This window comes from Rhinolophus sinicus, chromosome 18 (genome assembly GCF_057876585.1).
Source record: "Rhinolophus sinicus isolate RSI-liver-muscle chromosome 18, RSI-T2T, whole genome shotgun sequence".
Taxonomy (NCBI): Eukaryota; Metazoa; Chordata; class Mammalia; order Chiroptera; family Rhinolophidae; genus Rhinolophus; species Rhinolophus sinicus.
Window position 1 is genome coordinate 51,147,050 of NC_142518.1, and position 135,451 is coordinate 51,282,500.

A 135,451-nucleotide genomic window follows, 5' to 3' on the forward strand; every position below is an offset into this window, starting at 1 on the left:
ATAAAACAAATGGCTTTTGAATAGATGGAGTGATAGTGTAATTCAATTGTTACCTTTAACAATTCACTTTTAGGATTTCTGGACCCCTACACTAAATGTTTTAACTTGTCCTCAAAATTATATTTTCTAGTATGATAAAGGGGTCTTGTTTAAGGTGTTGTTTTTTTTCCTTTTCTACAAAGAACATAAAAAAGGACCTTACAGTAAGGTTCCAATATACCCCAAACTGTATTTGTTATTTAGGTGTTTATTGGCTTATTTTATTATTAATAATATAATAAAGTGATTTAAAAATACTTTAAGTTTATAAAATGCTTTCACAACAAATATTTCATTTAATCCTCACAATTATCCTGGAAATTGGCTAATATTATTTCATTTTAATAGCTAAGGGAATTGATGCTCAGAAGAACTTAATGATTTACCCAAATTCAGAGAGCTGGTAAAGTAACAGGTCTACCAATTCTGCAGAAAGAACACTCTAATCTAGATGAGTTTTGTTTTACACTATACCATGCCATCTGTACACTTTACTGAGCTTCCACATCTTACATGAAACTCACAGGTTCTAATAAATTTTCTAATAATTTTCTAAATGCTTCTTAAACTCTAATGTGCATAAGAATCCCTGTGGAACTTTCTAAAATTGCATATCCTCAATCCCCACTCCCACTTCTCAAAGATTCTGACTTGGTGTTTGGACCAAAGGATATGCGTGTTAACAAGCATCAGGCAATTGTGATGCAGGTGGCCCACAATCCAGTTTCAGAAACACTAGTATGGAGACGATAATTGATGAACGCCTTAGTCTTGTTTCAGTATTCTTCGCCCTGCTCTACTCTAACCCCTCATTAAAGAAAACACACTATGTCTTCGGAACAACTACAACAAAGCAGATGCTCAATTTTGTTTTGTTTTCTTTTTTTCCAAAGAGTATTTTATTTTTTACTGCTCACTGACAAGGCTGGATAGGATGATTTGCAAACATAAAAGCTTCCACTACTTGTAAACTAAAAAATAATCTTATTTATGAGATTTTTCCTTTTTGGCCAACCCAAATGTGAACCAAGAGCATCCCATAAAGACATTAGATACAGGATATGTTATCCAAATATATCATCAAAAATATAAAGTAGTTGAGAATTTGGATTACAAAATAAGTAAAAGCTTGTCAGCTAGTTATGTATTCTAAATTATCTGAGATGATATGCAGGGAATGCCTCTCATAATCTTCTCATACATTTAAAATACTGACTTACGAATTTGTTCATCCTTTCAGTAAGAATCTAAGTTTGCCAAAGGATGTCAGTGACATTTTTGCCATGGACCTGCAAAATCTATTTAGAGTGGGTCTCTTTTTACTTTGCTTTTCTCCATAGTTATTACTTATTCCATATTAGAAACAGAGGACTTTTATATTATTATAAAAGTAATTTTAATGCAATAGCTTTCAAGTCTTTTGGCACACCAATATTTCAGCAGCTGCCATGTCATCAGTAATGTTTTATTACTAGATACTATCTACCTCACCACTCATTACAGTTAGATTTGTGAAATGTTACATCACAGCTGTCCACTCCTGCTTTTGATCAGATTCATTTTCTTAAAAGTCCATTCATTCACAGAATTAGTTTGTAATCATTACTCTGAAACAACTCTTCAAGGCAGTTTCTGTGTTAAGATAAATTACTTAAACATCATTGTCTTCCTGTCTGAACAAATGTAGGATTTAATCATTTGAATATGTTAGTTGCTGACAGAATTTGAAAATATATTATTTACCTTTCTAAAGTTTGTGTACAGTGGTCTCCTATTATTCAAGGCAGTGCTCATCAATAGGGTTTGACTATGCAATTCTAAAATTTTCATTGTCAACAAACTTTGAAGGGGTGGAGAAAAAAATTCAGGTTGCCGTCTCTTCTTAAATTCCCATCAAAAGTTTGAAGGCAACTTCTACCTGTTAAACTGATTTTGACTCAGAAGTATGGATCAAATTCACATGGTGAACTATTTATTCAGCAGTAAGAGATGACAAATTGTTCACAGATGCCTTATCAAACTCACTGTTTACTTGGGAGAATAGAGGAGGACTGGGGTGGGGGTCAATTCAACAGGCTGCATTTCGTTGTCAGGGGGTTAAAAGAAAAGGTGGTTATCCTTAAAGGGCCACACTAGACAAAGTACTAAACTTTCTATAGAAATTTCTAATAGAGATTGCCTATGTGTTTATCCAGTCATCACATATTATCTAATATATGAATTGCAGTGAGGGGATTTTGAAGGTAAGAAGATTATCTTCTCAAACAAAGTATAAAATATAACAAGCTATAACAGCCCACATTGTGAAATACTCACTAGAAGAAATGCGTAGAGGGAAACCATTAAAATTTAAAAAGAAGCTCTGTGGGCAAACAAGTTGAATCTCTGCATATTATAGATCCTTCTTGGAGATTCATAATGCATATCAATAAAATGTTCTCAATAGATCTTCAGTTAAATAAATCTATTTCACTTTTTCTAAACACAGTCATCCCAAAATTTAGTTATCATGGAATCCTACCATAGGTTGTCTTTCCAGATGAAAAGAATAGCACATGTACAGAGTTAGGAGCTAGAGAAGTAAGATAGAGCATAATATGAAACTATCAATTTTCAATTTTGTTTTGCACACAAAATGTTCATTTCTGAGTACTAAATGGTTGGGCTTAGCAAAGTAGTTTGCCAGAGGAGTGGATATAAAATGATATAGGTCTTGAATACTAAGCAGTTAGTTGTTGCTGAATTTAAAACTACAGTATTAACAGTAAAACTATTATTCTACTTATAAAAATAAAATGTGTTCAAATAGGTTTTTTAATGTTTCAATTACAGCTGACATTCAATATTATTTTATATTACTATCATGTGTACGGCACAGTGGTTAGGTGTTTATATAATTTATGAAGTTATTCCTGTGATAAGACTAGAACCAATCTGACACCATACATAGTTATTACAATATTATTGACTATATTCCCTATGCTGTATTTTACCTCCCTGTGAATAGAGCTAATGCTTTTCAACATAGTAATGTGATCACCTCAAAGAGTAATAAATGACATCTAAGGTTGTAGACAATTTTCCTCTATTATGCAAGAAAATTGCTATTATGTTGAGTTTGCTTAACAACATTATCAGTTCAATTTATGACTGAACTGATAAAATAGAGCACATTGAAATATGAAACACTATGAATATTACTAAGTGAATAATGATAACAGGACAGGTTTAAGGTCACTGTAACCTAACTATAGTATAAAAGATAATAGAAAGCAGTCAGTTCATGAAAAAATTGTTTGAGTATGATAATAATTTTGCCCTCTGATATTTATTTTAACAACTTTCATTCCCCAGTTTCAATAGCCTAATTCAAACTCAGCAGGGATTAATAAATTCCATTGTGAAATGTGACTTCAGGACTGGGAACTTCCATTAAAAGCAGGGGTTTTGCCATTATGAAGAGTTATGCAAACTTCCAAAATTGTTTCCCTTATTCATGTTTTAATAAGAGTGATCGATTGCATTTCCACATTTGCAGTAATGTTGACCTTATACTCTGCATATGGGCAATTTCGTGCTTTTAGATTAGTCATTTGCATCACATACTGTGCATCACTCCATTACAAGACATGATACATTGCATCATGTGATTAAAATTCTAGCAGTAAATTGAAAGAGTAGCATTACTAATTGAGACTCATTGGTGAGTGTTTACTGATAAAGCATGTAGAACGATATTCATTTACAACTAACACCCACTTGGGTGTGCTGACTGCAACTTCGATATTCTGACTGAGGGATTTCATTCCAGGAGCATTTTAATCTTAATATTTTTATCTGGTGACTGTAGAAAACGGTGTTAAATATTTAACTAGTCTTGATAGGAATAAGTAAAGTAGATTAATATACATAGAAATGTGGAAATGCTTATATAGCATTTATTTGGCAGTGATTTGTAGGAATAAAAGAGGTCCTAGAAATTCACAGAAATGTTGTGTGCAAAGAGCTACGTATATAAAAATCACATTCAAAAGAACGAGTCTTGAAATTATCCACAATGTATTGCTATTTAGTACAAGTCAGAATGGGATATGTATCCTAACTTGGACTGACTATATTCACTTCTTGATTTACTAAGGCAATCTAGAGTAATAGTTAAGAATATGAACTCTAGAATCAGAAAGGTAAGCTTTGACTCATGGCTCAACACTTAACAGCTTGTGACCTTAGGCAAGTTACTTCTCTATTCTTTCCTTATTTTCTTTATGTAACATGAAGATAATAATAATTTCTACTTCATAGGTATACTGTGAGGATTAAATGAGTTAACATGTGTAAAGGACTTAGAATGGTGACAGGCCATAGCAACTGCTCAATATACATTACCGTGTTTCCCTGAAAATAAGACTGGGTCTTATATTAATTTTTGCTCCAAAAGACACATTAGGCTTATGTTCAGGGGGTGTCATCCTGAAAAATCATGCTAGGGCTTATTTTCCAGTTAGGACTTGATTTTCAGGGAAACACGGTATATATTATCTAGTCTTTATTCTCCATCTTCCTCTTGCTTTACCCCAAGAAAGCTGAGAGGAAAATATAACTACCCTTCTTATACCTTGGATACTGTGCAAAATTGATCCTAGACAAAATATCAAATTCAATAATTATCTTTGAGGAATTTCTGCTTCCAACCATGATGGAACCAATTGGTACAAGACTATTTCTCCCACTGTAAGAAATTATACAGGGTTTAATCAAACAATATGGTGGATGTTTAAATAAAAAAATTATTAAAGTAAAAGACACATTGCCATTAATACCCCTCAAAATACTCCCCCTCGCTTCAAACACACTTATCCCATCGTTCTTGCTACTTTCTGAAGCAGTTCTGGAAGTCCTCTTTCATGAGTATCTTTAGTTGAGCTGTCATGGCTGCCTCAATGTCCTGAATAGATTCAAAACATTTCCTTTCATGGTCATTTTGACTTTGGGGAAGAGCCAGAAGTTGCACAGTGCCAGATCTGGTGAGTAAGGTAGATGAGGACACACCGTAATGTTTTTATTTGACAGTAGCTGTCATATACCAGATGCGATGTGTGACATGGAGCATTGTCATGATGGAGGATGATTTATAGCGCACTTTAAAACCCACTTTCTCTCAACTGTAGCTCATACCTGACTGACTGCAATCCAAATTGAAACTTGTTACACACTGTTACTAAGGTTCAACACACCATTCCTTTATTGAAGATCCCTGTCTTTCTGTTGGATGGCACTCGGCAGCAGCATTCACTGTATTTGTTGATCACAATGGAAAGACACCATGTCACACATCACTTCTGGTACAGCAATTTCTGTCAAATAAAAACATTACAGTGTGTCCTCATCCACCTTATTCACCGGATATGGCACTGTGCAACTTACGGCTCTTCCCCAAATCAAAATGACCATGAAAGGTAAATGTTTTGAATTGATTCAGGACATTGAGGCAGCCACAACAGTACAACTAAAGACACTCACAAAAGAGGAAATCCAGAACTGCTTCAGAAAGTGGCAAGAATGATTGGATAAGTGTGTTTGACGTGAGGGGGAGTATTTTGAGGGGGATTAATGGTAATGTGTCTTTTACTGTAGCATTTTTTTTTATTTAAACATTCACTGTATTTTGTGATCACACCTCGTAAAACTGGACAATGCATTTGAAGGAACTGTTTTCAATCAGTGGAGAACAGGCAATGCATGGCTGTGATCCCTGAGAGAGGGAAACTCGCAGGATGAACCCATGTTAACTGAGCTCTCTGCCTGGGGATAGTGTTCTAACAGAATCATAGAGAGCTAGAGGTCATGTAACACACAATGGTCACAACCATCTTAGATGGCAGAGATCAAAGTTTGAAGCAGCTGAAGTGTCTGGAATATGTGGGGAGAAGCATTAAACAAGAAGGTAACTGTGCAGAAAGGGAACCCCAGGCTCTGTTTCAGGGGCCTCCCATGAGTTTATGGTCATGGGGTGCACCACAGATGTGCAGAGTGAGACCACCTGAGGCTTGCCAGATTCAGCAGATTAAGACTTCATTATACGTGTTATAAATAGGCTAAAAGAGTTAAAGGAAAATATGTGAACAGATAATGAATATTAGCAAAGAAATTAAAACTGTTAAAAATGAACCAAGGGGAAATACTGGAACTGAAAAGTTCAATAACTAGCATAGAATATTCATTGAAAGAGGGGATTAAAAGCACACTGGAGCTGGCAGAAGACTTGGTAAACATGAAAAGATAAAAATTATTGAATGTGAAAAATAGAGGAAACAAATTGAAAAAATGCAGTTTCAGGGACCTCTGGCACAATATAAAATGATATACAGTATGTATAATTAAGGGAAAAAGTGATTCTGGGGTACAAAAAAACACTTAAAAATGACAAAAACTTGCTAAATTTGATGAAAAATACCAATTTATGAAATCCAAGAAGCTGCATAAACCTCAAGCAAAATAAACAAAGAAATCAACACCTAGACATATCACACATAGTCAAACTGATGAAAAGATGAAGAGAAAAATCTGAAAGCCATCAGAGGGGAAAATATATATTATATTCAACTGAAGTTGGTAAATATTTAGGATTTGTGAGTCACATATAGTCTTCTCTGTGCCATGTATGTCATGGACCATATAAAAATGACATGGATCATAGTTTGCTGACCTCTGACATACAGGATGATTAAGATGAGAATTGTCACTGACTTCTTGTCAGAAAACAGGGAAACCAGAAGATACTCGATTGACATCTTTAAAGTAGTGAAAGAAAAAAGATACTGTCAACTTAGAATTTAATATCCTTTAGACATGAGGGTAAAAAACTATATATTTAGTGCTGTCTTCTCCTTTGTGTCTTCTACTATTCAAACTTCACAATCATTTCTCCTGTTTAAACACTCTATTCAACCCCATATATGGTTACTTGATATCATTTTGCTATTTTCTAGCTGCTTAGGTCCTTACATGACACAACATATCATGGTTTACTCTCTCTATTAATGTGCCATTTTCCATATATTCTCTTGAGATTACTCTATCGCATGCTCCATCCTCTCAGAATCTTGCTTTTTTTCTGTTGAATCCATACTAAGGCTTTATAGTAGTCTCCCCTTATCTGTGGGGGATAAGTTACAAGACTCCAAGTGGGTGCCAGAAACTGTGGATAGTACCAAATCCTATATATACTGTTTTTTTTCCTGTACATACATACTTATTGATGAAGTTTAATTTGTAATTATACACAGTAAGAGAGTAACAACAATAGCTAATAATAAAATAGAACTGTAACAATATACTGTAATAAAAGTTGTGTGAGTGTGGTCTCTCTCAAAATACCTTATTGTACTGTACTCACCTTTTCACATAAAGGAAGGACTTTAAGGCTCCTTTTTGGCATATCTGAATTGCCAGCATCACTGCTATTGTACTGTGGGGCCATTATTAAGTAAAATAGGGATTACTTGAACACAAGCACTGTGGTACTGTAACAGCCAATCTGATAATTGAGATGGCTAATAAGTGACTAATGGGTGGATAACATGGACAGCGTGGATACACTGGACAAAAGGGTGATTCACATCCCAGGCAGGATGGAGCAAGACTGCTTGAGATTTTATCACGCTACTCAGAACTGGGCACATTTTAAACTTATGAATTGCTTATCTCTGGAATTTTCGATTTAATGTTTTCAGACCATGGTTAACCATGGGTAACTGAAATTATGGAAAGTGGATTCATGGATGGGGGAGCTACTGTAATGGGGTTTTGCTGGCTACTATTTGAATACAGCCTAACCTCTCAGGAAAATAACAACTTTTATGTTTCTGCTGCATTCTGACCCATGAAAGAATCCTCCTGTTGTTTGTTTGTTTGTTTTGTATAATGCCTTTTGGTGATGGTACAATAAAAATCATAAGTCCATGACTGTGGTGATCTCAAGTATATGAAGGCATGTAGAAAATTCCATTATCTCCACAGTTAAGTGGGTATTCTGTTAATTACTGTGTGACTAACAATGGTCACCTTTTCAAATAAAAGAATACTCATTTAAATGTCCCATAAGTCCTCTGCAGATAAACACACCACATAAATGCCTGCTGTTCAAGTAGTGTATTTCAAAGTTGTTTGCCAAGTGTGATGACCCTGCAGTGGAGATTTAAATTCATATTTAATAAATGGATCTCTTTAAAATACCACTAAAAGATAACAGGTTTTTTTCTTTGTCAGCATTCTTACTTGCTCTTTTTTCAGCCATGGATGCTTTTTCTCAGCTGTTACAAGGAAAAGAAAGAGAAGAAGAAGGACAAAAACTATCAAAGAGTCCCTCTCCTTAGGCTAATTCTGGGACACTACACTCTCCTTTTTTCCTATAGGCAACAGAGATAGCCAGAACTTACAAAATCACTAGATTTGCAGAATTCAAATATAAATGTATGTAAATATAAAAAAGACTAGATTCTAGAAATCAGTAAGCTGCCACTTAATTTAGGTCTAGTTTCTAAATGCTTCAAACAGGCCTTAACTATTTTTTAATCTAACACATATAGTTTTGTTGTGCAAAATTTCCTCACTCTTCAGTTAGATGCATAATGAAGGGAAAATATAACTGTAATTTGTTTGTTTCTTTTTATTTTGTCTCATTCTCTTCTGTCTTCTCTTCACTTTTCTCCTCCATCCTCCCCTCCTTTTCTTCCTCGAAGTCCTTCTCCTCCTCCTCTTCCTCCTCCTCCTCTTCCTCCTTCTTCTTCTTTCTTTCTCTCCATTCCTCTCTCCTTCCATACATTCCTTTTCTTTCTGAATCCTTTGAAATTAGATTTCAGATGTCACCCCTAAATCATTTAGAATATATCTTCTAACGTCTAGGACATTTTTGTACATAACCACAGTACTATTATCACCCCCAAATGAAAATGTTCAAATGTATAGTCTACTTTCAACTTCTCACTTTTTTCTCAAAAATGTCCTCTATATGTATTTTTGTTTAAATCCAAGATTCAATCATGGAAACTTTGGTTGTGATGTCTCTTTAGTCTCCTTTAATATGAAACAATGAAAGACTGTCTTTCAAGACATTGACATTTTCAAATAACCCATGCCATTTGCCTTGTAAGATGTCCCACAGTCTAGAATTATCTATCAGGGGTGCCAAAAAATGTATACACATGATTTGTATTCATCTTTTGCTATCAGTATATATTATTACAATTTTAACACAGTTTTTTTTTCCTTTCTTAAAATGTGTATACATTTTTTTGGCACCCTCTGTATTTGTTTCCTCATGATTGGATTCAGGCTAAACGTTTTTAGCAAGAAATCTATGTAGGCGGTGCTGTGTATTCCTCATTGCATCACATTGAGAGGTACATCATGTCGATTAGTTCTGTTATTGATTTGATCACCTTAGTTAAGGGATGTCCACCAGAGCTCTCCACTTCAAAGGCACATTTTTTTTCTTGTAATTAGTAACTAATCTGTGGAGTGATGCTTCATGCAGATGTAAATATATTATTCCACGACAGCCTTTTATCCAATTGTTTAAGCATCCAGTGATGAACTTTACGTGAGTCAGTATTATATTGGGAATTATAAAATGGTAATTTCCTAATTTAAAGAAAAAATTATTAGCTAGCTAGCATTCTTCTGTAAGGAAGATATTTCCCTTTTCCTCCTCCTGTTTTTGAGTATGACTGAAGATTCATAGATTCCTACTTAATTAAATGTGTTAAAATCCGTTACCATCGTTTTTTATTTTTCATTTGTTCCAAATTTGACTAATTGGTGTCTCTTCAAGTTCGTTCTATGTCCTATTGATGTGCCCTAATAGCCTTTAAGCACTTCCTTCCTTTTTTAATGCAATAAGATGTTCCAGAATCACCTTGTTATTTTTCTGTTCCAGATTTACAATCAGCCATTGCCCCAAAGAGCCTTGGCCTCTTTTAGTGGGGAATGGTATTTAGAAACCAAAAATATAGTCAATAAGTTTGCTTCTTTCGACTGTAGTGTCATTACTTGTAAGCTCCTTTCAGTAAACAAATCTAGAAAGAGTGTGTGTGTGTGTGTGTGTGTGTGTGTGTGTGTGTGTTTAAATCATAGGTTCATACTGTTAACACTATTTCAAATTTGGTATCATAGAGTCCTCTCATTTCTCCCATTCCATATTAGTTTTTTCATTTACCAACTATGAGACACCTGTTTCCCAAAACTATCAACATATTATACAATACACACAAAATTGTATAGCTTAAAATACATACAAGATATAGTTTCAGGATCATTATACCAATACCATGACTAACAATAAAACAATTGAGAAAAATTCAGTATTCTTTTTTTTTTAGAATATACATCCAACTAAAGGTGCATGATTAGAGTGCAGTAGTCAAAAGTTACTTCAATTATTATTTCTGTGTGGTTTTCTTGTTAATTTGATATATAACCAGGTCCTTTTCTGTTTCTATTCATTTGTAGTGTTTTTATTCAATCTTTATTTAACTTTATTTTTTGAAGATATAGCTATGTGCTTGGTCAAAAAATCAAAATTATATTTTAAAAGATTTATTTAGAGAAGTCTCAATTTCATCACTATCACCTCCACTTCATTACCATTCATCCACTGGAGGTATCCATTCTCAGTCAACTTCTGGTTTTGCTTTCCTCACTTTCTTTTTTGCAAATATAGGCAAATGCACATGCATTCTTATGAAACTGCATTTTGAAAAAAAGTTACTGTAAATATTTAAAAAATAGATAGCAACATGACAGTTTTCAGATTTAAGTTATTTAACTTGTGCCAGAACAGTTGCCAAATGCCTGCCAGTCATTTTCAGTTAAAAAACAAAAAAGTATTGTTTCTTCACTGGAAAAATCAAGGTATGTATAAACATGTCTTATTTTTCTTTGCTCACCAGCTTATTTAAAATATAAACAAATTATGAAAATAACCTCCAAATGTATAGAAACAATGTAACTTGCAACCTTTGTCTACTCAGAGACTCTTATCTTAACATGTGTCTACTACCTTTCAGAGTTTTAAATATTCTAACAGCTAATCCTTTGTTATTTTTGTTGTTGTTTTCTACAGTTACTTGACAACTACAGTGGTGTTTTGAGACCTGAAAGGGGACCTTTGAGAGGAGCTATGCCGGGAACAACTAAAAGATCTTCTGAGGGACCTGCCTGGAGATCAGCAGTGGGACCTGTTCAGGACTCTCCTATGGGAACTGATTGGAGATTTAAAAGAAGACTTCCTGTGAGATCTGTAGGGGGATGGACGTGCTGCGAATCCTGCAAGGAGCCGTTCTGTGAGTCCTGCCAGAGGGCACGCTGACACACATGCTAGGGAACATTCTGTAAGCCCTACAAGAAGACATACTGTAAGTCCTACAAGAAGATGTGCTGAGAGACAAACAAGGCTACATGTTCTGAGTCCTTCAAGGAGATATGCTGTGAGTCCTGCAAGGAGACCTGCAGGGGAACTTGTTCTAGGGCCTACAATAGAACTTATTGTGGAACCAGCAGAAGGATATGCTGGGAAACCTTCTAGATCTGCATATCAATCTACATGGTAAGATTTTTTTTCCATGAGCCATTTCATATAACAGGTACAATATGTATTATTTATTTAAAATAAGATTGCATTTTTCACATGCACACAATTGTCACCAAGTGTGAGACAAAAGACATAATTTAGGCATCATATTAAAAAATTTAAAGAAAGAAACATCTTTCTTGTGACTTCTACAGAATCTTCTCTTAGTAAAAAGGAATAGTATAAAGAAAAAGTGTTTCACATTTAGCCCCATCTTTTCTCAATTTGGGGGGAAAATGAAAAGAAGAAAACATGTCGGATATTTCTGAAAATGGAATTAACTTTTGAAAAATGACAAAGCCATCTTCCAGAAAAATAGTCAGCATTTCAATATAGCTTGCCCAAAACAACAAATATGATAAACACTTTTTTATCATCATTTTTAATACGCAAGAGGTAACAAAGTTTATAGATAAAATGATAAAATTATAGGAGAAAAAGACTGTGCAGACAATCTGAGGAACAATGTTGAGTTATCCGCTAGGCTTTTTCCCACCTTGGCAATATAATAAAGTTTCAGGATTCACCAAAATATCAGATTCTTTAAAGGTTTTTATTTATTGTCCTCCATCTGGCGATATTCCCTATATAGCATTTCACTAAATCATACAACATAGTGTTTGCTTTACCACTTTTGAATCACTGTTTCATTCATTGTTTTAAAAGACAAAAATAAAATATTTAGTATCAAGTGCCTAAGGTAACATAGTAGTACCACATCCCAAGGCAGGTATCTAAAATACAGTCCAGCACTAAGAACTTTGTTGGAAACATTTATTTTGCTCAAGGTCTTTGCTTATTGGCATTTTTTGTTCTCTCATACTATAGAGAACAATTACTAATTTAGAGAGTGAAATTTGTCACGAACCCTCTCTAAAAAAAACTCTTCTTCCTTTTGAGGGTTTGGAAAATATCAAAATTGAAACCAATTATTCCCTTCATTAGTACAATACTAGAATTTATTTCCTGTCTATAGACCTCTAGATATCAGGACAGTGCTACTTAGTCCTTCTAAGGAATATTTGCAAACTCAAATCACAAAATTTATTTATTTTTAGGTCTCTTGCTATGATTAGACCACGTTGTGACCAATGAGTAACAGTGGCTTGATACTGGCCACGTAGTCTGAACAACCATGATTTCTGTAGTCATATTTAATGGAGAGGCAAACATGCTTTTCCAGTCTCCTTTTTTATGAATCAACAAAATGCTTTTGGGACTCCCGGAAAAATGGCGGCATGCGGTGAGCCTCTGTAAAGCTCCCCTGGAATTACCAATGAATCGAACAACAAAAACTCCACAAAGGACTCCCTGCACAACAGACAGGCAAGACTAAGAGGCCCACTACCGACTGAAATCACCTACAGGTGGGAGATTCGCGCGAGTGGAGGGAGGAGGAAAGGGAGAAGTACAGAGACGGAGCCGCGCGGGCGCAGGACGCAGAACTAGCTCCGTGCTCCGAGCTCCCTGCATCCCGGAACTACTGAAGCTGCGGGAGAGGGAAGAACTTGGACTGCTAGGGCTCCGCTAGGGCTCCACAGGACTGAGGGGGGCAGCATGAAACACGGCTGAACCCAACGCTCATGGCAGAGACCTCAGAGAAAAGACTGAGGGAAAAAGGCTGAAAATGGTGGTTTAAGCCCTCACTGCCGAACAGAGAATGGAGCCTTAAGCACTGAGACTAGGCGCCCCCTCCCTACCCTACCAGAGCTCGCCCCACCCACACCTGCCAAGTGCTAGAAACGGAACAGTAGAGTGTCAGAGCAAAAGAACAGAATATTTGCTGTTCTGAGAACTGTGGACCACAGACACAGATTCGCAGACCAAATAGTTGGGGCAAAGGGGAGGGAGCTGTGGAAGCAGGACCGGCTGTGGTGGTGGTTGCCACCATTGCTCTGGGCCACCTCTCACAACTCACCCCGCCCCTGGCCCCACCTATCTGGGAGGATCCCTGCAGGAGTAAACAGAACTGCTGAAACATATGGGCTCTGAATCAGGAGCTGGAAGAGCTTTGGAACATCAAAAGCTCTCCGCATACCCACGCGGACACTGCACCCTGTGACCTACACGAACTATTAACAGAGGAGAAGCCCGTCTCCCAGGGAATCCCCCCATTGTGTGAGAAGCTGGAATGGTGCAGAGAAAACACAGCACTACCGTGTGGGAGAAGAAAAATAAGCTGCAGTCGGAGAAAAAAATAAAACATTCTACCAACAAGTACTGGAAAACAAAAAGACCGCTTCCTATCAACCTGTTGCAGAAGCCACTCCTGGAGATGTCTAGGAAGAGAAATAGTAAACCAGTAATCGCCATGAATAACCAAGGCAACAAGATAGCTTAGAAAGAAAGTGAAAAATCTCCAGAAAAGGCACTTAAAGATACAGAAATATGTGACTTAAATGACAAAGAATTCAAGATTGCAGTTCTAAAAAAACTCAACGAGATACAAGAAAACACAGATAGGCAGTTAAATGAACTCAGAAACACAATCAAAGAACAGCATGAGCATTTTACGAAAGAGATTGAAGTTTTAAAAAAGAACCAAATAGAATTTCTGGAGATTAAGAACTCAGTAGAAGAAATTAAGAATGAAATAGCCAGCTTAGGCAGTAGAGTTGACCAGATGGAGGAAAGAATCAGTGACATCGAAGATAGAAACCTGGAAATTACACAGATGGGAGAAGAAAGAGACTTGAGACTTCAAAGAAATGAAAGAACTCTACAAGAACTTTCTGATTCCATCAGAAAGAGCAATATAAGAATAATGGGCACACCAGAAGGAGAAGAAAGAGAGAACGGAACAGAGAATATATTCAAACAAATTGTCGATGAGAACTTCCCAAACTTGTGGACAGAACTGGACCCTCGAGTCCAAGAAGCAAATAGAACACCTAGTTACCTCAATCCCAACAGGCCTTCTCCAAGGCACATTGTATTGAACCTGTCTAAAATCAACAACAAAGAAAGAATCCTCAAGGCAGCCAGGAAAAAGAAGACGGTAATCTACAAAGGAAAGCCCATTAGATTATCATCAGATTTTTCAGCAGAAACTGTACAAGCCAGGAGGGAGTGGAATCAAATATTCAAACTATTGAAAGAGAGAAATCATGAGCCAAGAATAATATATCCAGCAAAGATATCCTCTAGATATGAAGGAGGAATAAAGACTTTTCCAGACATACAGAAGCTGAGGGAATTTACTAATACCTGACATGCACTACAAGAAATACTAAAGGAGGCAATTCGACCAACATCAACAGGGACAATTTGTGGCAACCAAAACATAAAAATGGGGAGAGTAAAGCCCGGAATATGGGAATGGAGAAAGTAAGCATGCTGAAGAAAATGGAATACTCTAAATATCAAACTTTCTTTTACATAAACTTAAGGGTAACGACTAAAAAAATGCAGAACTGAAATACATACTGTAATAAAAGAAGAAACAGAGGGAAACATCATAGAATACCACCACACAGAAATAATAGACAACAACAAAAAGGCAAAGAAACAATGGAGACACAGCCTTACCAGAAAACTAAAGCTAGAATGACAGGAAATCCTCACATATCAATAATCACCCTAAATGTAAATGGACTGAACTCACCAATAAAAAGGCACAGAGTAGCAGATTGGATCAAAAAACTAATCACAACCATATACTGTCTCCAAGAGACACATCTCAGCTACAAGGACAAGCGTAGACTCAAAGTGAAAGGGTGGAAATTGACACTCCAAGCAAATGGTACCCAGAGAAAATCAGGTGTAGCCATAATGATAGCAGATGAAGCAGACTTCAGGGTGAAAAAGATAATAAGAGACAAAGATGGACATTTCATAATGGTAAAGGGGACTATACAACAAGAAGACATAACAGTCATCAATATTTTTGTCCCCAGTCAGGGAGCACCGAAATACACCAAGCAACTACTAACAGAACTAAAGGGAGAAATTGACCAAAACACAATTATACTAGGGGACTTAAATACATCATTGACAGCTATGGATACATCATCCAAACAGAAAATAAGTAACAACATAGCAGCCCTAAATGACACATTAGATGAAGTGGATATAATTGACATATATAGAGTACTTCATTCTAACACATCAGACTATACATTCTTTTCTAGTGTACATGGAACATTCTCAAGGATAGACCATATATTGGGACATAAAATCAGCCTCAGCAAATTTAAGAACATTGAAATCATACTGAGCATATTCTCTGATCACCAGGCTTTGAAATTGGGTATCAACTGTAAAAAGAAAGCAGGAAAAAACATAAATACATGGAGATTAAACTACATACATTTAAAGAACAATTGGGTCAAAGAAGAAATTAGAGGAGAGATCAAAAGATACATAGAAACAAATGACAATGAAAATACATCCTACCAAAATTTTTGAGATGCAGCGAAAGCAGTTTTAAGAGGGAAATTTGTATCATTACAGGACTATCTCAAGAAACAAGAAAAATCCCAAATAAATAACCTCATGTTACACCTTAAATAACTAGAAAAAGAAGAACAAGTGAAACCCAAGTTCAGCAGAAGAAAGGAAATAACAAAAATCAGAGCAGAACTAAATGATATAGAGAACAGAAAGACAATAGAAAAAAATTATGTGACAAACAGCTGGTTCTTTGAAAAGATTAACAAAATTGACAAACCCTTGGCTAGACTCACTAAGATAAAAAGAGAGAAGACACTAATTAACAAAATCAGAAATGAAAAAGGGGAAGTTATCACGGACACTACAGAAATACAAAGGATCATCCAAGAATACTATGAAGGACTATATGCCACCAAATTCAGTAACCTGGAAGAAATGGACAAGTTCTTAGAAACATATAGCCTTCCAAGGGTGAACCATGAAGAACTGGAAAATCTAAACAGACCAATCACCAGTAACGAAATTGAATCAGCCATCCAAAACCTTCCCATAAGCAAAAGTGTGGGACCAGATGGTACAACAATGCATTAAAAAGATTATTCATCACGACCAAGTGGGGTTCATCCTCGGAGCACAAGGATGGTTCAACATCCGCAAATCCATCAATGTGATACATCACATAAACAAAATAAAAGACAAAAATCATATGATTATATCAATTGATGCAGAGAATGCATTTGACAAAATACAACATCCATTTATGATTAAAACACTTAATAAAATAGGTATAGAAGGAAAATACCTAAACATAATAAAGGCCATATATGACAAGCCCTCAGCTAATCTCATATTTAATGGTGAAAAACTGAAGCCCTTTTCTCTGCGTTCAGAAACACGACAGGGCTGTCCCCTATCACCTCTGTTTTTCAACATAGTGTTGGAAGTCCTTGCCAGAGCAATCAGGCAAGAGAAAAAATAAAAGGTATCTAAATTGGGAATGAAGAAGTTAAATTGTCACTCTTTGCAGATGACATGATGCTATATATAGAAAATCCTAAAGATGCCACCAAAAAGCTATTAGAAACAAACAACAAATACAGTAAAGTTGCTGGCTACAAAATCAACGTACAAAAGTCAATTGCATTCCTATATACTAACAATGAAATCTCGGAAAAAGAAATACAAAAAACAATTCCTTTTGCAATTGCAGCAAAAAGAATCAAATACCTGGGGATAAACTTAACCAAGGATGTGAAGGACCTATATGCTGAAAACTATAAGACATTTTTGAAAGAAATTGAAGGAGACACAAAGAAATGGAAAGACATTCCATGCTCATGGATTGGAAGAATCAACATAGTCAAAATGGCCATATTACCCAAAGCAATATACAGATTTAATGCAATCCCCATCAAAATCCCAAAGGCATTTTTTAAAGAAATAGAACAAAAAATCATCAGATTTGTTTGGAACCACAAAAAACCCCGAATAGCCAAAGCAATCTTAAGAAAAAAGAATAATACTGGAGGTATCATACTCCTTGACTTTAGCTTGTACTACAGAGCTAAAATAATCAAAACAGCATGGTATTGGCAGAAAAACAGACACATATACCAATGGAATAGAATTGAAAACCCAGAAATAAAACCACATAAATACGGATAAATGCTTTTTGACAAATAAGCTAAAAACATTAAATGGAAGAAAGACAGCCTCTTCAATAAATGGTGCTGCGAGAATTGGATACCCATGTGCAAAAGAATGAAACTGTACTGCTATCTGTCACCATGTACCAAAATTAATTTAAAATGGATCAAAGACTTAAGTATAAGACCTGACACAATAAAGTGCATAGAAGAAAACATAGGTACTAAACTTATGGGCCTTGGGTTCAAAGAGAATTTTATGAATTTGACTCCAAAGGCAATGGAAGTAAAAGCTAAAATAAATGAATGGGATTATATGAAACTTAAAAGTTTCTGCACAGCAAAAGAAACCATCGACAAAATAAAGAGGCAACCAACTGAATGGGAGAAGATTTTTGCAAACGGTGCCTCCGATAATGGGCTAATATCCCAAATATACAAGGAACTCCTGAAACTCAACAACAAAAAAACAAACAACCCAATTGAAAAATGGGCAGACGACCTGAAGAGACATTTCTCCCATGAGGATATACAAATGGCAAATAGATATATGAAAAAGTGCTCAACGTCACTTATCATCAGATAAATGTAAATAAAAACCACAATGAGATATCACCTCACCCCGGTCAGAATGGCTATCATCAACAAGACAGATAGTAATAAGTGTTGGAGAGGCTGTGGAGAAAAAGGAACCCTCATACACTGTTGGTGGGAATGCAGACTGGTGCAGTCGTTATGGAAGTCAGTGTGGAGGTCCCTAAATAATTACGAATATAATTACCATATAACCCAGCAATCCCTCTCCTGGGTATCTACCCAAAAAATTTGAAAACGTTATTCATGAAGATACGTGTGCTCCAATGTTCATTGCAGCTTTGTTTACGGTGGCCAAGACATGGAAACAACCAAAATGTCCTTCAATAGATGAATGGATAAAGAAGTTGTGGTATATATACACAATGGAATACTATTCGGCGGTAAGAAAAGATGATATAGGAACATTTGTGACAACATGGATGGATCTTGAGAGTGTAATGCTGAGCGAAATAAGTCAGACAGAAAAAGCAGAGAACCATGTGATTTCACTGATATGTGGTATATAAAACAAAAACAACAAAAGAACAAGACAAACAAATGAGAAACAGAAACTCATAGACACAGACCGTACTTTAGTGGTTACCAGAGGGTAACGGAGGTGGGGGGTAGGAGATGAGGGTGAGGGGGATCAAATATATGGTGATGGAAGGAGAACTGACTCTGGGTGGTGAACACTCAATGGGATTTATAGATGATGTAATACAGAATTCTACCCCTGAAATCTATGTAATTTTACTAACAATTGTCACCCCAATATATTAAAAAAAAAAAAAAAAAAAAGCATGTGACTTCCCAATATCCCCCAAGCCATTCCGGATCTAACTCTTGGATAATTCCATCCCAGAGACCAAATAGGTTTTAACATTCCCACAGGCCAGTATACTTGTTGATTGTAATCATTGAAGCCTAATGTTCTTTCCAATCCATTGTGGGCTCAGCTCCTGGACAACTGACACCACCCAAATGACTGTTTGAATGGCCACAGGCTCTATAGAGCTAATGGATTTATTAATTAAAATCTATTTTTTTCTCATTTAGGGGCCTTGGGGATACAGAGGATACCCCAGCAAGATTGCCAGTTCAACACAGTCTTACAGGCGGATCTCAAGACCCCTTCCTCTCATCTGAGATCAGATAGGGCAACAGTTCCATGAATCCCCCAATAGGTAGGGACAGCTCTACGCCCCTGCCCAGCAGGAAGCAGATACAGAAGAAAAGACCCCCTGTCCCTCAACTTCCTCTAGAGATTTTATGAGGATCATGTCTCTCAAGGGGAAACAAGGCAGTTAGAGATAGGCATCGGGTCTCTTCATTCCTGCACGTTGAGCATCACCCACAGAATGCAACCCCCCAAAAGAACACCCCTCTCCACCCAAAACTTCCCCTTTTCATTATAATTATCTACCCCTATGAGGAAATAAATGGGTACAAAATACCCAACTAGATTAAACGAGTCACTCACACCTGCACAGTAAAGGCCACAACGACCTTCATTTCACCTGGGCCTCATTATACCACCGTTGTAATATCATGCATATGCCTGGAAGTTCATTAATATCATTATAACAGATTGCATTCTGGGAAGGAACATGCACAGTCTGAAGAGATGAGGTAATAGCCTCTTGTCAATCACAGGTATCAATCAAGTGGTCCCACGCCCAGAAAGGAACAGCCCATTCTAGAGAAAAAAGGATAAAAAAGTCCTAGCCAGTCAGGCCTTTTGAGCCTCCTGAGCCCTGACTTTGCCCGGGGCCTACTCCACACCCTTTGGAGTGTACTTTTTCTCCTAATAATGTCACCTTGAGCCCTTGAGCCATTCTCTACTGCTCAGGTCTGCTCCTATTTCTTTGAAGCGTACTATCTCTTCCAATAAATTGCTTTTTCACTACTTTATCTTGGTATCTTGTTTAATTCTTTGCCCGAGATGCCAAGAACTTGGACATTGCACTGAGAAGGGCCCAGTCTCTGGTAAAACCGGTGACAATTTTTACTAAAGTTACATAGGTTCCAGGTGTACTATTCTGTGATAGATCATCTATATATCACATTGTGGGTTGGTCTGGGTGATTTTTATGTGCACTAACTTTCAGGACCTCTGGTCTAGTTCAATTCCTTTATAAGACTCCTCTTTCAGAGGAGATCTTATTTTGATTCTTATACTTTCCATTATACAAAGCTGCCTTTCATGTCCAAAGTAACCAGTAGCAATTAGTAAATCTATAATAATAAGCAAGATTTAAATAATATTTAAATTAAATATTTCTTTTAAAAGAAAATTGAAATTCTTTACAGATGATTTGACTCTTCTGACACTTTCTGCCTCACTCACGATGCTCCAGTAAATTTATTTCCCACCTCAGGATTTTTTCATTTGTTGCTTCCTCTGCCTACATCCTTGTGTTACTCAATTCTCAGCTCAAGTGTATGCTCCTTGCAGAAGTATTCTCCATTCTCCCAAACTAAAGTAACTCCCACCCTAACCCACTCACCCTCTATAGTATTTATCACTATTCAAAAGGATCTTGTTTGTTAGTTTTCTTGATAAAATCATTTATAGTTAAGCTATACAGACCACAGATTGTGTCTGCTTTGTTCAGTGCTTCATTTCTAATACATAGAACAATGACAGGGTGTGGTGTCCCATGGGCCGGAGTGGAAGTAGTCAGACCTGAGGGCAGGCAAGAGGGGGATGGATTATTTTTAGAGAATTTAAAATCAACTTTAAAATGAAATAAAATCATTCTGCTTTTTATTATCACTTCAATTACTTTATTATTACTTCAATTCTGCCAACTTGTATGACCACTTTGTGTTTTTATTTATGTTTAAAATTTAAAATACTGAAACAGTGCAAAATTCCTGGTGTAATTTTTTGTTAGAAAAATGAAACTTTTGACTCATACATGAAATATTTTACTGAATTTGAATTTTTCTGGCCTGAAACTTTAGATGAGATTATTAATCAGAGAAAAATATATGCGAACAGCCAGAATTAGCCTTGAGCAATGCAAAATAAAAGACTAGGCTTTAAATCTTTCCTTGAAGATTTGGTCACAGAAATTATGGAGAAAAACATTTACTAAGCAACACAATGTAAGGAAATGAATATTTACATAGACAAAATATCCAAATGTTAAAACAACAATAGCAGGAGAAAAGACAGAAGATGCTGGTCTGACATTGCCTGAAGAAACCAAAAGGGCAGTATCCAAATGCCTTGATCATTTGCACCAAGCACTACTGGACACTTGTTCTAGAGCAATGGACCAAATGATGTCAAAGTTTCCTCTCATTCAGATATTTTCACTGATTTTTATAGAAGAAGAAGAACTTCTGAAGTTTTTTGCCAACTATTAAAGAAATCTAGGATTAATTTCTGGTGAAAACATTTTAGTTGAAATTTTCAACGATGGAAAATTTGAATACCTGTGGATTTGAGTCTGAAGAAACAAAAGCATGGATAGTACTGTAATTCATGAAACTTATGAGATAAGATTTTTGTGATTCTCCTCCAAACTTATTCACAATTTTAAGACCTTTCCTATCCATATAGCTCTTGCTTAATATGAAATAAATTTTACTAATATTAAAATTAATAAAAAGTGTTTATCAACTATGAACAAAGATAGATTATCAAATCTACCTATGACATCTATTGAATATGCGGAAATATTAAATTCTGATGAAGTCATTGACAAATATGCAGATGTTAAAGCTCTAAGCAGGAACTGTAATAGTATTCATTACTATGGTAGACCAATGTGTAGGTATAAATTCTTTATACTTTAAAAATTACATTAAAACAATTAGAAAACATCAATTGATTACTTTTTCCTTTTTTGTACTGTACTATCTGTTTTCTATTTTAATTTTATACTGGCAAAATAGATAGATAAATAAAGAAGTTCAATAAAAGAAAAAAAACCATTCTGTTTCATGGCCTTTATGGTATTTAATACCTTTATGATATTAATAGTTTAATTTCATCATTACTTCTTAAAGTAATTTTGCCATATAGAGGAGGAGACTGCTGAAAAAATGATCTGCTTCAGGTGTCAAATATGCTAGGTACATCACCAATTCCTGGTATACAGTTTGCACTTAAGTATTTGTTGAATTGAAGAAATGAATTAATGTTGGGTATGTTGATGGGCAGATTATGAGCATCTTCTTTCCTTGGAATCATTCACTGGAATCCTAAGGGAGATCTTGCTCTTGTTGAGAATATTGCATCTATCCACAATATATTTTCCACACAGCACCAAAATGGTCCTTTTAAAAAATCTAGTGTAGATCATGCCACATCTTTGCTCAAAACACTCCAATGACTTCCCATCTTATTCAGAATCAAATCCAAAATCTGTATGGTGGTACAGAAAGCCCCTATACAATGTGTCATTTCACTCCCTCTAAACTTATCACTGTAGCCACACTGGCCTTATTCATTGCTGTTCCTTCTGCATGGAACACTCTTCCATATCTTTCAGGAGTTCTCAAATGTCACCTTATCAGAAAGCCTTTCCTTAACATATCTAAACCCATACTGTCTTATTTTCCTTCATAGCATCTGGCACTTTGTGACATTTATTTGTCTCTCTTTTCCTCCTGGAACAGTAAGTTACAAGAGGGAAGGCATTATGTTTTATTCTGTGCCTTGAACAAGTGCCTGGCATACAGCAGGGGCTTAATGATGCACTCTTGGAATGTATGAACTTGCCCACGTATCAGAGAGATAACGTTTTGTTTGTGACTGTATAGTTATTTATTAAGGCAGCTGGACTTGAGTTTTAAATTCTTATTGAGACAAGCACATACGAGGTCAGACAATGAAGTTCGAGAACTCATCCTAGAAAAAGTGCTACATACCTCATTGCTGAATATCACTATGGTCACCTTCAAAGTACTCCCCTTGGGAAGCTGTGCACCAACGCCAGCACCTAGTTCACCCTTGAAAGCAATTTGGGAACTCTTTTTGTGGAATGGCCATCAGAGCTCTCGTCGTATTACCCTTGATGTCCTGAATGTCATCAAAATATCTTCCTTTCAGTATTTCCTTTATCTTCAGGTAAAGGAAGAAGTCACTGGGAGCCAGATCAAGTGAGTAGGGAGGGTGTTCCAATGCAGTTATACGTTTACTGACTAAAAACTCCCTCCCAGACAGTGCAGTGTGAGCTGGTGCATTGTCATGATGCAAGAGACATGAACTGTTGGAGAAAGTTCCAGGTCGTCTTTTTCACGCAGCCTTTTCTGCACTTCCAAATAATAAACTTGGTTAACGATTTGTTGTCTTTTTCACACAGCCTTTTCTGCACTTCCAAATAATAAACTTGAATAACATTTGCCCAGCTGGTACAAATTCATAATGACTAATACCTCTGATACAAAAAAAAGATTAGCAACATGGTTGCAACAAGTTTGCGAACTTAATTTTCAGCCCTGTATGCACGAAAGAATAAAAGTAATAAAAAGTTCCACACCCAGCAAAATAGCTTTCAAGGAGACTATGGAGAATATTCTGAAAAGCTTTATCAGGGATAGGGACAGTCAACCACAAGAATTAGTCGTTTCTCCGTAAGATCACTAGGGTAGCAACTTAGGGAAGAAGCTCTAGGAGGGCGGAGAAAGGGCGGGAGCTAGCAGACAAGGGGTGTAACCGGGTGTGGACTGTAGTAGGGAAGCCGAGTTGAACTGTTTTGTCCTTCTCGGCTCTCCGTAGGAAAAGTTGAGCAGAGAGGGTCACGGACATGGCGGCCATTAGGGTAAGTAGAAAAAAAAAAAAACCCAAAAGAAAAAACAAAAGTTGCTTAGTTTCTCTGAGTGCAGACAGCATTCTAGTAACTATAAAAGGGACCCTCCCAACTACAGCAGGGAGCCCCACAGCAAGAGGCGGGGTGGTGGTGGGTTTTGAGAGAATTCGCAATGTCAGGGAATCTTTAAACTTTAAAGACTGAAGACACCGATTCTCCTCTTAAGAGTTTGCTCTGCCTGGGACAGCTCTCTCTCCTAAACGCTCTGCGGTTGACTGTTTGTACCGCGCGGCACAGGTGGAAACGTGGGAAAAGGCTGTGGGTGAAAGTGGTCGGCCGGGCGTAAAGCAGCAGCAGATTTTTGGGTCTTGAGCTGAAACAAAGAAGAAAGAATCCCGGGGATTTGTCTGGGTGCACAGGGCGGGGCCCCATGACCCTTTGAAGGACGTTGTTCAAACGTTATTTGGGGCGAAACAGACCAGGATAGAGACGTCTGAGTTTTTCTGAAGTGCACGGGTTTGTATTACTGTTGTCAGTCTCCGCGTCTGAGTAACAAGCCTAAGTTTCCTTTGAGTTCTTTGTGGGGAAAGGTGCCACTTACGAATCCGTTTAAATTGGCTCAGTGTCCATCTTGATTCGCCATTCTCACTCCATTTCTGCAATTCTGGCTCTCATAATTCACGACATCCTTCTGACTGGACTTGCTGCTTCTAGCCTGGCTCTCATGGAATCCATTTTCCTCTGCACTGCCAGAATAGTACTTCTGCTAAAATGCAAACCTGATTATGCCTCTCTCCTACTTAAAAACCGTCTGGGGCACTTCATTATCTGCCCTCTGGAGTCAGGTCAGACTCCCCTGTCTATAACACCCCACCCATGCCTTGGCTTTTCAGCTTCATCTGTTTCTCAGGAACTCACCTAACATTTGTACTCCAAGCCTTTTCCCCTTCTCTTTCTCTGGGTCTAAAGTGCCCTTTCCGATCCTCATCTAGGTAGTTTCTATTCATAATTTATTCATTCATTTAACAGATAATTGTGTACTGCCTCCCCACATGCTAAACACAAAATTTCTTTTAGAAGATAGTGACCTGGACCTCTCCATTCCAATTTAAATAACTCCTCATTGTGCTCCCAGAAGACACTGCGCATACTCTTACCATAGGAATTATCACATTGCAAATAATAGACTGTTTACTTGTATGTTCTACCCTCCTAAACTATAAGGTCCTCGAGGACAGTAATTATAACATTAATTTTTGTATCCTTAGTACCTAGCACAGGTGTCACTTATATTAGGTACTCAATAAATTCTACATGAGTAAATAAGTGCCAGACAATGAAGATAAAAGAGATTAAGCAGTGGAGATGCAACATATAACACAAACAACTGTGATTTAGAGTAAGAGAAGTGCCTTGCCTCAGGAGCAAACCAGAATAGCATGTTGTCACTGAAGCCTAGAGAAGGAGAGAGAGTTGAACAGTCTTTTGATGTGGCCATTAATAAGTTACTGGCAGCTTCTGTTTCTTAAGTGCTTACTACAAGGTCAGGCACCATGCTAACATACTTACATATGTTATTTCACTTAATTCTCAAGACAGCTTTATGTTGTAGATAGTATTATCACCATTTTACAAATGAAAAACTAAGGTTTAGAGAAGTCAAGTAAATTGCCCAAATTCATAATGCTGAGAGCCGAAGTGAGATAAAGAAGTCTAAGTAAAGTTGTACAGGGAGAGCCTAGATTGTAAGTGGTTAAGGAAAGGATAAAGGGTAGGAAATTGTTATTCATTTAGCACCTACTTCGGCTAGCTGCTTTACATGTATCATTTGTTTAATCCTCTTGATGACACTAAGAAATTGGTAGTTTGGCCATTTTAAATCTGAAAAAACTGAGGCTTAGAAAAAGTGCTTGCTCTAGGTCTTACACAGCTGCTAAGTGGAAGAGCCAGGTTGAAACACAGGTATATTTGGCTCCATAGTGCATGATCTTTCCACTAATCCTTGCGTCCTCTGAAAGGATGGTGTATATTATTTTTTACAGAAGTGTTGTGGTGAAAGAAAAGAACGAAATCTTGGGATGAGGGTAGCAAATTCCAGAAAAGATGTCTTTTCATAAAAAAAAAAAAAAAAAGAAAAAGTCAGGAGACTGTATGTCAATTATATCTCAGTAAATCTGGGGGGAGAGGTCAGGAGACAGACCTGAGCAGGTTTGGAGACAAGGGGAAATGTGCCAAGAACTAGTATAAAGGAAAGAATAATAATCACACTTACTATGCTATTGAATATTTACTGTGCTAAGCATTTTGCAAAGCACTTTATGTGAATTTTGTCATTTGTGCATCACAGTGGCCCTATGAGTACATAGTGTTACTATCAGCATTTTACAGGTAAGGAAACTGAAGCTTAGAAAGGTTGAGTAACTTGCCCACAGTTACACAGTAGTATGCAGTAGAACTGGATCTGAAATCACATTATCTGAGTCTGAAGCTCCAGGGTTTAATAACAAGGAGTAAGGTAGAGAGAACTCCTGAAGGTTGGTAGATAACTCTGAAAATGAAGTTTACATACAGCTTGAAATAAAAGAGCTTGTTGAGCAGATGTGATGGTGGAACATTGATGTGGAATTAGCCTTGAGGAACAAGACCTGTGGTGATCTCACCTACTCACTTCTTTTTTTCATTGTTGTCTTACTAGATTTTAGTAAAATGTTATCTTTGTTAAATTTATTGGGTTAAAATTGGTTAATGACATATAAATTTCAGGTGTATAACTTTGACATCTGCATACTCTACTGTGTGCTCACCAATGGAAGTCCAGTCTCCTTCAGTCACCATGTATTTGACCCCCTTTACCCTCTTCATCCTCCCTACACCCCCTTCCACTCTGATGACTACTATTCTGTTGTCTGTCTATGAGTTTGTTTTTTTGTTTGTTTGTTCATTGGCTTTTTGTTTTATATCCCACATATGAGTGAAATCATACAGTTCTTGTCCTTTTCTGACTTATTTAACTTAGCATAATACGCTCAAGATCCATCCATATTGTTACAAATAGCAATATTTAATCTTTTTTATGCTGAGTAGTATTCCACATCTTCTTTATCCAGTCATCTGTCAAAGGACACTTTGGCTGTTCCCACATCTTGGCTATTGTGGAAAATGCTGCAGTGAACATAAGGGTACATATATTTTTTTATGAATAAGTGTTTTGAACATTCTTGGATAGATACCCATAAGAGGGATAGCTGGATCACACCTCACACATGTTAGAATGGCTATTATCAATAAGATTAGAAAGAACAAATGTTGGAGAGGCTGTGGAGAAAAGGGAACCTTCACACTGCTGGTGGGAATGTACATTGGTACAGCCACTATGGAAAACAGTATGGAGGCTCCTCAAAAAATTAAGAATAGAGCGACCATGTGATCCTGATGACTGCTTGAATCTGAATGGCTGGAGGACTGGCCTTCATTTAAAAGATTCAGAGGAATATAGTATACTTTTCAAGTATAAACTTCAAAATGAAGACTGGTGGTTATCCCCAAACAAAAGCCATATTTATTTATTTATTTATTTTATTTATTTATTTTTTTAAATTTTATTTTATTAAATTTATTGGGGTGACAATTGTTAGTAAAATTACATAGATTTCAGGTGTACAATTCTGTATTACATCATCTATAAATCCCATTGTGTGTTCATCACCCAGAGTCAGTTCTCCTTCCATCACCATATATTCGGTCCCCCTTACCCTCATCTCCCACCCCCCACCCCCCGCCCCCGTTACCCTCTGGCAACCACTAAACTATTGTCTGTGTCTATGAGTTTCTGTTTCTCATTTGTTTGTCTTGTTCTTTTGTTGTTTTTGGTTTATATACCACATATCAGTGAAATCACATGGTTCTCTGCTTTTTCTGTCTGACTTGTTTCGCTCAGCATTACTCTCTCAAGATCCATCCATGTTGTCACAAATGTTCCTATATCATCTTTTCTTACTGCCGAATAGTATTCCATTGTGTATATATACCACAAGTTCTTTATCCATTCATCTATCGAAGGACATTTTGGTTGTTTCCATGTCTTGGCCACCGTAAACAAAGCTGCAATGAACATTGGAGCACACGTGTCTTTATCTCTAAATGTTTTCAGATTTTTTGGGTAGATACCCAGGACAAAAGCCATATTTATTAATGCCAAAGGTTGAGTGAATTTGAGGAAAATTTGGGTCCTGAAAAAGAACTGGTTTATAATAAAATACTTAATATTGAAATGTGGCTCCTATTTACTGAACACTTCCTGTGTGGCAGACACTGCTAAGTTGTCAATGCACGTTATTTCATTTAATTCTCACGAAAAGTTTTCTAAGGTAGGTAATTTTATTAGCTTAAAGAACAGGAGTAGAGTAGTAAGGAAATCACAGCTGCAGTAGGAGGTTGTAGTCAGAGAAAATCTTGTTAAGTTTCTGATTTTAGTTGTAACAAGTTCTGGGTAATGATAAATTCAGGGTATTCTTGGAGTGGGTAGCTACAGTGGAGTGAATATGAAGGTCTGTGGAGATGAGGTCAGGGAACAGTGAGATGAGGCCTTTGGGTGATTCGTCTACATGGACATTAAAGTCACTCAGAGTTGTGGCAGGATTTGGAGTATAGAAGAGACTTTAACCAGGATCCTTAATCTTTGATTGTGATGAAGTAACCAGGAAACAAGTAGATGATAGTGCTAAGTATGAATAAATGGATGGTATGAGCCTCGAAGGAGCAGAATTACTTTTCTTTCCTTTATGTAAACTCTTTTTTAATTGAAGTATAGCATACATTTAGTACAATACACAAATTATAAGTAGCTTGGTTAATTTTCACAAGATGATCATACTTGTTTAACAAGCACCCAAATTTTTAAAAAAGTATATATATATATATATATATATATATATATATATATATATGTATGTATAACATTGCCAGCAGCCCATAAATCCTCTCCTTTGTTCCCCCACATAGTTACCCTCCACCATATTAATTTTGCCTATTTTTTAACTTCATATAAATGGAATTATGCAATATTTACTTTGTTGTCTACTTTGTTTCTTTCACCCAATATTATATTTCTGAGATTCAGCCATTATGCATGTAACTCTAGTTCATTTATTCTTATTGCTGTATGATGTTCCAGAAGGTGAATATATCAGGATTTCTTTATCCATTCTACTGTCGATGGATATTTGCATTATTTTCAGTTTTGAGCTATTACAAATAATGCTCCTGTGAACATTCTTGTATATGTCCTTATGGTACATGTAAGCGCACATTTCTTTTGAATGTACAACTAGGAGTGGGAGCACCAGGTCATAGGGCATACAACTTTGGTATATACATACTGCCAAATAGTTTTCCAAAGTGGTTATACCAATTTACATTCCCATTATTGAAGGTTCTAGTTGTTCCATTTCCTTACTAACAAGAACAGAGGTTTTTACCTGGGGGTGAAGAAGTAATGGCTTAGAAGCAGCATTGGGAATCAGGAAGGAGACAAACTCTACCTCCTATCCCTGGGACACATTGACTAGCCTCCACTTGAGGGTTGCAGTGACCTCAGGGGACAGTGTTTCATTTCAGGCAAGGAGACGGAAGGTAGACACATGGAATGGCTTTTGGAGTTTGAGGAGTAGCAGGAAGTTTGGTCAGTGGAGAGAAAATACAGAGCACTGCAGGAATTAGAATACAGATGATAATATGATCTGGGATTATGTGTTGGGACTCGGTAGAAGGATAGTGTGGATGGGAAGAAACATGCCCATCATAGGCCTTAGGGTTTCAAAATCCTTGATAATACCAGCCATATATTCCGTTGTGTCAAATTTAGTCCTTGGCTCTTTCCTCTTCTTTGTTTCATGTGACTGATACAAGAAAATACTTGGAACCTAACAAAGTGAAGTTTATACTTGAAAAGACTGGTGGTTATTCCCAGCAAAATCAGTTTTTCTGTTTTCTCTTAGCATTGTTAAACATCTTTATTTTTAGTGTAACTTTGAAAGTTATGCTTCGAAATCTTTAGTGTATTTAGACATGCTTGGTATAGGTTCCAGGATGTCACTTTATGCCATAAAGGGAAAATGATCTGTGCACTGCCTCCTCCTACAGTCACCTGACTAAACTATTCCGTGTGATGCCATCCTCACAGACATCTGTTAGTGTTCGGTGAACCTCATTGAATATAGAAATAAAAGATTGCTTAGATTGTGGATCCTAAGGTTCTCAAATATTGTGGCACATTGGGTTCATGTAAGTCAATGTACCCTAATCCTAACTGTGCATTAGAATTATCTGGGGAGCTTAAAAAAAGTACTCAGCCAGCCTGGTGGCTCAGGAGGTTGGAGCTCCGTGCTCCTAAAGCCAAGGTCGCTGGTTCTATTCTTACATGGGCCAGTGAGCTGCGCCCTCTACAGCTAAGATTGTGAACAACAGCTCTCCCTGGAGGTGGGCTGCGGTGAGCAGCCGGAGGTTGGCATGAGCTGCCGTGGGCTAACATGTGCCGTCATGAGCAGCTGGTGGCCAGCATGAGTGGCCGGCAGGCAGCATGAGTGGCCAGCAGCCAGCATGAGCTGCCGTGAGCTGCCATGAGCTTCTGTGAGCTGCTGTGAGCGACTGACCGACAACCGGCAACCGACAACCAGCGACCAACTGCCTCAGCTGGGGGGAAGCGCAAGGATCATAATACCAGCATGGGCCAGGGAGCTGTGTCCTATACAACTAGACTGAGAAACAATGGCTTGAACCAGAGGGGGAGGGAGATGGGAGAAGGGGGAGGGGAAGTACTGATGCCTGAGCCCCACCCCAGATGGGACATTTTAATGATTTTAAAGCCCATCAGGCGATTCTGATTTGTTGCTAGGTTTGAGAACCACTAATTTAGGGGTGGGGGTGTGCTTATATGTGGCTTTTCTACAGACTATAGAAAACAGAGTATTAGGCTTTTCCAGGTTATGAAGAACGGAGGCGTGTTCAAGTTATCTTAAGTAATAGTTTAATGGAAGGATACATCAGTTAGGAAGAAAGGCTAGGAAATTGGCTCACCAGAGAAACAAACCTCAAGAAGAACCATTCAGGAAACCGTAGCAACTCTTGTGGTTACCATTCTCATTACTGAATGGTTCTGCTTCTGCTAATCCCTGTGCTTCACATCCAGACTTTCCTAGAGAGAGGATCTGATTGGTTGGCTAGTCATTAATTACTACAGAGTAGGCCTATTGGGCAGAAATTGCACATCAAGCCCTCGCTTTTTCTCCCCTTTGAAATGGAAAAGAAGTCTATTGCCATTTTTCCCCCCTGTTTCTTTACAGGTTTTATTTTTTTTGTTGTAAACTGTACATTTTAGGTAATATAGCAACTCTGGTTTCCCTACCATGGGGGTGGGGGGTGCTTGTTATTGTTGTTGCTTGTTTGCTTATTTGTTTGTTTAGTAACTTCGCTGGTCTAACTCTGTGACGTTTCTTTTCCCTGTAGTGTGCATTTTCCGATATCCCTGCCCAGATGTTCTTTCCTATTTTTATCTTTAAACCTAGATTCCTAGAATTTTCCCCTTTACTGGCACTGCTTAATGATCAGCCAGGTTGGTCAGAGGTTGTGCTTAAGCACCTTAAACCACTAAGATTTTCAGTCGTTACTAATGAGCTTGTGTGGGGACAGAGCCAGGAGTGCAGTTTCCAGGCTCTCGGCCTCACGTGGAAAGGTGCTGGCTCGGGTAGTAAATGGCCATCAACTGTGATTGGATGGCCATCAGCTGTGGCTAGTTGGCCATCAGCTGTAACCAGTGAGCCATTGGCCACTGATATAACTGCCATGGCTGCGTTGGGGGTTGGTGGGTTGGTTGGTTGGCAGAGAGAAGTGGAGGGCAGGTTGCAGATCGAGTGGCTCCTGCTTACTGTGTCTCCAACCCAGCCGCCAGCAAGAATATAGTGGTATGACTCCCCTATCTATGGCTCCGTGGGTGTTCCTTTTTGGCCTCACCATGTCCTGCGTTCTTATGTGGGGAGCGGGAGCTGAGACCCCGCATGACACATACCGAGTTGTTAGTCTCCACTGATTGCTAGCTGATAGTTTTGTTGTTTTTTTCACAACACCCTGGGTAATAAATTTTCCTGCAGTCTGGTCCAAATAAAGTCTAGGCCCTTGGAAGCAGTAGGGTGTTACCAGTCTTTGAGGCTTGTTCTGATTCTCCCCTCAGTAGAACCCCTGCCAAATACATCTGGAGTAGCTCTTTTGCACCACCAGCCTGGGGAATTCAGATTTCAATCAGGTGTTGTGAGTATCAGAACAGCTCTTCAGCATCATAGTGATGTCAGGGAATAGGGGACTGGAATTTTCACCAGCTGCTTTCCTGAATCCTCTGTATGAAGCAGGAGCTAGGGATGGAGACTCAGCAAATTAGATTGGTGCAAAAGTAATTGCGGTTTAAAAGGTTAAAAACTGCAAAAAGTGCAATTACTTTTGCACCACCTAATATATGGTAGCTACCAGTTTTCACCAGCTGCCAAATCCATCTTGAATCCCTTTTTTAGCTCACAGATCTGTGTAAGATGGGAGGTAACACTTGGGGGTGGGTGGGTACAGGCTCTAATTTGAATGCAATTGCCTCTCTTTTTACCAAGTTCTATAAATTTTGTTCAATAAAGGCACCTCACTTTGTTGTAAGCCCTTTGATCCATATCCAGAGGTTTGTTAATGTGATTGTTTTAATAGATGTGTCTCTGAGGGAGAGGTTTCAGCAAGTTCCTCACACTGCCATTCAAAACCAAACGCACGTTTCCAGTTTGGGGGTCTTACAAATAAAACTGCTATGAACAATTTGTGTACAGGAGTTTGTGTGTGTGTAAGTTTTCATTTCCCTGGAAGAAATGCCCAGAAGTGTGATCACTGGGTCCTATGGTAAACATGTTTAGTTTAAAAAAAATGGTTCTCGGTAGACTGACCCTTGTATTAGTTTCCTATTGCTGATGTAACATATTACCGCAGACTCAGTGGTAAAAACACAAATTTATTACCTTGCAATTGTGGAGAATAGAAATCCAAAATCAGTTTCACTGGAGTAAAAGTTTTGGCAGGCCTCCATTTTTTCTGGAGGTTCTAGGGATGAATCCATTTCTTTGTCTTTTCTAAAAGCTTCTAGAGACCACCTGTGTTCCCTGTCTCATGACTACTTGCTCCATATTGAAACCCAGCAATGGCTGGTCAAGTCTTTCACATGCCATATTACTTCGCTACTTCTTTTCCATAGTTCAATGTCCCTCAGCCTCCTGATAAGGCCAGTTATGATTATATTGGGGCTACCCTGATAATCCACCATAATGTCTTCATCTAAATATCCATAACTTAATCACATCTGTAAAGTTCCTTTTACCATGTTAGGGAACATATTCATAGCTTCTGGGGATTCGATATCAAAATCTTTGGGATGGGGATATTATGAAGTCTACCACAATCATTTAATCCTCTGACACAGTCATTTGAATCGTTTTTTCCCCTAAAGGTAAATTGTTTCTCTTTTGCTGTCATTAAGATCTTTCTTTTTCTTTAGTTTTCAGAAGTTCAACTATGATGTGTTTTGATATGAATTTCTTTGGGTTTATCATATTTGGAAATTGCTCAGATTCTTGTATCTGTGGGTTTTATGTATTTTGCCAAATTTGGGAAGTTGTCATCCATTTCTTCTGTCACCTCTATTCCGCTGTTGAGTTCATCCATTGAGATTTTTGTTTTTTTTCCAGTCATATTGTTCAGTTCTAATTTCTCCATTTGGTTTTTCTTTATATCTTACATTTCTTTCTTAAGACTTTCTACTTTTTAATTTGCTTTAGGTATCTTCAAAATTGCTTGTTGAAATATTTTTATGATGGCTGCTCTAAAGTGTTTGTTAGATAATTCCAACATCTCTGACCTTAATGTTGGGATCTGTCTACTGTCCTTTTCCATTCAAGTTGAGATTTTCCTGGTTCTTGTTATTAGTAGTATTTAATTGATCCTGACATATCTTGATATTTTGGTATAATGCTCTGGATTGTATTCAAAACTTCTGTTTTAGTTGGCTTTCTCTAACACTCCTCTGGCAAGGGGAAGGGCAGTGCTGCCTTGTCACTACCAGGTGTGGGGGGGTAGAAGTCAAGGTCCCCTGCTCAGTCTGTCTTGACACCTAAGGATGAATGCATCCCTTGTTATTACTGTGCAAGGGTGGAGGTTTAGGTCTCCCACTAGTCCTCCACTCTTAACACTGTGGCTGGAAGGGGTAAGAGTACCTTGTTAGTGCTCCGCATACTAACATCGCCATTGGGGTGACCTCGTTACCACTTGATGATGGTGAATATCCTGACTCTCCACTAGGCCTTCAGCAGAGAAGGGGCAGGGTGCCTTATTACCATCAGGTGGTGATGATATCAAGGTTCCCCATGTGTTCTCCACTGATGTTTTGGGGGCCAGAGCTCATTACCCCCTGGCAAGGATGAAAGAGCCACCTTCTCTAACACCATGCTGGTGGGATGGGGAGTGTAAGAATGCCTTATTTCAGCCTAGCCAGGGTGGAAGTCTAGGCTCTTCCCTCAGCTTTTGCTTGCAGGGGTGAAGGTATGGCCTCAGTTTTGTCTGTGATGTTTGGCTACAGTAGAGTGGCTGTTGTTTAAAAGTTTTATGTCTTGCTAGACCACCTCTTTCCTGGTCTTTTTGCTAGAGAGAGCCGACTTTTCTTGGGTATTTATCTGCACTGGTTGCCAATATTATAAATATTATAAATAATTATGAATAATGCTGTTATGCAAGTCTTCTTGGACTCCTGTGAGAGTTTCCTTGCTCTGCCATATACTACTGGCTGCGTGACTGGGCAAATCACTTACTCTGTCTAAACCTCAATTTTCTTATCTGAACAATTAGGATAAGAATAGTACTTATTTCCTAGGGTTTTATACTAGGAAATACCAAGTAGGTAATATATGGTATGAATAACACTATCCCAGGCTATAGCAAATGTCCAATAATTTGTAGCTGCTGTTGTTATTCTTAGTATTTAAAAGAATCTTTATATTCCTAGTACGTAGTATCATGCCATATTTCTTGTGACCTTCAGATCCCAATTTAAATCACACCTCCTTCATGTCAGTGGTTGATAACCTTTTTCTCATGACAGTGAACATCAGTTGTCTCAAGCAAGTAGAAATTTGTTGGTGTCAATTTTTATTAAAAATTTTATTAAATAAAAATTTATCAATTTTCATTAAAATTATTTATTTACAGCCTCGTTTCTTCTTATATTTATTTTTATTTCTTTTAGACCCTTGATGGTTACTCTGATCTTTTTAATGGCATAAATAATCCTTAGAAGTATAAAATGTATTTATTTGGTTACCATATTCTTTATGTATAAAATGTTCTCATTTCTCTCTTCCTCATTCAGACACACCAAGCTAGAAATTTGAATGCTGAGATTATTGTAGAAATTTACTCAAAAACTATCCTATGAAACATAAAATCGTTTTCATAACTTAAAAGTTTCTTTAAGAATAACCCACATTGAAGGAGGTAAAATTCTAGTGGACTGTGAATGAGAGTACCATTTTCATGGATCTTCTATGAAAGCCCAACAGATAAGCGTGTAATTTAAGGCATAACAGAGTCCCAAACCTTTGAGGATTGAGATACTAAAGGCTTTATAGTTTGTGGCTGTTTTACCCCTATAGCTTTTCCACGGGCTCTTTATTTTTGATCTTAGCATTTCAGTCCTTTGAAGTACACTGTTTGAAATGCTGACATGGAAGGCCCAAATGATACAGACATTTTTGTAGTTGGATTATTTGCTCTTCAGTAGTGTCCTTTTAAAAATTTCTGTGAGAAAAGTTTTTTAATTTCCTATTTCAGCAAAGTATCTGCTTTTCGTGTACCAGCATAACAAGTAATGCCGTAGCTGATAGACTGCTGTTCTCAGTGGACTTAATGATAGTTTATTCTCTTAGAGTTGAGTCACCCACTCATTTTCTGAAGAAAATAAGCACCATGATATATGTACAGATGTTCTGTTAGTGACTCACTGGTGATTACTCTAAAACAGGGCACTCTTGCGTAAGACTTTTATGTTGCTGTCAAGAAATAGCTCTTAGGCTATAGCTACAAAACAAAGCATTAGCACCTTTTCGTGTTGCAGTTTGAGTTAGGAAAAAAAACAAACTAGTATCTCTTCAAGAAGAAGATGTGTTCAATGGTACTTGTCATTGTCAGAGTCTTTATTACCCTTGGAAAATAGTACAAGAGACACGGGTGCATTTCAGAAGCCAGTGAAGGGGAATTAAAGTATTTTTTCATGGGCAAGAGTGGCTGGGTGTGTGCTATATGACCCAAGGGAGTGGAACCAGGGCCAGTAAAAATTATATGGACATGTCTTTCAGTTGAGTCTATGGAAGAAATTTCTCATAGAATTGTAAAAAATGGAATGATCTATTAGTGGAGTTTCCCATTGCTGAAGGGGGTCATACATAGACTGTAAGGTCACTTGGTAGTGTGTTATAGAAGGTCTTCAAGCATCAAGAATGGTTGTACCAGAGACCTTGAAGGTCCTTTTGCATTCTGAGACTGAAACTGAAGTACAAAGAAGGTGATATGCCTGAAACACAGCCCTGTCTTTTGAAGCCAGTCTCACTTTCACCATTTTATGTTGGATTCAATATCATTAGTTTATTCAGGGGCAGTGCTTGCTCTTTCAAGCCAATTTGTGTCCCTTCCATCTCCTACCTGATATTTCAGAAGAGGCTAAACGTTGTCACTTGTATAGTTATGCCCCTGGGTTTATTTTCCTCAGGAATATTTGTACATTGTGTCTGTGGACAAAGGGAATCACCCAGAAAGAACAGTACTGATATAGGCAATCATAGTCCTCCCTTCAGATCAACCAGGGAGGGAAAGGGAGGAAGAAGAAAAAAGTAGAGGTAATGCAAGGATTGAAAAACAATTGGAACAAATAGTTGCTGAAAAAAATGAAGGGGTGGGGGAAAGAGGTGAAGACAGAGCAAAAAATGAGAGCAACTGGAGATGGGTAAGCTGCTTTTTCCTTTACCAGGGATGGCAGACTGTAACTTCCCTCTCTTCCCCACCCAAGTCTAGTGATCTAGAGTCATAAACAGCTTTATGGTGATGAGATTTTTCCTTGTGAAAAATGAACTTCTTCACATACCTTTTCAACTCCCTCCATTTCTAGATCTTTTCATCTCCATAAAATGAGGTGTTTAAAAATATATATTTAAACAATTACAATTTAAAAGAATATTTTCCATAACGGATTCCTTTATCAAGGTATTATAGACCATTCTAGCTAAAAATACATCAATTTAAATAGAAAGTATTGTATTTTAAAGTATTTATTTGATGCAGTATAATACTCATCACATTAATTTGACCAAGAAATTTTGTCAAGGCACAAAGTAGAATGCTATTTCCACTAAGAAAGAATCAGGCTTGCTCTGTTGTCCACTCAGATACAGCCTTCAGAAGGTTGAAGTTTAGTTAAGAAATGTATTATAGAGATACTAGCATCCATTTATCTATCACTAAGCAGTTTATAACATTTTCATCTATTATAGTATTTTATTCTTAGAACATTCCTATGAGAAAATTTTAATAAGAGAAATGTTCCTTAAGGTATTTATATGTGTTATCAGGACAAAATGTACTTGTGATAAATTTTAGTTGTGGTGGGGCTGGATGGATTGGGTCTTCAAATGCTTCAGTGAGGGGCCTGCAAGCATGTACAAAATTTTCAGAGTAACTGAATTTTGGAGGACCATAGTTCATAATTTTCATTATATTCTCAAAAAGTTAAGACCACTGACTCAGTCTTAAAATTTCAGGTTAGCTTTAGGACCTTTAGTCATCATTTACCTCCACAAATGCTGGGCACATAGGCATTCAATATATGTTAAATAAAAGAACTTTTTGATTACCTATGTATACAGTTTTATTTAAACCTGTGGGTTATTTTATTACTTAGTTTTGAGGTCCTTAGTCCTTCCTGCAAAGCCTCATTGGCTTTTCACTGTCTTCCCAAGTGAACAGAATGCTCTCAGCATTCCTTTTTCACATCCCCACAAGGTAGCTATAGCCAAATTTTTTTTCGTGTAGATAGCACATATGTGTATGTGTGTGTAAAGGGAGGTGTTAGGTTAGGTGTTGTTGTTTTTTTAATTCAGTTACTGCTTTTGACAATGGTTAGTATTTGTCTAACCCTGATTACCATAAACTGAGTAAAGTTAAATTATGCCAATCTGTTGTGCCATTTGTGGAGGACTTTTTAAATGGTTATTTGTTTAACTGCTATATTCCCTATATGTGTTTTTATTTTTAATTTTCTGCTTAATTTTTTATCTAAGATAAACTTTTGGCACTTTAAGGTGTTACTCAGTAATAATGATAATTACTGAGTGCTCAGAAATTCCAAAATAATTTTGTTCTTTCATACAATATAATTAAAGCACTTGGTGCTTGAAGAGTTTTAACATTTATGTTCTATAATAATACAGTAAAAACCTTATCTCTCCAAGTCACGCTGGGCTGGGCAGTTAGTCTGGCTAATTTAAGATTGGCTTTTTAATTAGTGCTGGAGCTTTAATTTTGACGAAGATTATATCTCAAATGTACATTTTATTTCCCATCCATCTTAAACCAGAGTTTTAACCCAATCTTCATCATTCAGTGTCTTCATTATTTAAGTTTGACAATTATGATATGTTGTAGCTGTTATTCTTAATGAAGATGCAAATATAGTTAACCTAAATGGGTATTGAACACAGAAATAATCTTAGAATCTGCTATCTTGAAAAGGTCTCTAGTGCCATTTGCTTTTTTTCCCATAAATGTGAAATAAAATATATGTAACTTCTTAACTTTGTGGGCAATGTAATATACTCCATAAACCACAGGCAGCTTTTTTCCAAGGGTTTTTCTGCCCTCCAAAGGTCACACCTGATACTTGTGTCCTTATACACTTCTCTGCCCCATTGAAAATATTACGTATGCATTCTGCACCATTAACATAATATACTTTCTGATGTGTAGTACAAATTCAAAAATATTACTTACCCTTTTCCTGTTACTAATGTATTAGAGCACAAGTATTGTGTTGTCAGCACATTCATCTTTAGATTATTTCACATTCACAGGTGTGCTATAGGTCACTGCTTTCTCTTAGTGTTGCTTAATATTTAATTTCCAAGAAAGGACCAGATGCTATGCACTATTTGAAATGCTGTAACATGAAATAGTGCCATCTGTGACAACATGGGTGAATCTTGATATTATCATGCTGAATGAAATAAGTCAGACAGAAAAAGTCGAGAACCCTATGATTTCACTCATATGTGGGAACTAAAACTAAATGCAACAAATGAACAAGACAAACAAAAACTCATAGACACAGACAACAATTTAGTGGTTACCAGAGTGTAAGGGAGAAGGTGGATGGTAGAAGAAGGTAAATGGGGTCAAATATATGGTGATGGAAGGAGAACTGACACTGGATGGTCAATACACAATGCAGTATGTAGTTGATGAATTGTAGAAATGTACACTTGAAACCTATACAGTGATACCTCGGTTTTCAAACGTAATCCATTCTGGAAGACTGTTCAAGTTCTGAAATGTTCAAAAACAGCCGACAGCTATGCCTCAGGATCTTGCACTCAGTGGAAGCCACGTGACATGTTCGACTTCTAAGGCATGTTCGAAAACCGAAGCATTTACTTCCGGGTTTACGGCGTTTGTAAACCGAAATGTTCGTCAATGGAGATGTTTAAAAACTGAGGTACTACTGTACAATTTTACTAACCAATGTCACCCCAATAAGTTTAATTAAAATACTAAAATAAAATGGTGTTTTTTTTTAAGTTTATTGGGGTGACGATGGTTAGTAAAGTTACATAGATTTCAGGTGTACAATTCTGTAATACATCATCTATATATTACATTGCATGTTCACCACCCAGAGTCGGTTCTCCTTCCATCACCATATATTTGATCCCTTTGACCCTCAACTACCACCCTCTTCCACCCTTACCCTCTGGTATACAATGGTGTTTTTAATGTGGGCAACAGAACAGAGAGATGGAAGAACCTGGATTCTTCATAAGTCAGTGAGTCAGTCAATCCTGAAGTTTTGCCTACTTCTACACTTCGTATTGTATGAGAGAATAATGTTTTTTCATTGTTGAAGCCAGCTTGAGTTGGGGATTCCAAAACTTTAGACAAAAGCATCCTAAATGATTATTATATTGGATTGTTGTGAAGATTATCAGTATAGGTAAAGCACCTGGCACGTACCGTGTTTCCCCAAAAATAAGACCTAGCCAGACAATCAGCTGAAATGCCTCTATTGGAGCAAAAATTAATAGACCCGGTCTTATTTTACTATAAGACCAGGTATGATATAATTAATATAATATAATGCCGGGTCTTATATTAATTTTTGCTCCAAAAGACGCATTAGAGCTGATTGTCCGGCTAGGTCTTATTTTGGGGGAAACACGGTAGTAAGTGCTCCTTAAACACAGAACACCTTTATTCAGGAAGCCCTTATGTTTTCAGGGCTGTTACTTTATTAAGATACAGCACAGGCATTGCTACCAGATTGCAGAGCTGTTCCATCATTTGTAACTTCATTGCTGGCTCTCTTTCTTCCCCAGCCACAGTGTATGCCTCTGGTACTCTTTCACTTTGCTACAATTCTTACTTTTCTCTTGTATTGCTTGTTACTTCTTCTACTTCTTGACTTTTGTATGATAAATCTAGCCTTTTACAAACACAAGTAGTCAATTTTGAATGCCCTTGCCTATAATATTCAGCCTGGTTCTTCTCTTTTTGTTGGTTGCTGGCTGTTCAGGGACAGTTGTTTGTCCACGGGAGATTCTGAATATGAATCCTTTTTTCCCCTCCCCAGGTTTTAGAACTCCTCTAGATGCCTAAAAATTCTAGATAGCTCAGGTCACAATGTACCTTATAATAAGCATGTTTTGTGAAAGAGACAGATTTCGAAAAGCCAAAGGAAAATTAATCTCCTTACTTTGAAGTCACATCATGTATCTTAGTCAGCTCTGGATACTATAACAAAATGCCACAGACTGGGTGGCTTAAACAACAGACATTTACGTCTCAGAGTTCTGAAGACTGAGAAGTCCAAGAACAAGGTGCCTGCAGATTTGGTTCTTCTTCTATTTTTTTTTTTTTTTTTGCAACGGTATTGCTAACCTTTTTTTTTTTTTTAGTTTCAGGTGTACAAAACAATGTAATAGACATTTATCATTTATATCCCTCACACAGTGATAACCTCCCTCCCCCCATCTACTACCCCTCTGACATCGCAGACAGACATTACATTTCCACTGTCTCTATTCCGAATGCTGTACTCCACTTCTTGTAACTATATGTATGTATGTGTGTGCATATATATATATATATATATATATATATATATATATATATATATAAAATTGTAGTTGACATTCATTATTCTTCAGCTTCAGCTTCAGGTGTACAGTGCAGAGATCAGGCATCTACATCATCCCTGAGGTGGTCTCCCTAATGGGACAAGTGTCCATCGGATACCCTGCAAAAATCTTTACGACATTACAACGTTATTGATAACATTCCCCAAATTGACTTTCGTATCCCCGTGGCAATCTTATGGTTACCAATTGTGCTTTCTAACCCCCTCACCTTCCCCCTTATCCCCAACCCCCCTCCCATCTAGCAACGCTCAGTTTTTCCTCTATGTCTCTGAGACTGTTTCTGATTAGTTCATTCATTTATTCTTTTCTTTAGATTCCACATATAAGTGAGATCATATGGTATTTGTCTTTCTCTGACTTATTTCACTTAGCATAATGTTCTCTAGGTGCATCCATATTGTTGCAAATGGTAAGATTTCATTCTTCTTTATGGCTGCGTAATACTCCATTGTATAAATATACCACAGTTTCCTAATCCAGTTGTCTACTGATGGGCATTTTGATGGTTTCCATGTTTTCGTTATTGTGTATAGTGCTGCAATAAACACAGGGGTGCATAAATTTTTTTGAATTAGTTTTGGATTTCTCCAGTTAGATTTGCTGGGTCATAAGGTAGTTCCATTTTCAGGTTTTTCAGATACCTCCATATTTTTTTCCATAGTGGCTGCACCAATCTGTGATCCTACCAACAGTGCACGAGGTTTCCCTTTTCTCCACATCCTCGCCAGCACTTGTTCTTTGTTGATTTATTGATGATAGCCATTTTGACTGGGGTGAGGTGGTATCTCATTGTGGTTTTTATTTGCATTTCTCTAATGATTATTGAGGTTGAGCATTTTTTCATGTCTCTGTTTGCCTTCTGTATGTCCTTTTTAGAAAAATGTCTCTTTATGTTCTCTGCCCATTTTTTAATTGGGTTGTTTGTTTTTTTGGAGTTAAGTTGAGTGAGTTTTTTATAAATTTTGGATGTTAACCCCTTATCAGATATATCATTGGTAAATATGTTCTCCCATTCAGTAGGATCCCTTTTTATTTTATTGATGATTTCCATAGCTGTGAAAAAACTTTTTAGTTTGATGTAATCCTACGTTTATTTTTTCTCTTACTTCCCTTGCCCGAGGGGATATGTCAGTAAAAATCTTACTCCAGGTAATATCTCTAAACTGTCTTCCTATATTTTCTTCTAGGAGTTTTATGGTTTCAGATCTTACATTTATGTCTTTAATACATTTTGAATTTGTTCTAGTAAATGGTGTAAGGAGGTAATCCAGCTTCATTTTTTTGCGTGTGTCTGTCCAGGTTTCCCAGCACCATTTATTGAATAGACTGTCTTTACCCCACTATAAAGCCTTGCTTCCATTGTCCTAGATTAAATGACCATATAGGCATGGGTTTATTTCTGGGCTCTCTATTCTGTTCTATTGATCTATGTGTCTGTTTTTTTGCCTATATCAGGCTGTTTTGATTACTGTAGCCTTGTAGTATAATTTGATTTCAGGTATCATCATTATACCTCCCATTTTGTTCTGTTTCTCAAGATTGCTGAGGCTATCCGGGGTGTTTTATAGTTCTATATAAATTGTAGTATTATATGTTCTATTTCTGTGAAAAATGTCCCTGGTAGCTTGTTAGGAATTGCATTGAATCTGTATATTGACTTAGGCAGTATGGGCATTTTAATGATATTAATTCTTCCTATTCATGAGCATGGAATGTGTTTCCATCTATTTGTGTCTTCTTTAATTTCTCTCTTCTGTGTCTTATGATTTTCTGAGTACAGATCTTTTACTTCTTTGGTTAAATTTATTCCTAAGTATTTTATAGTCTTTGAAGCAATTGTAAATGGGATTTTCTTAATTTCTCCTTCTGATATTTTATTATTGGTATATACAAATGCAACTGATTTCTGAATATTAATTTTGTATCCTGCTACTTTACTAAATTCATTTATCAGCTCTAATAGTTTCTTGATGGAGTCTTTAGTGTTCTCTATATATAGTATCATGTCATCTGCATATAATGATAGTTTTACTTCCTCCTTACCGATTTGGATGCCTTTTATTTCTTTTTCTTGTCTGATTGCTGTGGCTAGAACTTCCAGCACTATGTTGAATAGAAGTGGAGAACGTGGGCAACCTTGCCTTGCTCCTGATCGTGAGGGGAATGGTTTTAGATTTTTCCCCATTGAATATGATGTTAGCTGTGGGTTTATCATATATGGCCTTTATTATGTTGAGATATGGTCCCTCTATTCCCACTTTCTTAAGGGTTTTTATCATACATGGCTGCTGGATTTTGTCAAATGCTTTTTCTGCATCTATTGATATGATTATGTTATTTTTATTTTTCATTTTGTTAATGTGGTGTATCACATTAATTGATTTGCGGATGTTGAACCACCCTTGCATAACAGGACTGAATCCCACTTGATCATGGTGAATGATCTTTTTAATGTATTGCTGAATTCTGTTTGCTAATATTTTGTTGAGGATTTTTGCATCTATGTTCGTTAGAGATATTGGCCTGTAGTTTTCTTTTTTTTTGTAATGCCTTTGTCTGATTTTGGGATCAGGGTGATAGTGGCCTTGTAAAAAGTGTTCGGGAGCCTTCCCTCCTTCTGGATTTTTTGGAAATGCTTGAGGAGAATAGGTGATAGTTGATTTTGAATGTTTTGTAGAATTCACCTATAAAGCCATCTGGTCCAGGGCTTTTGTTTGTTGGGAGATTGTTGATTACTGATTCTATTTCCCTGGTGGTAATCAGTCCATTCAGGTTTTCCGTTTCTTCTTGAGTTAGCCTTGGAAGGTTGTACGCCTCTAGAAAATTGTCCATTTTTTCCAGATTGTCTAATTTGTTGGCGTATAGTTGCTCATAATAATTTCTTAAATTTTTTTGTATTTCTGTGGTGTCTGTTGTCACTTCTTCTCTTTCATTTCTGATTTAGTTATTTTTTTGTTCAAGTTTGTTGGGGTGACAGTTGTTAGTAAAGTTACATAGATTTCAGGTGTACAATTCTGTATTACATCATTTATAAATCACATTTTGTGTTCACCACCCAGATTCAGTTCTCCTTCCATCATCATATATTTGAGATTTCTGATTTTATTAATTTGGGCCTCTGTCTCTCTCTCTCTCTCTCTCTCTCTCTCTCTTTTTTATGAGTCTGGATAAAGGTTTGTCGATTTTGTTTATCTTCTCTAAAAACCAGCTCTTGGAGTCATTAATCTTTTGTATTGTTTTTCTGGTCTCTATTTCATTTATTTCCACTCTGATCTTTATTATCTCATTCCTTTACTCCCTTTGTGCTTATTTTGCTCTTCCTTTTCCAGATTCCTTAAGTGTGAAGATAAACTGTTGATTAATGATTTTTCTTGTTTCTTTAGCTAGGCCTGCATTGCTATGAATTTCCCTCTTAGGACTGCTTTTGCTGCATCCCATAGATTTTGGGTCATCATATTTTCGTTTTCATTTGTCTCGAGATATCTTTTGATTTCTTCCTTGATCTCATGGTTAACTCATTCATTATTTAGTAACATGGTATTCAGCATCCATGAATCTGTGTGTCTTCCAGTTTTTTTCCTGTAGCTGATTTCTAATTTCATAGCACTGTGGTCAGAGAAGACAATTGGTATAATTTTAGTTTTCTTAAATTTATCAAGACTTGTTTTGTGGCCTAACATGTTGTTTGTCTTGGAAAATGTTCCATGTGCGCTTGAGAAGAACGTGTATTCTGCAGCTTTAGGGTGAAATGCTCTGAAAATATCGATTAGATCCAACTGGTCGAATGTGTCATTTAAAGCTGTGGTTTCCATATTGATTTTCTGTCTGGAAGACCTGTCCCTTGTTCTCAGAGGTGTGTGGTGTTCCCCTACTATGATAGTGTTACTGTTGATCTCTGTCTTTATGTCAGCCAATATCTGTTTTATATATTTAGGTGCTCCTATGTTGGGTGCACAGATGTTTACTAGGGTTGTGTCCTCTTTTTGGATCGGTCCCTTTATTATTATATAGTGCCCATCTTTGTCTTTTAATATGTTCTTCATTTTAAAGTCTATTTTGTCAGATATAAGTATTGCAACTCCAGCTTTTTTCTCATTTCCATTTGCATGAAATATCTTACTCCAACCCTTCACTTTCAGCCTGTGTGTGTCTTTTGATCTTAGGTGAGTCCCTTGAATACAGCATATACAAGGGTCTTGCTTTCTTATCCACTCAGCCACCCTATGTCTTTTGATTGAAGCATTTAATCCATTTACATTTAAAATGATTATTGATAGGTACATAGTTATTACCTTTTTTTTTTATTTGTAGTTAGTTTGTTTTCATCTTCTGTTTACAGAAGCCCAAAAATGCAGGCTTGGTGGTAATAAATTCCTTTAGCTTATTATTTTCTGGGAAGCTCTTTATCTCTCCTTCAATTTTAAATGAGAGCCTTGCTGCACAAAGCAGTCTAGGTTGTAGGCCTTTGTTTTTCATCACATTGAGTACCTCCTGCCATTCCCTCCTGCACTACAATGTTTAGGTGGAAAATTCATTTGATAGTCTTATAGGAGTTCCCTTGTATGTAACCCGCTGTCTTCCTCTTGCTGCGTTTAGGATTCTCTCTTTGTCTTTAACCTTTACCGTTTTAACTATAATGTGTCTTGGTGTGGACCTGTTTGGGTTTATCCTGGTTGGAACTCTCTGCACTTCCTGGGCTTGTATGTCGGTTTCCTTCACCAGGTTAGGGAAGTTTTTGGACATTATTATTTCAAATATGTTCTCGATCCCTTGCTCCCTCTCTTCACCTTCTGGTATTCCTGTGATGTGCATGTTGTTGCGCTTGATGTTATCTCAGAGGTCTCTTAAACCATCTTCATTGTTTTTTATTCTTTTTTCTTTTTGTTGTTCTGTTTGGGTGATCTCTGCTAAATTGTCTTCTAAGTCGCTGATTCGATCCTCTGCCTCATCTAACCTGCTAGTAATTCCTTCAAGTGTTTTCTTTATTTCAGTTATTGTATTCTTTAGTTCTAACTCATTTTTCTTTATGATTTCTCTATCCTTCTTCATGTTGTCACTAAGCTCCTTAAACATTCTTGTCATCAGTGTTCTGAACTCTGTCTCTGATAGGTTGGTTACCTCTATTTCATTTGGTTCCAATTCTGGAGGTTTCTTCTATTCTTTTATTTGGGACGTGTTTCTTTGTTTCCCCATTCTGGCTGACTCTCTGTTTGCTTTGATGTATTAGGTAGATCCCCTGGGGTTCTTGGTTTTTGCTGGGTTATCTTATGTAATATGTGTCCTTTAAATTTGACTTGCACTGCTTCCCTGTTCTCCTCTGTGTGTGCTCCAAAGGTGACCCTTGTGTTGTGTATATTGTTCTCTTAAAATTGATCTTTAATTGCTTTTGTCTTGTCAGTAGGTGGGATTCACTCCTAGGCTGACTAGTTGTGAGACTTGGCTCTGTCCACAGTGGATTTTCTGCTGCGTGAGTGTTGACCGGTCAAATGAGGCTTGGCCCCTCTCGGCTCTTGTGCCTGTAGAGAATTCCCTCTGGGTGTGTCACTAGCAGGTCAAACCTGGTAGTACTCTGGTTTGGTCTGGAGTTGGCCTCTGGGTGTGTTGAATCTTGTGCCTCTTGAGCTGGGCCCTGGTGTAGGGCAATTGCAGAACAAAGCAAATCACCAAGCACAATGACAAGAACAACAATAACAAAGAAAAAACCAAATACACTCACATGTAAAAACAACCGATAACCCACACTTAACAGAGGCAAAAATATCAAAAATACAAACACAAAACAAAATAAGCGGCACCATTCTTGGCTTAAGCTCACCAAGTAATCTCCAGGTTGTCCTCTGCTGTACCAAAGAGTCCTCTGTGTATTGTGCAGGCAGAGTCGATCACCTGGTGCCCAGAGTGACCCTGGGACTAAAGTTCTAGCTGAGTGGGGCTGATGGGTCTTGTTGGTAATTTTTACAAAGTCAGTGCAGTTTCTGCTTTTGTCTGCACAAATGAGCACTGAGAGTAACACAGCCAGCCCTGTGCCCAGGTCTCCTGAGTCTTAGGGCACTTCTTTCGTGTGTGTGTGTGTGTGTGTGTGTGTGTGTGTGTGTGTAGGTCAGGAGATTTCTGAGCTGCTGAAAGCCCAGAGCTGTGTCTGTTGCCTGCTGCTGACCCCTGGGTGTGTCTCCACAGTTGTAATCACCCTGCCCTACGCAGGCCAGAAAAGGTAGGGGCTGGGTATGGGGGGGGTCCTCACTCCCAGCCCAGCAGTGTCACACTCTTCCCAGCTTCTTCCCTGGGTCAGAGCTGTATGCCGGGTCTTCCCAGATCTTGAACTCTAGGGCTCCTCTGTAATCTGACACTAGTCCTCAGTTCAGGGGCCAGCTTGAGTCTTTGGAAGGGCGGGGGTAAGATTGGGAGAGTGGGGGGAGGGCCCGGGTATGGTGTTTATGTTCTTTGTACGACCTAGGGCCGAGCTGGAGGTCTCAGCTGAGGTTACTGCCTCAAAAGCTGGATATGCTGCTCTCTCAGCGGAGAGATCAGCTGTGGGACGTGGGAAAAGAGCCCACCTCCTGTCTTTCGTGGTGTCTGTTCTGTCCTGGGACCTCCTGCATCTCTGCACCCATGGATGCGGGCTGCGTCTCCACTTTGCTCCCTTGCCTCTTCCCCTGCTCAACCAGTTTGCCCACCTGCAAGTAATGCTCATATGAGTCTCTTAGCTGTTCTGTGTGATGAGCAGAGAGTCCTTTGATGGGTTATAGATGTTCAACTTATGGTAAGTTCTGGAAGAGAACTCAAGAAGACCACCTCGCTGCCGCCATTCTTATGACGTCACCATTGCTAACCTCCAGAATTCTAGTTATGTGAAAAAAATAAACCCCTATGGGGCTGCAGACAGAAAAAAAGGAGGCTCTATAATAAATCTGACAAATCCAGTGATAGAAAGTCCAGACTTGGTTCTTTTTTTATTTATTTATTTATTGGGGTGACAATTGTTAGTAAAATTACATAGATTTCAGGTGTACAATTCTGTATTACATCATCTTTAAATCCCATTGTGTGTTCACCACCCAGAGTCAGTTCTCCTTCCGTCACCATATATTTGATCCCCCTTACAGATTTGGTTCTTGATGGGGGCTTTCTTCCTGATTTGCTGACTTCCGCCATCAAACTGAGTGTTCATGTAACGTCTTCTTTGTTCATGCTCTGGAGAAGGAAAGAGAGCTCTTCCTTTTCTTGTAAAAACACTAATCCCATTATGGTGTAATCCCCACCCTTATGACTTATTCAAAACTTAACTCCCAAAGGCCCCATCTCTTAATACCATCACATTAAGGGTTGGGGCTACAGCATAAGAATTTAAGGGAATACGTATGTTCATGTATATGTTTAAATTTTTTTAATCTTAGCATTAGTCAAGTTTGGTGTTATTGGGAAAAAAATATCTTTTATTGCAGAATTTCTCTTCCCTTTCCCCATTTCAGCTTGGGATTATACTTGCTCATCGTGTGTCCCCATAGTGTTGTTAAAGTAGAATAAAACTGTTATTCAAATATTTTCATGAATATTATTTTAGAGAAACGCTGGGTGATAGTGGATAACTACCACAGTAAGCAGCCTTATGTTTATAGTGAAAGTAACGGGCTTTATAATTTTTCCCAGTTGATACTTTTTTGTTTTTATTTTTAATAAAAATATAATTTCAGGGCTGAGGGAAAAATAAGCAAGTATATGATTTGACAGTTTTTGTGTCAAATAAATCAGCAAAATGATCTCTAATAGAGTTTGGTTTTATTTGCACTTTTGATGACTTACTACATTTAACCATGTTTGTATTTCATAAGCCTTGTCTTTTAAACCATAACAAATTTTAGAGAGAAACATAAAGCTGGCTTATTTCCACTTTAAACCTATGGAATGACATATAATATATAAACAGAGAGTTTATCCTGAATATCTTATTGTTACCCCCTCCTCTAAATTTAACACTTTAGAAAAGTGGTGATGATTTTTAAGCCAAACAAAAATCTAAAGGATGGATAAATATGATTACTTCATATTTTAGACCTTACAACTTACATTTGTTCAAAGATAGGTTACTTTGATCTGATCTTCTGTCATTAATTTATACTAACACATGTACTTGATACAAGGCTGGGGTAAATTGGCTATAACACTGCTGCGATACAGTTATTGTCCTCAAGGAAAATGGAATCTATGGGGTTCAAACCAGAGTGAGAAAACAAATCTAATTAGAGGGTTAGGAAAGACTACATGAAGAGTGCCATATCTAGTAGTTCCTAAGAATGGCCAGAAGTTTAGTAGAGAGGGTATTCCTGAGGGTAATGACGCGGAGAAAGACAACTGCTTGAGTTTAGCTACATCAAAGAATTCCTAAAGGAGAACAGTGAACAGAGACAAGGCTAGAAAAGTGATGTTGAATTTCCCCAGAGATGGGTTTTGGAGGAGGTAGGAGCATATCTTTTTTTATGTTTTTATTCCTACTATCTAGCATAGTGTTTGACTAATGTTTGTGTAAAGAATGGGACAATGTAAATAAAATGTATATGATAGGTTTGTTTTTATGATTTATGAGACTATTCTCTGATATATAGGTTTAGACAGTTTTTGAGAACTATTCCTATAGTAGGATGAAATCTCTCATTTTCATATTTTCCTTTTACTTTATTGAAAGTGTAATGCCATTATATTCCACTGCAGTGGCATAAACAACATCCAGATCTTCTGCTGTCTTCAGGTCAGCATAGGTGCCCTGAATAGATGGACATAGAGCTAAAATTGGTGTGTTTGAAAGCAAAAATCAAGTAAAAATTTAATCTGTTCTGTTTATTGATTAAATTTGACATGTAACATTGTGAAAGTTTAAGGTGTTCAGCCTGTTACTTTGATATGTTTATATATTGTAATATGATTGCCAATGTAACACTATTTATCACATTACATAATTATAGTGCAGTATTGTTTTCTATATTTATTATACTGTTTAGATCTCTGTGACACGTATACTACTTGTTACAAGTTTTTATCCTAAAACACCATCACTCTTATCCCCCCTCATCCACTGGTAGCCACCAGTTTACTGTCTGATTTTTAAAGGTTTTACTTTTTTAGATTCCACATATAAGTGATAGCATACAGTAATTGTCTTTGACTTATCTCGCGTAGCATAATGTGCTCAGGGTCCATTCATGTTGTTGCAAATGGTAGGTTATTCTCCTTTCTCATAGCTGAATAATATTTCACTATATATGTATAATATTATTGCCGCATCCAGCACAGCACAGGCAGTTAGAGAATGAGAAGGGGCGGCGAAGGGTTAAGAAAGAAACAGAAATCAAGAAAGTTAGGAAACGGGGCCAAGGGTCTCCCAGCCTCAAAGGACTGAGAGCCCCGAATTGGGCCGCCTTCTGGCTTTTATTGATGTACACACAAGGAAATAGTAGTGTTTTCTCCACGGTCTGTGAGTCTCATATATCATACCAGAAAACTGATTCAAATCAATCACCCTTGCCTGCAAACAGCCGGAATCAAAAGTGCCATGATGTCTTAACAATTATGGCATGTGCCTCCCCAGGGACAAATCCTTTATGCTGAAACTTATTGATAAGAATGGAAGGAGAACTGCTGTTATCACATCTTTGATGCACTTCCCAAGCAGGTTGTGGGAAGGAATGTAGCCACAGAGGCAGAAGCTCTCCCTAGCCAGGGGAAGGTGGGGGGCTGTGCCCACCACTATCTACCCCATGGGTTCTCCTGGTCGTCCCCACACGGTTCTGCCTGGCTTGGGGTGTTCTTCCCCTGAGGAATCTTACCTGTCATTGGCTAACCAACCACCTTTTGGGGGCCAAACAGAGACATGAAGTGTAAGCACAAAGGTGAAACAAAGTCCCTGAAAGGATTAGTCTCACAGACTCTCCTTTCTATAGGGATAGGCACGAGGGGATAGATGGTTAGGCTGCTGCATGACAACATATTATATATGTATTTTTTATCATTCATTCATTGATGGGCGTTTGGGTTGTTTCTACATCTTGGCTATTGTGAATAATGCTGCGATAAACATGGGAATGCATATATCTCATCTTCTTTTCCATATAATCATAAGAAAAACATAAGGGTTGGAGCTCTAAGGCAGTGCTGTCCAATAAAACTTTCTTCAGTGATGTAAATCATCTATTTCTCTGTTGTCCAGTATGTTAACCACTAGAGTCGCATGTATCTGTTAAGGCCTTGAAATGTGGTTAGGGGGATGAAATAACTGACTTTTAAATTTTATTTTAATTAATTGAAATATATAAATTTAAATAGCACATGTGAATACCATCTACCATATTGGACAGTGCACTTCTAAGGATCCTGAGAGATTATCTATTCAAGGTCTTTCATTTTAAAAATAAGGAAACTTTGGCCCAGAGTGGTAGCATAACTAACCAGAAATTACATAGTTGTTCACGAACAGAGCTAAAACTAAACACAATTTTCCCGATGCCCAAGTCAGCAGTGTTACTGGATCTGAACACTGAAACTTACAGGTTGCTAATCAGACTAATTATTATTTTTACTGCATTTATTGTGTTTAGTAAGAATTCTCCATTTCTCCTATCCTTTCAACTGCTTCCTTTCCTTCACACATACGGACACTATCTCTATTAAAAAAAAAAATGTCTTTAGGCCGAAGCTTTCATTTATTTAGCTAGGAAGTAATTTTTAATTGTATTAGATTGGTGCAAAAGTAATTGCGGTTTTTGCGATTATTTTTAACCTTTTAAACCGCAATTACTTTTGCACCAACCTAATATATGTGGGTTTAAATGACTTTTACTTTTAAATTCTTGGCATTCCCTCTGTAGTCTCCACATTCAAGATGTTCAATGTGGGTAAAAGAGTGATTCTGACCATATCATCTAGAGTATTATTTTAATACAGATAATTGTTTATTGGTGATTTCCCTTCTGGTTTTCAGAGAAACGAAATGGGAATGTGTTATCTGTAGTAAATTATACACTCAGAAATTATCACTGAACTATATTATCATGCATTGTGAAAATTAGAAGGAACTTTGAACATTTTGTGGTGCAGCCTCCTTTCATAAATGGGCAATGTGATACACAGGAAAGGAAATTTACTTATAAAAGGTGACATAGTGAGTTATTAGCAAAGCCCAGACTAGAACCCAGCTTTTCCAATTCACAGCCTGGTGTTCTTTCCATTATATCACTATTGCCTCTCAGATCTTTACAAGTGAACAAATCAAAGGACACTGCAGCGTGCAAAGTTCCATTATGCTTCTAATGGCTGTCTTGAATTTTGATGACTAATCTCAGTTTGTCACAGCTCATTAGGTGCTGGAAATAGACTCACTAAGTTCTTGAGCCAAATATTTAAAAGCAGTTTACACTTGCAATATTGCAAGCCAATTGAATTTTCTTACAAATCTGAATTTGAAGGTCTGTCTGGCTGTTTGCATGGGTTACTTGTTGGATAGCTATATTCCATTATGCCAGCTTGTACCTACCCCACAGGAGTCAAAAATATGGTTACCTTTTCTTTGAAGTGGAGAAAGCATAGTCATTTTTTTTAACTGTATTGGTCAACGGCCAAATATTGTGGGTTGGAAGTCGCTGAGGCCAAGATGTGATGCAGGACTGACCGGTGACAAGAAGCATGAAAGAGGTGTTTTACTGCAGCATTGCAGTTCTTTTAGCCTGCCACAGCACTTGCTGCCACCTAGACTAACATTCAAAATGCAGTGGGTGCTTCAAAGGTATAAAATATACAACCATAAACTTATGAACTTCCCAGGCCCACGTGTTTGATGTTTGCATTTACGTATCTAGCAGAGGGTCTCACCAATGCCAACAAACTAATTTCATCTCCTCAACAGTATATATTTCTTCTGTGTTCCCAAGGAGTTAACATTCTACTTGGGGAAAAAAATACTGATACCACTGGCAGATTAACTGCAATTGCAATTGGAAGCTAAGGATAAGTGTCAGTTGGGCTGTGGTGGGAAATAAGACTACTTATATAGATTGGTGTTAAACAGTGCTAGGAAAAAGGCGGCCAATTTATTTACTTGAGTAAGGTAGTAATCTGACTGACAAAAGAATTAGTTTGGTTTGACAGTGGTAATTACAGTTGGTTGGAATAGATGAGAATTGAATGGTGGCCATTGGTTAGGAGTTTGATGATGACGATGACAGTGATGATAATATGTAGTTAACATCTATTAGCCCTTTTTCTGTGCTCATCCCTGTGAGATAGGTAATATTACATATGTGGAAATTAATATGCAATCAAATCACTTGCCCACAGCAATACCACTAGTAGGTAGTACAGCTAGAATTTGAATTTAGTCCTACCTCTCAAGTCTGTCCTCTTTCTACTGCCTTACCAGACAGATAAGGGCCTGGTCTAGGTTGGTGGCCCCTGTAGCACTCTGTATCTACATGCATTATAATGTTCATTACTCTAGACAATTTTTGTATTATATAACTGTCTTCTCTATTAGACTGTGATTCTTTAAGGACATGGATCATATCTTAATCATGTTTGTAACCTCAGCACCTAATGTAATTGTACAGTAAGACTTCACAGTGTTAATTGAGTGAAAGAATAAAAATAAGGAGTAAACAAGAGGCATACTAATTATTTAACTTTTGTACTTGACAATAGATTAGCAGTAGAATATTGAATTTGGTAATACTAGAATACTTTGTTCTGCTCTTGCCTTTTATCAGTATTCCTAGATCCTCATTTCAACTGAAAAATTCTGTTGAAAGATTATAATGGGATGTATCCTAAGTTCCACAGGAGTCTTTTTAATTTTTTTATTATGGAAAATTTCAAACATTTATAAAAGTACAGAGAATAATGTCAAATATAATAATATAGCATAATATAATATGTAAAATATAATATAGTGTATGTCTGTCATGCAACTTCAACATTTATTGAGTCCTGGCCAATCTTGTTTCATCTCTATCCAACCCCTGGATTATTTTGAAGCAAATTCCAGATTGATTTCATCTGTATATATCAGTATATATTGCTTTAAAAAAAACTGGAACTCTTATTAACAATAAATCCTTAATGTCAAATAAATCTAGTCAATGTTAAAATATCACTGAATGTGTCATAATTTTTTAAAGTTCATTTTTTATTCTGGATCCAAATAGTATTTATACATTGCAATTTATTGATTTTAAATCTTTAAGTCTCTCCCTCTATCTCTCTTCCTTTATTTATTAAAGAAACCAGGTCATGATATTTGCCCTATAGAGTTTCTGAATTCTTCAATTTCCTTATCGCATTCCCATGGTGTCTTTTATGCATTTCTCTGTCTTCTATGTTTTCTGTATCATGGTAATACAGGATAATCAACTGATAATTCTTATTCAAATTCAAAACTAGAAGATTTTGCTTTCATTTCAATATCACATCTTTCTCCCCTACTGAAAACCCCAATCTTTAAAATACCAGCATATTTAAATGTCTTATTCTACAATACACATGCAGCACTTTAATAATAAAATGCCAACACTGCCACCAACAATGTAATTATTTAAAACAGTTTTACATTTTTGTTGTTTTTGCTATTCTCATTGCCCATTGAAAATAGCCCATTAGGGATAGACAGTCAATTTCTTGGTTATAAATTCGCCCTCAGATAGTCCTGGAATAGCCCATTAGGGATGGACGGTCAATTTCTTGGATATAAATTCACCCTCAATCCTGTCTGTGGATCATTGCCTCTACATGATTTGTTTATTTCATTTTCCTTTTAGTTTTTAGAATTTACCTTTTAAAATTTTGATTTTGTTCTATACTTATCACAGGACTCTTGATTTAATAAAATAACTTTTGCTACGTGATGTTAAGATCCCTAAAACAGAGCTAATTATTAGGACTGATTTTAGATTACTCTAATAAATGTATGCACTTTATTACAAAATAGGTAGCAAAAATTCTCATAGAAGAGAACTTTAAATTTCAATTCTGTTAGTAAAGAACAGAAAACTCATGTTTATGTTCTCAAGTGAAGTTGGGCAAGTCAGTGCTCTGCTTTATTGTTTCCGCTCTCATACTGTGAACAGGTGCCCCTTTTGTGGTCTAATTAGTGCTATGTTTTTTTCACTTTTTGTTTTTGTTTTTGGTGATAGTGCTATTTTAAATGGCTCCTATGCATAGTACAGAAGTGCTAGCTAATGTTTGTAAGTTCAGGAAAGCTATGACATGCCTAAGGAGAAAATATATATGTTCGATAAACTTTGTTCATGCATGATTTATAGTGCTCTTGGCCGTGAGTTCAATGTTAATGAATCAATAGTATATATTAACTAAGGTGTCCTTAAACAGAAACACATATAAAAGAAAGTTAAATATTGATCAGTTGATGAAAATGTAACCAGAGGCTCATAAGAAATTAACCCTATGTTTTCCCTAGGAGCACTGGTTTAGTATTCCCTAAATCAGTGTTCATGGCTATTTTATGGAATATGACTACTGCAGATAATGACAATCAACTATATTTTGATTACAGAAGCACTTGGAAGGGTTGAGTCTTATGGGGGAGTTACCTGATCCTCATCTTCAATCTTGTTATTTGTAAATCTCTATATGATAGAATTCTGTTCTAGAACCTGTTATCTTTTGGGGGAAGCTAGTTTTTATCTCTCATTGATTTTAAACAAGTCATTTATAATTTTGAATTGACAAGTCATTATTTTGAAATTACAAATAATTTTAATTTAAGGTTTTACCTTCTTGCAAAAACTGTAGTCATCTATGCTCAATTTGAATTCTGTTTAACTATCAGCCTTATGAGCCTGTGAGTTTTTATAATACCCTCCAATCTGATACTTTTTAAATATCTTATTTGATTTTCTAAATCATGGGTTGGCATCTTTTTTTTTCTGTAAAGGGCAAGATAGCAGATGTGAGGTATGATTACAAAATATGGTGAATGTTTAAATTAAAAAAATTATTATACTACAAGACATATTGCCATTAATCCCCCTCAAAATACTCTCCCTCTCTTCAAACACACTTATCCCATCATTCTTGTCATTTTCTGAAGCAGTTCTGGAAGTCTTCTTTCGTCAAGTGTTTTTAGTTGCACTGTTGTGGCTGCCTTGATGTCCTGAATCAATTCAAAGCGTTTACCTTTCATGGTCATTTTGACTTTGGGGAAGAGCCAGAAGTCGCGTGGTGCCAGATCCAGTGAATAAGGTGGATGAGAACACACCATAATGTTTTTATTTGACAGAACTTGCTGTACCAGAAGCAATGTGTGATATGGAGCCTTTCCGTTGTGATCACAAAATACGATGCATGCTCTGCCAAGTGTGTCATCCAACAGAAAGGCAAGGATCTTTAATATGGGAAATAGCATGTCAAACCTTAGTAAAAGTATGTGACAAGTTTCAACTTGTTCGGTGCAGTCAGTCGAGTGTGAGCTATGGTTGAGAGAAGGTGTGTTTTAAAGTGTGCTATAAATCATCCTCCATCATGACAATGATCCGTGTCAAAAATCGCTTCTGGTATATGGCAATTTCTGTCAAATAAAAACATTATGGTGTGTCCTCATTCACCTTATTCACCGGATTTGGCACTGTGCGATTTCTGGCTCTACCCCAAAGTCAAAATGATTCAGGACATCGGAGAAGCCACGACAGCACAACTAAATACACTCACGAAAGAGGACTTCCAGAACTGCTTCAGAAAGTGGCAAGAACAATGGGATAAGTGTGTTTGAAGTGAGAAGGAGTATTTTGAGGGGGATTAATGGCAATGTGTCTTTTACTGTAATAATGTCTTTTTTTTTAAACATTCACCGTATTGTTTGATCACACCTCACCTCATACGAGGTCGGACAATTACGTTCACAAACTCATCATAGAAAAAGTGCTACATACCTCGTTGCTGAATATCACTACAGTCACCTTTGAAGTACTCCCCTTGGGAAGCTATGCACTGATGTCAGAACCTAGTCCACCCTTCAAAGCAGTTTTGGAACTCTTTTTCTGGAATGGCCATCAGAGATGTCATCATATTACCTTTGATGTCCTGAATGTCATCCAAATGTCTTCCTTTCAATATTTCCTTTATCTTTGGGTAAAGAAAGAAATCATTGGGTCCAGATCAGGTGAGTAGGGAGGGTATTCCAAGACAGTTATTTGTTTACTGGCCAAAAACTCCCTCAGGGCGGATGGATGGCTCAGTTGATTAGAGCGCAAGCTCTGAAACAACAGGGTTGCCCATTTGATTCCCACATGGGCCAGTGAGCTGTGCCCTCCACAACTAGATTGAAGACAACAAGCTGCCACTGACCTTCCAGAGGGGCGGCCAGATGGCTCAGTTGGGTAGAGCTTGAGCTCTCAACAACAAGGTTGCTAGTTCAATTCCCACATGGGATGATGGGCTGCACCCCCTGCAACCAAGATTGAAAACAGTGACGACTTGGAGCTGAGTTGCGCCCTGTACAACTAGGTTGAAGGACAACAAGTTGTAGCTGATGGGCCCTGGAGAAAGACATTGTTCGCCAATATTCCCCAATAAAATTTAAAAAAAATAATTTAAAAAAAAACCTCCCTCACAGACAGTTCCGCCATGTGAGCTGCTGCATTGTCATGTGCGAGAGCCATGAATTTTTGGTGAAAAGTTCAGGTCCTCTAACCTTTTCATGCAGCCTTTTCATCACTTGCAAATAGTAAACTTGGTTAACTGTTTGTCCAGTTGGTACAAATTCATAATGAATAATCCCTCTGATATCAAAAAAGGTTAGCAACATCATTGCAACAAGCTCACAAACTTTATAGTCAGACCTTGTATGTTACACTTTGCAGGATGCAGAGGTCACATATTCTTTTTTGTTTATTTCTGTTTTCTAAAATCTTTAAATACTTTATATATATTTAGTTCAGTGTCTAGAACAGATTTAGCCCAGAGCTGCAGTTTGCTCATCCCTATTCTAAATTTTCAGTGTTGTGTACAGTCAGCTGCCTCTCTTTGGATGGTGATACTTTCTTCATCAATATAACCTGTGTTTTGAACAGGCCTGAGGGTGCTAAACTGCCTGTTTTCTTTTGATCAAAATCTTGGCCTTTTGTGTTTAGAGGCACGAAGTATGATATTTTTTATTGTTATTATAGTTCTTACTAGAGCCTGATTAACATAAAATACATGTGAGATGAAAAATGGGGAGTAAGTATAGTTGCTTAACATCTTTATTCAGCAATCAGAAGGAATGGGGAACTAAAATTAATTGCCCATTTGCCAATTGCAAGCCATTTTTATTAAATATACAATCCTCATGATAATCATAAAAAAGAAGACATTTCCATTTTTTTCAGATATGTGGGCTAAGACTCTTAAGTTAGCACTGTCCAGTAGAACTTTCTTTAAAGATGGGATTATTATGTATTTGTGCTCTGCAATATGCTGTTGAGCACTTGAAATGGGGCTAGTGTAAATAAATAAATAAGTTTTAAATTTTATTTACTATAATTAATTTAAATTTAAGTAGCCATATGTTGCTAGTAGTTACTATATTGGGCAGCCTAACTCTAAGGGCTTAAGTAACTTGCTCAGATTTAGACAGTGTATTCCACAACTGGAATTCAAAACCAGGTCTGTACAACTCCTAAACCAATGTGTGTTATTTTGTTGTTGTTTTTTGTTTGTTTTTTCCCATTATGCCACACTGCCTCATCAAAAAGGATAGACACTGCCCTACTGAGTAGAAAATGTAGTGAAGATACTTAGGCATTTTTCAAGTAATACTAACTTTTTAGACCTTAGTGCAGTTCATCAATCCAGACTCTGGAGCACTAGATCATAATTGTCAAGCAATACCTACGAATTTATTTTATAGTCTATATTTGTTATTGCAATATGTGAAGTAAGACGATTGCACTCTGAGAACATTAGGTTGTTGAAAATTTTTCAATTATTAGCATATTTTAAGAGTGTTTTTCTTATACCTAGAGAGTATGGTCTAATCAGGTGGTTTATAAATAGCTTTTAATTCTTGTAACAATTGACATCTTTCGCATAATCACTACAGAGCTTTATTAACAAAATTTCCCATGTATGTGGGAGAGCATACTTGCTGGCATCAGTTTTAATATGTTGTTGTTGTTTTTATTGATACCTTACAAAGGTATGGAGTGGAAATCTTGTTATTTTATTAGTGAATACCAACTGAATACAAGAAATGAAAAGTGATGTCTTTTGGGAAGGCAGGCCTAGATAAATCATTTTGCGATGCTGACATACTAGAGGGAGGCTTGAAGCAGGGAAAACAGTGAACAAACTCTTGGATTAGTGTTGAGTCTTAATTTTACTCTGTATTTTTGGAATCTTAATCTAAATCAGAGTAATGCCTAGTTTTAGCAGGAAATTGCTTAGTTTGTTCCTGTAGCTCTCCCTAATCTGCTCAGAAAATATTAAATGTGTCAAAAATGAAATACAGGCACTGCTTTCAGAGAACATTTAGATTTGACCCATGTTCTTCCAGTTCTTGCACAATTACACTTGTGTGTAAGCCAAAGAAACCTCTTTCCTCTGGGTGTCGTTTGTTGATTTCAGCAAACCTCCTTTCCCTTCTAAAGAATCAAACTCTTAAAATATTTGTTCCTTGGAAAACTGTTTATTTGGTCTATTGAATGGATAATCTTTGGGAATTATTTTGGTACCTGAATGAACACTAGAACACTTTGTTCTTAGAGCCAGTGATTTTTCTGTATTTTTATTTCAAATCAAGTTATATCCAAAACAAAGGTCATTTTTGGCATTAGACTAAGAATGAAACAGGCAAAAGAGGAACGCATTGGGAAAGTTAGGGGCAAAGAATTTGTAATGGAAGGAAATTATTTTAATAAATACTGTAAATAAAATTGTATTTCAAGATGCAACCTAAGTCACCCAGTACTTCAAATCACCCCTTCCTTTACTTTCCCCATTGTATTGATCAATTTGTAATATACCATATAATTTATTTATTGTATGTATTGTCTGTGTCTGCTCCACTAGAATGTCAGTTCCATGAGAGCAAGATTCTTTGTTTTGTTCACTGGTGTATCCTAAGCACTGAGACCAGGGTCTGGCACATAGTAGTTGCTCAATCAGTATTTGTGGACTGAGTGTATACCATGATCTATCCCACTTCATCCCTCAAATTTTATATTCACTTCTTCCTAGTAATTATTATATTGCTATATTCCATATGAAATAGGTAGTTAATTAATTGGTAAAAATACTACCCTACATATAGTATGAGAAGAGAATTTTAGGAATTATATCCTAAAAATGATTGAAGAAGTAATTTGGAATGCTTGAGTTTTATTAAGTTTATATGAAACCCATAGTTTTCTTCAGAGGCCCCCAAATTTTCCAGCAAATGGAGGATGGAGAGTTTTTCAATTAAAATATGTATTTTTGATACATCTTTCTCAGATGGGAAAGCTGACAAGCATGCCTGCAGGTCTGATGTGTGCCTCTATGAGTGTGCGTGCAGCCAAAGAAGAGAAATCCAAAAAGCAGCTAGTGAAACCAGAGCAGGTAAGTTGCCTACAAATGTTTGTGGATTTTTTATAACATAAATGTGATGCAAAAGCTGTGAGTTTTTTTGTGGTTGTTACCTCTGTTCATCAAAATGTTTTTGAAGTATTTGTTAGGCACATTTTATAAGTTGATAAAAATAGTTATAAGGTGTCTCAAAATAAACACTGTATATTATATTTAACCCAAACATCTAAAATCCATATTCAATGAAAACAATTGGCGATTTTTCTTAATGAATAATCAATGAGTAGTACCGGATCTTAGTACTTCTAAGCAATCTGATTTTTCTTTCTTGAAAAATTCATACAGGTACACCTGATATTTGCAAGTCTTAGTTTAAGAAATTCATTAAGATCTCACTTTGGAAAGTGATCTTAGAGATTTTCTAGTTCAGGCTTCTGTATGTTACTGTAATCTCCTCTACCATAGGCACACTAAGTTGTCATTTATCTTCTTCTACATGAATAAAACTCTGAATAAAGGAACCTAAGGCAGCCCATTCCATTTTCTGGCAGCAGGTCTTTCAATTTAAGGTCCTTCCTTAGGTCAGACACAAACTTGTGTCATAATAAGTTCTATTCAGTAACCCGGTATCTCTTGCATTGGTACCATACATCTCTTCCACAAAACAACTCTTCAAATGTCAGTTACACTTTAGTTCATTTTGTTTCCTGGATAAGTATACTAGTAACTTTAACCATTCTTCATATGTCATAGCTTTGAGTTCCTTCACTGTTGTGATCATTCTCTGCCAAACACATTCATGATGGTTAGCATTTTCTTTGAGTGTAAATATTTTGACCACTGCTGGATAGAGTCAGAATCTGGCTAAGATTACATTTACTTTTATATACAGAGGGTTCCAAAATAATGTATACACATTTTAAGAAAGGAAAAAACTGTATTAAAATTGTAATACAATGAATGACACTAGCATTCATTTGATTAATGTCATCTTTTAAGCAAATGTCATACTACACATTGCTACTGTAATTCAATTCAACGTCAAAAAATAATATGTAGATAACATCTCTTAAAATGTATACATTTTTGGCACCCCTGGTATATACATATATGTTTTGTGTCCTGGAAATCAACCTTACTTATGACCTTTGACCGAGACATAGTAAACCTTAATACTAAACCTTAAAAGTTTCATTAAACCTTTTTTACATGGGCTACTGGAAAGATATGTCAAGCAGAAAACAAAGCCATGGGGCCTGGCCGCATCCCCCCAACCTCCCAGAGCTAGGAACAAGCCCCAGAAAAAGCTATAGTAGTGTCAAGTTAAAGAATAGAATGTCAACAGTCCTGAGAACTGGAGAGACAGTTCCTGAATGGCAGATGCGCACTGTGGCTAATCCAAGTAACAAGGGTGAGATATAGGGGCAATGCAACTGTGGTCTGAAAGTCACCATTACTCAGAGGAGAACAAAGACACAAACACCAGTGGCCTCTCCCAGCCCACCCCAATCCCACCTTTCTCGGCTGATCCCAGCAGGGGCACCCAGGACTGCCCAGCACAGCGCTGCATCTGGCTGCAGGGGCAGCACTGGGATTTCAGGGGCTCAAAACCCCATTGTCCACCACATCCTCCATGGGGGTGGTGCCCTGAGACCGAGGTGACCTGGTTCCCGAGGAGATGCCCACCTTCCTGGGGAATCTTCCACCATGAGAAGCCAGAACAGAGCAAGAGAAAATAAATTCCAGCACTACCTACTGGAAAGCAAAAGAAAGACCACTTTGTATCAACCTGCTGAGAATTTATTTCCTTAGATTCCTAGGAAGAGAAACAACCCATCAATTAACCATGAATAACCAAGGTAACAAGACAGCTCAGGAAAAAAAAATATCTCCAGGAAATAAACTTAAAGACATGGAAATACGAGGTCAGACAAGTAAGGTCGTGAATTCATCCTAGAAAAAGTGCTACATACCTCATTGCTGAATATCACTATGGTCACCTTCAACGTACTCCCCTTGGGAAGCTATGTACCAATGCCAGTGCCTAGTCTACCCTTCAAAGCAATTTTGGAACTCTTTTTCTGGAATGGCCATCAGAGCTCTCGTCGTATTATCCTTGATGTCCTGAATGTCATTCAAATGTCTTCCTTTCAATATTTCCTTTATCTTTGGGTAAAGAAAGAAGTCATCAGGGACCAGATCAGGTGAGTAGGGGGAGTGTTCCAATACAGTTATTTGTTTACTGGCTAAAATCTCCCTCACAGACAGTGCCACATGAGCTGATGCATTGTCATGATGCAAGAGCCATGAATTATTGGCAAAAAGTTCAGGTTGTCTAACTTTTAAAAAAAAAATTATTGGGGAATATTGGGGAACAGTGTGCTTTTCCAGGGCCCATCAGCTCCAAGTCCAGTCACTGTTTTCAATCTTTAGTTGCAGGGGTTGCTGCCCACGATCCCATGCAAAGGCAACTTTGTTGCCAAGAGCTTGTGCTCCAACCAACTGAGCTATCTGGCTGCCCCACCGGTAGCTCGGTAGCTCGTTGTCGTCACTCTAGTTGTGGGGGGCGCAGCTCACTGGCCCATGTGGGAATCAAACCCTGTTGCTAAGAGCCCACGCTCTAACCAGCTGAGCCATCCTGCCTCCCCCTCATCTAACTTTTTTATGCAGCCTTTTCAGCACTTCCAAATAGTGAACTTGCTTAGCTGTTTGTCCAGTTGGTACAAATTCATAATGAATAATCCCTCTGATATCAAAAAAGGTTAGCAACATCGTTGCAACAAGTTCACAAACTTAATTGTCAGAGCCAGAGCTTGTATGTGACTTAAATGACAGAGCATTCAAGATTGCTTTTCTGAAAAAAACTGAACAAAATACAAGAAAATTCAGGCAGTTTAATGAACTCAGAAATAAAATCAATGAACAAAATGAATACTTTACCAAAGAGATTGAAATTAAAAAAATAGAAATTCTGGAGCTGAAGAACTCCATAAAAGACATGAAGAATGAAATTAGCCAGCTTAGGAAATAGAGCTGTTCAGATGGAGAAACAATTTAGTGATACTGAGGATAGAAATCTGGAAATGACGTGGATGGAAGAAGAGATGGACTTGAGAGTTAAAAGGAATGAAAGAACTTTACAAGAACTACCCGATTCCATCAGAAAGAGCAATATAAGAATACTGGGTATACCAGGAGAAGAGAGGGAGAAGGGCACAGAGAGCCTATTCAAACAAATAGTCGATGAGAACTTTCCAAACCTATGGAAATAACTGGATCTTTGAAACCAAGAAGCAAACAGAACACCTAATTAGCTCAATCATAAAAGGCCTTCTCCAAGGTGTATTATATCGAAACTGTCAAAAATCCATGACAAAGAAAGAATTCTCAAGGCAGCCAGGGAAAATAAAATGGTAGCCTACAAAGGAAAGCCCATTACATAATCATTAGACTTTTCAGCAGAAACTCTACAAGTCAGGTGGGAGTGGAATCAAATATTCAAACTATTGAAAGAGAGAAATTACCAGCCAAGAATAATATATCCAGCAAAGCTATCCTTTAGCTATGAAGGGGTGATAAAGACCTTTCCAGATATACAGAAGCTGAGGGAATTTTGTACCACAAGGCCTGCATTACAGGAACTACTGTTTTTTCCCAGTCTGTACTTATATGAATGGACATTTTGGACTCAGTTGCAGGTACATTCATACCTGTTTAACTTTGATCCAGTTTATCATGCCAGCCTGTTGATCTCTAATTGTGGTTACTGATTCTGTTCACCATTGTACTTCTTTTCCAGCCTTAAGTCACCCCTAAGATTTTATTAAATACTTAGAAATGTATACTTGAGTCAGACAGGACTGAATCTAAATCTTGACTCCACCACTGATAGTTGGATGAGATTGGACAGAATTCTTATTGGTGGCATAAATATTCTGTTGCATGAATGTACCATTATCAAATGTACAATTTCTATGATTTTTTGAAAATTTAGCATATTTCCAATAATTTTTTATTGTAGTAGTGCATTGTCAAAACACCTTGCACATTAACCTGTATGTACATCTACAACTATTTCCTTATAATAAGTTTCTAGAAATGAATTATACGTCAGAATGCATGAAATATATCAATATATTGCCAAATTGACATACATAAAATTCAACAAAAAATATTTTCTGAGCTCCTCTTCCATGTGTGTAAGGCACTGTTGTAAGCACTGGGTAAAGTTTTAGTAATTTTTATTATCAGTCTAAGATAGATTCACTTTCCTAAATACTTACTGTCTTTCGTTATTCTTTCTCCTTTTTATTAGTCTTAGAGAGACGATGTTTTTAAATCTACCTTGACACTTCCATCTTTGGAAAGCTCAAAATCTAGGTAGGAAGATAGGTAGCATTTGCCCCTAATTGCTGAATTTGCATATTACTGAATTTTAAGATAAATTTGTGCTCTTCACTATGTCATGAAGTACATGGGATTCCTTGATATGTAGTGTTTTCTCCAGTACATTATACTGTATTTTGCCATGTATTATGTGCTCCCGTGTATAATGCACGCCCACGTTTTTGGCCCAAGCTTTCAGGGAATAAAATCTTTCATTTTAATTTTTTAATTCAAAATTTTATTTATTTACATTTAGGTATTTGTTTTTTGTGTTATAGGGGAATTTTAGCACTTATTTTTAAACATATTATGGCACAAGAAATTTTATGTAACAAATAATTACAAAACACAAGAACGAATACAAGGTACAAGAAATTTTATGTACTGGTAACAAATTTATGATATTTACGCATCATAGACTGCCAAGAACTCTTCGTCGTTGCAAGTTTGTTGTAAGTTCAACGAAACCGATTACTGTATTCCAGGGTATTATTTTGTATATGGATATCGTATGCAGTATTGATTTCTAGAGTTACACTTTTAACTCATAAGCATACATAAAAGAATTTAAAACATTTATATTGATATGGAATTAGTACAACCCATGCATAGTGTGCATCCTTAGTTTTCCCTCACAAATTTGGGCAAAAAAGTGTGCATTGTACATGAAAACTATGGTAAATAAAATTTAATTTAATTACTTGTTAACGTTGGTTGCCCGCGAAGTGCTAGGGATTATTCACGAATTTAGGATCCAATCCTTGAGGAACTTAGAATTTCTGAAGGAATGAAAATGTGATTTGCATGTAACATTTCCAGGTACTTTTATTGTGTAAAGTGAGTTATGTCTCTGTTTAAATCTATTTACAATAAAGTTTCTACTAAACCAAAACGCTGAATGAATAAAGTGTCCTGGTTAATTGAATCTTTTGGTAAACTTGTGGCTAATCAGAAAGTCCTTTTTCAGTTCAACTCTTCTTGTTAAATATCTTTTTTTTAAAATATCAACATACCCCTGCCTTATTAAGTACTATCTAGTGAATATAATTAAATCTTTATTAGAAAATCCTGGAGAGCCGTGGGGTGATCATTTTTTAAACTATGAAATTTGCAGTGTTCAGGTCTGTAAAATGATTGACAATTGGGCTGTTTGTATATACAGTTGGCCATATCCCTAGATGTTTCTTTTAAAAGTATTTTTATGATGTGAGTTTGTCTTATTTTCTTGTTATTTGCTTGTTTTCACCAAAAATAACAGAAAAGAATATTGATTTGAGAGTTCTAGTTACTTTGGTTCAATTTAATCTAAATGTAGTTTTATAGCTTACTGAATCTAATTGTAATTTCTAATTGAGTACAAGCAAGTTGTATTTATACAATAAGTGACATTTAAGCCCAAGGGCCTCAAATCTATAATGAGATTGTTCTTCCCTCAGTAGAAACAGAATTCTCACAGTAGAGTTGAATTATTTTTAACTTTATAGAGATATGTTTGACAAATAAAAATTATATATATTTACGGTATGCAACTTGATGTTTTGACATGAACATACGTTATGAAATTACCACCACAGTCAAGCTAATTAACATATTTGTCACCTCACTTTGTTACCGTTTTCTTCTGTATGTGTGTGTGTGTGGGGTGGTCAGATAACATTTAAGAGCTACCCTCTTAGCAAATTCAAGTATACAATACAGTATTGTTAACTATAGTCACTATGCTATACTTTAATTTCTGAACTTACTCTTCTTGCATTCTCTTTGACCTCCCCATTTTCCCCTCCACACCACCCTTGGTATTTCACTTTCTGCTTCTAAGTCTATTTTAAATTCTACATGTAAGTGAGATCATACAGTATTTCTCCTTCTGTGTCTGGCTTGTTTCATTTAGCATGATGTCCTCTAGCTTCATTTATGTTATCAAAAACGGGAGGATATCCTTCCCATTTTCATAAGGATTGCATTGAATATATAGATTGCTTTGGGTAACGTGGACATTTTAACAATATTAACTCCTCTGATCCATGAACATGGAATATCTTTCGATTTATTTGTGTCTTCTTCAGTTTCTTATTTATTTATTAAATTTATTGGGGTGACATTGATTAGTAAAGTTATATAGGTTTCAAGTGTACATTTCTTCCATTTATTTTTTCAGTGTCTTATAGTTTTCAGTATCCAGGTCTTTCACCCACCTGGCTAAATTTATCCCTAGGTTTGTTGTTCTTTTTGATACAATTGTAAATAGGATTGTTCTATTAATTTCTCATTCTGATAGTTTGTTATTACCGTGTTTCCCTAAAAATAAGACCAGGTCTTATATTAAGTTTTGCTCCAAAAGATTCATTAGGGCTTATGTTCAGGAGATGTCAACCTGAAAAATCATGCTAGGGCTTATTTTCCAGTTAGGTCTTATTTTCAGGGAAACACGGTAGTGCCACAGATTTTGGTATATTTATATCGTTTCCTGCAAATTTACTGAATTTGTTTATTATTTCTAACTGTTTTTGAAGTCCTTAGAGTTGTCAATTCCTGATATTGTGTCATCTGCCAATAATGAGAGTTTTACTTCTTCCTTTGGTTTTCATAGACAGGCATTTTGGGGATTCATCTCTCCTGTGCAGAATCTAAGCATTGAGGTAACTGATGTGGAGCACAAACCCCTCGCTCCTCAGTAAATAGTTGTGTATTTTGAGATCCCTCCTGAGCATGGATCTCTGCACCTAGTGTGGGATAGTGTTGTGGTTGTTTGTTTGCGAGACCATACCACTGCTTCTCCTGTCTCAGTGCTGCCCTTTTATCTTTGTGTAGGGGCTCAGTTTCTGGCTTCTGAATAGTCTTTATAAAAAGCTTGCCAGATCATTCTTGCATTTTTAAGATTATTTTAAAAAATATTTAGTAGTAATTTTAGTTGTTTTTAGCAGGAAGATTGATAAAGATTTCTATTCTGCCATACTGCTGGAAAAGTAATTTCAGTTACTTTATATTTTTGACACGAAGTGTTTATTTTTCTCCTAGCTCCCCATATATACTGCACCACCTCTCCAGTCTAAATATGTTGAAGAGCAGCCCGGTAATTTGCAAATGGGCTTTGCGTCTATCCGCTCTACAACTGGTCGTTATATTGGCTGGTGCAAGGTAAGTCAGTTCTAATAGTTGTTTAATATTGGAGGATTCTGATTTGTATTACATACCAGTTGTTGCAGTTACCCATTGATGTGTAACAAACTACCCCGAAACTTAGTGGTTTAAAGCAGTAACCATTCTATTATAAGTCATAATTTTGTGAATCGGGAATTTGATCAGAGTTCAGACAGGTGATTCTCCTGTTGCATGTGGTGTTGACAGAGGTTCCTCAGTGGTGTTCATTAGGTACACGGGCTGATCTAGAGGGTGGAAGACAGCTTCAGTCTCATCTCTGGCAACTTGTCACAGATGCTAGAAGGCTGGGGTCAGCTGGGAATGTTGACTGAAGCACCTACACGTGGTCTCTCAGGGAAGGTGGTCAAATAACTTCCATGTGCAGTTCAGCGCTCCTATAGAAAATGTCACAAGAGGCCCTAGGCAGGATTTGCCAGGCTTCTTAGCTATCCTCAGATGTCCAAGAAAGTTACTTCTACAGCATTGTATTGTTAAATCAAGTCACCAAGGCCAACCTAGTTTTAAATGGAGGCGAAATAGATGCCAACTCTCAATATGAGTACTAGCAAAAAAATGCGTGGCCATATTTAATCTACTATATTACTACTGCATAGATTAAACTAGTTCAACAAGCATTTACGTCACCTAGAATGTACGAAATATTGTTTGGCCTTTTACCTGAAATTCTGAAATTACTTCTGAATTGTTCCTTATTTGACTAAGCAAAATGTTCATCTGTTTTGTTTAGTTTATAAGACCATTTGACTATAGTCAGTTATTTGGCAAAATAGAATTCACCTTGTTTTAATACTTAGCCTTCAGTCAGCATTATCCAGCAGCAAGGAGTGGAGTAAGCTGATACAGTACTGATGTTTCATTATCATATCAACATACCATGTTTCCCTGAAAATAAGACCTAGCCGGACCATCAGCTCTAATGAGTCTTTTGAAGCAAAAATTAATATAAGATCCAGTCTTATTTTACTATAAGACCGGGTCTTATAATTATAATATAATATAAAATAATATAATTAATAAATATATATAGGTGTGTTACCATCAGCATCATCAGCATCTCCAATGTTAGTGTTATAATGACAATGTTGGTACCGTTGTTCTCATCATTCTGACCTAATAACTACACAGCTTTTCATTAAATCTAGCCTATCCAATTGTGAACCTTTGTGCACCTTTGTTTCTAATCCATTCTTTTTAAAAATAAAATTCTAATAATCTTATGAAATACCAAATCTGAGAACTATGGTCATTTCAGATGATATTTCAAACATCTGATGATTATATGGTGTTATTTTTGGAAAATTTTGCCTCCCAATTCTAATAGTACTAGTTGTACTAAACACTTAATAGCTTGATCTCAGAGGGAAATATCTTAAGTAATTAGGGTCTGAATCATGCCTCTAAGGCTATATGCCAACAGCTGGATGATTCACACTTGAGTCTCCTGAGACCTAATTTTCCATAGTGTTCTCAAAGTTGTTTTCAGTGAGATAAATTATTCCTGAGAGATCCTTAAATTGCTGTTGTTACTGTCACTCAATTTAAGACTGAAAGAACTTTATATTCTATTAATATGCTGAAATGAATAGGCTGAAGAAGGGTACTTTCTAATGCATTTCATCTTCAATGTAAACAATATTTCCTCTCTAAATCGCCCCTAAAAACATAGTATATTCTTTAAAAATTACTTCTGACTCAAATTATATTAAACTTCGAATCATGTAGGGTGAATTCAATTTCTACTCCTACTCCTTAATGATGTTTTGAAATTTAGGTAGCAGTGACCCCCAGTGGTAAAAATGAATTCCTAAACACAGCTAAGGAAAATTTCCCCAAAGAAGTGACGAGTTTTTTTCCTCACCTGTTACGTGATTCCTAATGTCAATAGGTGTTACATGAAGGTGAAGTTTTCTCAAAAGACAGTCCCTAAAGAGAAGTTGCTCAGTGGCAGTTAGGGTCTATTCTGGTTTGTACAGCTTGAGACCATGATGAACAGGACGAAACTCCGCATCTCTGATCATTGAAAATATCTGAGACAAAGTTACTAATACCAAGATAACTCGATAGCAGTAACATATTTCTTTCCTGTGTAATATACTCATTTTTATTTCATTTGTTTTGAAAATCTCCTTTGTTGTTTTTACCCCATGGTTTGATAACAGCTAGTTCAGAGAAGGAAACCATATATTTGGATTGCATTTTCTGGTTCCTTCAATAGAGTACAATGTGACAGTTACTATGGGTAAATCATTTGATGCCTTCAGTTTTCTTTTGATGTAATTAAGGTAGTACCTATCATTCAATAAATGTGTATAACAATGTTTCTTGCATTAAAATAAATTAGAAAGAAGTAACAGGAAAAGTTTGATTTAAAGTTCTAATCCCTCCAGTGGGTTCATGTAATCTTGATTTGTAGAGAATTTATGTTCCTATTTAAAAACAAGATGGACACTAGCCTATGTAGGATGATTTCTGTCCTGAGATAAATGTCTTATTAAATTTTTTTCCCATTCTAATGCGCACTTGAACAAGGGAGAAGATAAAGAACTTTTCTTTAGGGTTATTTTTGTTTTCTCCACAAATCATTATGTTGTTTCTACTGCATCTTTATTGATCAGATGTTGTTTCTAAGCTGAAATATACCTTTCTTCATGTTTTATTTAAACTCCATTCATTTTTCTAGGCCATTATTAAATAAGATGATAAGACTTTGTATTTCTGCAATAACCTTTATAAGAACTTCTCTGATTGTTTTATAGGTATTAGTTTACCCATTTATATGAAAGAAGTAGTAAACAACTATTATCCATGTTAAATAGAATGAAAAGCAAGAAGTGAAGAGAAGTTAAGTGTAACAAGTTAAGTATCCTCATAGTGAATAAATAGGAAAGCTAGATTTAGATGTGGGTGTAATTTTAAGTCAATGTTTTAATGTAATCTCAGAGATGTGGACTATTTGATCTAATTATAAACATCTTCAACAATGCAGATGTCCTTTTTCCCCCCCTTTTTGCTTAGGGTGTTTATGTCTTTGTGAAAAATGGGATAATGGATACAGTGCAATTTGGAAAAGGTAGGTGAATGAACCATCCATAATTGGGAATGTTCTATTGTCTTTTTAATTTGCAAGGTTTAAATGTGAGAAAAATAAACATGATATGTTATCCATTAGCATAATTTACCAACTGAGAAAATACTCTGTATTACAGTTTATGATAATAATAACAGAGCAATGGTATCTATCATTTATTTAGCTATTCTTATATGCTAAGGTACCATGATAAATATTTTACATCGTTTATCTAATTTTTATAGCAATTTTGAGACTGTTGGTATTATAGTTATTCCCGTTTTATAGATGAGGAACCTGGGATTTAGAAAGATTAAGTAGGTTACCAAGGTCACAAGCTAGTAAATGGCAGCACCTGGACTCACATTGAGGTCTGTTTTATATTATATACTCATAAAGCATAAATTAGAAGCATATTTCCATTGTTATCAATTAATTTTTAAAAAGTGCTATTTGCTGTTAAAATACATAGTATTTTGCTATCGATTGCTAGGAAGCACTATACCAATCAGTCACCCTACAATATTTGAGCTAATGTTTGAAAGCATTTGTATTTGAGTCTTTATTTTGACAATAGTGTTTGGCAGCAGATACAGCTACCTAATATTTTTGGTCTAAGCCAGTTGTCAAAGTAAATGTATATGGAGGACACAAAGATCAGCTAAAATTTTAAATGTTTCCATGATGTTGATGACCTGTATATGTATTATTATGTAATGTATGTAGGAATTAATTCCAAATTATATTCCTCACCAATCTTGAGGGATATGAACAAATAAGTGATTGCCATTAAATAATTAACTATGACAGAAGAGTGTGTTTTTGGACTGCATGGAACCAAAAACAATTTAAATATATAAAAAGCCAGGAAATCTGGACTTCTATCCACTCTCCATCTACTTTTTGTCTGATCCTGATAATTGGTTTTAACCAAGACCAATGGCTGCTCTGAGGTTACTGAGAACTAATGGCAAGCAGGGTCTAGTGGCTCTATGTATCCCTAGACTATTATTCAAAGTTCCCTAATAAAGTATCTATTTCAATTCTTACTGGATCCTACCAATGTTTGGGCAGTTAAGACCAGAAGCATTTCCATCATAGGGATGTAATACATATACAATGAGGAATTTATAGTAATCCATAGTAAGTTGAGAACTATACAATCATATTTCATTGAAGAGTAATAATGGCCTGAATTATTAAGAAAACAAATATCATGAAATTAGCTATGGGAGGAAGATTTTATTTTGTAACAAGTAACTATTATAACTAGCTTTTTAAATTGCTATTCAAACCATTGTTTTGTGTAGCTCTTCTTTTGAAGAATGTTTAAACCATCTGCTATTATCTTAGTGAATCTCTTTAACTTTTCTGCATCGTACATATATAGAATGCCCAGTTGTAGTAAGTCATTTACATTAATTTTTAACTGATTTCTTGAGATACATATGTTTATCTGAAGAATCCACCACAAGATTTTCTTCCGAAAATTGGAGTGATTACAGTTTCAGGATTGGCAGGCTTGGTTTCAGCAAGAAAAGGTAGGGTTTAAAAATATATATTCTGTCTTTCAATTCCATTATATTAATTTCTGAATTTTACCGTCACTGGAAAACCTCATGTCCTTTATTGAATATTATTAGGATAAGCTACCATAAAAATATTTAGGTCCTATAGTACAGCATGTTTACTTGTATTAAAAACTTTTTGTGTTTTCAAAAATATAGCTATTCCAAAAGATGTTCAACATCATTAATTGTTAGAAATGCAAATAAAAAACCACAATGAGATACTACTACACACCGATTAAAATGTCTAAAATTAAAAAGACTAACCCTACCAAGTGTAGTCGAGAATGTAGAGCAACTGAAACTCATACATTGCTGGTGAGAATACAAAATGGTACAGTCATTCTGGAAAATAATTTGACAAAAGTTTGTTATAAAGTTAAAGATCCACTTACCTTGTGACCCAGTAATCCCACTCCTGTGTCTTTACCCTGGAGAAATGATAAATCTATACGCAAATGTTAATAGCAACTCTATTCATAATCACCAAAATCTGGAAACAACGGAAATGTCTTTCAACAATAAACTAAACTGTGGCACATCCATACAAAGTAATACTACTCAGTAACAAAAGGAGTGAACTATTGATATATGCAACAATTTTGATGAATCTGAGTTAAAGAAACCAGTCTAAAAAAGTTACATATTGTATTATTCAATTTATATGACTTTCTCAAAGAGGCAAAACTATTGTGACAAAGAAAAGGTCGGTGATTCCCTGGGGTTAGGAGTAACGAGGAGGTGTGACTACAAAGGAATAGCATGAGCTAGTTTTAGAAGCAATAGAACTGTTCCATATCCTGATTGGAGTGGTGCTTACATGACTATACATACAGTAAAATTGATAGAACTGTATACCAAAAGAGTTTAATTTCTTGTATGATCATTTAAAAAGAAAATTTTAAAAATATAGAGCTGGTCCTATTAAAATTGCAATTTGTCATTTTGTTTCCCATCATCTAGATAACTTTGCTTTTTAAAAGATCTTAAGAGTCTCTAGCTATCAAAAAAAGAGGTATATAAATGTCTAATTACTATTGTTTTATACACCTGAAACAAACAATAAATAAATAAGTTATGAAAAAAAAAAGATCTTGAGAGTTTTACATTAATGTGAAAATGTGTACTAACCACTCAAACTACTTTTCCCTGCTTAGTCATGACAACCCATGTTCTGGGGGCTATATTAAGGATTTGAGACAGAGATATTGACCTCTCTGTCTCAAATTTTTATTCCCTCTTGGTCTCATCCTGACCAAGATTGCTGGAACTGACATTAGCCAACTCAGAATGGAGTTTAGAAAGTGGAAAACTCACTCACTACTCTCATTCAACACGTGAGACTTGCTATATTTGATTTCTTTTCCCCCTCTTTGCACTCTGTATCTCTACCAACTTTGTCCTTCATTCCCACTCATGTAGAGGGACCACCCCAAGACCACCCCCAGGTTTGACAGTTAGCTACGAAGACTCAGAGAATTCAGCCTAAGTGTATAGTCATGTTCATGGCTAAGGTTTATTACAGTGAAAGGATGCAATGTAAAATCAGCAAAGGGAAAAAGCACATGGGGCAAAGCTTAGAGGAAACTAGGCACGAGCTTCCAAGAGTCCTTTTCCAGTGGAGTAATATAAGATACACTTAATTCCTCCACTAATGACTTGTGACATTATGCGTGAGAGGCCGAGCAGGGAAGCTCATTATAGATTGAGTGACCAAGGTTATTTTGGGGGACTGGTTACAGAAACACTGTCAATTGAGCATCTACCAAAAGTCCAGAGTCCCAGAAGGAAAGTAGTTGTTCAACATAAGCCACATTATTTTTGCAAACAGTTTAGGCACAGTATACCACTCTGATTAATCAGGGAATGTTTTCTATCAGTGGAGGGAACTGATTACCAGTCAAGATCCCAGGTGCCAGCCAAGGGCCAGCCTTGCAAACAGGTCTTTCTACCAGTGGCAGTCTCAGACATACTATGTTAACTCTTTTCTGCGCACCATTGATTAACTCTCTTTCATAAGCACGGGGTGAATTTTGTATTTGCCCATCAGCTACCTCTGGTTATGGAAATCCTCTCAGAAGGCATTACTGCCTCCCCTCCTCAACCAATCCCTTACTAAGCTGATGCAGTTTTTTCATCAGTAGCCATTTTGGTCACTTTCCATTCCTCCTCTGCCCACAACTCAGTAGTCAGTCATTGTTCCAAAACTAAATGACATGTGGTTGGAAGTCACAGCTCTGAACCAGTCTGGAATCTGAAATCAGATAACTTTATGGTTGGTTTGCTCAGCTTTAGTCCTTAAAGTAGCCTCAGCTCAGTTACACCTAATGAGATACAAAACCTCTGTGAACTATAAGAACATTCCAACACTCGAACGCTAGCATATATATCTCATCCCAATAGACCTTACACTCTCCCTGTAGCTAATATTAATGACTTCTTATATCTCATTTTTTATTCTTACACTATGAACAAGTTCTGTTTGAATACATATTGTAAATTATTTATTAAGAAAAAATTGAAAACCAAGATTAGCACATTTAACAATAAGACTGATATAATTAAATTTTGAAGGAAATTGGCCAAAACACATTATTCAATTGTCAGTGAGAAACTCATAATCCACTTGTAAGAGAAAATGTTCCTTAGGTCATTCACAATATCTCCAAATGTCAGAGCTAGAATAATATTAGGTTGGTGGAAACATAATTGTGGTTTTTGCAATTATTTTTAACCTTTTAAACCGCAATTACTTTTACAACACCTAACATAACCCAGTGTTTTTGAAACTGCAGATTTTAACCTATTAGTAGGTAGTGAGATAAACATAGTAGATCTCAAGAAGCATTTTATTAAAAATAAAAGAGGAGAATAGCAAATATTAGAGTGTTTTGTATTTAGTGTGGGTAAATATCACAAAACATTGGTTTCAGTGGCGAGATGGGAGAGAGAGGTCAGAGGTCAATGTAAATTTTGTTTTTTAATATGAGTCATGGTCAAAAAAGTTTGAAAGCTGTTAGTTTAGTCTAACCCTGTTATGTAACAGATAGAGGTCCAAAGAAAGGAAATCACTCAATGATGTCTTAGTATATAGTAAATAGCTAGTGTCTAGAGTCCTTTCCTGCTTATGAGATTAGGGCTATTGAACCCAAATGAAATTTATTTTACTGTAGACTTGCCTTTAATATAAAGTAAAGAGAGGATAAATGTAAGTCTTTTTAATATTTAAAACGAAACATCAAAGAAAAACTGTTACCTTCCCAGTTCGCAGCACAATTAGGGGAGTTTGGCTGAGTCAAGGAAACCTACATCAAGAGATGATAGGCCAATACAATCAACAACCAAGCTTTAGGTACTAGAATGATAGTGAGGAGGACTAGAGTAAAGGAGCAACTTAGGACATGTTTTAATATACCGAGACTCTCTTTCCCAGTACCACAAAAACCAGTCTATATCTAAAGAAAAGCTAAAGTAGAGGTGTACCCACCTCCCCCAAGCTCAGTCTTTTGTAGACAAGACTGTGGAAGGCCTCCTTCCTAATAATTATACCAGACAGAGCAATTTCTCTTGTTTCTACCTTCCCTATGCTGTAAAGTTGCCTGCAAACATTGCAAGATATTTTTCACATTAGTCTTTACCGATATGTCAGATAGGCTGTTTTATTTTCATTTTTATTTTTTTTATTAGTTTCAGGTGTACAGAACAGTGTAATAGTAAGACATTTACACCCCTCACAAAGTGATAACCCCCTAACCCAATCTACTACCCCTCTGACATCGTATATAGTTATTACAATACCCTTGACTATCTTCCTTATGATATACTCCACCTCCTGTGAATATATATACACACACACACACACGCACACTTATATATGTGTGTGTATATATACATTTATTCATAGTTGACATTCAGTATTATTCAGCTTCAGCTTCAGGTGTATAGCACAGTGGTCAGGCATTTACACAGTCCATGAAGTGGTCTCCCTAATAAGACAAGTGCCCATCTGACCCCCTACAAAATCTTTACAACGCTATTGATTATATTCCCCAAACTGTATTTTATATCCCAATGGCTATATTGTGACTACTAATTTGTACTTTCTAATCCCTTTACCTTCTCCCCCATCCCACCCCCTCCCACCTATAGGCTGTTTTATTTTTAAATTAAGGGTTGTAAGAGCTGTTCCAGAGAATAAAAGTTCTTACCCCAATTAGAAATTTCATCATCTAATTGCCCAAATCAGATTTACAGAGTCCAGGTACCGAGACAAGCATTTAAGATGCATATTGTTTTGAACCAATGGTCTGTTGGAACTACGCTATGGCTGAGTGGTTGGTTTCAAACTATTCTGCAGAACCTAGGGTTCCATGGAAGTGTTTGGGGGTGGTATGGGATAAAGGGAAAAGCCATGCAGGTCAGGCTCAATGTTGGGCTTCCCTCCCTAACCAGAGTAGCTTCAAGTTTATAGGTTTTTATATATGAAGTTTCTAGTGAGATTCTATTTGTGACAGTTTTTTGGAAAAGGATTTTCCTGTCAAAAAAAAGTTGGAAAATGACCCTTAGATTATTTAGTTAAGACACTTTTAGAAGTGAATTAATTATCTCAAATTACTTGCAATTATTAAATTACTATTTCTGTATTCTAAATTAGTGACATGAAGGAGTACCATTTAAAGTCCTTAGCTAATTATTTAGTTGGATCTTTCACCTTCCTAAACACTTAAATCAAAAAAGGATGTAAAAGAAAGTCCATTTCAGTTTAACATAGTTTAAGACATGAAAAAATACAGTTTTAAAAAAGAAGAAATCATCAGTCCCCTTTGTGTAGGTAATTATCATAGTAGATTGAGAATACTTTTCTTAAATTGATATGACAATTGATATGACAATTAAGGAGTATTACTTGAATTGTGATCCTTAAGGACATTTTAGCTACCATCTTGATTGATACTATTACCTAAAGAATAATTTAACATAGGATGATGACTTAAAAAGGAACAAAGAGAATATTAAAATTATAAAAACATCGAGTTTCTGATAGCATCTGTTAGGAGTTTAATAGTTTGTTTGAATTTCATAGGTTCTAGATTTAAGAAAATTGTTTATCCACTGGGACTGGCCACTTTAGGAGCAACTGTTTGTTACCCAGTTCAGTCAGTAATAATTGCAAAGGTAAGTTCTTTTTTAAATGACAGTTATATTTCAGTATTTGTTTAAAGTCTCAGCGTGACCAGATTTAAATATCATACAGCACCTGCAACACTTAATTTTCAGAGAAATATAGTTGGTATTAACTCTTATGTTGGCAAAATCACATTAGCATCTCAGCATGCTAAATGCCATTTCTAACTATATGATCATCACAAACAAATAGGATGAACTTGTTTAAATATAACTCAAGAATATAAATGCTGGCTTGAGGATTAAATTCAGAGACAATTAATTAGAATATATGGGGATAAATACCACTCTATTGTAGAGCAATGTAAAATTCAGTTTTTAACAGAAAATTATACCTGCTGGCAGCTGTCAGTTAAGCAGATTAACATAATCCAAGAAACAACCATTTGATAGGTACCCAGACAAGATAACAAAGGCTTTTGAAAATGAAAAAAGAAATACACATATACAAACTCAATTTTGAAGCCATCTGGAACTAAGTAATACTTTCCATGAAAAATCTATGTTATAACTGTTTCATCGTTTTCTTGTGAGCTTACCCACAAATCCATATTCTCCTAATAATTTGAACAGATTGTATTGGTGTTTTATTTTATTTTTAACACATATTCAGATTGAGAAGAGCTTTGGGATATGAGTTTTTCTTCCTTTCCTTCTTCCCTTAATTACCAACATTTAATATTTCCCCCTCGTACTTGAAGCTTTGTGTAGTGTTACCAGAAGGACTTTGTACTTACATTATCATTACTACAGCTCTTCAATTATTGATGTGGACAAAACTGCCTATTCAGTATTTTAAGAATGTCAAGGATATAGTGCCCTATGTAGTTTGTAATGCAAAGGAAAAGAACACTATTCATTAAATCTAGTTATATTTGAGATAAATGATGGATAAAAATGATACATTTATTTTTTTAATGTTTCTTACAATTTACGTAGGAATTAGCCACTTATATTCATATAATGTTAGTGCTGAAAGAAACCTTTGAGCTTATTACATTCAACTTCCTCATTTTCTCATTTACCAATAATGAAACTGTAGCCCAGAGAAGCTTCACAGTAACTGATTCGCTTCAGGTGTTGTACTTCCTGTCCATTTTTCCCAGTACATGATGCTACCAGTGATTCTTTTTGTGTGTTTGTTTAGAGTAATGACTTCATTTTTTAAAATATAAAATTGGTACCTACTCATCCTTAAGTAATTTAAGCATTACAGAAACGTATAGAAAAAAAAAAGTTAACCACCTGAAATTCTTCCATTAAGAAAAATATCAGTATTAATTTGATAGAACGTTATTTAATTTTAATTTGACAGAAAGAAAAAAGAAAATAATTCCTGCTTTCAATAAAAATTTCTATGATAAAAGAGATATTAATATGAGCTCCTAAAAGTTCTTCTATGGTTAATTAATGATTATTACTTAAATTTCTAGAGTTGAGACCCTTACTTTTCCTTTAACTGTCATACAACAATGTCATATATAACATTTGGTAGAGCCTAATTTATATGATATATTAGATATATATTATATATTAGATATAAATATATATTTGTATATATTAGATATAATTGTGTGTGTGTTTATATAAGCAAAACATAGGTTCTTAATCTGAGATCCTCGATAAACTTCAGAGAATCTGTGACTCCCCTGCCAGAAACTATGAAAACTTGTATATATATATAAAATAGAATATATAATAGAAGCCTTCTAATTTGATATTATCAGGACCAGTAGTTAATAATTAATCAAAAATGTTACAGCAGGGAGTTTTTTAAATCTTAAATATGTACCCTAAATATTTTATTTCAAATTAAAACAAATATGTTCATTTTTCTCTCTTTTGCAGTAGGGCTTTTCTGTGAGTGTGGGTCTCCTAGCTGAAGATCCATAGCATCTGCTATATAGTAGCCGTATCTGTAATATGTCTTCTACTGTTTTCAGTTGATTTTTTTTAATAGAGTGGACACTTAAAAACATTTTGTAAATAATAAAAGAGTGGAATGCTCTTAGATTTTTATTATTTCTCCTAGCCTTTTACAGTTATCTTGCCCACCTCTAATTTGACAGCAGTTACTTTTTTCTTTTAATTTTATTTTATTAAATTTATTGGGATGACAATTGTTAGTAAAATTACGTAAGTTTCAAGTGTACAGTTCTGTAATACATCATCTATATGTCACATTGTATGTTCTTCACAAAGTGTTTAACTTAATTTTTCCTAGACACAACAGTTATCTTCACACTCACGTTTCATCCTATTATGTTACATTTAAGTTGTTTAATTATAGTAAAATTGATATAGCGACTTGGAAACAAATACAACTTATTCTTGGTAAGCGTAGAAATCACTTGTGAAAGATAATACTTGGGCATATTGGAGAGTATCTATTGGCAATTAATATTCAGTATTCTGTGAACATGTTTATAAATTTTTAAAACATTTTTAATCACACAAGTCTCTTAAAAGGATGGCAGGTGAGAGCTCTTGTACTGCATGTGTGTTTTTCTGAAGTGAAGGTCCCATGCCTTTTAAAAGATTGTCCAAGGGGTCTATGATGTAAAAAAGGTTGCAAAACAATAGTCCAGAAGGTTTTTTGAGAAATAAAAGTCACACTCCATTTAGTCACCATTTTGGAAATATACTTCCATTTGGGATTACTCTTTGCTTTTTCTATTTTTCCTCACAATGTTTTCATTTTTAACTTTTGTAAAGAGTAACAAGTAACGTGTCTTTGAAAACTGTAAAACATCTAGGAATTAATTTATCAAATAATGTTTTAAGACTTATTTTTAAAAATACTAAACTTTACTGAAGGGTATTTTTATTTAGACTTGAATACATTTAGAGGTATATCTTGTTTCTGGATGAAAGGACTCAATACTAGAATACTGCAAATGTTCCCAAATTTATAAATTTAATTCAGTTCTTACAAAATTCCTGAATTTGGAGGGAATATGACATTCATTGAACTAGTATTTTTTGTCCATCTACCATATATTGGTAACTACTCTAAACTATAGAAAGACAGTAAAATAGTGCAAGAGAACAAAAGAGAATGTTCAAAACCAAATATACTGAGTTTGTCTTTATATATGTTGTAGGGAAGGGGAAGGGTATGATAAAGGTGTCATTTCAGATCAGTGTGTAAAGCAAGGATGGATTATTAAAGAAGTGTGTTGGAATAATCATGTTTTTGGAAAAATACTTAGACCTTTACCAAATATCCTGTAAAAATAAATTCCAAGTGGAATAAAGATCTAATCATAAGATATGCTATAAAAATATTAGAAGGAAAAAGAGGGATATTTGTGTAATCTTGAGATAGGAAAGGGCTTCCTAAGCAAAACAATCCAGAAGCCATCCAAGAAAAACGTATGTATTTTACTACATCAAAATGAATACATTTCTGTTGATCACAATATACCATACACAAAGTTAATGGATAAGTGAAAAACTGAGCAAGCTATTTGCAACATTTATAGCAAAAGACTAAATAATATATTTCATATATTAAGAGCGCCTATAAATTGATAGGAGAAAGATGAATTGAATGCCCTCTAGGAAAATGAAGAAAGTATATGAACAAGCAATCCACAAAATAAGAAACATAAATGGCCCAATATATGAAAGATGCTTAATTTCATTAGCAATCAAACAAATGCAAATTTAAAAGATCATTTAGGTACTGTTTGTTAGCCTTTCAATTTGACAAAGATTTAAAAGATTCGTAATATTGCTGCTGGTAAATGGGTTAGGAAAACAGACATACACGCTCTTCGTGGGAGTGTGAATTGCTGCAGTATATCGCTAACTTTCTGGAGGCAATGTGGCAATATTATCCAAAAATAAAATTTATAAAATCTTTAACCCAGATACTTCACATCTAGGAATTTATCCCAAGGAAACTGCAAAAGGGTGTATGGTGCCAGATGTATGTGTAAGGATGCTAATCGAAGCATGCTTATTATTGCCCCCAAAAAAGGAAACATCCCATATGCCTATCAACAAGAGAATTGTTAAATAAGTCATAATTCCAATATGCTCATCAATAGAGGATTTTTGAAAACAAATTGTTACATATCTACTATAGAATATTATGCAGCTATTAAGAAGATCTGGTATATAAATTGATATATTGTTAAGCTTTTAAAAAATCAAATCAAATAATATTTATAGTATGATCTCATTTGTGTTTAAAAAAGAAACTATATATGTGTGTGGTTTATTTTAAAATTTAATTTAAAACATAATTGAGATTGTAGTATATAATCTATACTCTAATCTCCTTTTTCTATTCTGTGGTTCATCATGGACTTCTATCCATGTCAATGCATATAGATTTACCTCATCCGTTTTTGGTAGGTCTATAAATATCTACATTCCATTTGTTTTAAAATGCTGTTATGTGTGTGCATATATAATGGACATAGAAGAGTGAAAATTCAGGAAAAATTTCCACACAACTATTAACAAAGGTTACACTGGGGGGAGGAAGAGGACTTTCTCTATTCTAGTGGATTGATTAATTTTTCTTAGGTGTAGGTGTATACTTCGCAAAAACAATAAAAATGTTTCTATTTAAGGAAGGAAAACATAGTTTTTAAAAAGTTATGTTTACAGAAAGTGTATCTTAGAAAGTTCCCCAAAACCTCTTAAAAAAACTTGAAAAATCAAAAGCTATTGAAATTACTTTAACTATAAGGAACAAAAGGTTGAGAAAGAATAGAAAGAAGAAATCAGAGAATTTTTCAAACAGAAAGAGATGAATTAAAGTTTAACAGCAGCTTCAGGAATTCAGTCAGCAACCTAGCCTCTGCTTTAGTGTTTGTAGTTCATTTTTTATCTCACGTTTCTACAAAAAAAAAAAAGAGTATTATACTCTGTAGAAGTACTTTGATGCTTTTTCTTTATGACTGGAAAAAGCACCATAAAAATTTAAGGAAAAGCATTAACTTTGTAGCGTGTCTCATTTTCTCAGGTAACTGCTTTTATCTCAAGTTGTCTTTCCCAAACTCCTCTTAAATAGACATAGTTCTAAATTCACAGTGTGAATGCAAGCTGTACATTTTTAAGACTTTATGTTTTTTAGAGCAGTTTTACGTTCACAACAAAATTGAGGGAAATGTACAGAGATTTCCCGTACACCTCCTGTCTCCATAGATGCCCAGTCTCCTCCATTATCATCCCCCACTAGAGTGGTCCATTTGTTACAATTGATGAACATATATTGACACATCATCAGTACCCAAAGTCCACAGTTTATATTAAGACTCACTCTTGGTGTTATATTGACTATATATACTTTTAGCCTTTTACATGAAGCAAATACTTTTGCATATAAGACTTACAAAATGGGGCTTTGTGTTATATCATTTAGAAATGTATGTCTTTACTCTTGATTCTAACCTGGGTGTTAATATAAAATACCTGACATACATTTTTAAATATTTGTATTTCAACTTTTAAAAATAGGTTATTTAACTCATGTTTTGTTTTAATTAGGTAACTGGGAAAAAGGCATATGCTACAAGCCAGCAAATTTATGAAGCGGTTAAATCATTGTGGACAAAAAACAACAAAAAAGAGTCACTTCCTGAACCTAAAGAAAAAACTAAGGTAGAGTTTAAGAGGACTGAAAAGGTAGACATCGAGTTTTGTTTGGGTGGGTGTTGGCTTATAATAGGAGTCCTGGGCAGAGGTCAAGGACAGAGTGAGTGAAAATAGATGGAGGGACATACTACCTTTGCATGACATAGTTTTATAAGATATTTTATTCTTTTAGTAAAATGATTTACTTATGAAGGAAAATATCTTTCTGGTAAACAGCTAGGAAGCTCTGCTGAAATAGAAATACGTGCAAAAACAACTCAAGACCTGAAATACCCAGTGGCTTTGCCAACAGATCTCAGCTCTGCAACAAAGACCAAATCAGAATCCACCTCAGGTTTGTTTGCATAATTCAGTTTTGTTTTCATTATTTTCTTAAATAATTTTATAATATAAGTACTAGTTTGAACTTATGAGTTTTCTTCGTGTTTTGTCTTTTCATATCTGTAGTCTTTATATCTTTTTAGGTCATGAGGTACTCAGGTACCTGGGACTTTTTCTAATTGCGACATAGTTCATAATACACATCTTTGCATATGGGGGTATAGAGTAGCACTCAGGTTGGGTGAGTGAAGCATTTAATATCACTTCATAAATGTGAGTTTTTTAATCAGGTGGAGACAAATGTGCCTTTCTGAATTCTATCAATATGCAGGCTATAAATATGAGTCACATCTGCATAGAAGAAATACCAGCTTTCCGTTTCTTGTGCTATCAGTCTTAGCTTCCACTGCCAATTTTATTTATTTTAGATACCAGAACTTTCAACATCAAATAGTAAGAATAGCACAAATTATAATACTAATAATTTTGCTAGTATTAGATACTGGCAATTAATACATTGTGAGACCAAATAGTGACAATTATACTTTCTTGGCAGATACCACAATGGTTTTACTGTGATCAAAAAGAAGATAATAGAGTGTTTAATACTGTTTTAGTATGTATTCACATAAACTCACTAATCACTGGCTTACATAGGTTTGTATGTCTCTACAATGACAATCGTACTTACCCATTGTCTTATTGCAAAGGAAATACTCAGGGGTAAAGAATTAGGAAATAATTATAGTATTTCATTATCAGGTTCCACTTATTGAGCACCTTCTCTGTGGTGCAAAGAGCTGTAAACATGTTAGTCAGTCCTCACCCAAAAAGCAAAGAAAAACAAAACAAAATTAACCTCTGGTGTATATGTAATTGTAATCATTTTATGATGAAGAGATGAGACTTAAGGAACTTAACTAACTTGCCCAAATCATGCAGCTTATGAATATCAGATTTGTGTTTATAGACTAGATCTTCCTGACACCAAAGTCCAAGCTCTTTCTGTTGTGTATAGATTATCTAATTTAAAACCCGAGCTTAGTCTCTGATTTCAGCCTCCTCCTCTCTCACTAATCTTTATAAGATCTGTCACTGAGTAACAAACCTGATTTGAGTTTTACTCTTTTCCTCTGTCACCTCTCCTTTTTAATAAAGTTATACAGTTTTTACACTCTGAGTAATCCTCAATTGACCACATTCCCACAAGTATATACTATATCCAGTCATTTTTCTAAATGACTGTCAATTCCAGAGTATCTTGTGGAAATGAAACATGTTACAGCTTAACAGTGGGACCAAAGCATCCCTAGCCAATGTCTTTTCTTCACATATCAGGATTTTGAAACCCTTTACCCACCTGCCATGGGTAATGTGGTATGAAAAGCGCGCTAAGGAGATATGTAGAGAAGAGAGAGATATGCCAGTACTATTCATCCTTATATATCATTCACAGTTAATTATACAGTAAACCCTTGGGATTCATCCTTTCTACCATTCTATATTACACATGTAGTCCCAGAGGTCCAAGCCATGAGAAACAGTAGTGATTATGAGCACAGATTTTAGAATAAGACCTGGATCTGAATCTAGATCCAACTTATACTAGTTCTGTTACCTGTGGCAAGTTATCTAATACCTCACGCCTAAGTTTCCTCATCAATAAAATGGGGGCGATATTAGTGTTTTTCTCACGTAGTTGTGTGGATGAAATGCAATATTGCATGCAAAATACAATGTCAAGCACACACTAAGTTCTCAATTAATGTTAGAAGGTGTCATTATTATTTGCGTAGAGAAATTAGTCATTCTGCCAATAAACAAATTTATTTTCATTGAGCACACTTTGGGAGCATGTTACTTAGCTAGGGAGACCAGCCATGGCCACCAGTTATCACTATACAGAATAGATTGGGTGAACTGTCAAACTACACATCATGGCTCTGAATATGAGTTTGGTTGTTCTGTATTCTCCTTATACATTTATGGTAAAAATTATGTTACTTTGGAAATCACAAATTTAGATATTTGGTGACATGGACCTCTTTAAAATCTGATGAAAGCAGGGTGAAATCTCTCAGTATCACAGGATCAATGCCCCTCTAAAGCAGAGGTTGGCAAACTCTGGCCCTTGTGCCAAATCTGGCTCACCACCTGTTTTTGTACATTATATAAGTGAAGAATGGTTTCTACACGATTTAAATGGTTGAAAAAACTCAAAAGAAATATATTTTGTGACAAGTGGAAATTATATGAAATTCAAATCACAGTTTCTGTAAATATAGTTTTATTGGAACACAGCCACACTCGTTCATTTGTGTATCATTTGTCTGTTTTCACACTACAATGGCAGAGTTGAGTGGCTGCTATCGAGATCTGATGGTTTACAAAGTCAAAATATTTACCCACTAGCCCTTTGCAGAAAAAGTTTGCTGATTCCTGTTTTAGAGTGATGACGTATGCCATGCATACATGACTCATCTCATCTCCCCCTCATGATATCTGCCAGGTCTTTTTATGGATCAGGAGACTAACTATTAATAATAGCCAATCTCAAAACCTCTCTGAAGGGCAACAGCCTGTAGTGCGAGGGAGACAGAAACTCTCCAGACTCTCAATCAGTGCCATACCTGAAAGTACCTGAAGAACAGGGAGGAACCAGAGGTTGACAATGCTTTCTAAAATTGCAACTCAGCTCAGTGCCTGCTTGGACTGAGATAAGCACTTCACCCTTCCTAAAAGAGGAAAAGGGTTCCATTTCTGATAGAAGATATCATGCGGAGCTTCCACAGTTCTTTTAGACAGTGTCCACTATACAAACAAACAAAATACTAGTCATGGAAAGAGGCAGCAAAATGTGACTGACAATCAAGAGGGGAAAAAAACAGACCCACAGGTGATCTAAATATTGAAGTTAGCAGAAAAGGACTTTAAAGTAACTATGAGTAATATCTTACATAGAAAACATGATGGACAAAATGGATGAAAAGATGGAGAATTTCTCAGAAAATTGGAATCTATTGAAAAATCAAGTGCATAGTCTAGAAGTGAAAAATATAGTACCTGAAATTAAGAACTCGTTGGATGGGTTTAACAGCAGACTGTATATACAAGAGAGGACAGAAGTAAAGGACTCAAATAAAGGTCAACAAAAAATAGCCGAACTGAAGCACAGAGAAAAAAGAATGGAAAGAATAGAGCAAAGTGAGAAAGTACTTTGCGGTAACTAGTATCTTTAAGTGTTTCAATTACGGAGAAGCTGAATGCTAGATATCATCCCAACTTTACACAAAAGAAACAAAAATAGAATTTCTAACAATTTTAACTTCACTCAGCAATTTATCACTGATATATGTCCCGTTTTTTGTAACCAACTTGCTTGAAATATAAATGAGATAATATGTGAACTAAATTATCAGTGAACAGATATCACCTAATGGCTATTTGAGACAATAATTCATTACTGTTTTATAACTTTGAACATCTTTATTCCTTATAATGCTTAGGGGATTATAATTATTAGGGGATTAAGATTCAAGAGGAGTTTTATGACAGCTAATCTTTTGGGAGGATAGAGAGCCCTTGATCAGCTCGGGGGATGAAGAAATTCTAAGAACAAAGATATAATCTTTAATTACTCAGAAAAGCATGAGATGAATCTTTTAATAAAGGTGGAAATCAAGTGACCTAGTCTAATCACAATTACTTGTTTCTTTTCTTCTAAAATTCACTCTTCCTAAGAATCATAAATCTGAATCTCCAGTGGTGAGGCCTCTAAGCAGGTGATTACAGGAAAAGATCCATTGGGAATTCTCTATGAATATTCCTCTACTTAATGTCTGGCATAAGCTATGGGTAAATTAAATATATGAAGCCTTTCAACAAATTTTGAGAAGTGGAGATCTAAAGGTAAAGGGGCCTTTTAAATTTGGGTGAGCTGAATCTTTGACCAGACTTTGGACAAGAATTTAAGGAAGTGAGTAGAAGTGTTAGAGAACTTAGTCAATTGATGGACATCATTAAACAAATTAGATACATTCAGACTTATAAAATAATTATTTGTCACATGCTTACTATATAGTATGTCTGATAAAACTATTTCGTGGTACACTTTTCACTTGTACTGAACAAAGGCTGCCACCAGGTGGCAGTAAAGATACGCTTGAGAAAGGAACAGGCAGAACCATTCAGTTTCTTAACCTTTTGTGTGTGCTATGGGCCCTTCCTCAGAACAATGTTTTTAAATGCATAAAATAAAATACACTAACACATGAGCCTCCTTAAATGTGTTAAACAATAATATTTAACAAAATATCTAATAAAGTCCATAATTTTGAAGTAGTAGTAAGTGTAAATATTTCAAGATAACTGCAATTCCACTGTGATATAAAAATATCTATGATTTCTATTAGTGCCAGAATCTGTGATACTGTTAATACTGTTGTGGTTTGTTGCCTACATTCATTATTGAAGAAAATGTTCATTTTTAGCCAGAGGTTAATGAAAATAAAGACAAATTTCCCCCATACAAGTTCATAGATCATATGAATTTTATCCACAGACCCCCTAAGGTTAAGAGTCTGTGTCCTATACAACACTGTATTAATGTCATGGGTAGTGATTACTAGTGATCTGGTTGTTTTTAATATGTTTGGTGAAATTACATATAGGTATATCACACTTTATAAAATAGAAAATATTTCTAAAAAGATAGGTGTAAAATAAATCATTGTATGTAAATCTATTTCTCCTTTGTTTTCATCATAAAACTGGAAATTAAATTCCTCTATGGAAAAAAAGGCATGTCTCCCAAACGTAAAAACCATTTAAAAATGCATCAGATTTTGTAAAACATTTGAAGTAAAAACAAATTTCTGGAAAACATGTTTTATCTCATGTCTCAAAATAAATGTAAAAATAGTTTATTGCCTGCTTACCATGCACAGGGTATTATATGCAGAACTTTGTGCACATTATTTTATTGAATATTAAAAATAATTGTATGACATTGTTACTTCTTCAACCCCCATTTTACAGAAGAACTAGGGTTGTTGTGTTAGAGGTCAGATAAATCAGAATTCAGTCCTGGCTCTACCATTTATCAGCTGAGTGACAATGGTCAACTTTCTTAACCTCTCGAAATTAAAACTTCTTTATCTGTAAAACAAGGATAATATAAAAATATCATGTATCTCATGGTGGTATTGTGAGATAATGCATGACATTAACATAGTATCTTGCCTGGTACACAGTCAAGCTTATCAAGATCACTGTTGAGCCACACATTGCCAAATCCAGGAATTTATTCTCAATCTCCATCTTATGAAGTCCATCAGTAACTTTTAACACAGGTGATTACTCCCTCCTTCTTGAACCATTCTCTTCACTTGGCCTATTGTACACCACTTGCTCTTGGTTCTCTTCACTGATTGGCTGTTCCTTCTCAGTCTCCTCTGCTACATTCTCCTAATCTTAACTTCAAAAATTTGGAGTATCCAAAGGGCTCATTCCTTGAACCTCTTCTCTGATGCACTAGATGATTTTATAAGTCACATAGATTTAAATGCCATATAAGGCTAGGACTGTAAAATTTATAAACCAGCCCAGAGCTCTCCTGAACTCTACAGATTCACACTTCTAGCTGTTTACTCAACATTTGTTCTCAGACATTTATTTAGCCATTCAAACTTAACAGCCAAAATATAACACTTGATTTGCCTTCCCTCAAGCATGCTTCTCCCACATTTTCCCCTAATATAGTAAATGTCAACTCCATTCTTGAAGTTTCTCAAGTTAAAGAGTCTCTCAGACAACATATTCAGTCCATTTAGGAAATCTGTCTATTCTACCTTCAGAAGTTATCCATACTCCAGTCTTTTCACCACTTCTACTGCTACTGCCCTAATTAAAGTCATTAGCTTCTTTCTCCTGGGGTACTGCAATAGCTTTCTGGTTACCCTGTTTTTATACTTGATCCCCTGTAGTCTCTTCTCTGCAGAGCCAAAAATGATCTTTTAAAAAACATGTCACATCACTCCTCTGCTCAAAACTGCCCAGTACTCCTCATTTCACTTAAAAAAAGAAAAAAACTTACCATGGGTGTTTGTGGCCTAGCACTCCATTGTTTTCTGATCATGTCTCTCATCGCTCTCACTGCACCCACCATCACCACATCTTGCCTACTTTGTCCAGTCATATTGGCCATTTTATGGTTCCTCAGACATCCACTCAGCTCCATTATACTTGCTTTCTTCTCCCCCTATAAGGCATTTCCCTCAGAGATCTACAGGGCTCACACCCTTACCTCCTTCAGTTCTTTGCTCAAATATCACTTTTCTAGAAGCCTATTTAAATTTGCAAGCTACCCCAGCACTCCATTTTGCCTCTCCCTGGTTTATTTTTCTGCATAGCGCTTACCACCATCTGATATATCTTTTATTTAATGTATTGTCTGTCTCACCCAACTTGAATATTAGGTCTGTGTTGGTATATATTTTTATCTGCTGTTTTTACTCCTGTATTCCCAGTACCAACAATAAATTTGTTAAATGAGTGACTAATTTTTTTTCATTTTAATACTTTATCAGGTGCTACACAGTTTATGCCTGACCCCAAGCTCATGGATCACGGGCAGTCCCATCCAGAAGATGTAGATATGTACAGCACTAGAAGCTGAAATAGTCTGCATAGAGTACTACAAGATGTGTGAAGTTGCAAATGATGATGAAAAAAATCACGTAATGGGTAACTCTGTTGCATAGAGTATAACTTAAAGCAAGTTTTTCCCTAATCTTCTAATGTATAGTTTGACCAATCACTTAAGTGATTAAATCACAAACAATGAATATAATCCAAACAATATCAAATGATTGGTGAAGAGGCAGAGGTAGTAGTATTAGGATACATTTGATAACTTTTAAGGGTGTTTATAAAAAAGATAGAGTATATATATGAACATTTATGAGACTAAAATCTGAAAAAATATGTATGTGTATATATAAATACTTATACATATACACATATGTATTTGCTTTAGCTTTTTGTAATTAATGTCAGCTGAAAAGAATGGTGTGTGGAAGGATGTGTTCCCTACCACCCCCCTTTTTTTCATTTTCCAGAGCTGGAATAAAATATCCATATTTTATGACACTTGACGCTTGGCTTTGTCTCTTTGTTTTATTAATGTTAACTCCTCTTAAATATCCAAAAACACCTCTAACTATTTAAGAGGACCATATGCTCCATGAGACCTCCAATGCTGCTTAGCAGACCTTCTACTGGTTCCTAGGTGATTTCCTGTCCTGTTCTCCAGGAGAGGTATTACAGACCTTTTATTCTCAAGCCTCCTATACCTGCCAAAGATGACTGTTTCTCCTATTACATAGAGAGAAAAAATAAGTTAGTAAACATGACCATTCTCAACTTCTTCCCATCTACCTTCAAGACTTACCTCTTTTCAGCCATGCCATCCCCCTTTTCTAAGGCTAATGCTTCTATTTGAGTTCCTGATCTCATTCTTTCCTATATTTTCCAATACTATATTATATCTGATTTACTCTTCAGTCTTAGGTATCTCTTTTCACTCATTTCTTTTCCTTAACTTCTAAATAGTTTCTGATATTCTTTATCCCAAAATAGCAGTAACAAAAACCTTCCCCTAACTCTGCCTCTTCCTCTTGAACTATCTTTTCTTTCTTCTTCCTATGATCGTCATACTTCATAAAAAGTAATGTCACTTTCTTACTTCCTCCCTTTCAAGTCCTAACTTTTGACACCCTGGCTTTTATACCTATTTGAATTTTTTGTAATTATTGACTCTTAACCACTCCCTTCTTGAAACTCACTCCTCCCTTTACTCTCTGTTATTCCTGCTTCTCTTGTTGTTCTTCATTCTTCTTTTGCTTGGAATCCCTTAAATGTTGAGGCTACTCAGGTTATATTCCTAGTCTTCTTTTCTCATTCTATATGCTCTCCCATTTTCATTCAACATACTTCAGTTTTCAGACACTGTTTATGTCCTTATTACTTATGTCCAGCTCCAATATTTATCCAGAGCTATAGACCTATCTTTCCAATTATGTATTGGTTGTATCCATCTTATATCGCATAGATAGCCCCAATGTCAATATGCCTAAAACTAAATTGTCTTTACCTCTCTCTCCTTATTTCTGTTTCTCAAATCTATTCTACCTTCTTTAAACATTGCTCTCGTTGAAGTCTTCATCATCACTTTCCTGGATTATTATTACAGTAATCTTCCGGTTAATGTGCCCAACATCAGTCTTGCTTTCTGTTACTTCACAATGTGTTCTGATTGTAACAGTAAAGCAGTTAACAGTAGCTTAAATAAATAAGAGTCTATTTAAAGTCTGGAATTAGGCAGTACAGGGTTGGCATAGTGGCTCATTAATGCCATCAAGGACCTAGACTTTTTCCACTCTGGTCTTTAACACGTTGATTTGTCACCTCATGTTCACAAAATGGCTGCTGTACCTCTGGGTAATACATATTCAAAGTAGGAAGAGGGATTAGGACAAACTGTCCCAGCTGCTTCTGATCCTTATTTATCAGAAAAGTAAATGCTTTCTTAGAACCCCTCTCAGAAGATTTCTGTCTATATCTTGACCAGAGCTTGTCATATAACCACACTTAGCTCAAGGAAGATTGGCAAATCATATTTTTCTTTATGGTGAGGAAAGCAAAGAGTAAGGGATTTGGAATGGGTGTTGAGTTGGATCTAACATACAGTGTCTGCTACCTTGTTCTTCTAACCCATATGTCATATTATTATGACATAGTTGTCTTTCTAGCAACTGTTATGGATAGTTGTCTTTCTGAATCTTCAGTAGCTTATCATTGCCTACATAATCAAATCAAGACTCCTTAGTGTGACATACAAGTTCCTTTCTATATGATACTATCTCATCTTTAATCCTATCTTCCCTTTCCCTACCACCCTACAGCCAATGTATATTTTTATCTATAACATACCACATGCTTCTTGAACATGCTTTGTTCTTTCATGCCTCTTTTTGTCTGCCTATGCTGGGGTCTTCTCTTAGAATTGTTTTCTTTCTTATCCTGCTCCATATTCCAACTTCCTCATCCTTCAAACCCAATTCCAATGTCACCATTTTCATTTCTCTAAGGTATGATTTAGATGCTCTCTCTTCTACATTCCATGCACTTGGTTTTTATAGCTGTGATAGGCCATACAATTTATTATAAAACTAAGACTAGTTTAGTATTTTTCACAGACAAGGCTCTTTTCATAGACAAGACTCCTGAATTCATCTTTGTGTAGCTTTGATGCCCATGAACACCTGGTATATACTGTGTTTGTACCATCAGCTCTACCTAGCCAGGCTATCAGCTCTAATGCTTCTTTTGGAGCAAAAGCTAATATAAACTGGGTCTTATTTTAACATAATATAAGACCGGGTATAACATAATGTAGCATAATACCAGGTCTTATATAACATAAGAATGAGTATAATATAATATAATATAATATAATATAATATAATATAATATAATATAATACTTGGTATAATATAATATAATACCTGGTCTGATATTAATTTTTGCTCCAAAAGATGCCTTAGAGTTGATGGTCTGGCTAGGTCTTATTTTCCGGGAAACATGGTAGCAGGAACTCACATGTTCTACCATGCTGGTTGTAACACAGGATGCAAAAATAACTATAATTCTATCAAAGTGCTTATATTCTTCCAGAAAGGATAGAGACGTATACAAATATAGTGACATATGTAGTATCTATCCTAAGTACAACCAAAGATTTATAGATGCTTAGAGATGGACTGTATCTGGGATGATGTCAAGAAGGCAGTGGTACTTGAGCTGCTCAAGGTGGGGAAGCAGTTCATTTACTAGTTTTTCATAAGTGAGCTCTTCAAAATTTAGCTTCAGTATTTCAAATGATTTTTTTGTACCTCAGATCTGTTTATAATCAAACACAGCCATATATCATGAAATATAAGATACATTATTTACCACTAAGATAAAAGTATGGCCAGTTATCCCAATTTCAGATGTTAAGATGTACAAATAGAAGCATCTGAAATTTAGTGAGATATGGTAGGTAAAAACATTAATACCCTAAAGCCACGTTCAAGTGAATTTTGAATTACGTGCTCTTTTGGATCATCAGCTCTGCCACTAGCCATTATTGTATTCGTTTGGATAATGAAGAGTTGACTGTATCTGCAAAATCTATGTAAAAGTAAAAAACCTGCTCAAACCAGAATTTGATCATTTGCTCTGTTGTACAATACTCAAAGTCACACTGCTGTCGGACTCATTGAAATGCTGGAGCCTATGTTGGGACAAGTTGTGATGCATCCTATTTCACTCTTCCCATGCCATGTCCATGAATTCTCTGTGAAGCCTGAACAGATGCCAGCCCTCCTCAGAGGAAAGGTCTAAAGTCCCTCGATGAGTATAGTAGTCAACAGACTCCTGGTTCCAAATGATGACAAGAAAGTGCATGCAGTTACATTGACTTCCTATGGCTATCTGTTTAAAAACAAACAGATTACTTTTACTTCAAAGTGGTCTTCATTAACACATTTAGTTTATTGAAGTTCTATACGCAACGTACTGTGTATAATACTTCCAAATAATAATACAATAATTATCTCTTTGACTTCTCTAAAGCTATGAAAAGAAAAAAAGTCCTAGTTGAAGTATAAAACCCCCTTTCTTTAAAAGTCCAAAACTGACTTGCAAAGTCCACTTATTGGTTTTTCTATAAATACAATTCACTGTTTTGTTTTTTTTTTCTTTATAGGAAAAGTTTACCTAAAATTCTTATGCATGATTCCAAAATACAAATCAATTTTGTTTTAATACTATTCTCACATTCAGATATTGAACCTATTTTATGAGTAAAATCACCTTTTAATTTCCCTTTTGCTTATTTCTGCTTTATAGCAAAAAGATGTATAGTGTAGTTGTGGATTATATAGAAATCAATGTTTAGTTAAATATAACTCAGATATAACCTATGAGTATCTGATTTAAAAATTCAGTTTAATTGGAATACAAAATTTTAGTATATTTTGAGGTTATGTTCAGATGGTGAGATAAATCATCTAATTTATGCCCTGTTAAATACTAATATTTGATGAAAAAAGGATAACACTTAGAATACCAATACTAATTGTAATACCTACCTGACTTAGTGTCTTCAGCATTTCAGCTCCAATACCTAGACTTTTTAAATAGATAATGTAAAATGAAAAAATGCAAGCTGAAAAATTCTACTTAACAAGTTATTTGGTTTAGTTTAAAAGAAATGAAATGTAAAACCCTATATCTAGTTGTTACACATTCTTTTTAAAATTTATTTTTAATAATATTTTTTATTTCTAATTATATTTGACATATATATTCTTAATAACTTGTATTGAAATTCAACTCATGAATGTATTCCATATCTCTTTTTCTTCATTGGAATGTGGTTCCAACGGTAATGGAAAAGATTTTGAATTTATCTTAAAGATCAGTGAAAAGGAAATGAGTCCTTATCACTATTATCACAGAGTATATTTCTTACTCATTTCTAGACAAACCAACCCAAAATGTAAAAGAATTTTTAAAGGTAAAAGTATACTTATGATAACTTGGTTTATTTAAGCTTGTTGGGAACTGATAAACTTTTCCTAATCTGTGACTGAGTCTTTACCATATGCAAGGATAACTAGGATAGTGATCAGGCTCGTGAAATAGAAATGAGTTACATAAACTAACTTACACACCATATTTACACTAAAGCCCTATTTCTATTCCTTAATTTATAAAGTATGAGTAATACTATAAGTGGAGCTTGACCTTGGTAAGCTGGCATGACATAAACGTCCTCTAGGACGTTAACTTGCCAATCCAGAGGTCATATGTGAAGTAGTACATGGCAAATCCAATGGTCATTTTTTCTAGGAAAAGGGAAGAGAGGGTACAAAGAGGTTAATGCTTTGAATCTTAGAATGTTCTTTCCTCCAAAATGGAGTATCTTTGTGTGTTTTTTAACTATTAAAGTAATAAAAGCTCACTGGACAAAATTTGAAACAATACATTAATGTATAATGTTGAAGGTTTAAGTCCCTTAATACAATCTTTAAGAGATAAGCCATCTTTTGACTGTGGAATATATTCCAAAATCTCTCTCTCTCTCTCTCTCTCTCTCTCTCTCTCTCTCTCTCTCTCTATATATATATATATATATATATATATATATATATATATATATATATATGAGTCCCTATCACTATATATATATATATATATATATATATAGTCCACATGTTCTATTTTAAGAAAAGAAAACTGTTTATATATTTATACTACTCTGCTTAATAGTAATTATATGCTATCAAACTGTATTTTGTTTTCAGGATAGAGAAAATATACTCCAGATTAAATTGGAGGAGGAAGATTTATTTTACCTGATGGTTTTTGTTGGTCGTGTACTTCTGCAATCAGGCAGTAGAAAAGGGGATTGTCCCCAAAGCCATCCCTGAGTAAATTTGAATTATCAGTTCACATACAATATGTTACAAAGTTTACAGTAGAAAGAAGGAAGGTGGTGTAGGCAGCACCAGGAATTCATATTTTCACTTGTACCACAATTGTACTGGCAGAAACTGTCTGAGGTGAATATTTTGAAGCTCTAGAGTTTACTTGAACACTTGCAACTTCCAGAGGACAGGTTGGCTGGTAAATTGTAGTTTATTTTAGACAAATTCAGCCATCAGCCTAGTGGCAGCTTCCAAGCTCCCACCCCCCACTTCGAGGCAGGTAGCTGTGGAGACCAACCTGAATTTCTGGAGTGGTTTGCTGGAGCTAGGGTAGGTAATAAATAACTTACACTCCAAATGGTGGAGTTCTGTGGTCTGATTGTGCGTTGCTGCTCAGAATGCTGACATGAGGGCTTGGAGGTTGGCCACCATTTTTCCAACCTCTATAAAGCAGCTTCCAGGAAACTTAAAGGAGCTGCACCTGTTTCGTTAGACCTTCAAAAACAACCATGTACACAGGAGAATCTATAAAGCCATCATGGATGACCAGGGAAAGACACAGACTTAGACAGGACCTCAGAACACATTTAACATTCCACTGTGGTTGATATTTGACAAAGAGACACCTTATAGCAATGAAAAAGCCATTCCTGGAGAAAGGGAAAAATTTGATACCCAGAGTTATCATATTGTAAGTTTCAAATGTCCACTTTTCAACAACAGTAACAAAATCACAAGACACACAAAGAAATTGGAAAGTATGGTCCATTCAAAGGAACAAAGGAAATTAACGACACGTACCTGAGGAAGCCCACACGTCAGACTTACTACACAAAGACTTTAAAATAACTGTCTTAAAGGTGTTCAAACAGCTCAAGGAAGACATGCACAAAAAGAGGAAAGACATGTATGAACAAAATCGGAATATCAGTACAGAAGTAGAAATTATAAAAATGAACCCCCACCAAAATATTCTCCAGTTGAAAAGTATGATAAATGAAATTTAAAAATGCACTGTAGGGGTTTAAAAGCAGAATTTAGCAAGCAGAGGAAAGAATTGGTGAGCTTGAAGATAGGACAATTGAAATTATCATCTGAAGAACAAAAAGAAAAAAAAGATGAAAAGTAAACAGAGCCTCAGGGATCTGTGGAACACCATCAAGTGGACCAACATACACATTACCGGACTCTCAGAAGGAAAGAGAGAAAAAGAAAAAAGAATATTTGAAGAAATAATGGCTGAAAACTTCTCAAATTTGGTTCAATACAAAACCAAGAAGCTCAACAAATTCCAAGTAGTATAAACCCAAAAAGATCAACCCCAAGACACATTGCAATCAAACTGTTGAAACCCAAAGCGAAGGGGAAAATCTTGAAAGCAGCAAGAAAGAACTCATTACATACAATAGATCCATAATAGGATTATCATCCAGTTTCTCATCAGAAACCTTGGAGGCCAGAAGGCAGTGGGTTGATATATTCAAAGTGCTGGGGCGGGGGGAAGGGAGAACCTGTCAATAAAGAATTCTGTATACACCAAACTGTCTTTAAAAAATGAGGGTGAAATTAAGACATCCTCATAACCCCCCCCCCCCCCAGAAAAAACCCTGAGGGAGTTCATTATAACTAGACCTGCCCTGCATAAAATGCTAAAAGGAGTCTTTCAGGTTGAAATGAAAGGAAGTGTGATAGTAACTCAAAGCCATATGAAGAAATGAAGGTAAAGGTTAAATAAAGTTAGTAACTCAAAGCCATATGAAGAAATAAAGATAAATGCATGGGCAATTACAGGAGCTAATGTTATTTCAATTTCGTTTGAAACTCCACTTTTTATTTTCCACATGATTTAAAAGACAAATGCATATAATTAGTTATTGTGTTATTGGGCACACGATGTATAAAGATGTAATGTGACATCAATAACCTAAAAGGGGGGAATGGGAATGGAGAAATGGAGAAGTTTTTGTACGCTGTTGAAGTTATGCCGGTATAAATTCAAGTTAGATTGTTATAACTTTAGGATGTTAAATGTAATTCCCATGATAACCACAAATAAAATATCTAAAATTTACACATAAGGAAATGAGGTTATCAAAATATTTCATTATAAAAATGAACTGAACACAAAAAGGTAGCAATGGAGGAAATGAGGGACAAAAAAAATCTATATGACACATAGAAAACAAATAGCAAAATGGCAGATATCCCTTATCAGTAATTAAAGTGTAAATGGATTAAATGCTCTAATAAGTGATTAGCAGGATGGATTAAAAAACATACAACTATATACTGTCTATAAGAGACTCACTTTAGATTAAAAAAAAAAAAGACACATAGGGACGGCTGGTTAGCTCAGTTGGTTAGAGTACCGTGCTCTTAACAACAAGGTTGCCGGTTTGCTCCCCACATGGTGAGCTGCGCCCTCCACAACTAGATTGAAACAACTGCTTGACTTGACTTGGAGCTGATGGGTCCTGGAAAAACACACTCTAAAAAAATGTTAAAAGAAAAAGACATAAAGGTCGATAGTGAAATAATGGGAAAAATATTTCATGCAAATAGTAATTAAAAGAGAGCTCAGGTGGCTCTACTAATATCAGACAAAACAGACTTTAAGTCAGAAACTGTTATAAGAGACAAAGGATATATAATGATAAAAGGTTCAGTTCACCAAGAAGATAAAGCATTTATACACCAAACATCAGAGCTCCAAAATATATGACGCAAATAGGATACAATTGAAGATAGCGGCAGCTGTATAACAATAGAGCCAGATGAAGAAATAAAGGTAAATACCTCAATTTCAATAATGTATTGAACAACTGGACAGAAGACAAATAATTATTTAACAACACTATAGATCAATTGGAACTGCCAGAAATATACAGTACACTCTGCTCAACAACAATATAATACACATTTTTCTCAACTGCACATGGAACTTTCTCTAGGATAGACCATAGGTTTGGCCACAAAATAAGTCATAATACATTTTAAAAAATTGAAATCATACAAGTATATTTTCCAATCACAGTGGAATGAAACTAGAAATCATTATCAGGAGGAAACTAGGAAATTCACATATATAACGCACTCTTAAACAACCAATGGGTCAAAGAAGAAATCACAAGGGAAACTAGAAAACATTTAAGATAAATGCAAATGAAAACAACATATGAAACTTGTGGTATGCAGTGTAAGCAGTGCTCAGGGAGAAGCTTATAGCTGCAAGTGCCTGTTTAAAAAAAAAAAAAAACACAAAAAGAAAACCTCAAGCAATAACCTAACCTTACCTTTTAAGGAAATAGAAAAAGGGGCAAACAGCCAAAATCTAGTAGAAGGAAGGTAATAATAAAGATTAGAACAGAGAGAAACAAAATAGAGGACAGAAATACAATTGAGAAAATCAGTGAAACCAAAAGTTTGTTCTTTAAAAAGATCAACAAATTGACAGCTAGACTGACATATGAAAATGAGAGAAGATGCAAGCAAATAAAAAATTTAAAAAGAAAAATGAAACACTACTACTAACCTTACAGAGATGAAAAGGATTATAAGTAAATACTATAAATTGTACACCAGCACATTATATAACATAAAAGAAATGAACAAATTCCTTGAAGCTTGCAAATTACCTAAACTGATTCAAAAAGAAAATCTGAGCAGACCTATAACAAGTAAAGTTTGAATCAGTAATCAAAAATCTCCCAACAAAGAAAAGTCAGGGACCACCAAATAATTTCACTGGAGAATTCTACCAAACATTTAAAGAAGAATAACACCAATCCTCAAATTCTTTCTAAAAAATTGAAGAGGAGGGAGCATTTCCTAACTCATTCTATGAAGTCAGCAGTCCTCTGATACCAAAGGCAAAGACATTACAAAAAATCACAGATCGATATTCCTTATTAATATAGAGGCAAAAATCTTCAACAAAATATTAGCAAAGCGAACCTAATCTATTAAAAGGATCATTCACCATGATCAAGTGTGATTTATCCTAGGAATAAGAGAGTGGTTCAACTTAAGAAAACCAATCAACATAAGACATCAATTAACATAACAAAGGGAAAAAAGCATGACAACCTCAATTGATGCAAAAAAGGCATTTAACAACATGAAACACCTTTTCATGATGTAAACCCTCAGAAAAGTAGGAATAAAGAGAAATTCCTCAACATGATAAAGGGAACTTATAATAATAATTTTCAAAACCAGTGAACTTCATACTCAATGGTGAATGACAGAACATTTCCTTTAATAATAAGACAAGGATGCCCACTTTCACCACTGCTTTTCAACATTGTACTAGAAGTTATAGTCAGAGCTATAAGACAAAATAAAGAAATAAAAGCCATCCAAATTCGAAAGGGAAGGGTAAAATGATGTCTATTCATAGTAGATGACATGATCCTATAGATAGAAAATCCCGGAGTCCCCCAAAAAAGCTACCAGAGCTAATAAATGAATTCAGCAAAGATGCAGCCCACAAGATCAACAAAAAAGATCAACACCAGCAAAAAACCCTAAAAGTAAATTTAAAAAGCAATTACATTTACAATAGTCCCTAAAATAATTAAATACCTAGAAATAAATCTAACCAAGGAGGTGAAATACTTGCATACTGAGAACTATAAAAGATTGTGGAAAAAAGAAAACCTAGATAAAAGACATCTCATGTTCATAGATAAGACTTTACATTGTTAAGGTGTCAATACTACCCAAGTGATCTAAAGATTCAAACATCCAACATCCCTTTTCACAGAAATAATAAAGCTGATCCTCAAATTCATTTGGAATTTCAAGTGTGTAATTTTATATGTTAGCCATCTCCTCTCTTAGTGTTCATATTTCCTGCCTAAAAAGTTGTAATTTATCATAAAACACTAGCCTATCCTATTAATATTTCTGACTATCAAAATGTAGTAAATATCTTTGAAAATAGCTTGTCATTTTTCTTTTATCCATTCATCCTATCGAGCTACTACTAACATATGGGGCATTAAATTATACTGTCTTTGACCAATTACAATTTCCATTCTAAATTTCAAAAATTGTATCAAGTTTATTGCACTTGTAAAGATTTAAAAGTTCTTGAATGACAATTCCATACTAAAAATGGGAAAATATAATATAGTGGACCACTGACAAAGCTATCAAACTCATGTCCTGTACATGTAGATATTAATGGCATCATCTTTGTGTACCAAGGACAGCAGCTTCCACATATGTAGGTTCAAGTAGTACTGTGTGTGCACATTATGCCATGTTTCTTTTTCTAGCTCTAAAATACCATAAAGCATCTTACCCATTGCTGTTAACTTAGCATGTTTTCACAGGCAGCAAATTCCTGTCAAAGTAGAGAAAACTTAGTCTACGGTTTAGTAACGAGTTCTTAAGATGATAATCATGAAGTCTACTGAGCATTTATTAACATATGATGTCCCGGGCAGTATTAAGAGGGAGTAAGACTTAACCCCAGTCATCTGGAAACTTGAAATCTAAAACAGCACACGCAGCAAAAGAATATATATATAGAGAGATTAACTATGTTAGGTACCTCACTTATATAAAAGTCAGTTGTCCAGGTAACTAGCCTTGAATGCAATCAGAAATGAGGAAGTAAAGCCAAAAAGGTTTCTGAGCATTCAAGGTAGATGTCACAAAGTCTATGTATTATAAAGTTCATAGACTTTACAAAAAAGTCTGTCATGTTGTTTGTGAGGTGTGTTTTCAGTTTAACATTTTAGACCTTGTTTATTTGGTTCTTTACTATATCATTTTTTACACATTCAAATTCTTTATGGTTTGGATATCATGCTTGCAAAGGCATCTGCACTTTCAGGTCATGAAAATAGTCACTCTTACTCGATTCCTAATTTTTTTCAAATTTTATTTTTTCCAGTTTTATTGAGATATAATTGCCATATAACATTGTATTAGTCCAAGGTGTACAACATAATAATTTGATATATGTACATACTGGGAAGTGATTACCGCAATAAGTTTAGTTAACATCAAATCATCTCATATAGTTACAATTTTTATTCTTGTGATGAGAACTTTTAAGGTCTCTCTTAGCGACTTTCAAATATACAATACAGTATCGTTAACTATAGTCATCATGCTGTATATTATATCCCCAGAACTTATAACTGGAAGTTTTTACCTTTTGACCACCTTCACCCATGTCCCCCACCCCCACCTCCAACCATTGGCAAACACCAGTCTGTTTTAAAGCTCTTAATATTAATAATTTATTAATTACAATTTTGTTTTTGATGTAAGGGGTGAGGTGAAATTTCACCTTTATCTTTCCCCCCAATTATCCCAACAGCATTTCTTGACTAAACCATCTTTTATTAACTTTTGACATGAAATGTCCCCTTTATTATATACTACATTCTCTTACTTAAAAGAACTTCTGGACTCTCCATTCTGTTCAGTTGATTTATCTCTGCATCTATGGTAATAGATTACCATTGCATTTTAATTACTTACAACTGTAGAATATCTGGTAGGGCGTATCTCCCCTTACCACTTTTCTTTTCGGAATTTTTCTAGAAATATGTGTTTATTCTTCCATGTGAAAACTTGGGGATTTTGAGTAGGCTTGCATTAAATTTACAACGGGTAAAAAGCTTTCAAAATATATTAAGAAGACAGAAAGGGCTAGATAAAGTAGAGCATTGGTAAGAAATCAGTATTTATCCTCAATGCAACCAGAGCCCAACAGTCTTGAGCATTTTGGCTGCTGTACACAGCAGCCTCCCCTAAGACACTGTATGCATCCTGAGGGCAGTGACTATAATTCAAGAATCCTTGTCTCCTTTTCTTCACTTTTTAAAAAAGATTTTTCTTAAAATATAGCTAATGTACAATAATCCAGAGGATGCCAAAAAATTTATACACATTTTAAGAAAGGAAAACTGTATTAAAATTGTAATACTGAATATATACCAATAACAAAAGATGGATACAAGTCACGTTTGGCTTCTGCAATTACAAGAGGTGCTGAAAGTGGTTACCATCAGTGTCCAGACACTTCTGATTACGGTGAACTACTGTTTGTGCAACGTTGACCAAAGTGTCCACTTGTATACATTTTTTTTTTGGCACCCATGGTATATTAGATTCAGGTGTACACCATAGTTATTCAACATTTATATACCTAAAGAAGTGATCACTATGATAAAAAAAATATGGAATGCTTCACGAATTTGTATGTCATCCTTGTGCAAGGGCCATGCTAATCATCTCTGTATCATTCAAATTTTAGTATATATGCTGTGCAAGTGAGCACTCCTTGTATTCCTCATAGTAGTTAGCACATGGGCTTCCCCTAATATGCACTGAGTGTTTGTGTAATGAACAAAAATCAGATATTAATAGTACACAGCACTTATCTGTGGATCATCAATGGTCCAAAACCACACTTTGAGAACCACCGTAATAAAAGGCTTAAATGGAAAGTCTGGTAAGCAAGAAGTTATGACTGTCTAGCTATGAAATGACTAGATCCCCAAATAATACCGTGGTGTGGATATTAAGAACAGAATAAAACAGGTGTATAGAGAGGATACTTGGAAGAATTTTAGTGGCAGGATAGTAAATAAAACCTGAAAAATACTCAGCTAAAGAATGAATTAATATAATAATAATCATAAACTCATAAATTCCTTTGCAAAGAGAATGTTTTGCAAACTTAGCAATGAACAGGAATTAGGATAAGTGGACACATATGTATTAGAGAAGAACATAAAGCTCAAAGCTTATTAATCATTACATCCTTGTCTATGATGCAGAGTAATAAATTTAGCTTTTCTAATATTTTTCTACAGTGAATACTCATTAATATTATCCTCCTCATATTCAGGGACTTGAGGCAAATTCAAAAGTAAATGTCGTCAGGACCTCCACAGATACAGATTCATTGAAGTACAAGGATCTAATGATGTATTTTCCCCTTGGTAATAGCAATGGGCACTGTTTGGAAAGCTAAGAAAGGTAAGTTTTCTGGATAGAGAATATCACTATCATTCAATAATAAATTTACTAATTGTCAACCAGGTGTCAGATACTAAGCTACAAAAACTCTTTAAAATTATTTTCTGCTTGGAAAAATGTTCTTCTGGAATAAGTAACATGCTGGGTATAGTATTTTGATTGATCATTTAATCATGCATATTAATTCCAGTTGGAGAATTGATGTGGGAATTTGTGGGGATAGAATAGAATGGAAGGATAGATAACTCAGAAATAACAGATCTGGAATGGTGCCTAGTGTCATTTCAACAAATGGATTTCACTAGAAAACTTTTGGTATTTTATTTTGTCCATTGAAGCAACACATTCTCTGATCAAAGGGACAGAAACTTGGCCTGATTTAAATTTCATTTTATGTATATATATGTGTATATATATGTGTGTGTGTACACATATATATGGTTTGTCAATTAAGTTCGTGAATTTGTTGCAATGATATTGCTAACCTTTTTTGGTATTCATTATGAATTTGTACCTACTGGACAAACAGTTAACCAAGTTTACTATTTGGAAGTGCTGAAAAGGCTGTGTGAAAAAGTTAGACCACCTGAACTTTTCACCAACAGTTCATGGCTCTTGCATCACGACAATGCACTAGCTCACACAACACTGTCTGTGAGGGAGTTTTTAGCCAGTAAACAAATAACTGTATTGGAACACCCTCCCTGCTCACCTGATTTGGCCCCCAATGACTTCTTTCTTTACCTGAAGATAAACGAAATATTGAAAGGAAGACATTTTGATGACATTCAGGACATCAAGGGGAATACGATGACAGCTCTGATGGCCATTCCAGAAAAAGAGTTCCAAAATTGCTTTCCAGGGTGGACTAGGCGCTGGCGTCGGTGCATAGCTTCCCAAGGGGAGTACTTTTAAGGTGACTATAGTGATATTCATCAATGAAGTATGTAGCACTTTTACTAGGGTGAGTTCACGAACTTAATACACACACACACACACACACACACACATTTTCCAGCCACGTATTTACTCCATTAAACACCTAGGCTACTGCTTTTATATGGAATTATTTAGGTTGTGTATCATGTAAATGATTGTTTTCAATGCCACAGAACTTCAGCACAGTACTATGGCTATTAGTTTGTCCCCTTTACTGTACTGGAATGATTTCCAGGAAAACCATTAAAATGACTGTTACTCAGAAATTTTTAACCCAGCTCCTGGACTCCTGAAGTCTATCTATGGATGGGCTTCAGGAGTCAAAGAACTGTCTGAAATTGTATGGAAAATTTATTGTGGATGAATATTGTTTTCTGGGCAGTCAATCATTAGGTTCTACAAGTAGGTGTGGTCCTAAAAGCAACAAGACTATCTCACCTGAAACGTAGGCAATTAATACCTGAAATTCTGTCACTGACATGTCATTCATTTTGAGTTAAGCATTCCTTTTCTCTAAGATCCTCTTTTAAAGTTAAAAATTCCCCAGGGGGCAATACATTAGGCCCCTGAATTTACATGAATTGGTCCCCCCATGACTCTTAAGCCCCCTACTATGAATCAAGGAATTTGTGTAATCATTTTATAGTATTGACTCATTACAACAATATTTTTATATACATAGCACTATGTCCTTGATTTTAGATGTGGAAATTGAAGCTTAGAAAGGTTAAGTAACTTCCAGAAGGTTATGTAGATGGGTCATAATTAGCAGAGCTGGGATTCAAACCTAGCCTTTGCCTTCTTTACCCTAAGCCTTAAACTAATGCCATGAGCCTCCACAGAATAAGAAAAAAGAAGTTTACTTTAATTAGGCGCAGGATTTCTGGGCAGTCTTCAGGCTCTGCAGGTCTTATTTGGAAAGACTTCATGTTTGGTTGTCTCCTGCCTGATTGGCTCCAGCCTGGTTGCCTCACACATAGTTGTCTCGGGCCTAGTTGACTTGTACCTGATTGGCTCAGGCCTGGTTGCCACATGTCCAGTTGACTCATGCTGGATTGGCTCAGGCATGATTTCCTCATGCTTGGTTCAGTCATGCCTGATTGGCTCAGGCCTCGTTGCTTCATACCTGGTTGACTTGTGCTAGATTGGCTCATGCATGCTTGGCTCATGTCTGGTTGCCTCATACCTGGCTGCATTGGGCCTAGTTGCCATGTACCAGGCTTCCTCATGCCTATTTGGCGTAGGCCTGGTTGCCACATTCCTGTTTGGCTTGGGCCTGGTTGGCTCAGGCCTTATTGGCTCATGTTTGGTTGCATCATGCCTGACTGGCTTGGCCTTGGTTGCCATGTGCCTGGTTGGCTCCTGACTGGTTGGTTCCTTCCTGGTTGGCTCACACACGGTTGTACCATACCCAGTTGATACCTGTCAGGTAGGCTAGTACTTGGTTGGTTCATGTATAGTTCGTTCATACCAAGTAAGCTCATGTGTAGCTTGCTCGTGCCTGGTTGGTTCATGTCTGATAAGCTTGTTTGGTTCATGCCTGATTGGTTCATACCCAGTTAATTTGTGCCTGGTTGACTTAGAACTGGTTGGCAGATGACTGGTTAGCTGATCGCTAAGTACCTTGATGAAACACTTAATTGCAGTGCTCTGGTGGGAGGCTGTAAGATGTTTCTGTTCTTTCTCAACTTAATTCGTACTTCAAGAAACCCCTCTATCAAGATGAGAATGGGAAAAATAAAGGAGGGCTACCTAAAGACGATTATTGATGCCTCCAATTTGCTGGAGATGACCTCACCAGCGATCACAGCTATAGGCTTGGCTGGGTTTCAGGATGTCATCAGGCTTTTCCCTGCCAATAGGCCGGAAGTGAGTACAAGAAGAAAATGACCCTGAGGCTGTATTCCTGTCTCACTATGAGCACGGTCACTGCGTCATAGTGATGAAGTCACAATGCCCGTATCTATGTGCCTACGTGCCCCCCCCCGTGTGATGAGGGAGGGGAGAGGCAGAGCCTCCTTTACTACCTTTATTTCTTCCTCTCCAAGAGCTTAGAGAGAGTGAAGCAAAAAGTTGGACGGTGTCTCAGGGTTTATGCTTGGCACTCACCCTGAGTGCCTGCTGTTTTAACTAACAATCCAAAGATACTTCCTGCTTTCTGCTCTCCCATGCCCCAGTCCTGAAATAATTCACTTGCTATTTCTGTCCTGACTTCCACTTACAGCCTCTTTCCCATAAGTATAGAAATTAGAATGCTTAAAAAGTTGTCCTAATGAGGTGCTCAAGTCCCTAATGCAGAAAATATTTCTTTACAAATAAGAATAATGATGATTGCTATTTGATTATTGAATTTTTTTTATGACCTATGCTCAGGGAGAAGCACTTCACATTTTCTCATTCAATCCCATAGCCACCCTACTATCCCCAATTCTGAGGAAACTGATTCAAAATATTTGGTAACCTAGCAAAGGCCTCAACAGTTGGCAAAGAGCCCGACTTCATACCCAGTTCTACTTGACTCCATTTCCAAGCTTTTTATTATCATACTATCCTGGGACTTACACTATACTTATTTTCTACCCCCATATCTGTAAGATCAGGTATATTGTCTTTGAACCCTATTACCCCTCACAGAGTAGTCCTCCCATCAGTTTATCTTTTGGTTTATTTCCTCAACAATGTATATTATGTAACTAGTGTTAATTTTGTTGTAGATGGAGTCTTTCATTTTTTAAATATACTGGAGAACCTTGGTTGAGGCTGTTCTAAGATTCACACTGTGCTAAGGGATTTATATATGCATTACTTCATTTAATCATCACAGCAACCTTATGAAATATGTACTGCTGTTCCCCATTTTATCAATCAGAAACCAGAATTTAGAATGATTAATTTTCCCAAGTCTAATAGATGCCAAAATTGGGACACAGTCCAAGGGCTATCCTATAGACAGAAGGGTTCAAATAGAACTATAGAGCACAATTACCATTCAGCCTATGCTAGCTGTAAATGGAACCTAGAGAGCTATCGTCTTAGCATGGCAGGTAAATCAAGTCACATTACAGAACTTTGCCAAACCTAACACAAGGTAGATGCAGGTACATTCCTGATCTTGATCTACTTGTAATAGTGATGAGAGTTAAAATTTTATGAATGCTTCCTATGGTGTTAAGCATGATTCTAAGGAACAATTTACTTGTATTAATTCATTTAATCCTCACAACAATCCATTTAGGTAGGTTAGATATTATTTTGCCTACTTTTCAGGTGAAGAAACTGAGATTCAGAGAGATTAGGTAACCTGAGAGGTCACACAACTAAAAGTCCAGGCAAAATAAAGAAAATCCAGTCATCATTTTATTTTTCCTGAAATACCAGGAGTGGGGTAAAGGTATTTTGCTGTTTGCTTTACAAAATCAAACCGTTTGCATATTTTTTGTGGGGATAGATGACATTTGTTGTTTACTTTTTTAGAGGGGGAGGCATGTGTTAGGTTTCCAGTTGATGCTTTAAAGGGGTAAAATTAGAAATTACAGTTCAGTAATCTAGAACTGGTAACAAGTTTCTTTGTATTTTGGCTCATGAAACTTTATATCACTTGAAGGCCATTAAGGTGCTAGTTTGTTTTTTCTTTAAAGAGTGTTGGATTTGAACATTATGCAATTGTGATTTTAAGGGGATGCACTAAAAATGCATATTCCTGCTCACAATTACTTATTAATGCAACTTGTCCCATCTTACATGGGACTGTCTCCATCAGCAATGCAAAATATCTCCATACTGTAGCTAATATACCATCAAGGGAAAACATTCTTTTTAAATATTTAAACAAAAGCTTCAATATGTCTTTGCCATAAGGTGGCAGTGCTATCCAGTTTAGGAACTGAAATTCTAAAATATAAATATTGTAAGCTTGTTTCTATTTAATAAAAGTATGCTTATCATTTGAAGTTGAGGTTTCCGTCATTTCCAGGTATTATCAGAAAATTTCTAAAAATATAATTTTAGTCTTAACATACTATCTTTTTACAGACCTAGTTTACGTCGTGAATTTTATAAGCCAAGATCTGCCAAATTCTATTTCTAAGAGTTCAAAATGTGCATACATTGTCTGCTCTACCAAAATGTTTTTAATTTAATATAATGTATAAAGCCACCCCTATAGATCTAAAAATGTGAATATTTTTATGTATTTAAACTCTAATGACTACAATACCTAAGATCTCCTTTTCTGAAGACAAGCTAAGTAAAATTCAGTATTCTGAACTGACTGCAGATTGGTTTCATCTAAATGAATACTCACAATTGAGAAAGGCATTTGTATAGTTTTCATCTATAGCAAACACAGTTTAAATTTGCTGGGATCTCCCTTTACCTTACAGCCAATACCTTTTTCCTGTCCCTTTTAAGTTCACAAGCTTTTTGTTTTTACCCCTGTAAAATGCAAACAAACAAAAAGAAAGGAAGAAAAGGCAGGAGACTGGGGGAGGGCTTAAAGGCAGGGAGCCACAGGATCAGAGAGAACATATGGATCTTTTCTGAAACAAAAAGTTAAAGAAAGTACTTTGGAGGCATTCATCAATAAGCAACACTTAATGCTGTGTCATTGGAATTAACCCCTGGTCATTTGCAAAAGGTGAAAAGAATTCACAATCTCAGCCAAAATGAGAAGGGCAAGGAAGTAAGTTTATTCAAGATGCCTGCATAGAAGTTGCTGGGACAGATGACTGCACCTAACTTTAGGCTATTTTTTTCTTATATAGGAAAAGGTAGGTAAATTTCCTTATAGCAGGAGATGTGACTATAGACTGAGGTCATTTGATTGACGTATGTTGGTTATATAACTAGTTTCTTTCTACGCATGCTCTTACCCAGAATGCATACATAAAAACCCACGGAGGGGGTAGGGGGACCAAGCCTTAATGTTCATTCCATTCTAATTGCATTATAATTAGGCTAGAGTTCAACTAAAGGACAGTTTTTGGTAGTTTGCGCATGTGCAAAGAACCAGCTAAAACCAGTCAGGTCTTATCTCCCCTTTCTGGAGGGGTTTAGACATCTTAGAATGATTTGTAGGGGATGAGCCTGGGCGGTTCCTGGGGAGGGGATGCAGGCCTGTGCAGTCTCCCTTCAGGGTCACTTTTATTAACCCCTTTTTGCCTCATCACTTCATATTTTATAATATTTGCTGTATTTTGTTTTATTAAAGAATATGTGCTCATTGTAAAATGTTTCCAAAATATCTGTAACAGACAAAAAATTACCTATAGAGTTTGCTCTGATTGGAAATGAGCACACCCAAGATTTTGAATGTTCTTCCTTCCCAGATATCATCACCAAATTTCCAATTAAGGGAAAATCATCACTTTGCTTATGTTGTCTCTTTGCTTAGCTGAGGGTGCAGATCAGGAATATAATGCCTTTTTGTTTAGAAAAGTTCCCCGATTTTTATGAAACGCAAGATGAGTCCACAGCCTAGTCTAGGATAGGGAGTGAGAATTATAAATTGATTTGTATCTAAAAAGAAGAACTTGGATTTTTTTCCGGGAGCAGTCTGAAGAAAGAGGCTGAGTATTCCAGGAACTAGGAAAAGAGTGGTTAAATGGAAAGGAAGAATTCTTGGCTTGAGGAGAAAATCTGTAAAAATGGTGGTAGGCTGAGGCCTAGGGCATCAGGCAGCCAGTAAAGGTTCTCTTTAAGATGTCAGTATTCAGTTTTAACTTGTTCCCTCCTAGATGCTGTGTGGAAATATTCCTAACTCCTCTCCAATAATTTAGTGGAAGTCACTTACACTAGCCTTGTATTTATGGTAGTTTGGTCATGAAAGTGGAGGGGTGAAGGCTGCAGACTGGGCAGAAATACTGAAAGAAGACAGCAGTTTCAAGAGTTGAACCCAGGGACTTGGAGAACTGACTATAGCTTGGGGGTTATAGATTCGTGAACAGGTGTATAAGAATAAGGTTACCCCGGAGGAAGAGGAATAGGTAAAGAGTACAGATCCTAGCTGTTACCTGGTGTAGAAACTCAAGACATTTTGTTATTACAGGAATAAGTGATTCCAGAAGACTGGGAGACATTTGGGTTACCTAAGAAATGCATAAAATAGATATGAAAAATCTCTCAGAATCCTATCTGGAGATAATTATTATTTACATTTCAATGACTATCTTTCTACTCTATAAATATAAATGTATATGTACATAATTTTTAAATGATATTGACATCATATTAACTATCTTTTTTACTTCAGAATGTATCATGAGTCTTCCCCAGCTGCTATAGCATTACATATAACATTTTCAAAATTTGCTATCATTCAACAAATATTTATTAGACACCAACCTTGTACCAAATTGAGGTCCTGTTGAATATTTATCAACTACCAGGTAATATGGCAAATGTTTTATATACATAATCCCATTTAATCCTCACAATGAGGTAGGCATAATGATCCCAATTTCACAGAGAAAGTAATTGAGGCTTAGAGAAGTTAACCTGCCTGAGGTTACACAACTTGGAAATGGTTGAGCCAGGATTCAAACTCAAGACTAGTGTGAGTCCTGCGCCCACTGCTCTGAACGAGATGCTGAGTCACTTCACTACTTAGGTATGTGTTTTATTTAATCAATCCCGTACTTGATGTGCATTTTAATTGTTTCTAATTTTGTGGTATCAAACAATATTCCAGTGAACATATTTGTGCAACATATTTTTAAATAAATATTACTTTAAATATTCCTGGAAATCCCAGAAACTTTTTGGAAAAACAGCAGTAGATGAAGCCCAGACAAAAGCTCTATTTAAGGTGCTTAAGGTGCACCTTGTATTTGATACATATGACACTTAGGTAAAAGATCTCCCTTAGTATTCAAGTTTCAGCAAATACCCAGGAAGTGTCAAGTTACAACATTCTTTTCCTGTTTTAAAAAAAAGTGCTTTTACTCTAATTCCTTAAATATTTTAAAGAGAATTAGAGGAAATACTTTAAGGAGAATTAGAGGAAATTGGAGGAAACCTTAAGGGTTTGGATATCGTTAGTAGTAACTAATGATATTTACAATTTCTAGTTTTTTTCTCTTTTATTTTAATAATAAAGAGTAAAGTCAGGACAAATGTATTTTTTAAATTAAGTGAATAAAAGACTTAAAGGAAAAATACCAAGTACTAGAATAAAATAATAAAAATACAAGTACTAGAAAAAATATTTTTGAGATAACATCCCCATTTTAATTCTTAATTATTGAGAAATGTAACGTAATTTTTAAAGAATATCTTAATTAAAGTTTATTGGGGTGACAATTGTTAGTAAAGTTACGTAGATTACAGGTGTATAATTCTGTATCATCTCATCTATAAATCACATTGTGTGTTCACCACCCAGAGTCAGTTCTCCTTCCGTCACCATATATTTGATCCCCTTACCCTCATCTCCCACCCCTTCCCCCCTTACCCTCTGGTAACCACTAAACTATTGTCTGTGTCCATGAGTTTTTGTTTCTCATTTGTTTGTCTTGTTCTCTTGTTGTTTTTGGTTTATATACCACATATTAGTGATCATATGGGTCTCTGTTTTTTCTGTCTGACTTATTTCGCTTAGCATTATAATCTCAAGATCCATCCAGTTGTCACAAATGACCCTATTTCATCTTTTCTTACCACCGAATAGTATTCCATTGTGTATATATACCACAACTTCTTTATCCATTCATCTATCGAAGGACATTTTGGTTACGGTGGCCAAGACATGGAAATGTAGTGTAATTTAAATGCTGCTTTTCCCCCTTCAAATAGTGTTCCTTTTAAATTGCCTGGAAACCCAACTAAATATTATTGTAATCTTACTTTTCTAATCTCCAAATATTCCTGCTCCTGCATGAGTACTCTGGGAAAGCCTTTCTCCAGAATATGGTAGAAGTGAGGCAGGGGACTGATACTATGGCTGCGGCCTCAGGGAAATTTTATATTCTGTTCCTCTTATTTGTACTCACTAATCTTACTAACTTTTAACCACTTAGTTATTGTGTTTCTGAAATGTCCCCAGTTTAAAAGGAAATCCCAGCTCCAAAAGAGGAATAATGACAGTCTCCACCTTTAATCAAGAAGTGAAATTCTTAGAGAAAATGAGAGGTAAGGTTAGAAACTCCTAAGAAGAACATAATTCTGGGATGAAAGCAGACCAAAAAGACTAACAAGGTTAATGAAATTGAGAATTTGGTTTCCTTTGAGATTATTTGGAAGCACTCAAAATAGCAGGAAGAAAATTAAATAAAGCACATTTCTAGAAACTGACTTTATGTCAGTGGTATTTGAGGAGGGAACTCTGCTTCATTTGAACTTTGGAACTGGAAAAATCATAGCAATACAATATCTTGTGCTATTATGGAAAAGGTTATTACTATGAATACTGTGCTTAGTTAATAAGTACTCACCAGACACTAATGACTTTACACCATATACTTTAAGACACTCTCCTGCAAGCCTATATGTTACAAAAAATTAGTTATCCATCATAGAGAGGGTTAGAAAAAAATGGGTCCTACTTAAGTTAGCCCTGGGCCTTATGCCATCACCACTGGTTTGGTGATGATATTCTCAACATTATAATGGCTTTTAGTTGGATGGAATCTATAGAATTTTGGGGGATAAGCTCAGAATTCAAAATACCCTCAGAGAAGGAGATAGAAGAAGAACATTGAATTTGGCATCAACAAAACCAAAATCAAAACATAACACGGGGATGTAAACTATAGCATAGGGAATATAGGCGATATTGCAGTAACCATACATGGTGTCAAATGAGTACTATACTTATGGGGTGATCACTTTATAAGTTGTATAAATGTCTAATCACTATGTTGTACATTTGAAACTAATATAATATTGTATGTCAACTGTAATTGAAGTTTTTTTTAAATTAAAAAATAAAACACAAGAAACACATAACAAACAAAATAACCTAATTCAAAGTTTTTAGTAACTGCTTCTTAGTAACTTTGTAACCTGAAGAAATGTAACCTCTATGAGCCATAGTTTTCTCATGTGTAAAATGGAAATAATGATGTGTCCAACCTACCTCATAGATTTGTTGTGAGGGTCCATTCAAATGAAAAAAAAATGTAGAAGAAGGTGCAAAAGTAAGGGATTATTATTATATTTAGAGAGAGAGTGCTGTATATAAGTAGAAAACAAGAAATAGCTAATTGACCAAGAACATGACAGATAATAATTAAACGAATGGTTCTTATTAATCTTCTTGACCCTTCCTCCGCACTTTCTTTAGATCTTAATGATCCCTGTGGTACCAGCCTTGGTTATCATCTCAAGCTACCCTTTCCGTGGGGCTTCCTATCCACTTGCCACTCCCCTACCTACCTCAAACTACTCATTAGCCATATTGAACTTCTTTCATTTCCTGAGTGCAAGCCCTCTTTGTCATATTCGGGCTAGTCTCTCTTCTCCTTCTTCTCTTCCTTCTCCTCTTCCTCCTTCTCTCCCCCCCTCCTCCTTCTTCTATAGCTGTGTTCTTTTAAAAAAATGTTTTTATTAAAATATAGCTAACATCCAATATTTATTAGTTTCAGGTGTACGCCATAGTTATTCTAACATTTATATAACTAAAGAAGTGATCACCACGATAAGTCCAGCAACCACCTGACACTGTACCACGCTATCACAGTATCATTGACTATATTCCCCATGCTGTACATTACATCCATGTGACTTATTTGTTTTATACCTGGAAATTTGAATCTCTTATTCCTCTTCACTTGTTTCTCTCCCTTTTTAATTTTCCAGTTACAGTTGACATTCAGTATTATTTTATTGTTGTGTTCTTGCCCACTTCCCAACCCCCAGCTTTCAATTGCCTAGTTAATTCTACTCATTGTTCAAATCTCAATTTAAACATAACTTTTTGCAGGTCTTCCCTGACTCCCTTTAAATAAACTTGCCCCCCATGTCGTCCCATTGCACCCATTCATCCTCTATATGTTGCCAAAAGAAAACACCCACATCAGAACCACCTGGGAGCTTATTAAAATGTAAATTTGTAGAATCCACCATCCAGATGTTTCTGGATTCAGTGGGTTTGGTGTAGGACCAGTCTTCAATTTAACCAGCATCCCAAATGGTTCTGATGCATACTGAAGGTTAAGAGCCACATTCTGTTATACTGCTCATCACCCTGACTTTCCTCTAACCTGTACTGAAAGCAGGGACTGTGTCTGTCTTGCTCACAGTTGTTCTCCCAGTGCCTGGCATACAGTGAGCACTCAATATATGTTTGAACAAACAAATAAAGAAAGAAAAGAAGGGGAAAGAATAGGTTTCCAAAAGTGGGGCAAACCATGTGAACTCTGCATGGCCCTTTGAAACCTGCATGTCAATTATTACAAACAGATGTGCTCTGAGAACACACACTCTAAATGCAAAACATTTACCAACTCCTGGATTCACTATCATAATGATTGCTGACTATGAGTTTCATAACAGTCTTTTAATGGAAATTGTAGATAATTTTTTCAGAAACCAAAAGGGCATGTTTACAACACTACAAACTGTTAAATCTGGTTACTGCCTGAGAATGGGATTGGGAGGGTTGGTAAGGGATTTTGGTTTTGGTATTGTTTGATTTTTTAAAATTAGGAGCATGTATCATCTTTGAAATAAAATAAAATGCCAAAAGTGAAATAATGGTTTTAAAAAGTCAAAGGGTGTGCTACTGACTCCATGATTTATCAATATACTGCTCTACCAAAATGCATTTGGATAGTTGTTTATAATCTAATGTTCTCTGTGATGTTTAGATATTTAGGATTGAAATTGAAGTATTTAGCTTCAAATATTTGACTTGTTCCTTTCTTCTGTCACTTTTAAATACATCCCTTACAGTATTGATTCAATACACAAGTCACACTGAACAGATAGTGAAGCAATGTGCTACGGGGCTGGGTGTGGGAGAATTGGGGAGCTACTGTTTAAGAGTAAAAACTTGGAACTAGTAGGCGAATAAGTTCTGGAGATCTAATGGACAGCATAATGATTATAGTCGAAAATACTGTATTGTAATCTTCAAAGTTGCTAAGAGACTAGATCTTAACTGTTCTCAACACAAGAGATGATAATTATGTTATGTGACAGAGGTGTTAGCTAACTATAGTGATCATATTGCAATATATAACTTGCACTATGCTGTATGTTAATTATATCCCAATTAAAAAAGAAGCAATGAGGTAGAGTGAAGAGCACTCTACCTCAGGGGAAGTCAAACAGTCCTCAGTTTCAATCATCGCACTACCATTTAATAATGTTGTCATGTTACAGAAGTTACTTAGTCTCTCTGAACTTCGGTTTCCTTCTCTTGAAAATGTGCTAATAATACCTTTCTCACAAAACTGTTGTAAAGAACAAATGTGTGTTCATGTGGAAAGTGTCTAGCATGGGGCTAGATGTTCAATAAATGCCAACTTTCTTCTCCATTTTGTTCATTAAACAAGTATGTCCTGAGCACATATGTGCCAGACACCACTTTATGCACTGAAAATACACAGGTGTACAAAACCAACATGGTCCTTGCCCTCAAGAAGCTAGACTACAATGGGAGAGACAGAAATTAAATGATATCGATCTGCCTAGAGAAAAAGGTGTGAAGAAGAACCACAGGAAACTATGAGAGAGTGTCACAGGGATATCTAATTTGTTGGGTTTTCTTTTAATGTGGAAAGGGGAGTACATTCGTTGGGAAGTGACAATTAAGCTGAGTAGGTGTTGACCAGACAAAAACTGAAGGCAAAAACTAAAAGAACCCTGTATTTTTAAAATCTGAAGCATGCTTTTTCTTCCTTCCACTTGAAAGTAGAAAAGCATAGGAAAGATGTAAAGGTGTGTGTGTGTGTGTGTGTGTGTGTGTGTGTGTGTGTGTGTGTGTGTGTAGGGAGAACAAAAATTAAGAATTACCTACTGCCTTATGTAAACATTAAATATCACTTCTGAACTCTGCACACACAAGAACTTACCTCAAAGTTGATCTGTAATGAGCCCATAGAAATTTGCTTAACCAAAAATCTACAGTACCATAACACATACTATAAAGATTTCAGCTGGCAAAAATATATAATATATATAATATAATATATTCTGTAAATATAAATTACATATTTATTGCATATAATCTTCTGTTGGAAAAGAAAACTTGCTGTAATGGTCAAGTACTTTTAAAATATTTTCATTAACAAACTTTAAATTTTCTTTACAATGCATCAGCACCATAAAACTTGCAATAATAAAATTGTCCTTACACAATCCAGTTGTTCATTCTTAAGTCATTCCATTGAAGACCTCACCTAATAAGCAGTTCATTGCTAAGCAATGCCATAAATTTCCGTGTTTAATTTTTGAACTGCTTGCTGAAGGTACTTAGTGAACTCTAAAGGAAAAGAATTGCCTGACCAATGATGTGGCTCAGGGCGTTCAAGTGTGCTTCCCTCATAACCCTGTGCTACTCCTGCTCCAAAAGAACTCTTCAAAGCCAAAAGAAAAAACAAAAGAGGCTTTGAGTCTGTTTCAGTACAGGCCCAGGAAACCCTAAATGATCTCAAAGGTCCCAGAATTGGCTTAGCTTCCCAAGAGTTAATTTAAGGATCAGCCCATGCCTAGAATAGATCTCAGGCTCTCCCTCCCCTTCATTATCTCTAATCCATCACTAAATGAGCCCATCATTCCTTTGAATTTTATATCTGTCACATCTTCCCATTGTGCATCACTTCAACCTGGATTAATGCAGCAGCTTCTCTTTTGGTCGCCCTAGCTTCAGGCTTTACCCATATAGTCTACCCTTCTCATGTACGCAGGTTATTAATTATTTTATGTTTTATTCACATATATAGTCTTAGGTGTGAGGAATTGTTCTGAACATTATAAACATTAATTCATTTAATACTTCCAATAATCCTGTCATACAGGTAATATTGTTATCCTCATTTTACAGGTAAGGACACTGAGGCAGAGGAGAGGTTAAGTAACTTGCCCAAGGCCACACAGTTAATAAGTGGTAGAACTGGGATTTAAATTTAGTCAGCCTACAACATGGATGGATCTTGAGAGTGTAATGCTGAGTGAAATAAGTCAGACAGAAAAAGCAGAGAACCATGTGATTTCACTGATATGTGGTATATAAACCAAAAGCAACAAAAGAACAAGACAAACAAATGAGAAACAGAAACTCATAGACACAGACAGTGGTTTGGTGGTTGCCAGAGGGTAAGGGGGGTGGGGGGTGGGGGGTGGGAGATGGGGGTAAGGGGGATCGAATATATGGTGATGGAAGGAGAACTGACTCTGGGTGATGAACACACAATGGGATTTACAGATGATGTAATACAGAATTGTACACCTGAAATCTATGTAATTTTGCTAACAATTGTCACCTCAATAAATTAAAAAAAAAAAAAATTTAGTCAGCCTAGTGCCAGAGTCTATGCTTTTAACCACTATCCTATGCTGCTGCTCTCAGTATAATGAGTCACCTGCTGCTACTCTGGCCTTACTGATCTTGTTTTCTGTAAATTCCTTCAGCACATATAAACTATACTACTTTTGTACTTGCTTTTTATATAATTGTTTTATGCTTATTGATTGGCACAACCCAAACTGATTGGAAAATCCTCAAGGACCAGCAACCATGTCTTATCTGAATTCTGTAGCCCTAAGAACGCCTAGCATAGGGCAAAGTACCTAATCAGTTGCCCAAGACTTGAACAAACCTCCAGGGGTAAAATACCCAGTGGCAGCTTTTATCACTCATTTCAAGTTCTAAGCTCCCGTTTTGATTAAGCCAGTATATACCATTACAGGAAACTTACTGTAGTTAAAATGACTCATGAATCAAAGTTATTTTGAAACATTGGAAAACTGACTCAAGGAATATTTTCATTTGTCAACTGAACTTCCTCAAAGTCTGCCGTTATGTAATTCTTTAGTGGTGTGTATTAGAAAAAGGAAAGGATAAAAATGAAATAAAAAGCTAATTAACTTTTGTTACTAACTTGCTGATTTAGATTCTGATATAGTTTATTGTGATTTAGTGTGTGATTTAGAGCCAAAAGACTTGAATCCTGGTCCCAGCTCTAAGTCTTTACTTGTTATATAACTCTGAGGTTATTTAATCTCTCTGAGCCCTGCCCCCCTCACCTCACTGCACCCCTGCTTTCTCATCTATAAATTGGAAATAATATTTGCCTTACTTCAAGGATAGTTTTGAGGATCATAGAAGACAATGTGTCTGAAATTACTTTTAAACCCTAAAGCACTAAACAAATGTTGGTTTTATTATTATTCATAGTATCAGTCCTGAGAACAAAGAAATGGTAGTTTAGATTTTAGATTAGCCCCTAATCTAAACTGTGTGGTCTGGGTAAAGGCATTTACTTCTCTGAACCTTATTCTTTCCTTTTGTAAAAGAAAGCAGCTTACAGTTTTAACATTTTGTGATCTATTGATCTTAATTTCTACCATAACTTGTTGGCAAATAGCTAAATCTCTGATACTAAAAAAAAACAAAAACTGAATTGTTACTGAATTTTTCCAGCCAAAATGATTACCATGCCATGAAGTTATTTTATATCATTGCTTTGTGTTACCACTTATATAACTCTTTTGCATGAACAAATTATTTTAATTCCTCCTGTTTTCTGCACTTATAAGTGATGGTAGATTAAATGCTGTACATATATTACCTTATATAAAAAGAATAAATTATTTTCTTTGCGTTATTCAATAATGAACTGAAAGAAATACATATTTTAGGGAATTCTTGAAGTAAATAAAATAATTTTGCACCAGGATCACAATCTCTTCTGTAATCAGAATTAAAGCTCCAAAAGTATGTGAACTTCAATTAATGAATATTATATTCCAGTAATTAATAACATAAAACTTCTACAAATATATATGTGTTTATATATGTGTATGTACACACACACTTTTATGTTTTCTGCCAATGGAGAACTTTAAGACAGAAGTCTTTAAAACATTAAACCAAAAAAGGGAAGTGTTTGATTATTAAGAAAGGGAATGCATGAATGGAAGAGAATGCAGAAATTTGGAGATTAGATTGAAAAAAGAGGAAAAACATTCATTCATAAAACATTTATCACCTACTATGTGCCAGACAGATATTATGTCAGGCCATGAGGAGACAAAATGAATAAGATAAATCTCTGCTTTCAAAGGCTTTAGCATTGTTGGGGAGACAGACCTATAGAGAGATAATAGACAGATAGATGATAGATGACAGATAGATGATAGATGATAGATAGATAGATAGATAGATAGATAGATAGATAGATAGATAGATAGATAGATAGATAGATGATAGACAGACAGAGATAGACAAACAAGTCAATGTGAGTGATGTGCTAGAGACATGCAGAGGGTGCCATAAGAGCAGGCAAAAAGAACATCTGTCTTAAATTGAAGGGTTAAGTAAAGCTTTTTGAAGGAGATGACAGTCTGAGCTGAGTTATAAGTGAGAAATACAAGTTACATTAAAGGAGATTGGGTTGTATTCCAGGTAGCGGAAGAAGATTTATGAAAATCTGGAGATAACAAAAAGCAAGGAGGATTCCAGATATCTATCTGCAGTTTGTTCAATGATTACAATATTAGGGAAGTAGTAGCAATAGATGAAGCCAAAGACATAGGCAGGATCCAGATCTTGACAGAACTTGGTACAGCTTTGCTAAGGAGTTTGGCTTTATCCTAAAGTGATTGAGACCCATTGAAAGAATTTAAGCAGAATAAGAACATGTTGAGTTTTATGTTTTAGAGATAAATCTAATGAAAAGGGGAAAGAGCCAAAACCACTGGAGAGGTTGTTACTTTAATTTAGATTTTTTTAAAATGAGGTTCTGAAATAAATCTCTGGAGGTAGGGAAGAAAAAGGAACAGATTCAAAAATTATTCATATCAAATGTCAACGATAATTGAAAATTTAAAAAAGAAAAAATAATTATTTATGAGGTAGAAGTGAGAGGACTTGGTGATTGAGTACATGTGAGGATGGGGGTGAGATGGTATGATATGGCAAGAAACCTAGGTTTTAGACTTTGAGTTGATGGATAAGAGTGCAGTTTAACGAAACATCATATGTAGAAAGGGGAACGAGCATGTAGGGAGGCAAAATTATGAGTTCAGTCATGTCAATTTTGAGGTATATTTGAAACATCCAAGCAGAGATGCTCAGTTAGCAATTGGACATCTGACCTGGAGGTAGATTTAGGCCTACTTTAAGAGACATGGTAATTGAGGACATAATCACAGTGAGGTTACTAAACAGAGTACGAGAAGTGAGAATATCAGAACTCCAATGGTAGAATACTAAGAAATACCTATGTATATGGACTAAAATGAAGAAGAAGAGCACCTGAAGAAGAAGACTGAGAAGAATTTTCTATAGAGATACGGGGAAAGTCAAGAAGATAGTGATGTCACAGACGCCAAAGGAGTAGAGAATTTCCAGAAGAGAATGGTCACCAGTGTCAAACGCTGCAAATGTTCACAGGAGATAAAGATTGAAAAGTACCTAGTGGATTTAGCAACAAGTAAGTTATATATAACCTTACTGAGTACAGTTTCAATTTCATTGGAATGAAAGGAATGCAATTAAACTGCAGTAGGCTGAGTAGTGAATGAGAAGTGAACGAGTATAATTTATCCCTCCGATTAGTCTAGTACCCCCAGGCACTATACATAGTTGTTGCAACATTATTGACTATATAAAAATATTGAATGTCAACTGTAACTGAAAAAAATAAATAATTTTAATAAAAGAAGTGAAGTAGTAAAAGCAATGAGTGAATATTGCTCTTCAAACTAGCTGTGCTATGAAGAAGAGTAGTGATGATTGAGGGGCAATGAGCTTATGGAGGCCTCTCTAGCTTCATTCCTTCCTCTTTCTCTTCATTCCACCCTCCCTCCCTTTCCCACTTTCATCTTTCTCTCCTATCCTCTCTCTCCTCCTCACTCTCTGAAAAGATTGACTATGTTTAAATGCTGATAGGAAGGAGCCAACAGAAAAGAAGAGGTTGAAGATTCAGGAGAGAGGGGATAATCAAGGAAGAGGAACCATAAAGAAAAAGAAGAGGATAGGATCTGGAACACAAATGGGAGGATGAGAATTTTTAAGAATGGGGAATACCTCTTTCACGGAGGTGGGAATGAAGGTGTTAAAGACGGAAGCCAATGCAGAGAAGTTTATATGTGAAGGCTCAATGGCAAAGGCTAAGCATTTGAGGATTTATCACATTATAACCTCAATTTTAATCTGTGAAAATTACTATTTGTGGTGGTGAAAGTCTGGAATAGAATAGGAAGGTAATGGTTGAAGGAGATGACTACGGTTAAGAAGAATTCCTTTTTTGTCTGATGCTAGATGCTACAAATGTTGTCATGCTCTTCATCTCTACTATTTTTTTTAATTAAAGTTTATTGGGGTGACAATGGTTAGTAAAGTTTCATAGGTTTCAAGAGTACAATACGGAAACATATCATCTATATATCACCTTGTGTGTTCACCACCCAGAGTCAGTTTTCCTTGCATCACCATATATTTGACACCATTTACCCTCATCCACTTCCACTATTCTTATTTTTTTTAATTTATTGGGGTGACAATTGTTAGTGAAATTACATAGATTTCAGGTGTACAATTCTCTATTACATCATCTATAAATCCCATTGTGTGTTCACCACCCAGAGTCAGTTCTCCTTCCATCACTATATATTTGATCCCCCTTACCCTCATCTCCCACCCCCTACCCCTCTTACCCTCTGGTAACCACTAAACTATTATCTGTGTCTATGAGTTTTTGTTTCTCATTTGTTTGTCTTGTTCTTTTGCTGTTTTTGGTTTATATACCACATATCAGTGAAATCATATGGTTCTCTGCTTTTTTTGTCTGACTTATTTCGCTTAGCATCATACTCTCAAGATCCATCCATGTTGTGACAAATGTTCCAATATCATCTTTTCTTACCGCCGAATAGTATTCAATTGTGTATGTATACCTCACCTTCTTTATCCATTCATCTATCGAAGGACATTTTGGTTGTTTCCATGTCTTGGCCACGGTAAACAAAGCTGCAATGAACAATGGAACACACGTATCTTTATGTATAAGTGTTTTCAGATTCTTTGGGTATATACCCAAGAGAGGGATTGCTGGGTCATATGGTAATTCTATTCGTAATTTTTTTTTTAATTAAATTTATTGGGGTGACAATTGTTAGTAAAATTACATAGATTTCAGGTGTACAATTCTGTATTACATCATCTATAAATCCCATTGTGTGTTTACCACCCAGAGTCAGTTCTCCTTCCATCACCATATATTCGATCCCCCTTACCCTCATCTCCCACCCCCCACCCACCGCCCCCGTTACCCTCTGGCAACCACTAAACTATTGTCTGTGTCTATGAGTTTCTGTTTCTCATTTGTTTGTCTTGTTCTTTTGTTGTTTTTGGTTTATATACGACATATCAGTGAAATCACATGGTTCTCTGCTTTTTCTGTCTGACTTGTTTCGCTCAGCATTACTCTCTCAAGATCCATCCATGTTGTCACAAATGTTCCTATATCATCTTTTCTTACTGCCGAATAGTATTCCATTGTGTATATATACCACAACTTCTTTATCCATCCATCTATCGAAGGACATTTTGGTTGTTTCCATGTCTTGGCCACCGTAAACAAAGCTGCAATGAACATTGGAGCACACGTGTCTTTATCTCTAAATGTTTTCAGATTTTTTTGGGTAGATACCCAGAAGAGGGATTGCTGGGTCATATGGTAATTCTATTCGTAATTTTTTTGAGGAACCTCCACACTGCCTTCCATAACGGCTGCACCAGTCTGCATTCCCACCAACAGTGTATGAGGGTTCCTTTTTCTCCACAGCCTCTCCAACATTTGTTATTGTTTGTCTTGTTGATGATAGCCATTCTGACTGGGGTGAGGTGATATCTCATTGTGGTTTTGATTTGCATTTCTCTGATGATTAGTGATGTTGAGCATTTTTTCATATGTCTATTTGCCATTTGTATGTCCTCTTTGGAGAAATGTCTCTTCAAGTCCTCTGCCCATTTTTCAATTGGGTTGTTTGTCTTTTTGTTGTTGAGTTGCATGAGTTCCTTGTATATTCTGGGTACTAGCCCCTTATCGGAGGCACTGTTTGCAAAAATCTTCTCCCATTCAGTTGGTTGCCTCTTTATTTTGTTGATGGTTTCTTTTGCTGTGCAGAAGCTTTTTTCATATAGTCCCATTCATTTATTTTAGCTTTTACTTCCATTGCCTTTGGAGTCAAATTCATAAAATGCTCTTTGAACCCAAGGTCCATAAGTTTAGTACCTATGTTTTCTTCTATACAGTTTATTGTGTCAGGCCTCACGCTTAAGTCTTTGATCCATTTTGAATTACTTTTGGTACATGGTGACAGATAGGAATCCAGTTTCATTCTTTTGCATGTGGCTATCCAATTCTCCTAGCACCATTTATTGAAGAGGCTGTCTTTCCTCCATTGTATGTTTTTAGCTTCTTTGTCAAAAATTATCTGTCCATATTTATGTGGTTTTATTTCTGGGTTCTCAATTCTATTCCATTCGTTTATATGTCTGTTTTTCTGCCAATACCATGCTGTTTTGATTATTGTAGCCCTGTAGTACAAGCTAAAGTCAGGGAGTGTGATAGCTCCAGCATTCTTTTTTCTCAAGATTGCTTTGGCTATCCGGTGTCTTTCATGGTTCCAAACAAATATGATGAAGTTTTGTTCTATTACTTTAAAAAATGCCATTGGGATTTTGATGGGGATTGCATTAAATCTGTATATTGCTTTGGGGAATATGGCCATTTTAACTATGTTGATTCTTCCAATCCATGAGCACGGAATGTCTTTCCATTTATTTCTGTCTTCTTCAATTTCTTTCAAAAATGTCTTGTAGTTTTCAGCATAGAGGTCTTTCACATCCTTGTTTAAGTTTATTCCTAGGCATTTTATTCTTCTGTCTGCAATTGCAAAAAGAATTGTGTGTTTTTTTTCAGTTCTTTTTCTAAGATTTCATTGTTAGTATATAGGAATGCAATGGACTTTTGTACGTTCATTTTGTAGCCAGCAACTTTACTGCATTGGTTGATTGTTTCTACTAGCTTTTGGGTGGAGTCTTTAGGATTTTCTATATATAGCATCTTGTGATCTGCAAAGAGTGATAATTTAACATCTTCATTCCCAATTTGGATGCCTTTTATTTCTTTCTCTTGCCTGATTGCTCTGGTGAGGACTTCCAACACTATGTTGAAAAGCAGAGGTGATAGGGGACAGCCCTGTCGTGTTCCTGAACGTAGATCAAAGGGCTTCAGTTTTTCATCATCAATTATGAGATTAGCTGAGGGTTTGTCATATATGGCCTTTATTATGTTAAGGTATTTTCCTTCTATACCTATTTCATTAAGTGTTTTAATCATCAGTGGATGTTGTATCTTGTCAAATGCTTTTTCTGCATCAATTGACGTAATCATGTGATTTTTATCCTTTATTTTGTTTATGTGATGTATCACATTGATGGATTTGCAGATGTTGAACCATCCTTGTGCCCCAGGGATGAACCCTACTTGGTCATGATGAATAATCTTTTTAATGCATTGTTGTATTGGATTTGGTAGAATTTTGTTTAGGATTTTTGCATCTGTATTCATCAGAGATATTGGTCTGTAGTTTTCTATTTTTGTGTTGTCCTTACCAGGTTTTGGTATCAGGGTAATGTTGGCCTCATAAAATGAGTTAGGGTGTACTGTCACTTCTTCAATTTTTTGGAAGAGTTTCAGAAAGATTGGTATTAGATCCTCTTTGAAGTTTTGATAGAATTCACTAGTGAAGCCATCTGGTCCTCGACGTTTACTTTTGGGAAGGTTTTGGATGACTGATTCCATTTCGTTTCTGGTGATCGGTCTGTTTAGATTTTCCAGTTCTTCATGGTTCAGCCTAGGAAGGCCATATATTTCTAAGAACCTGTCCATTTCTTCTAGGTTATTGAATTTGGTGGCATATGGTCCTTCATAGTATTCTTGGAAAATCCTTTGTACTTCTGTGGTGTCCGTGATAACTTCCCCTTTTTCATTTCTTAGTTTGTTAATTAGTGTATTCTCTCTTTTTATCTTAGTGAGTCTAGCCAAGGGTTTGTCAGATTTGTTAATCGTTTCAAAGAACCAGCTCTTTGTCACATTAATTTTTCTATTGTCTTTTTGTTCTCTAATTCATTTAGTTCTGCTCTGATTTTTGTTATTTCCTTTCTTCTGCTGAACTTGGGGTTCACCTGTTCTTCTTTTTCTATTTCTTTAAGGTGTATCGTGAGGTTATTTATTTGGGATATTTCTTGTTTTTTGAGATAGGCCTGTAATGATATAAATTTCCCTCTTAAAACTGCTTTCGCTACATCCCAAAAATTTTGGTTGGATGTATTTTCATTGTCATTTGTTTCTATGTATCTTTTGATCTCTCTAATTTCTTCTTTACCCCATCGTTCTTTAAAAGTATGTTGTTTAATCTCCATGTATTTGTGTTTTTTGCTGCTTCCTTTTTGCAGTTGATAACCAATTTCAAAGCCTTGTTATCAGAGAATATGCTTGGTATGATTTCAATATTCTTAAATTTGCTGAGGCTGATTTTATGTCCCAGTATATGGTCTGTCCTTGAGAATGTTCCATGTACACTAGAAAAGAATGTTTAGTCTGATGTTTTAGGATGAAGTGCTCTGTGTATGTCAATTATGTCCATTTCATCTAATGTGTCATTTAGGGCTGCTATTTCGTTATTTTTTTTCTGTTTGGATGATCTATCCATAGCTGTCAATGATGTATTTAAGTCCCCTAGTATAATTGTGTTTTGGTCAATTTCTCCCTGTAGTTCTGTTAGTAGTTGCTTGGTATATTTCGGTGCTCCCTGTTTGGGGACATAAATATTGATGACTTTTATGTCTTCCTGTTGTATAGTCCCCTTTACCATTATGAAATATCCATCTTTGTCTCTTGTTATCTTTTTCACCCTGAAGATTGTTTCATCTGATATCATTATGGCTACACCTGATTTTCTCTGGGTACCATTTGCTTGGAGTGTCAATTTCCACCCTTTCACTTTGAGTCTATGCTTGTGCTTGTAACTGAGATGTGTCTCTTGGAGACAGTATATGGTTGGGTTTAGTGTTTTGATCCAATCTGCTACTCTGTGCCTTTCTTTGGTTAGTTCAGTCCATTTACATTTAGGGTGATTATTGATATGTGAGGATTTCTTGTCATTCTATCTTTAGTTTTCTGATAAGGCTGTGTCTCCATTGATTCTTTGCCTTTTTGTTGTTGTCTATTATTTCTGTGTGGTGGTATTCTATGATGTTTCCCTCTGTTTCTTCTTTTATTAGAGTATATATTTCAGTTCTGGGTTTTTGTTTGAGTGGTTACCCTTAAGTTTATGTAAAAGAAAGTTTGAAATTCAGAATATTCAATTTTCTTCAGCATGCTTACTTTCTCCATTCCCATATTCCAGTTCAGGCCTTTACTCTCACCGTTTTTTGGTTCGGTTGCCACAAATTGTCTCTGTTGATGGTCGAATAGCCTCCTTTAGTATTTCTTGTAGTGCAGGTCATGTATTAGAAAATTCCGTCAGCTTCTGTATGTCTGGAAAGTTCTTTATTCCTCCTTCATATCTAAAGGATATCTTTGCTGGATATATTATTCTTGGCTCATAATTTCTCTCAATAGTTTGAATATTTGGTTTCCCTTCCTCCAGGCTTATAGAGTTTCTGCTGAAAAATCTGATGATAATCTAATGGGCTTTCCTTTGTAGGTTACCGTTTTATTTTCCCTGTCTGCCTTGAGGATTCTTTCTTTGTCATTGATTTTGGACAGCTTCAATACAATGTGCCTTGGAGAAGGCCTGTTGGGATTGAGGTAATTAGGTGTTCTATTTGCTTCTTGGATTCAAGGATCCACTTCTTTCCACAAGTTTGGGTAGTTCTCATCGACAATTTGTTTGAATATATTCTCTGTTCCCTTCTCTCTTTCTTCTCCTTCTGGTATGCCCATTATTTTTATATTACTCTTTCTATGGAGTCAGAAAGTTCTTGTAGAGTTCTTTCATTTCTTTTAAGTCTCAAGTCTCTTTCTTCTTCCATCTGTGTAATTTCCAGGTTTCTGTCTTCGATGTCACTGATTCCTTCCTCCATCTGGTCATCTCTAGTACCTAAGCTGGTTATTTCATTTTAATTTCTTCTATTGAGTTATTAATCTCCAGAAATTCTATTTGGTTCTTTTAAAATTTCAATCTCTTTCGTAAAATGCTCATGTTGTTCTTTGATTGTGTTTCTGAGTTCATTAGACTGCCTTTCGGTGTTTTCTTGCATCTCGTTGAGTTTTTTCAGAATTGCAATCTTGAATTCTCTGTCATTTAAGTAACATATTTCCATAGCTTTAAGTTCCTTTTCTGGAGACTTTTCACTTTCTTTCTGAGCTGTCTTATTGCCTTAGTTATTCATGGCAATTACTGATTTATTATTTTTCTTCCTAGACATCTACAGGAGTGACTTCTGCAACAGGTTGATTTGAAGAAGTCTTTCTTTTGTTTTCCAGTACTTGTTGGTAGAATGTTTTATTTTCTCTCCGACTGCAGCCTTTTTTTCTCTCTCACATGGTAGTTCTATGTTTTCTCTGCACTATTCCAGCTTCTCACACACTGGGGAGATTCTCTGGGAGATGGGCTTCTCCTCTGTTAATAGTTCGCCTTGGTCACAGGGCGCAGTGTTTGTGTGGGTTGCTGAGAGCTTTTTAAGTTCCAAAGCTCTTCCTGTACCTCATTCAGAGCCCATATGTTTTTGCAGTTCTGTTTACTCATGCAGGGATCCCCCCAGATAGGTGGGGCCAGGGTCGGGGTGAGTTGTGAGAGGTGGCCCAGAGCAATGGCGGCGACCACCACCACAGCTGGTGCTGCTTCCACAGCTCCCTCCCCTTTGCCAGAGCTAGTTGGGCTATGAATCTGTGTCTGCGATCCACAGTTCTCAGAACAGCAATTATTCTGTTCTTTTGATCTGACACTGCTACTGTTCCGCTTCTACCACTGGGCAGGTGGGGTCGGGGCGAGCTCTGGGAGGGTAGGGAGGGGTGGCTAGTCTCAGTGCCTACGGCTTCTGTTCTCTACTCGGCACTGAGGCCTTAAACCACTATTTTCAGCCTTGTTCCCTCAGTCTTTTCGCCGAGGTCTCTGCCGTGAGCGTTGGGTTCAGCCGTGTTATATGCTGCCCCCTCAGCCCTATGGGCCATAAACGGAGCCCTAGCTGTCCGATTTCTTTCCCCTGCTGCAGCTGCAGTAGTTCCGGTATGCAGGGAGCTCAGAGCACTGAGCTAAGTCTGCGTCTTGCGCCCATTGGCTCTGTCTCTGCACTTCTCCCCCCCTCGCCCGCTCACGCGATTCCCCCACCTTTAGGTGATTTTGGTAGTGGGCCTCTTCGTCTTGTCTGTCTGCTGTACAGGGAGTCCTTTGTGGGGTTATTGTTGTTCGATTAGTTGTAACTTCCAGGGTAGCTTTACAGAGGCTCACCTCACACCGCCATTTTGATCCAGATCTCACTACCACTATTCTTATATTCCATTTCCAACCCATCAGGAAACTCTGTCTGCTTTATCTTCAATATATACTCCAAATTCAACCACTTTTGTCTAACTCCACTGCCGCTACTTTCGTCTGAGCCATCAACGTCTCTGTTTGATTATTGTAATAGCTTTTCCTTCCCACCCCTACCCCACCAGCTTCTTTCAAGAGGTTGTCTTTGTCTTTGGTGGTCTGCAGTTTGAATATTATGTACCTAGGGGTAAAGCTTTTGGTACTTATACTGCTTAGTGTTCTCTGAGATTCCTGATCAATGGTTTGGTGTCTGACATTAATTTTTGAAAATTATCAGCCATTATTACTTCAAATATTTCTTCTCCTTTCTTCTCCTTTTATTGTTCCTATCACACATATGTTACACCTTTTGTAATTGTCCCACAGTTCTTGGGTATTGTGTTCTCGGTTTTGTTTTCCTCTTTTTTAAATTCTTTTTTCTCTTTGCATTTCATTTTTGGAAGTTTCCATTGACATATTTTCCATTTCAGATTCTTTCCTCACCCATATCTATTCTGCTAATGGGCCCATTAAAGGCGTTCTTCTTTTCTGTTATAGTGTTTTGGTTTCTAGCATTTCATTTTGACACTGTCTTAGAGTGTGCATCTCTGTGTTTACATTACCCATGTATTTTTGCATGTTGTCCACTTTTTCCATTAGAAGCTTTAGCGTATTAATCATGATTAATTTAAATTCCTAATCTCATAATTCCAAAATCTCTGCCATATCTCAGTTTGGTTCTGATGCTTAGTTTTTCTTTCAGACTGGTTTTTATTTCCTACCTTCTAACATGCCTTGTAATTTTTTTGTAGTTGTTGAGAACTGGACATGATTTATCAGGTAAAAGGAACTAAGGTAGATAGACCTTTCATGTGAGGTATTATGTTTATCTGGAGTTAGGCAGTACTTACTGTCTGCTGTGGTTGTGGTGTCAGCGGCAAAAATGTACTTAAGTGTCCTTGTTTTTGCCTCCCCTATTGTCTTTGGATTTTTGTGGAGACTCCTTAAATAAAGTCTGTTTCTTACAGCTATCTCAGTTGCAATCCACTGTTATTATACTACAACCCTGTTAATGTGGCAGTAAGGAATTGAAGAGAGGAAGTGTTCTATAACCTTGTGATTAGATCTCACTTTGTTAGTGGGCCTGAGTTCTTGGGCTGTGACCTTCAGAAGCATTTCTTAGCCTTTTTTCACTTCTTATATCTGAAAAAGGGAGGACTAGAGGGAGCTGAAATTGTCTAAGGGCAACAATGGAGGCTCTTTTAGAGGTGGGCAACCTGAATTGGCCCACATTGCATCTTTCTTGGACAACTCTTGGGGGTCCACGGGCCCCAGTTGGGCAAGTGCTGACCTTGGTATGCTCTGTTTCTTTTGCTGAATAGCCCCAGCGTTAGCACTGGTGCCAAATCTGAATCTGCATCTACCTGGTGAGTACCACTAGCCCCACCCTGCTGACTTCCGGAGACCCCTGCCTCACTCAACTCACCTACCACCTGAGGTTCTTTCAGCAGCTGAGCCTTATGGGCAGGCAGCAGGTGGTGGCAGTCCTCGGGATTCTCTGGGCCTTATGCTGACATGTCCCAGGCCCTGTACTTGTGGCAGCTGGCCTCAGTTTGCAGTGTGGCCTCTCCCACATGCCTTCAGGTTCACTACAGGCAGCAACAACCATGGATCACTTTGTAGCTCCTACCAGGTAGCTCCAGGCTGATCACAGGCAGGAGCTGATCTTGACCTGTGTAGGAGCCCCTCCCAACAGGCCCCAGAAGCAACACACCCAGTGGCCGGCTTCAGACCACAACAGAGCACCACCTGATTAGCCCTACAAGTGGCACACCCAAAGAGTGGTGTCAGCAGATTGCTTGGGTGAATCCTGCTTCTTAGGATCAGCCCCCACACAGCAACTTGTCCTCTGAAGGCATGGCCAATCCTAACACCTGGTCAGCCTTAGGGTCAACCACACCTACTGATGAACCAACAGCAATCAAGGCTCACCTACAACAGAAGGGCACACACAACCCATACAAGGGATACTCCTGGAGCACCCATTACAGATGATCAGGGAGACTGTGCTACTGGGTCCCACAGGACACCTACTACATAAGGCCACCTGGCCAAGACTGGGAGATATAGACTATCTACCTAATACATAGAGAAAAACATGGAGAGGCAGCCAAAATGAGGAGACTAGGAAACACTTCCCAAATGAAAGAACAGGAGAAAACTCTAGAAAAAGAACTAAACAAAATGGAGGCAAGCAATTTACCAGACACAGAGTTCAAAACATTGATTATAAGGATGCTCAAGGAACTTAATGAGAACTTCAACAGAGATGGTAAGCATTAAAAAGGACATAGAAACAATTAAAAAGAACTAGTCAGAAATGAAGAATATAACTGAAATGAAAAATGCAGTAGAAAGAATTAATAGCAGTTCAGATGAAGCAGAGGATTGACTCAGCAATTTGGAAGATAAGGTAGCACAAAACATCCAATCAGAACGGTAAAAAGAAAAAAGAATTTAAAAAATGAGAATAGTTTAAGGGGCCTCTGGAACAACATAGATGGTACCAACATATGCATATAAAGGTACCAGAAGGAGAAGAGGGACAACAAGGAATTGAAAACCTAATTGAAGAAATAGTGACTGAAAAGTTCTATGACCTGATGAAGGAACTAGACATACAAGTCCAGGAAGCACAGAGAGTCCCCAAAAAGATGAACTGAAACAGGCCCACACCAAGGCACATCATAATTAAAATGCCAAAGGTTAAAAGACAAAGAGATAATCTTAATATCAGCAAGATAAAAACAATTAGTTACCTACAAGGGAACTCCCATAAAACTGTCAGCTGATTTTTCAACAGAAGCTTTGCAGGCCAGAATGTATTGGCACGAAATGTTCAAAGTGATGGAAAGCAAGGACTGACAACCAAGATTACTCTACCTAGCAAGTCTATCTTTTAAAATTGAAGGTGAGATAAAGAGCTTCCCAGACAAGTAAAAATAAAAGAGTTGAACACCAAACCAGTGTTACAAGGAATCTTAGAGGAACTTCTTTAAGAAGGAATCTTAGAGAAACAGAAGAAGAAGGGGGGAAAAAAAGAACATAAATATGAAGAATAATAAAATGGAAATAACTACATTTCTCTTAACAATTACATTAAATGTAAATCGGATGCAATAGAAGAATATCTTTAAAAAAAAATAAACCAGCTTTCTATTGTACCCCTACTTGTACCATTTCCCCTTGAAGTATTTTCTCCACACAGTGACCAATATAAACATAAGTCATATAGTGTCACCCTGCTCCCCTTGCCATGAATGCCCTTCAGCTAGAAAGTCTCATGACTCCCTCCCTAAGTCCTTTGAGTCTTTACTTATATATCATCTGCCTTCTTGAAACTTACCTTCTAATTGAGGGAAACAGAAATAATCAACAAATAAAAATTAAACTCAACAATGTGTAAAATGTCACATGATCATAAGTGTTATACAGAAAAATAAAGCAGGGAAGGAGATTTGGGAAAGCTGGATTTTTAAAGGTGATGTAAATTTAAAATATGGTGGCCAGGGAAAGCCTCACTTAAAAGTTGACATCTGAGCAGAAATCTGAAAGAGTGAGAGAATGAGACATTTGGATACCTGGAGTTGGAACATTCTGGGCTGAGGGAAAAACAAGTACATAGCCCCAGAGAATGAGAGTGCCTAACAGGAATAACAGTAAGGAGGCCAGTATAGTGGTTTGAAACCCAGTAAGCAAGGAGGCAACTAGAAGGAGATATAATTAAATTATGTAGAATCTTTAAGCTATATTAAGACTGAAAGGACATGTTTTAAGAGGGAAAGATCCTAAGGTGACTTTGGAAATAATTTTGAGATACCTATTACACAATGAAGTGGAAATGTCAGGTAGGTTGTTGGATATATTTCTGGAGCTTATAGTGGTTTATAGTGAAGATAGAAATGTTAGAATCCTTATCCTGGGATGAGATAATATCTCCTATAAAATGAGACATAGAAGAGAAGAGTTTTAGATTTAGACCAGGGAACTCCATGGTTTAGAATGTAACAAGCCAGCAGAGATAACTCTGAAGAAGTGGCCAGTAAAGTAAGAGTAAAAGCAAAAGAAGGATGTCAGAGAACCCAAGTGCAGAAAGTGTTTCACGAAATGCAGAGTGAGCAACTTTCAAACAGATAGTGTTGGGTGATCATGTAACTTGTCCCAAATGGGATATTTTGAGATGAAAAAATGCTATTAATAATCATGTGGGGAGAACAGGTGAAACAAGACTGTCAAGGGCAAACTGAGACATATGGTAACCAATATAGGTCATGTGACATGAGGACTGAGAATTGGTCACTGGACTTAGTATCATGGTGATCATTGGTGAGCATGACAGGAGCAGTTTTAGTGGGATGGTGAGAAGAAAGCTTGACTGAAGTGGATTCAAGACAGAATGTGGAAGAAGCGTCAGAGGTAACGTGTCTAGACATCTCCTTTGAGGAGTTTTGCCATTAATGGCAGTAAAGGAAAAAGCTGGAGGAAAATGTGGGGGTCAAGAAATTTTGTTTGTTTTTGAAACGCATGACATGAGATCATGTTTGTTGATGGGAGTGATCCAATGGAGAACCAAAAGCCCTAAAGCAGAAGAGAGAGGGGAGAAATGCTGAGTAAAGTCCTTAAGTAGGAAAGGGAGATAACCAGTGTATGAGTTATTATCATCATTAAAAATGTTATTGTTACTCTTATTTTTACTCCTTCCAATACAAATATTCAAATACCCTTTGGCTTGTTTGATTCACAAGAATCCATTTCTACTGTTCCATGAGGAATCTTCTAGCCATTTGCTAACCACCATTGTAAC

General features: G+C 36.2%; 2 protein-coding genes and 1 non-coding gene across 5 annotated transcripts; 1 reads left to right on the forward strand and 2 right to left on the reverse strand.

Moving 5' to 3' along the window:
* Positions 1 to 23,942: 23,942 nt before the first annotated feature.
* Positions 23,943 to 91,566, forward strand: APOOL (apolipoprotein O like). Of its 3 annotated transcripts, none has more exons than XM_074323454.2 (9): positions 23,943 to 24,062; positions 61,040 to 61,144; positions 68,516 to 68,635; positions 71,675 to 71,729; positions 73,169 to 73,267; positions 78,378 to 78,469; positions 83,984 to 84,097; positions 84,308 to 84,425; positions 91,000 to 91,566. In XM_074323454.2, the coding sequence occupies exons 1-9, from the start codon at positions 24,048 to 24,050 to the stop codon at positions 91,086 to 91,088; spliced, it is 807 nt and encodes a 268-aa protein (XP_074179555.1). In that variant the 5' UTR covers positions 23,943 to 24,047; the 3' UTR covers positions 91,089 to 91,566. The 3 variants fall into 3 exon arrangements, with proteins under 3 accessions (XP_074179555.1, XP_074179557.1, XP_074179556.1); XM_074323455.2 differs by lacking the exon at positions 23,943 to 24,062 and adding an exon at positions 24,466 to 24,566 and having other exon boundaries at positions 91,000 to 91,236; XM_074323456.2 differs by lacking the exon at positions 73,169 to 73,267 and having other exon boundaries at positions 91,000 to 91,236.
* Positions 91,567 to 94,771: 3,205 nt separating this feature from the next.
* On the reverse strand, positions 94,772 to 107,528 carry SATL1 (spermidine/spermine N1-acetyl transferase like 1). The gene is given in 8 exon segments (XM_074323301.2): positions 94,772 to 94,948; positions 95,608 to 95,648; positions 96,266 to 96,304; positions 96,307 to 96,366; positions 96,877 to 96,981; positions 102,271 to 102,298; positions 106,758 to 107,185; positions 107,306 to 107,528. Coding segments are annotated over 8 exon segments (1,011 nt in total). The 5' UTR covers positions 107,448 to 107,528; the 3' UTR covers positions 94,772 to 94,780.
* On the reverse strand, positions 104,145 to 104,251 carry LOC141569828 (U6 spliceosomal RNA). The gene has a single exon (XR_012493608.1). It is a non-coding gene; the product is annotated as a U6 spliceosomal RNA (small nuclear RNA).
* Positions 107,529 to 135,451: the final 27,923 nt, after the last annotated feature.

Coding starts and splice junctions, on each gene's coding strand:
- APOOL (XM_074323454.2), top strand. Junction 68,636..71,674: donor GTTATATTGGCTGGTGCAAG/GTAAGTCAGTTC, acceptor CTTTTTGCTTAG/GGTGTTTATGTCTTTGTGAA. Junction 71,730..73,168: donor TACAGTGCAATTTGGAAAAG/GTAGGTGAATGA, acceptor TGATTTCTTGAG/ATACATATGTTTATCTGAAG.